General features: G+C 44.2%; 1 protein-coding gene across 1 annotated transcript; it reads left to right on the plus strand.

The window, feature by feature from the left end:
- The first annotated feature begins 1,787 nt into the window (after positions 1 to 1,787).
- Positions 1,788 to 108,528, plus strand: COL4A1 (collagen type IV alpha 1 chain). The gene is made up of 51 exons (XM_065423596.1): positions 1,788 to 1,862; positions 2,291 to 2,380; positions 2,466 to 2,510; positions 4,639 to 4,683; positions 4,793 to 4,855; positions 4,951 to 5,004; positions 5,138 to 5,164; positions 9,158 to 9,241; positions 10,159 to 10,221; positions 11,280 to 11,315; positions 13,332 to 13,373; positions 13,515 to 13,604; positions 15,704 to 15,739; positions 15,895 to 15,954; positions 18,201 to 18,245; positions 18,526 to 18,579; positions 20,012 to 20,053; positions 28,058 to 28,151; positions 31,006 to 31,041; positions 43,370 to 43,534; positions 50,184 to 50,279; positions 53,703 to 53,786; positions 55,225 to 55,295; positions 58,161 to 58,352; positions 59,842 to 60,010; positions 60,933 to 61,025; positions 61,136 to 61,240; positions 63,376 to 63,473; positions 63,701 to 63,851; positions 64,471 to 64,584; positions 65,031 to 65,198; positions 66,347 to 66,436; positions 68,446 to 68,598; positions 70,499 to 70,597; positions 70,690 to 70,779; positions 74,218 to 74,357; positions 76,620 to 76,750; positions 76,831 to 76,907; positions 77,844 to 77,942; positions 79,230 to 79,280; positions 80,170 to 80,355; positions 82,190 to 82,323; positions 90,688 to 90,760; positions 91,445 to 91,516; positions 91,869 to 91,997; positions 94,824 to 94,922; positions 100,384 to 100,596; positions 102,041 to 102,218; positions 105,746 to 105,860; positions 106,976 to 107,148; positions 108,447 to 108,528. The coding sequence occupies exons 1-51, from the start codon at positions 1,788 to 1,790 to the stop codon at positions 108,526 to 108,528; spliced, it is 4,971 nt and encodes a 1,656-aa protein (XP_065279668.1).
- The last annotated feature ends 35,651 nt before the right edge of the window (positions 108,529 to 144,179 follow it).

Consider the following 144,179-nt stretch of genomic DNA (forward strand, 5'->3'; position numbering starts at 1 on the left):
GTAGTCATGCCATTTAAGCAACAGAAAAATTGTTTTTGACAAAAATTAGTTTTTTGAGTAAATTAATTTGGGGGGGAACAGTGCCGTCTTTCAATGGAAAATTATTATTTGTCTATATATATATATATATTTGCCCCAAGCCCCAAATATTTCAATTTGGAAATGCTGAGGTGGAGCCTCATGTCCCATGATACACCATGGTCAGAGCCTCCCATAATGCACTGCCTTGCCTCTCCAAGGGGAGAGAGACACTAATGCAGCATGGGAGATGTAGTCCAACCAGGGAACCCAGTCCATAGAGGCAAATGAGAGCATAAAGCCTCCAAACTAAGACTCCCAGGAGGCACAGTGGGAGCATTGCCAAATCATAATATTTTGGTGTTCAGACACAAATTTTCTGCATTTAAATTTATGCCCAGAAAGTCAAATTTTCTTCAGGAATAAACCCCATTTTGATTACTTCTTGGCAGTGTGTCGGGGGATTGCCCCCCAGCTCCTTTTGAGTGATTTCCCCCAGTGTTGCGTGATGGTAGTATGCCTGCGACTGTGTTTAGCCCCCCCTGGATGTAGAAACATGCATGGCAGATGCCTCTGGAGGCTTTAGGATCCCATTTCCCCAGAGACATGTGGGCTTGGGGAAGAAAGGAAATTCCAAGAAGGAGCCAGTCTAGAGAAACTCAAGCCAGCAGGAGTAGACACAAAAGGAGCCTCAGCAGAGACCTTTGGACACTGATGGAACCATCAGGCAGCTTTCTACCATTTTTACTCAGGAGATTCTCTGCTGACTGGCTGTTTGCTTCAGCCCGCTCCTGCCCCTTCCCTCACATTCCTTTCACCTCATCCTCACTCCACATGCATTCAAAAGCCCCTCTTTCTTTCTCTGTCCCTCCCTCCCTCTTCTCCCCTGCCCGCCCCTGTATTCCCTTTTCTATGTCCCCTCTCCCTTCCTTTGTCTTTCCATCTAGCTAATGCCATTCTAACAAAACCCACACCCAAATAATTAAAAAACACAAAACTCCACCCCACAAAAAACAAAACAAAACAGTACAACTCACATGATATCAGTCAATCATCACTCAGCTCATGCTGATTGTGTTATTTCCTTTTCCCTTACCCTTTGACTGTCTGGTGTGCTTGGATTGCTGAACTTTTCAAGACTGGAACTGTCTTTTAAAATTTCTGAATACAGTGTCTAGCATATTAAAGCCACATTCTCAGCCTCTTGGTGCTACCGTAATAAAACTAAAAAATAATAATCCTTGTTCAGTGCATGCAAAACTCTTGCTGGTTTCATATGGAGCTCCAAGTTAGTGAGCATTAAGTAGCTACAGGATTAATCCATAATGTGGGATAGATTTAGTTTTCTGGCTGTTAACAAAAGAATTATCTGATTTAAATAAATATGGGGCTGTACCCATCTATAGGAGAAGGATACTTTTCAGCACAAAGATCTTGAAAATCACTCTTTTGGCCCAGAGAGCAGGAAAGAAGATTCTAATAGATGGTGCAGTCTGTTCATTGAGCCACCTGGGAAGGAATTTTACCCCAAACTTCTCCTAGGGCACTTGGGCTCTGCTCCATCCTCTGGGACTCAAAGCTATATATAACTGGCCGAGTCTAGCCTCATGAAAGCTGCTGGAATGAACAAGAGGAGTGAAGATGGTAGTTCATAATGCAACCTTCCCCATTTGACACTTGTGACCTTACATTTACACTTCAGAGGGGTGTAATTTGCTACTAGACTTAGTGGCAGCTTTGTAGGAGTGCAGCTATATAAAGAGATCATAATGGAGGAAAAGTTGCAGAGGGGCTGTGCAGTGCCCATGGTGGATAGTCATGCCTGTGGTACCATGAGTCATCATGTAGAACTTCGCTCAGGAAGACTGAGACAAATACGTTTTCTTGTTTAAAATACACAAATTACTCTTCTATCTGTGTGCCTCTGCCTCCTTTGTTCTCCCTTCATTGAAACACGTTTCTATACACATTAACATCAATTTTATAGCTGTTAGATTTCTCTATCAAATACCAAACTCAGATGTTTTAACTCCACCTAGATATCATCTGTAATCTACTATCTATTGGCAGCTGTCTCAGCTTTACCAGGGATAATATACTATTGTATGTAGTGTTGTTGTAGCTGTGTCGGTCCCAGGATATTAGAGAGACAAGGTGAGTGAAGGTGGTCCCATAAAAGATATTACCTCACCAACCTCGTCTCTGGAAATATTGGTAGTTAGAAGCGGAAGAACCAGTTTTTCTAACGTTGAAGTGTTCTTTTTCTTTACAGGGTGAAAGAGGTTTGCCTGGTCTACAAGGTTTAATTGGGTTTCCTGGAATGCAAGGACCCGAAGGTCCCCCTGGGCCACCAGGAATTAAGGTAGGATACATTTAATACTTAAATGGGAAGATTTCCCTAAACCCTTGTCGCTGTGAAAGACCAATATATTCCATTTTTCTTATAGGGTGATACTGGAGAACCAGGGCTCCCAGGAACAAAAGGAACAAGGGTGAGTATCTGCTTACATTTAGTTTTAATAATTTTGAAGGATGTAGGTTAAGATTTTTAAGTCTTAATGGTTAGCTTAATTTTTCATTAGATATGTTCACTCTTTGCCAAGTGCAAGATAATGTCACCCCCCTCTTTGAGTTAGTCAATGGCTGCCTGTTAGTTTCAAAATTCTTGCTCTTGCCTTCAAGGGTCTGCAGCATGCTGCCCCTGCCTATGTCCTCTTACATTACCTACCTGGTCCTTATTACTCTACCATTTATACTGGTCTTGACAGTCTTCATGTTTCCCTCTCTTCCAAATGTTGCCTTTTCTCATGCTCTGTTATACTTGGAAACCCCTGCTCAAGCTTGTTCACTAAATCACCTCTCTCACCTACTTTAAAAGCCTCCTTAAAAAAATCACTTCTGCTGTCTCTCCTATAGGAAGAGAGCAGGGAGGACAGGAGACACACACTTACACACAAGTTAACAGAAACATTAATATATGTGTATGGCAGGGAGCTCAATCCTGCAACCATTAAAGTCAAAGGCAAAACATCCGTTGACTTCAGTAGTGCTGGACCAGGCCCTTTCTGAGTATCTCTGTGATCTTGTTGATGTAACTCTCTTGTGCTTCTTCTTACTTTCCTAAGCTGTGCATTTGACACTTTAATCTGTCATGTTCATTTTAGCTTGTATACTTGCCAGGGCATCGGCCATGTCTTTATTTGTTTTGTGAGATGCCTAGCTCTTTTGGGGCACTCTAAATTAATGATACAATAATAATGAAAGAGAACTTGAATATGTTGCATTTCCTGTGACATTTTTTATACCCACAGCTTTCTTGCACATAGTCTCAAATAGGCTTACCTACTATGGCTCTTTAGTGCCCTCTCATGGTTAGACCACATAGAAGCTGAGTCAGCCTTTGAGTTAATAGCTGTAGCTCAGGCACTAGCAGCTTACACTGTTAGACTCAGAGGTCTTAAAGTCAACCCCACTGTTGATGATAGACACACCCAGGGGCACTGTGTTACACTAATTTGGGTGAACATATACCAACTGTACATGTGGTCACCACTAGCAGTACCAGTAGATTGGGCATTTAATAATGCTACAACGTTGGGTATGAAATTACATACCCAAGCTAAAACAACTACATCTGTCTTTCCTGCTCCCCAACACCCACATTAGAAATTACTGGAAGACTAAATAAGTTAGCACATTGAAAAGGACAGGCCTGGACAAAATGCTGATTTGTTAAACTTGCAAAGTATTTGAGGAAAATAGTATAAGCGTTTCAACACTGTGATTTTTCTGAGCAATAAAAATTAAATTGGTGAATTGGTCATGGCTTATGTAAGGCAGAGAAGTATCTACAGCAGTATGGTAGCATCCTGTTTTAATGTAAAAAGGAGATTGCTGTAGATTTCATATTATGAATGACTGTGGCAAATGTACAAAATATGTACTCCTTAGCAGCATTAACTGTGCATTTCAGTTCTGATCCAATTCCATTGAACACAATGGAAATGGAGCTGATCAAAGATTTTTCAACATGTTTTGGAAAAAAATGAAAACTTTCGTGGATTTGTTTTTATTATTATTTTCCATCTAGCCTATAGAGCAGTGGTGGGCAACCTGCGGCCAATCAGGGTAATCTGATTGCGGGCCGCGATACATTTTGCTGATGTTGACTGTCCTCAGGCACAGACCCCCCGCAGCTCCCAGTGGCCATGGTTTGCCATTCCCAGCCAATGGGAGCTGCGGGAAGCGGCGGGCTGCAGGGACGTGCTGGCCGCCACTTCCTGCAGCTCCCATTGGCCAGGAATGGCGAACTGTGGCCACTGAGAGCTGCAGGGGGCCGTGTCTGTGGACGGTCAATGTCAGCAAAATGTCTCGTGGCCCGCAATCAGATTACCCTGATAGGCCCCATGCGACCCGCAGGCCGCAAGTTGCCCAACACTGCAATAGAGTGATTGAAATTTTGATGAAAAGTCTTTGCAAAAAAATGTTCAGGGAAAGTTTTCCAGATATTTTGATCAGCTCTAAAAGGGCCATAATTAGATCAGGCCCATAATTTTGTATTTTATTGGGTAATTTTGATGTCTTCGCTTATAATTTTTAATATATGTTCATTAATTACAGGGCCCACCAGGTGTATCAGGATATCCAGGAAACCCAGGTCTTCCTGTATGTATGAAGCATACATTTATTTACAAAGAACCCCACGGTTTTACTAGTGACATCAGGTGAGGATTAATATAGCATTTATTACTTTCCTGCTTTCTCCTATTGGCAGGGCATCCCTGGACAAGATGGCCCACCAGGTCCACCTGGTATCCCAGGTTGCAATGGCACAAAGGTGATGTTTACATTTTTAACAATTTCCTTGTACATATTTTTTTTAAAAATATTCATGTGTTTCCTAAACGAAGTCAATTTCTCTGTTCCCTTTAGGGTGAAATAGGTCCTGTTGGTCCTCCAGGTTTACCTGGATTGGTTGGGTTAATAGTAAGCAAACATTTTGATACCTAATTCATTCATTCCAACTCTGATTCTTGACATTTTAAATGCTATTAAAAATTGTATAATACTGATAATATGTATGAGAAAAAATAATACATTTTAAGTATTTATTTTCCAGGGACCTCCAGGATCTCCTGGAATTAAGGTACGTTTGTCTTTAAAATCAAATGCATTCATATATTGCTTTCAAAAGTTAAAAATCAGATGACCTATGCACATCAAAAGTAGCAGCCCTTACTTAGGTATTGATGTGGCAAAGATTTACACACATGCTTGACTTTTGTACACTGTGAGGTAGTCCCATTAGCTGCCATGGGACTTCTCATAGTGCATAAAGTTTAAGCACTTGCATGAATCTTTGCAGGATCAGGGCCTAAAAGAAAATAGTAGTCACTGTTAAGCAGGTGTCTTATGCCCACTCCCTGATATATAAAGACTTAAATTCATTTTTAAGATTCAGGCATACATTTATTCTGACATTATCAGGTTTGAGATAACGCCAACGTTTCAGCTTTCCAGTCAATTTTCCACAAAGACTGTCCTTGGAAAACAGCCAAAAACATGACCAAGACCTTATATTTGTTAAACAAATAGTTGAAATTTAATTTATAAAAACTAACTTTCTATGTAATGAAATGTGTATTACTTTGTCTTTCTAAGGAATGAAATGCTGTGACTATGAAAGGATTTGACACATGAATATAAAATTAATGGATATAATTTGAAACTGCAATTTGCATATAAAACATAAGTGTAATCACAGTTTTGTCATGACAAGACTTTTAGTCATAAAAAGACCCTGGCCTCTTTCTCTCATATGGGAGGAAATGACTCATGGTAAAATAACATTGATGCACTTTAATTATTCTTTTCTATACATATGTGCATAGGTAAACAACTTTTAGAAGCAACATAACTTAATCACAAAGGGCTGTGATTTGTTCAGAATTTATGAAAATGGCATCATTTGATACCAAATAGTGAAGCAAAGATGTGAATAACTTAATTTACAATAAGTAATTCGGATAAATATTATTGCCTTATTTTAGGTATAAGTTGTTGTTGCAAAGGAAAATCTCACATTTTTTGCAGGCCATTACATTTTGGAGTTATGATTTACTTCAAGGAAAATTCTGCATTTATTCTATGCTGTTAGGGTTCCCCTGACCATTTTATATAGGATTTTGACACACTATAGCTAAATTCAGAGCTGGTACAACCAGGTGTGATTTAAGTTAGTGATTAGATCAATTCAAGTATGGCAAGAGACCACCCTTGCTTAACCAGGAGATCTTCAGTTATCTGGAACTCAAAAAAGAGTCCAACAAAAAGTGGAAATTAGGTCAAATTACAACAGATGAATATAAACAAATAACACAAGTAGAGACAAAATTAGAAAGGCAAAGGCACAAAATGAGATTGAACTAGCTAGAGACATAAAGGGTAACAAGAAAATATTCTACAAATACATTAGAAGCAAGAGGAAGACCAAGGACAGGGTAAGTCCTGGGGTGGAGGGAACAAAAACAGAAAATGTGGAAATGGCCGAAGAGCTAAAATACTTTTTCGTTTCAGTTTTCACCAAAAAGTTTAGTAGCAATTTAATCATCTAATTTAATGAATGCCAGTGAAAATGAGGTAGGATCAGAGACCAAAATAGGAAAGGAACAAGTTAAAAATTACTTAGACAAGTTAGAAGTGTTCAAGTCACCAGGGCTTGATGAAATACATCCTAGAATACTCAAGGAGCTGACAGAAGAGATATCTGAGCCATTGCTGATTATCTTTGAAAAGTCATGGAAGATGGGAGAGATTCTGGAGGACTGGAAAAGGGAAAATATTGTGCTCAATCTGTAAAAAAGGGAATAGGGACAACCCGGGGAATTACAGACTAGTCATCTTAACTTCAGTAATGGGAAAGATAAAGGAGCAAATAATTCAGCAATCAGTTTACAGACACCTAGAAGATAATAAGGTGAGGTGATAAGTAACAGTCAGCATGGATTTGTCAAGAACAAATTGTGTCAAACCAACCTAATAGCTTTCTTTGACAGGGTAACAAGCCTTGTGGATGGGGGCCGGGGGAGTAGTAGATGTGGTATATCTTGACTTTAGTAAAGCTTTTCATACTATCTCACATGACCTTCTTATAAACAAAGTAGGAAAATACAACCTAGATGGAACTATTATAAAGTGGGTGCACAACCGGTTGGAAACCTATTCCCAGAGAGTAGTTATCAATGGTTCACAATCAAGCTGGAAGGGCATATCAAGTGGGGTCCTGCAGGGATGGGTCTTGGGTCTGGTTCCGTTCAATATCTTCATTGATGATTTAGATAATGGCATAGAGACTACACTTGTAAAGTTTACAGACGATGCCAAGCTGAGAGGGGTTGCAAGTGCTTTTGAAGTTAAGATTGAAATTCAAAATGATCTGGACAAACTGGAGAAATGGTCTGTACTAAATAGGATGAAATTCAATAAGGACAGATGCAAAGTACTCCACTTAGGAAAGAACAATCAGTTGCACACACACAAAATGGGAAATGACTGCTTAAGAAGAAATACAGTGGAAAAGGATCTGGGGGGCATAGAGGATCACAAGCTAAATATGAGTCAACAGTGTAACACTGTTGCAAAAAAAGCAAACATCATTCTGGGATGTAGTAGTAGGAGTGTTGTAAGCAAGAAGTAATTCTTCTGCTCTACTCTGCGTTGATTAGGCCTCAACTGGAGTATTGTGTCCAGTTCTGGGTGCCACATTTCAGGAAAGATGTGGACAAATTGGAGAAAGTCCAAGAAGAGCAACAAAAATGATTAAAGTACTAGAAAACATGACCTATGAGGGAAGACTGAAAAACTTGGGTTTGTTTAGTCTGGAGAAGAGAAGACTGAGGAGGGATATGATAACAGGTTTCGAGTACATAAAAGGTTATTACAAGGAGGAGGATAGGGCAAGAAGCAGTGGGCTTAAATTGCAGCCAGGGCGGTTTTGGTTGGACATTAGGAAAAACTTCCTGACTCTCAGGGTGGTTAAGCACTGGAATAAATTGCCTAGGGAGGTTGTGGAATCTCCATCATTGGAGATTTTTAAGAGCAGGTTAGACAAACACCTGTCAGGGATGGTCTAGATAATACTTAGTCCTGCCTTTAGTGCAGGGGACTGGACTAGAGGACTTCTCCAGGTCCCTTCCAGTCCTACAGTTATGTGATTCTAAGTAGTTGATTTGAAATCAAGTATGGTACTACTCAATATGAATAATGGTGGCAAAACTGAGCCTACATATGGTTCATCATATGGTCAGATTTTGCCACCTTTACTTATATTGAGTAGTACCCTGCTCTGTAGGAAGTTTCACTGTTTTCATTGGTATTGTAGAATCTGGAGTGTAATGAAAAACCGTACTAGTAAGTAAATCCTTCTTGAATCATGGAGGTCTATGGACTCAGCACAACTGGTATGGTTCAACAGGACAGGATGGGGGCAGGATTCAGGGAGCCCGTGCAGGTTGTGTCTTCCCATCTCTACATGCCACAGAGCACAGCTCCATGTTGGCTCTCAGTGCACCACTATGCAGGGAGGTTTTGGAGAAAATGTAGGTTGAGGGAGGGGCAGGTCTGGAGTATGTGTAACTACACTGATTCACCATCCGCTGCTCCCACATAGAGGTCAGGTGCTGTGGTCATGGGGACTATTGCAGTCTCAAGGTTGTATAAATGGCCAGAGATCACAGCCTAGGGAGGAGGCTTCCTTGCCTGTAAAACCTCCAAATGTTTCCAGCACACAGGCCAGATACTCAGATAGTATCTGATGGGCAACTAGGGGGATTTTCCCACCAATAAGTGGAAAGTAAGGGGAAAAGTTAAGATGGGTACTGGAATCTTTACTGAGTATTTCAAGGATACCTGACACTGAAGGGCTTTTAAAAACTACAACAGCTTCCTTGTGGTATGTTTAAATCAATTCAAACAAGTAAAATGCCGACCATTTTTGTACACTTCCCAAATGATTCCAGAAGACTGTGTAGATGTTATGTTAGTGCTTTTCTCCAGTCTTAATGTCAGTGTTTTGGAATGAATGTTTTTATTTGTGTGCATATATATAATTCAACTTTATTTTTTTCTTCTTCCCCCCCAGGGAGACCCAGGTGAAGTGATTGGGTTTTTACCATCAAATGTGCTAAAAGGTGAAAAAGGTTATCCTGGCCTCCCTGGGCTACCAGTAAGTCTTAACTAAAACCCCCACCGCACCTTTAAATGGGGGTGGGGCGTTGTCCAGCTTGCCGAAGGAGAGAGAACAGTGCTTTATGGGGAGAGAGGAGGAAGAGAAAGACTCTGAAGCTGCTGCAAAAGGGGAGTTAGGTCAGCATGGTGCCATGACTGAGGAGTTTAAAAGGGGCAAGCCCTGACAGTAGAACCCCTTTTCCCGGGGGGCTGGGGGGGGGGGGAGGTGGCAAAATGCCAGGTTTGGTTAGGCCCCGCTGTGGGCATTGCACGAGCTGCTCCTTTTCAGGGAGGCTGGGAGGAATTTGTCCCTCACCACCCAGATTGGCCTAGGTGGAGTGAGATTTTTTTTTTTTTTTGCCTTCCCCACAGCGGGTTCAGGGAGAGCTTTGTTGAGGTGAGGTGTGAAGGGAGTTAAGCTATGTGTTGCAACTCTTTGTGTAAGTGTGGGGTGGATGTCCAGGGAAGGTACTCCATAGGGAAGGGATACAGTGACTAGATAATATGGCTTGGTAAAGGACTTAAAAATTAGGTGTTGGTTAAAGGTGTGGAACAGGGGGTTTCAGGGCTCCTATGTCTGGTATGGCAGGGAGCCAGGCCCCTTTCTTCTAACCCACCTTAACCCTCGTTCAAGTGGGGGGATGATAAGGTCCCAGAAATGAGTTGGCTTGGGGACCAGGATGGAAAAGGGGGGGCTGGCAGAAGCCCCCTGGGTAGATACTGAATGAACATGGGGTTACCTGCACTGTACACTTTTATCTGCCAGGTGATCCCAGACATCCAATAATAAAGTTGCAGCCTGATTAGAATCATATCAGGTGTCCCCCGTCCTTTCAGTATAGCCAGATAATATATATAAGCATCATTAAATTGCCCAATAGGTATCTCTTTTTAATGGCTCCTTTTTATATACAGGGTATACAAGGATTGCCAGGGCTCCAAGGCCCCATCGGGCCACCAGGGATTTCAGGAGTTCCAGTAAGTGTCATTTTATGATGATTTATGTAATGCTGCTTTATTAAAAAAGCTCTAAATGATTAATGTATTGGGGATGAATGGTACAGTAGTTAGGACACAAACCTACTATTTGGGCAACTCAGGTTCAGTCCCTACTATACTACACATCTTCTGTGTGACCTTGGACTCCAGGGGACTGCTTCTGCAGGATGCAAATAACTCTAATTTACTTCAGTGGCTGTTAGAATCTGGCCCCTATTCTACAGTTTTGTAATAGGCGTTTACACTTTCCCCTCTTGAATCCATGGAAAATGTGTTGCTGGTCCCACAGCCTAATCTAAATCAAAATAGCTGCTGAGATTGTCCTAGAGGTACCATTAGGAACAGCTACAAAGGAAAGGCAATCTCTTCCCAAGTAGAAGGTCTCCTATTGTGGTAAATTCCAAATGTTCAAGGCACCTGAACTACTTGATACGTTGACAGGTGTAGTAGATGTCAGAATACGTTCTCTGCCTCTATGGCCTTTAGAATACCACAGATACCAGCAAGCAGGGACCAGTTAATCCTATTTTTAAAAATCAGCACTATTTATGTTTCCCATCATAGTGAGCTACATTCAGGGCAATCTGTTATAAATCCACTGCTGTGGAATCTGCACTGCAAAACTGCTGTGTAAAAAGGGAGCAAGGTATGACTCAGTGTAAAATACATCTCATCTGAAAAATAGCACCTTGGGTACAGATGTGCTAAGGTTGGGGAACTGGTTCAAGCATGAATCAAAGGGAAGAGTGCTACCTATTGAATCACCAGCACCGCTCCCTGCAGCACCTGCAGTTTGCTATGAGTGTCTCTTGTCCATGTAGTGACCAGCTCCAGCACTTCTTAACTGCAATATCGCACCTCTAATGTAAGATCTTAGACAAATTCTGGAAGTTAGAAAGTACTAAAAACATTATATTGATCTTTCTCCATTAAAATGAAGACACCAGTAGAATGGTGCCTTTTTAATGTCTGTGGTAAGCAGAAAACATTACATGTAATGTTTAGCATGCAGTCTAATAAAATGTCCTGTCTTATAGGGTCCCCCAGGCCCACGGGGTGAACCGGGTGAGAAGGTATGGATTTTCATAGACAGTACTGTAGCTGCAAATATTTGAGTTATTTTTTTCACGTGCTAGTCTTCAAATGTTCTGTGCAGTCTTGTGTCTTTATATAAAATATTGTATCTTAATTACCAGGGCGTCAAAAAGGTATGGTTTTGTAGGCTATTCTTTAAGATATGCTCTCCTACCAGACCAAAACACCACTAAGTGCTATATTCTATTATTTGTATTATTTATTCAGAACTGGTTGAAAATTTCAAAATTTGTCAGTCAAAATTTATCATTGAAATGCCACTAAAATGTTCATGAGAATTTCATTCATGTATGTGGGGAAAGGGAGGGCGGGGGGGAGAGGGAGTGATCGTAAGGATCAGGACCTCATTGTGCTATGCCCTATACACACACTTATTAAAAAGACAATGCTTTCCCTAAAGACCTTGCAATATGCGTTATGACAGAAAATGATAGGGAGTGTGCAGAGGAGGGGTAGACCGCAAGGTAAATATAAAAATAAAAATAGTACATCTTGGCATAATGGGCATTAGTCATCATTTGCCATCTGCCTTTGTTCCATATATTGCATTTTGATGTTGCATCTGGAAGAATCAGAGTCTTTGTTGGTATAAGTCAACTGAAGGGAGATCTCCACCTCCCACCCCACTAGTGTGCATGAACATTCTAAACAAACCTCTGGCTGATCCCTTACCAGCCCATAGCCACTCCTGCCCTCAACAGGTTCTGGATTGCCCCCATTCTCTTGATGATGGTGGCAGGGTGGCATTGAGTAGTATGTGGTGGGGGAGTGGAGTGGCCTGCTACCTCCTCTGGCATTCCACTGGGGACTATTCTCCTCTCCTTCCAAACTTCCCTCCATCTTCCAGCCCCGATCTGTGGTGTCCCCCTTTACATTTCCTCTCTGCCACCTTTAATGTGTCTTGCTTTGTCCAACATTGTGGAATTCCATGTTCCTCCATCTCTCTCATGGGGCTTACTCCTCTCCCCATTTGTTGTCTCCATTTGATGCCACCTCTCCGAAGGCAGAACTAAGTTGAAACTGCTGCTGGGGGCTGACTCTGCAGGAGTCAGGACCAGAGGAAAGACAGCTTCTGGCCACCCAGCTGTAGTAGCTGCAGTGATCTCTGGCATCCAGAGGCAGGAAGTGCACACATACAAAAACCAAACCAACAGTTGCATATTTTTTCAGCCCCAGCAACTGTACAGTTCTGAGTGCAAAGAACTTGGGACTATCATGCCCTAAATAGGACTGTTTCAGATATTCACAGGGTTTGTGGGACTGCACTGAGTGCACAGGTAAAGGGAAAGCCAACATTAGGGCAGAGATCCTGTGAGATGTACAGTGGTCCCATTGATCATAGCCAAATATTTATTTGGAAGCCACATCTCCCATGCCTTCTGCAGTCCTACCATTGCCCGACTTGTCAAAGTGAACACATGGTTGAGCTAAAGACGGGAAAAATAAGATAAATATAATGACATGTTTATAAGGTCATTTGGGATTGTCTCTGCATCTATATATCTGTCTCGAAAGAGAGGTAGGTGGGAAAAAGAGTTTTTGTCAGAAAGAGTGAGAGATTTGTCCATTTAAATATGTGCATGCACACATATAGCTATATTTAGTTGTCATTAAAGCTATGTTATAATCTTATAGCCCCCTTAATTGTATGTTTCCCTGCTCCTCATCCTCCATCTCTGTTTGTTTTTCACAAAAATAATGTGATTATCTCCTCATGGCTGGACCTATGCCTTTTTATGCCATTTTGAAAATGTTGAGCACATTCCAGGCATGACCAGAAATGAATAATAAAATATTAACAACAATTCAGGCTTATGGCTAATTAACTTTTAAGTCAGGAGAAAAATATATGGGCCTCGAGGACTTTCCATATTTGAATAAACAGGAGGTTAGATTTGGGGCCAAATCTGCCACATTTATAAAATCCTTACACATATATATTTATAAAAGGAAAGTTGGCTAATGCATTAATACATGTATAATTTTTTCATCAGGGTCAGATGGGCTTGAGTTCTCAAGGACCAAAAGGTGATAAGGTAAGCCTCTCTGTTTGAAATGCTTTCGAATACAACAGATTATCCCTGTACAAATTCTTCAGAAACTTACATATTTATGAATGTTCTCAGTATAAATATTCTTTCTAATTACATTAATAATCCTGAATTTTGTGTCAATAGGGTGAACAAGGAGTGCAGGGCACTCTAGGCGAACAAGGACCTGCCCCACATGACAGCGTCAAAGGTTACAAGATCATATATGGAATGATGGTGAGAAAATATTACTTAGTCCTTACAATATTGGACTCCTAGTTTCTTTGTTTAAAGACTGTGGGGACAAGGTTACTAAAGAAAGACAGAGAAACCAGTGTTATAAGCAATCTAATGCCAATTATGCAAACTTGGTCCATGTTTTAACTGTCCTAAATAAAGTTTAATGCCCTTCCTGTAAGTATCTGAAGAATTTGTACAGGAATAATCTGTGAATATGATAATACCTGTATAAATAAGTCACGTGTCCCTAGAAGACTTTGGAAACAAGGTTATACATTAAAGAATGTTCTCTCATACTTATGTAAGTTTTAATACAATATCATGTAGGTGGTGAACTGAGAGAAGAAAGGCATCCCATTCCAGAAACTAAGCAGTTCAATTGTAGTGGTCTTACACTCATATCATCTTCCTCTCCATACTTCCTTTCCCTGCAGTGTCATGTGTATTGCACAGCTCTAGTAGGGAAGCCAACGACAGCACTGCACAGGAACTGCCCATGCAGTCCAGGAGGAAGCATAGGTGCTGGAACTAGGAGTGTGGGGGGCAGGGAGGGGTGCAGCACTCCCTGACTTCAAGTGATTTCCATTATATACAGGATTTACAGCTTGGTTCAATGGCTCACTGCACCCCCACTATACAAATTGTTCCAGCACTCCTGGGATGAAGTGTGACCTGGAGGGTACAGTTGAGATCTGCAGAGTTCGGATCCATTTTACCATTTGATTCCCAGCCAATGCAGCCTTCTCCTTCCACTAGGCTACTGTCTGTGGATACTTGAGGGGAAGTTATGGATACAAAAAGTGTCCGAAATGTTGTATCCTGTACTGAATAACATTTCACCTTCCTGTGGCTTTTTCTGCTGAGGGAGGGTCAGGGACAGATAGGGTGATTGGCCCGAAGTGTAATATACTGGCTGATCAACATATTTTTTCTGGTCAATTGCAAATATCTTTAAAAGTTGAACAACTAATTTATATTAGATTTATGCTCATTAACAGAATCACCTCCAGTGAGCCTAAGTGCTAATGAATTTTATAGTTATTTAATGGGGCATCATAAGCAATAATTATTAGTATCAGGGCCGTCCCTAGCCATTTTGGTGCCCTACGCAGCCCCCGCATGGGGGGTGGAGGGGTGGCCGGTCCCAGGCCTCCGCAGGGTGGCAGGAGCAGGCTTGGAGGGCAGGGGGGAAACCGCCCCCCAGCACGAGCCGGCAGAGCGAAGCGGGTAGGGGCTGGGTCGCTCCACTTCCTGTCACCCGGTGAGTGCAGGGCAGGCCTGACCCCGCACTCATGGGGTGGCAGGAAGTGGAGTGACCCAGACCCAGCCTGCTCCACTCTGCTTCCCTGGCTCCCAGCCTTGGGACTTGGGGAGCAGTGGGGAACCACCCCCCCAGCACTCACCGGAAGCACGGATGGGAGCTGGCAGAGCGGAGCAGGCTGAGGCCGGGTTGCTCCACTTACCGCCGCCGGTGAGTGCAGGCCTGACCCCTGCTGCAGTCCTCAGGGAAGTGGGGGTGGAGCAGGGACGGGAAGAGGTGGGGCGGGGGCAGAGCAGGGGTGAGGGCTTTGGGGGGGGGTGGAGTGGGAGCGGGGCTGGGATGGGGTGGAGCAGGGGCTTTGGGGAAGGGGTGGGAAGAGGCGGGGCTGGGGCAGAGCAGGGGCGGGGCCATGGGGAAGAGGCGGAGCAGGGGTGGGAAGAGGCGGGGCTCGGGAAGAGCAGGGTCGGGGGCCATGGGGAAGAGGCGGAGCAGGGGCTGGAGCAGCACGCAGCTGCATAGGGCACCAGGAAATTTGGTGCCCCAAATTTCCTGGTGCCCTACGCAGCTGCGTACTTTGTGTATGGGTAAGGATGGCCCTGATTAGTATAATACATTAGATTTGAATGGATTCTAATTTTGTATTTTAAAAAAAAGTTTAAAATTTGACAAGTTACCTTTCCCTGCATGCCTACTAGGGCTTGTAGTTTGAAAGAGAGTGGGGAATATGGAGACAATGTACTGTATCTGACAAAGAGGAAATAAATGATTTATAGCAGAAGTGGATTATGGATAATTTTTCCATATATTGATTTTCATTGTTTTCTAATTTCATTAGGGTGAACCAGGTGAAAAAGGTGATAGAGGGATGAAAGTAAGTATTATGTAATCATTTTGTTTGCTTAAAAGATTTTACCAAACCCAATGGTGACCATGCCTTAAAGGACTTTGTGTGTCTTAATGGCTTATAATTAAAATAAAATATACAACAAAAAATACAGTCTGATTAATCTGGTTTGTGTTCTTAAGGGATATCCAGGCTCAAGTATCAGAGGGGAAAAAGGTGAACCTGGGAAATCTGGCCCACGAGTAAGTATACAGTATTTTATCAATAAAAACTGAGCTCCACTGAGAGGGCTTGGGGCATGGGGTTGGGGCACAGGAGGGGTTTTGGGGTGCTGGATCCAGGCAGCGTTCACCTCGGACGGCTCCCCGCAAGCGGCGACGTGTCCCTGCTGCTCCTAGGTGGAGGTGTGGCCAGGCAGCTCTGCGCACTGCCTCTACCCACAGGTGCCACTCCCGCAGCTCCCATTGGCCGCAGTTCCCGGTTGCTGATCCCTGTATTAGTCCAATGTCTCTTTATATATTCTGTGCCAATCTATTTTCTTAATACAATTTAAGATAGCCTAAGTGTTTTTAAATATATAGACAGTAAACAATTTATAAAGAAATTACTCTTAAAATGTGGTAATTGTTTGTAGTGATTTGTTTACCAGTTATAACCATTTCATAAATCATTTGTACTCTATTGCACATACACATATAAATATTATCTAACCCTAGAATGAAAGGCACAATTGACAAATAAAACGCTATAGTCCTGATGTAAAAAATAAAATATTATAAATCAGTTACTGATGCCGTTGATAGTCTAGAGTTAACTAAGAACTAATCCTTATATTGCTGACAATAGATTTGCATTTACTTTCAAAGTGTTACAAATAGAGGAATTAAACCACACCAAAAAAAAAATCCATGCTTTCTTTGAGACCCATATTAACAAACACATACAAAATATGAGATGTGAAATCCTCTCTGGCAGTAAATGGAAGAAATAGAGGTACAGTATTCTGAATAGCCTTGTGTGGCTAATTTAGCAAAATGTGCAGACATCAAAATCATTGTTCAGGGCATTCCGTATTCCTTACTTGTTCTAATCATGGAACTTCCAGTGACATCGAAATGCATTCCACACATCAGTGAATTTAGAATCTGCCTCACACCTCTTTTAAAACAATAGTTTTATTAACTAAATTTGATAAAATAACAAAACATCCACAAAGAGACCAATGGGGGGGAGGGGAATAAAATTACCTAGAGTAAAAAACAAATACCGTATGTACAAATCCTAAAAGAAAAGAAATGTGCATGCTTAGTTTGAGCAGGTTGATAAGGCTTTTAGCTATTTTTTTTACTGATTTGAAAAATCACCCCCAGAGATCAGAAAGTAAAACGGAGAGCAAAAGAAACATATATATGGCAGCTAATTTGCCTAATCACCATTATTTCAGAAACACCTGTCATTCATGGTATTTATGCACAGTCATTCCTAAAAGAAAGAAACAAACAAAAGGAATATAGGAGTTAAAATTTGATTATATAATAAATAAAATAAGAACAATGTTAATTGTCTACTAAAGTACCATCTGAGCAACATGGGGAGATCTGCAGCTCTGCGTTTGACTCTAGACCAGGGGTTCTCAAACTGAGGGTCATGATCCCTCAAGGTGTTCATAGAATCATAGAATATCAGGGTTGGAAGGGACCTCAGGAGGTCATCTAGTCCAACCCCCTGCTCAAATCAGGACCAATTCCCAACTAAATCATCCCAGCCAGGGCTTTGTCAAGCCGGGCCTTAAAAACCTCCAAGGAAGGAGACTCCACCACCTCCCTAGGTAACGCATTCCAGTGCTTCACCACCCTCCTAGTGAAATAGTGTTTCCTAATATCCAACCTAGACCTCCCCCACTGCAACTTGAGACCATTGCTCCTTGTTCTGTCATCTGCCACCACTGAGAACAGCCGAGCTCCATCCTCTTTGGAACCCCCCCCCCCCCCCCCGGGTAGTTGAAAGCAGCTATCAAATCCCCCCTCATTCTTCTCTTCTGGAGACTAAACAATCCCAGTTCCCTCAGCCTCTCCTCATAAGTCATGTTGCGAGGTTATTACCTGGGGGTATGAGCTGTCAACCTGTGTCTGGCGGGACTGACAACCTGAGCCCCTGTTAAATTAAAATTACATTAAAATTAAATTACCCCCAATTTTAATTTATAAGGCGTGGGGGTCACACTCAGAGGCTTGCTGTGTGAAATGAGTTGCCAATATAAAAATTTTGAGAACTACTGCTCTAAATTATCAGCATGCTGGGAAATGTACGTCCTCAGTGGTCATATTTTTGCCCATTGTCATACATTGTGCACTGTTAGCTGTGAAAAGAGGATTCATGAACTCATTATATTGCTGGATTCTTAGTTTTAATGTTTCAGGCAATGTGTACAGAAATGATATAAATTTGATGTTCATGATTCAATAATGTGGAATTTTGTGCTTTACAGGGAAAACCTGGAAAAGATGGCGAGCAAGGACCAAAAGGACAACCTGTATGTTTCACTGCATTTTTAATATTACTCTTTAGCTTTTTAAAAGAAAAAATTGTCTTCTATATTAAATGTTTGATTCCATTGTATGCAAAAATAAGAAAAATGAAAACGGTGGAGTGATTCCAGCAGATTTCAGAATTATTTAGATAAATTGCCTTTTGTGTTGAAAAAGTGATCAGTTTGAGGATTTAAACTGAGACACTATCACTAATAAGGTGCAACTGTATTTATTGTGTCTGATTTGTTTTTTCTCTCCTCTCCCACCCCAATATACACATAGGGTGAGGATGGTGGGTTTGGAGTTCCAGGACTACCAGGTGACCCTGGTCCTAAGGTAAGTAATTAAATGTTATCTCTTTGGGGCAGAATTAATAGCTAATATCTTGCATTCATAGCTTACAGTAACCAGTTACATATTACACACAGGAAAAAGCTATGTTAAAAAACATTATTAAGATTGCAAAGTCAATCATTCAAAAGTTAGGAAATGCCAGAATTAAGGTTGCCTGTGCAATCTTATTTCAGCCTCCTTGTGGATATGAAATATGATAGTCATTAGTTACACGATCAAATGGTCTCCCTCTTTCCCACACCAGCCCCACCCCACCTCCAGCTTTGAGTCCCATTGCCTTTGCCCAACCAGTCACAGTGTCTCTCTTCTCCTGCCCCCCACTCCAGCCCCACTCTCCCAGACTCTTTGTCCCAATCTACTCTTTTCCCTCTTCCCAGTCTGGCTTTTATCTCCTCTGCATTCAAATCATACTTTCTCCTTCCCGTTGTCTGGGAGCCAGCATGAAGGGCACTGAGAGCACAAGAGAGACAGACTCCCTGCTCTCAGATCCAGTGCCCAGCTGTACCGTGGCCTAGAGTAACTGGAAACAGCCATTACAGAGAAAGTCTAACTTTGTGTTTGTACGCCTGGTCTGGAAAGATCATGCTCAATTTGCTTGTGGGGATGCACAGCTTGATTAGCACTAGGAGCTGTGAGAGGCTCAATGACGCTCAATGAGGATGGAATCTTTGGAGATTTAAGCTCCTAAAATCTAAGAAGTCTCCCCTAAGCGCGTGTGAACTGATTTTTTTTCAAAGTCTTATAACTTGGCCAGATTTGGGCAGATTTTAACAGGGATAGCAAAAAGTACAGGCATGACATAAATGCCACCCCCTGACAATTTTCAAGTCCCTGCTCTAAAGTATGGGGGAACTAGAGCTTTCCAGGTAAAAAGTTGTCCGAATTTTTTACCATGGGCAAAACTATGTATAGTTCCCTAGCATAATTCTCATTTTGGTTGAAATTTTCCCCAAAAATTCAGCCTGAAGCAGACACCTACCTTGGAAATTTTCATCCCAAACAGTTACAGTTTGGCAAAGTTATACGCAATGGAAACCGGGGTCTTATAATGGGAAGTGTCAGCACTTTAATAATAGGTAGTGCTACAAGACCTGCCTATAATAATAAATGTAACTTAGTATAAAACAGTGCATGTCTCGTCATTAAGAAAAATACTGAACATACTGCCCCAATTAATTGGCTGCATACTTCTTTGTATTTTGTGAGTTTGTGCAGAAGAAGGGGTCCGTGTACATGAATCCGGCCCAAATGTGCACTTGTAAAGTGGATTCTATATTGATCTTGTTCAGTGAGTAAATTGTTAGAAGATAAAGTCTCCATGTGTAAGACTAAAAAGCTAATGGAATGCCATTGATAGATCAGTTTTCATTGTGTGGTACTTGAGTTTAAAAATGTAAATTGTTTTTCTGTTCAGGGAGACAAGGGCACACAAGGTCTTCCAGGACTTCCAGGAAGAGTAAGTAAATTAAATTTTGCTTATACAAAACAGACACAAAATACCAAACCAGTGTGGATGTCAAAGCACTCAGGACTTTTTTTTTTAAAGACTATGCATAGGTTCTGATCCAACTGAAATCAGTGGCAATATTGCCATTGATTTTCAGTGGGAGCAAAACTTGGAAGCCCTATGTTGTCCAAGTATATTTGAAATCTGTAAAGGGAAACTTCTATATTGTGGCAATTTGTATCCTTTGAGTTTTAAATCTTTTGGCTTATGGATTAAAAATATTACTGCTGCCTTGCTATTATTATAAAGCAGTACAGATAATTACTAACAATGGTGCAAATAAGGACGTCAGAGCATGGTTCATTGACTGTACAGTGTAGTACAGGTTTTAGATTGCAGTTAGCCAGGCACATATGTGTCCCAAATTCTATGAACTGTTTTCCCTATATTTGGGATAAAAGGAATGGATAACTTTTTTCAACCAATTGTGCATTATTCCTGAATATTTCTATATAGACTTAGGGTTCTGTACTTTAAGTACAATTCTATGTCAACAGAAATCACCAGAACAAACTATATTAAAATAAAATGTATTGTAAGTATTATCAACTAGATCCTGGCCTACACTAAAGGCTTGGCTACACAGTTAGTGTGCTGCAAATCAGGGTGTAAATCTACAGTGCACTAGCTTGCTGTGCAGTAATGTCCTCTATGGACCCTGCTACTGTGCACTAAAAGTTCTATAGTGCGCATTGAAATATTACTGTTTGAAACAGGAATACATCAAAATGTGCTACTGAACTATTAGTGCAGGGTCCCCATGGTGAGTAAGTACATGGCAGCCCAGGGAGCTGTAGATTTACACATTGGGCTGCTGTACATTAACATCCTGTGTAGATAAGCCCTCAGGCTGCTTTGCACAATTCTCGCAGCAGAGGGACATTAAAACTGCCCAGTTTCAGTGACCAAGGTGTGGGCGGTCATGCCTAGTGATTGGAGCAGGAGTCAGACCTAGTGGTTGGAGCTGTGGCTCAAAACTGAAGATGACATCAGATACCAAGCCAGGGGGCAGAGCCAGAGACACCATCCATCTGGGGTAAGGCGGAGGAAGAGTGGCCTGGAGTAGGGCAGGACAGCAGGAACTGTGGGTAGACGGGAGTCTGGGATAGGAAGACAGGAACCAGGAGCAGGTGGTGAAGCAGGAACCGGGAGCAGGCAGGAATGCAGGACTTGGGAGTCAGGTAAGCAGGAGGGGTCCATAGTAGTAGCCAGCCAAGGATTCCTCTAATTTCTCAGACAATTTCCTGTTGTTACTTCCTGGTTAATATAGCACTCCTCAGCCAACTGAGGGGCTGGATGTTCCCCCAAATTGAGAGCTTTGGGGGCGGGGCCCTCTGCAAGCTCACCGTTCACTAGACCTCCCCTAGTTACTTAGGTGAGTTGCTGGGTGGCAGTTGTGGCCTGTGCACTGCCTGAGAACCCAGGTTCAAGGCCTGTGATTCCCCCACATCACTCTCTCCCCTAGTGTGCCCTCTGGGTGGTTGTGGCCAGGTTTTTCAGGATGGTTCTGCTGGAAAGCATTTACCAGGTTAGGAGCATGTATGTTTTCTGTTATTTCCCAGGAGCGCTCTTCAGAACCATAGCCTTCCCAATCCACAAAATACCAGTGTTTACCCTGCCTAATTTTGGTATCAAAGATTTCTTGGAAGATGTACTCATTGTGGTATTGAACACATACTGACTGGCAGGTGGGTAGATTGGAGTTCAAAATGGTGAGGGAATGGGTCTGGAAGGTGGCGCTTCAGGAGTGATATGTGGAAAATGGGGTACATTCGGAGAGAACAGGACAAGTCGAGTTCAAAGGCAACAGGATTAATTTGCCAGCAAATTCAGTAGGGGCCAAGGATCTGGTAGTCTAATTTATGAGATAGCCTGTTCATGTGTTTTTTGTGTCTTATTGACAAGGCAGGCCCCTCCTGTCATTGGTGGTATTGTTTGTAGCTCTTTTGGGCGAAAGGTGAACTTTTTGCTCAGTTTGGGTTTGGTGTAGCTGATGTATTCAATCCAGGGCTACTGGATTGTGGGAAGTTGTGGGTGGCTTTGGATAGAACTGGGAATGGAACCCATAATTCGAAAAAAGGGGGCTTTGCCCTATAGACACATATTCTGTGTTATTGTATACAAACTCTGTCTGGGGCAGCAGCAAGGACAAGTTGGTGGAAATTGATATCACACCGAAGATACTGCTCCAGGATCTGGTTGGTTCTTTCAGCTTGACCCTTAGTCTGAGGGTGATAGGCAGAGGAGAGTCAGGAGCAGATGCCCAAAATCCAGAAAGAGAGCTTCTTGCCAGGAGTGGGAGACAAATTGTGTTCCTTGGTCAGAGACAATGCTCTCTGGGAGGCCATGGAGGTGGACAACTTGGTCTACCCAGAGCCAGGCGGTTTCCTGGGAGGAGAGTTGGCAGTGCCAGGGATGAAGTGTTCCATCTTTGTGAAGTTGTCCATGACGTTCAGGGTGGTCATGAACTGATTGGACTTGGGTAGTTCTACTACAAATTTTAATGCAGTGATAGTCCAGGTGCCAGGTAGAATCTTGAGGGGTTGCAGGAGTCCCAGGGTTTTATTGATGGGCCAACTTGAAGCAGACACATACATTGCAAGAGGCCATGTAGGCCAGCACTGTGTCTCATATGCAAAGCCAGAAGACAGAGGAAATGATGTGCTGAGTTTTAAAGTGACAAAAATGTCCTGCCAGGGGAGAGTCGCCATGACTGTAGGGAGGTAGTCCTCAGAGGCCCGAGGAGAACATATATATGACCTTTTGCATCAATTACCCCATCTTGAACCGCATGGGTTTCCTTATTTATGGCTTCCTGCTCGACTCCAGGGATCCCATGGTTGAGGCTGATCTTATCAGGGTGAGCAGGTCTTGGGGAGCTGCACCAAGAAAGTTATGAGGCTTGAGGATGCAGGAGGGTTTCAGGTTTGGGTCCATAAAGTCAGTGTAATACTTGCCCTTCCAGGAAAAGCATCAGCCTTGCTGTTTTTGGTTCTTGGGTGATAGGAAATTACGAAATTAAAGTGCACAAAGAATAAGGCCCACCAAAGTTGTCGTTGGTTAAGGGCCTTGGCCCTATGCAGATAGTCAAGGATACCAGGCCCCTTTTAGATAGTGGTGCCACTCTTCAAAAGTGGTTTTAATTGTCAGGAATTCTTGGTCTAAAATATCATAGTTTTGCTCCATGGGTGTGAGTTTTCTGGAAAAGAAGGCACACGGATGTAGGAGTTGTTGAGGGCCATGCCTTTGGGACAGCACTGCTTTGATTGCTAAGTTGGAAGCATCTTCCTCAAAGATGAAGGCTTGTGTGGTATTGGGATGAACCAATGTGGAAAGTGTGGTAAATGTTAGTTTTAATTGTTTAAAGGCCTACTAGGCCTCGGGAGACCAGAGGAACCTATTTTTTTTGGTGGAGTAGGGCAGTGAGAGGGGTGATCCGCTCCGAGAACTTCAGGATGAACCACAGATAGAAGTTTGCAAACCCCAAGTCGCAGACCTTCTGTGCCACAGCCCACTCAGGGACTGCCTTTACCTTGCATGGGTCAATTTTGATAACAGCTGGAGATAGAATTCCTAGGGTTCATCCTATGGAGGACTGATAGAAAACACATTATCCTAGTTTGGCATACAGGCCATGTTTGCGTAGCCTCTCCAGGATGGAATACATGCATGGACACACATGAACTGTTCGACATTATCTGAGAAAATAAGTATCCAGATATGCTGCCATGTATTGGTCAAGAATGTCTTGGAGTACATTGTTGTTAAAATGCTGGAACATCACAGGTGCGTTTGTTGACCCAAAGGACATCACAAGATACTCAAAGTGACCATAACTCATTCAAAATGTGGTCTTCAGTTCATCCCCAGCTCTAACATGTACTAGGTTGTAGGCCCTCCGGAGGTCTAGCTTTGTGTACACCCAGCCAATACTCACATAGTCCATTAGTTTGGGGATTAGTGGCAAGATGTACCAGTTTCTAATGGTGACCTGATTTAGGCCCAATAGTCAACACATGGTCGGAGGCTCTCATCCTTCTTTTTAAACAAAGAGGACTGGTGCTCCAGCAGACAACGTGGATTTATGAATAAAGCCCTTGTCTAGGTTTTCCTGAAGGTAGGTGCACAGCACTGTTGGTTCAGGCTCTGATATGGCATATATACGCCCAAACAGAATGTTTGCCCCTGGTTGTAGCTCAATTGGGCAGTCATAGTCTCTGTGTGGGGGCAGGGCGTCGGCATCTTTTTTCCAAATACATCTTTGTAGTCAGTGTATTTGGATGGAAGTTGAGGACCACAATCGGCAGGCTGCTCTGCTGGGCCCCATACCCTGGCATGGAACTGTTGGGGAGCTACTGCCTGCTGGCCAATTCCTGGGGTCAAGCAGTGCTGCTGGCAGAATTGGGAAGTTCTTCATATTCTTAGTCCGCATCAGTGGATAAGGGGATTGTGGAAGGGCAGCCACAAAACACCCAGGATCAGAGGGAAGTGCAGGGAATGGATGGCACTGAACTGTAGGGTCTTCCTTGCCCCTGGATCATAACTTTGAGCTGAACAGTTTTTGTGGCCACTGGCCTGGCTGATAAGAGGGACCCTTCAATCGTTTCTACTAGGTCCGGAACAGGCTTGGGCTGCAGGGGAATCTTTAGTGCCCAGGCTGCCTCTTCATCAAGGAAGTTATCTGCCACACCCAGGTCAATGAGGGCCTAGGGAATGTCCTGGGATTCGCAATTTAGCTGTGACTTGTAGGTGTGCTGCTGGTCGACAGGAGCCAGTGCATGTCCCTGTCAGGACCTCAGATGGGATTTCAAGGGGATACTCTGCCAGGACATCCAGCCCAGCCCCCTTCACTGGGCTCATTTCCCAGATTCCTTTGGACTGGGTCCCTGTAGGGTAATTGGAGATCTCACGGCCTGGCTCCCCACAGTAGTAACACAAGTTTAAGGCATTGCCAGTGCTTTCTCTCTTCGGGGTGAGTTGCTGGTGGGTTAGGTCTATCTGCATTAGTTCAACAGGTCAGGGGGAATCCAATAGCAGGGAGCACGGTCATGGTGCCCCTCTTCTTTCTTCCCATTATTCATGTAGATGATTGTCAATACAGATGACGAGCTCTATAGATTCATAGATTCTAGGACTGGAAGGGATCTCGAGAGGTCATCGAGTCCAGTCCCCTGCCCGCATGGCAGGACCAAATACTGTCTAGACCATCCCTGATAGACATTTATCTAACCTACTCTTAAATATCTCCAGAGATGGAGATTCCACAACCTCCCTAGGCAATTTATTCCAGTGTTTAACCACCCTGACAGTTAGGAACTTTTTCCTAATGTCCAACCTAGACCTCCCTTGCTGCAGTTTAAGCCCATTGCTTCTTGTTCTATCCTTAGAGGCTAAGGTGAACAAGTTTTCTCCCTCCTCCTTATGACACCCTTTTAGATACCTGAAAACTGCTATCATGTCCCCTCTCAGTCTTCTCTTTTCCAAACTAAACAAACCCAATTCTTTCAGCCTTCCTTCATAGGTCATGTTCTCAAGACCTTTAATCATTCTTGTTGCTCTTCTCTGGACCCTTTCCAATTTCTCCACATCTTTCTTGAAATGCGGTGCCCAGAACTGGACACAATACTCCAGATGAGGCCTAACCAGAGCAGAGTAGAGCGGAAGAATGACTTCTCGTGTCTTGCTCACAACACACATGTTAATACATCCCAGAATCATGTTTGCTTTTTTTGCAACAGCATCACACTGTTGACTCATATTTAGCTTGTGGTCCACTATAACCCCTAGATCCCTTTCCGCCGTACTCCTTCCTAGACAGTCTCTTCCCATTCTGTATGTGTGAAACTGATTTTTTCTTCCTAAGTGGAGCACTTTGTATTTGTCTTTGTTAAACTTCATCCTGTTTAACTCAGACCATTTCTCCAATTTGTCCAGACCCATTGGGGTCTTGACTCAGGCCAGTTTGTCCTTAACCTCGTCCCACAGGCCCTATTAAAACTGATATAACTGGGTCACCTCTTTCCATTCTGTGTCTGATACGAGATGGTGGAAGTAAGCTACATAGGCAATGGCTGGGTCCAACCCCTGTTGGAGTTTTTGCAGGGCAGCCTCAGTAGAGCAGGTGCAGATAGGGTAATCAAAGATGCTTGATATTATCTGTTGGAAGGCATCCCAGTTAGACAAAACCAGACTGTTGATTTCCAACAGGGGAGAGACCCAGTCCAACACTTCCCCTGTCAGCAGGCCTACTTTGGCATGGTCAGAAATGTGCACCTATGGTTGAGAACAAGAGGCAGCACTGAGTCATGAAACCTTGGAATTTGGAGCAGCTCTCATCAAAACGCTTGGGCAGAGGGGCAGTGCATCCCTGGTTGGGGAACAGCGCAGCCAGATGAGCCTGGAGTACAGCATTTTCTGCATGGAGTTGATGGACTTGATCTTGCAGTGCCTGATTCTCAGTGGCCAGCTGCATGTTCTGCACCTGGATGGCTCAGTTATCTGCCAGGAGCTGGATCACTCACTTGTGCAGTACAGATTCCCCTTCTGGTACAGGGGGAGCTACACTGGGTCCATCCTTTGTTGGGCCCACTTGGAAAAGTCTGAGCAACCAGGGCATAGGCAGTCAGGTCTAGTGGTCAGAGATGAGGGTCAAAACCGAAGACAGCATCAGGTACCAAGCCAAAGGTCAGAGATGGAGACAGAGTCAGATGCCAGGCCAGCAGTCAGAGCCAGAGACAGTATCAGGGGTAAGGCAGAGGAGCAGAGGCCTAGAGTAGGGCAGGACAGCAGGAACTGGGAGTCTGGGATAGGAGGACAGGAACCAGGAGTAGGTGGAGAAGAAGGAACCAGGAGCAGGCAAGAATGCAGAGTTCAGGAGTCAGGTAAGCAGGAGGGTCTGTAGTAGCAGCCAGCCAAGGATTCCTCTAATTGCTCAGACAACTTCCTGGTTTATATAGCACTCCTCATCCAGTCCCGGGGCTGGATGTCTTCCCCAATCAGGAGCTTGCGGGGGAGGGGGAGAGTTTCTGCGAGCTCACCTGTCACTGGACCCTTCCCTAGTTACACAGGTGAGCTGTTGGGTGGCAATTGTGACCTGAGTGCTGCCTGGGGAACTCTATGGGCCTGGATTTGAGGCTTGTGAGCCCTCATACCAACGCTGCTGTACAGGACATGCTCAGAGTCGGCAGGAGGCATAGCTAGAGCATCCTGGTGATTCCTCAGGTGTCAATGCAATTTACAGCAGTCCTGAGGCAGTTACAAGTTATACCACAGAACAAACTGGCCCCTGACAGGTCCAAGATCAGAGAGGCTAGAAAGCTCCAACACACCTGAGCTCTTCAGTTATGTATTTCCATAGGCGGTGCATGACTCTTGCATTTGGAGAGACTGGGCATGAGCACTGGAAGCTCCCTAGAAGTGGGGGGGGGGGGGAGCACCAGTGCCCGGACCAAGGCTCCGCCCTCACTCAACCTCCTCCCCTTGAGGTCCTGCCCATGCTCCACCCCTGCTCTGACCTGAGGCCCCGCTCCCACTCCGCCCCCTCCCCTGAGGCCCCCCTCTACCCTCTTCTCTCCACCCCATCCCCTGAGGTTACCCACCCACCCACCACTCACTCCTTTCCTTCCCCTTCTGCCTTAAGGGTGAGCGACAGAGGGGAGGGGGCAGAGAGGAGCGAGTGGTGGGCAGGGGAGCCTCAGGGGGCAGAGACGCAGCGCAGGTGGGGGCACGGTGGAAGAGGCCGAGAGGGAGCAGGGCCTTGGGGCGGAGTGCAGGCATGGCCACAGTCTGGGTGCCAGTGGCCCCTCCACTTCTTGGGAGCTTCCAGTGGTGGCACTGCAAAGGGAGCTGCATCTTGCATTTCTTGCCCTATTTGAGGAGGCTTAGTCTCCCCATGCCTTATACCTGCTGCCCATGTGTATTTCCTAATATTTTGGTATTTGTTCTGTGATTCAGGTAATAGGTACTGGTACACCAGATGCTTATGGTGAAAAAGGAGACACTGGTCCTCCAGGTTTTCCAGGATTAAAAGGTGAACAAGGTGAAAAAGGTATGCATTTTTATTACGTTTTTGTTTTCATATATGCTCTTCAATTCTTTTTAAAGGAGAATATTATTGAATTACTTGAATGCTTTAATGGAGCTATATGATAATGAAATGCCCTGATTTTGTCACTGAATTGTTGTTGGCTTCTTACATTCTGCTTACGTATATTTCCTATGTAATTTTGACTGGATATGGTATGATTCCCTTTGCTGTATGGCATGTTTCACATTTTGTTGTAGTTTTGCTGTGCCCTGTGTAAAGGATTAGAGCTGGGCAAAATTTTTCAGTCAAATAGTTTATTGCAGTTTCAGTAGACCCAAACTATTTGTGAATTATCACAAATTTACAGAATAGTTTTTGGCCAGAAAAATGTTTTTCTTTCACAAGAGGTAGTCGTTGTGCTCCCCTTATAACTTTTAGCTCAGTGATTAGGGTATCCTAACCACCAGGCTGTTGCCTATTCTGGGGTGTGTCTCTCTCCAACTCTCCTGGTGAAGTTGTTCCAATTTGTATAAATAGTTAAATGGTCACCGGAGACTTGAAGTAGGTGGGTGGCCTGATGACCAGCCTATAGAGGCAGTCTCACTCTCTTGTTTTGGCCCAATTTGTGTATCTTATACAAAGTGGAACAGCTTCAACCAGAGAGATGGAGAGAGATCCAGCCCAGAATAGCTCATAACCCAGTGGTTAGGGCACTCACCTGGAAAGAGGGAGACCTGGGTTGAAATCCATGCTCCTTTCAGGTTAACAGGGGATTCAAACCCAGGTCTCCCCATCCCAGGTGAATGCCATAACCACTGAGCTAAGTGTTATTAGGTGGGCAACTCTGGCTCCTCCTCCTGCCATTTTATGAATCTACACCAGGGGTCTCAAATTCGCAGCCCACCATAGGTGGCGACTCTGCCAGCAGCCAAGCTCCCTCCTCCCCCCCACCTCCCCAGCAGGCCATGTCCCTGCTCCTCTGCCTACCTCCCAGTGCTTCCAGCTGCCAAACAGCTGTTGGGCAGTGCATAGGACTTTCCAGGAGGGAGGGGGGAGGAGCGGGGATGCCATGTGCTCAGGGGAGGAGGCGGAGAAGAGGCGGGGCAGGGATTTGGAGAAGGGGTTGGAATAGGGTCAGGGAGGAGGCGGAGTTTGGGCGGGGACTTTGGGGAAGGGGTGGCAAGAGGCGAGGTAGGGGCAGGGCTGCGGCGGGGCCGCGTGTTTGAGACCCCTGTGATAGACAGTTAGGGGCACCAGGCACAATCCCCCATTGTCCAGGGGTCTCTCTGTTAGGGGTACTGGGCACCGGGGTCCCCCCCATCACCCAGGGGTCTCTCTGTTAGGGGTGCTGGGCACCCAGAGGTCCATCTCCTCCCATTGCCCGGGGGTCTCTCTGTTGGGACACTGGGCAGTGTCTGACGAAGTGGAAATTTTCTGTAACATTTTTATAATTCCTAGGCGAGCCTCAGTTTCCCTCTCGACTTTGGGCTGTGACCAGGGGGATGGAAAGGGTTATGCAGTGCAGGAGAGAGTCGGCGCCTATTGTGGGCCGCAGGAAATGGCCCACGGGCCGCGTGTTTGAGACCCTTGGTGTAGATCATCATCGGTGTTACTGACCACATAAGGAATAGTTACAGGTGTTTATATTTTATTAAAACCCCTTTTCGCATTACAGTTTTTAAAAAGTTAATACATTGACTTTTAATAGCATACTACATTGCTCTTCATTTATTTCATTTTTGACTATACTTTTGTATCGTTGTATGAAAAGGCCAATGTACTAGTCCTCATGTGGCCCTCGTGGTGATTTGAGTTTGAGATCCCGGATCTAGACCTTTAACAATGTCTGGAAACAACATTTCCTGAGGAACAAGATTTGAAACACAATTTTTCAGTTAACCAAAAATTTTTGAAATTTTCAGGTTCAGTTCAATCTGAATCAATTTTCCCCCCCAATATTTTGAAACTGCTAGAGAACTGAAAAAATCCGATATTCCTTCAGCTCTGTCAAGGATACCTTCTTCCACCTTAGATTAGGCTGCAGTTTGGTACTTGGTAAAGTGACCACAGAAAGAACAAAAGGCCTGATTCTCCTCTCTGAGACACCACTTTTATGTTGGTCATACTCCAGTGACCGTGGCATATAAATGTACATTGAGTTATAGCAGCAGGAAAGCAGGATAACAGAAAAGAGACTCAGGCACATAATTTCCTTAAATAGTCACAATCAGTAATTACATTTTCAATCTTAAAGGGTACATAAGTAACTTATAAAGCTGGTCAGAAAATGATGGGGAAAACTGAGCATTTTTCCATTTTTTTGGAAGAAATTTCAAAACTTTTGAAACTTTCCAGCTAGCTTGGTATTCCTTGCACATCTTGAGTTCTCACTGACTTTAACAGGAGTTTGGGGCACAAAGAATGCTGTGTCAGGTATTTAGCAAAATGTTACTATTTTATGTATAATCTAAGAATTTCAGTTGAAGATCTGCTTTGTTTTGAATAAATATGATTAACTGCCAGTAACAATAGTAGGAATTACATGGAATGTTTCAGTGATAGACTAGTCCCTGTCCAGTGATGTTGATTCAGGGTCTGATCCTCCCAGTTCCAGTGGATACAGGATCAGGGTCTTTCTGACAAATTTCTGTCTTGCAGACTTCCACAGATGTCAGTCTCAGATTATTTTTTACTGAAATTTTTGCAAATCATTTTAGATTAAATCATCTGAGTTTTGATTCTAGGTATTAGTTTATTCTCCAGTGTTATAAGGTGGTGGTGGATATTTGCATAATAAATGCTATGAGATCATTACCGTTGACATTATCTATTTAATTAGTATTCATCCCATAATAAAAAGCACCTTTGTTTTTAGGTTTACCAGGTGTACCAGGATACCCAGGTCCTCCAGGTATGAGCATATGACTGTTGTTTTCATTCACTCTTTTAAAAAAAATTCTTCTGGGGTCAATCTTGAAGGGTGCTGAGCACCTGCCACTCTCAGTCACTCCCTGACCTCCAGAGTGGGCATACGCTGCCCTCTTGGGGGATCTAATCATCCCCTCAAGATCTTTGTATGGATTGTCCCTCCTCATGTATGGAAGGAGGATGTCAGCTACCTCTGTGGCACAATCCCTGCTTTCTATGGAGAATGTTGAGGCTGTATTAATTTTGCATGGGGTCCTCTCTGTGCTGGGAAACTTTTCTTAAAATGGAAGTGGGATGGGAACAGCCAGACAGAAGAAGCCCGGAAAACGTAGCTCCCTTGGAGCCATGCACTGTCCATGGACCAGAGGTGAGGGCAGGAAGTCCTAGCGCTGGATTCTGGGGGTGCCACCCCAGCTGACTGCTCAGAGTGTTTGTCTCTTTCTCTTATGAGTTTTCAGGGGAAAGGGTAACGCATCCTGGAATTTATCCCTTTGTTTGTTATTGAGTATTGAATTTAGGGGAATTATCATCGTGTTGACACTCATTATGCTGGGTGGAAAATGTCAAACACAAATTGAAATTAGTGAAAAAATTCTGAGGACTCCTGTCATAAACACACCGTTAAGGGTTAATTCCTCTTTTACCTGTAAAGGGTTAAGAAGCTCACATAACCTAGCTGACACCTGACCAAAAGGACCAATAAGGGGACAAGATACTTTCAAATTGAGGCGGGAGGAAAGTCTTTGTCTGTTGTTGTGTGTGTGCTTTTGCAGAGACAGATCAAGGAAACAAGCCATCCAGCTCCTATAGAGTTAGTGAATATTTAGCGAGGAAATGCGTTAATTTACTTTTATTTTGGCTTGTGTTTTCCCTTGTGTAAGAAGGAGGGTATTCTTGGTTTTCTTTTTGTAACTTTAAAGTTTTGCCCAGAGGGAAACCCTCTGTGTTTTGAATCTGATTGCCTGTGAGGTTATCTTTCATTCTAATCTTACAGAAGTACTCCTTTCACCTTTTTTTCCCTTTAATTAAAATTCTTCTTTTAAGAACCTGATTGATTTTTCATTGTTTTAAGATCCAAGGGTTTGGGTCTGTGTTCACCAGGACTAATTGGTGAGGATATATTCTCAAGCCTTCCCAGGAAGGGGGCTGTAGGGGTGTAGTAGAGTCGCGCCAGGGCTCTACCCTCCGGGACGGAGGGGCGCCACACCGGCTCACTATAGCACAGACAGTCAAAGCTCAGGCCCCTTTACACAGGGGCTGAGCGGCCCACAGTTCAGGGAGCTCAGGCCCTCAGGCAGGGGCTGAGCAATAATCAACAGTTTAAGCAGGCCCAGGCCCTGGATCAGGGCAGGGCATAAACAGTCACAGCTCAGGCCCTTTGGGGCAGGGGTTGAGCACTAATCAACTGGGGGAGGCCCAGGTTCCTACCTGAGCGTTGGGTGAGGGGGAAGCCTGCCACCCGTGAGTGGGAGTGGCAGGGGGGGACGCAGGCCCACCCACTCCACTGCATCCCAGCCCGGGGCCCTAGCAGCGGTTACTGCCGCGGCTGGTCAGTGTGGTGTCCTGACCGAAACACACTGACATCGGCTCACAGGTCTCTGCAGCCTGACCGGGGTCGGCTACCCCCGGGCTACTTCCGTGTCCCCCCTCGGGGCCTACCTCATTGGCGACGCCGGGTTCGGGCCAGTCCAGCAGCATCGGTTCCTCTGGTGCGGGGCTTGGGGGCCGGTCCGGCAGCTCTCCACCAGGGTAGCTGGCCCGGGGCAGGCTTGGCTCCTCCTCGGGGTAGCTGGCCCGGGGCAGGCTTGGCCAGTCCTCCTCGGGGTAGCTGGCCTGGGGCAGGCTTGGCCAGTCCTCCTCGGGGTAGCTGTTCCGGGGCAGGCTTGGCCAGTCCTCCTCGGGGTAGCTGTTCCGGGGCAGGCTTGGCCAGTCCTCCTCGGGGTAGCTGGTCCGGGGCAGGCTTGGCCAGTCCTCCTCAGGGTACCTGGCGAGAGGTAGGCTCGACTGGCGCGGTGGGGTAGCAGGCGGCTCGCGGCCTGCGGCTGTCTTCCAAGCGGGAGCTCGGCCCGAGACATCTGCTCTCTCTGCCGGCCTGGGCTCCACTGAGCTCTGCTGGCGGGCTTTTATACTTCCGGGTTGGGGCCGTGACCTCGGAGGGGCGGGCGCCAGACCCGGTGGCTCCGCCCACGTTGGGGTTAGGGGAAGTTCGGCCCTATGCGGGACGGAGGGGCGCCACACTGGCTCACTACACACACCCCCTCTCAAGGCGGGCTCCCGTCCCTCGGGGCCGGACCCGTCTAACTCTCCCATGCGGGACAGAAAGTCCGCGTTCGCGTGGTCCTTACCGGCCCTATGGCGGATGGTATAAGCATAGGGCTGTAACGCCAGGTACCACCGTGTTAACCGCATATTATTGTTCTTCATTCGGGCCAACCACCGAAGCGCGGCATGGTCTGTGACTAGTATGAAGGGGGCCCCTAGGATGTAATAACGTAGGGCATCACAGGCCCATTTTACCGCCAGGGCCTCCTTCTCTATTACCGCGTAGTGTCTTTCTTGCGGGAATAATTTTCGGCTGAGATATATAACGGGGTGCTCCTCCCCACCCACCTCCTGAGACAGGACCGCCCCTAGTCCTACCTCCGAGGCGTCGGTCTGGAGGACGAACCCTCGGTCAAAGTCGGGGCTGTACAGGACGGGTTCGCGGCAGAGACAGTCTTTGAGGGCCCGGAAGGCGCTGTCACACTCCGGGGTCCATTCCACCCATCTGGGACTGGTTTTGGTGAGGAGCTCTGTTAAGGGGGCCGCAATGGAGGCAAAATCGGGGATAAACCTCCGGTAATAGCCCGCCAGTCCCAGAAATTGGCGTACATGGCGCTTCATAGTGGGTGGTGGGCATGCTGCTAGGGCTTGAACATTCCCGACAAGCGGCTTCACTTGTCCTCCTCCAATCGTGTAGCCTAGGTAGGTGGTCTCCTGCCACCCGATACGGCATTTCTTTGGGTTGGCGGTTAACCCGGCAGCTCGTAGGGACCTCAGGACAGCCGCTATCCGCTCCAGGTGGCTCTCCCACCGGTCACTATAAATGACTACATCATCCAGGTATGCGGCCGCGTATTCCCGATGAGGAAGCAGGAGGCGGTCCATGAGTCGCTGGAATGTCGCAGGGGCACCATGGAGACCGAAGGGCATCCGGGTGAATTGGTAGAGGCCGTTGGCGGTGGCAAAAGCAGTTTTCTCCTGTGACGTGGGGTCAAGGGGAATCTGCCAATACCCTTTGCATAGATCCAGGGTCGTGAGGAAGCGGGCCTTGCCTAACTGGTCCAGCAGCTCATCTACCCGGGGCATGGGGTAGGCATCGAACTTTGAGATGGAATTAACCCGGCGGAAATCGATGCAAAAGCGCTGTGTGCCGTCCGGTTTGGGAACCAGGACTACTGGGCTGCGCCACTCGCTCTGGGACGGTTCAATGACGCCCAGCTCTAGCATCGCTCGTACTTCCTCCTCGACGACCTGCCGCATACGATAGGGAAGGGGTCTCGTTGACTCGCGGATTACTACCCCCGGCTCCGTCTGAATGTTATGGTACACGAGGGTCGTGTAGCCTGGCTGGTCGGTGAACGTCCCGCGGAACGCTCGCAGGAGGCACTCAGTCTGTTTCCGCTGCTCCACAGTCAAGGACTCTCCGAGCTGCGGCGTGCCGACATCCTCGGCCGGTGTAACCCGAGGCCCTAACTCGGGTTCGGGTGGACAGGGATTAATCAGGAGGCCTTCCCGTTCCCTCCAGGGTTTCAAGAGGTTGACGTGATACCGCTGGACTTTTTTTCGGCGGTCGGGCTGGTTGATCTCATAGGTGACCGGCCCAACCTTCCGGATCACCGCATATGGCCCCTGCCACCGCGCCAGTAGTTTGGACTCACTGGAGGGTAAGAGAAGGAGAACCTGGTCGCCCGGCTGGAACTCGCGGACTCGGGCCTCTCGGTTATATGTTTGGGCCTGGGCTTCCTGTGCGGCCTTCAGATTCTCTCGAGCGAGAGTTCCAGCTTGTGCTAGGCGTCCCTGCAGCTGGAGAACATATTGGAGAAGGCCCTGAGTGGGTGACGGGGCTTGTTCCCAGGTCTCTCTCATGAGATCCAGCAGTCCCCTCGGCCGACGGCCGTATAACAGCTCGAAGGGAGAGAATTTGGTGGATGCTTGGGGTACCTCACGGACGGCCAGGAGCAATGGCGGGATCAACTGGTCCCATCGGCACAGGTCCTCAGGGGAGAACTTGCGCAGCATGTCCTTCAGGGTGCGGTTGAACCGCTCGACTAGGCCGTCGGTTTGCGGGTGGTATACAGAGGTGCGCAGCTGTTTAATCCCAAGGAGCCGGCAGACCTGTCGTAGTAACCGGGAGGTGAAATTGGTGCCCTGGTCGGTGAGGATCTCCCGGGGCAAGCCCACGCGGGCAAAGACCTTGACGAGTTCGTCGGCAATGGCCCTTGCGGTGATACTCCGGAGCGGGACGGCCTCTGGAAAACGGGTCGCGTAGTCCACTATGACCAGGATATACAAAAACCCGGCCCGGCTCCTCGGGAGGGGTCCCACCAAGTCCATGGCCACCCGCTCAAACGGGGTCTCCATAATGGGCATAGGGACTAGTGGGGCCGGGGCTGTCCGTGGGGGAGCAGCCAGCTGGCACTCTGGACAGGAGCTACAGTAGTTTCGCACCTCTTGGTGCACTCCCGGCCAGAAGAACTGGGACAGAATCCGTGCGAGGGTTTTCTCTTGACCCAGGTGCCCGGCTGCGGGGACGTCGTGGGCGAGCTTCATCACCGCCCGACGGTGGCACTGGGGCACCATCAGTTGCCTCTGGACCTCCCCGGTGCGGGAATCTCGGTCGACCCGATAGAGGCGGTCACGTCGTAGTTCGAACCGGGGCCATCCCTTGGCCCGGGCGGGATCAATCAGCGCATCGTCTACCGCGGTCAACTGTTCATAGGCCCTGCTCAGGGTGGGATCCTCCCTCTGGTCTCGGCAGAAGTCAGTAGCGATCTGAGGGTCGTCTGTCGGCATTAGTGGGAGGTCTTTAGGCTCTCCTTCCTGGCTCCGATGTCCCGCCTCGTCAGTCTCCTCCGGGGGGTCCTCGCGGCAATCCCCTTCCAAGGCGGGGGTGATATCGGGAGTCTCCTGCGCATGGGAGCCTAGGATGCTCGGGAACTCTGGCCAGTCCCGCCCCAAGATCACGGGGTAGGCGAGTCGCGGGGCCAGGCCCACCACCATGGTCTGCGTGACCCCGCCAACGGTCAGTGGGACTCGGGCACTGGCATAAGGGCAAACGTCCCCATGGATGCATTGCAGGAGGATGTTCCCCAGCTGGGGGTCTTCGGGGAAGCCCAGGCTTTGGCGGACTAGGGTCTGTCCACAGCCCGAGTCAACCAGGGCTCGGGTCTGGCAATCTCCAACAATGACGGGCACGGTGACCTTGGCGGCCTGCGGGGGTCGAGCACGGTTCTCCCCGGTGCACACGTGCCCAAAGCTGCAGTCCATCTCAGTGCAGTCACGTTGGAGATGCCCACGCTTCCCACAGGAGAAACAGGGTCCGATTTCTGGTCGCCCGGGTCGGGCTGGGTCCCGCACTGGGTTCTTAGGGGGACTCCGCGGGCCACGGCCAGTCCCGCTCTCAGGTCCCACGGGGGCAGGCCGAGGGGGACCCTCGGGACGTCGATACCGGGGCTCCTGATCCCCCGGGGGATTCCGTGGTTCGATTCGGGGGTTCGTCCATCTCTCGGGGTTGGGGCGATCGAGCCCTGGAGGGTGACCCCGCATACCCGGCCCCACCGGGGTTTCTGCCGCCAGGAAGTCCTCCATGAGGGTGACGGCAGCTGCTACAGTTGGAGGCCGGTGGCGGAGGAACCAAGCCCTCCCCCGGGACGGGAGGATATGAATGAACTGTTCCAAGAGAACTTGCTCGGCGAGCTCCTCGGGGCTCCGCCTCTCGGGTTGTAGCCACCGCTGGCACAGGTCCCTCAGCTCCTGGGCCACCAACCGAGGCCGGGCGCCCGGGGTGTAGGACAGAGCCCGGAACCGCTGTCGGAAGGTTTCGGGGCTAATGTCTAAGGCGTCTAATATCGCCGCCTTTACCCGGACATAATCTCGCGCCTCCTCCGTGGACAATCCCCGGTAGACGGTTTGTGCCGTCCCCGTCAGGTATGGGGCCAGGAGGGTAGCCCACTGGTCCGGCGCCCACCCAGCAACGTGTGCGACTCTTTCGAAAGTCACTAGGAAGGCCTCAGGGTCATCCTGTGGTCCCATCTTAGTCAGCCTTACCGGCAGGGTGGAACGGGGAGCCCCGTCTGGGTCTCCTAGCTGGGGCCCCGCGGGCCGGGGCAGAGCGGTCGCCAACTGCTGTAGACACTGTTGCTGGAATTCCCGGGTTTTCACCGTCAGGTCCTGTATCAGCTGCTGCTGCTGGGCTCCCAGCTGCTAGAGGAGCTGGTGCTGCTGTTGCAGTTGGGCGGCCTGCTGCTGCTGCTGCTGCTGAAGCTGGGCCGCCTGCTGTCGCTCCTGGCTCTCCGTCAGGAGCGTGAAAAGCTTCGTTAAATCCATGTCTCCTGTGGGGGACCGCTCCCCCCGGATCCCTTCTCACAGGGGTCTAGGGCTCGTGCCCACATTCTGGGCAAGAGATCCCCACTTCTGGTACCACGTGTAGTAGGGTCGCGCCGGGGCTCTACCCTCCGGGACGGAGGGGCGCCACACTGGCTCACTATAGCACAGACAGTCAAAGCTCAGGCCCCTTTACGCAGGGGCTGAGCGGCCCACAGTTCAGGGAGCTCAGGCCCTCAGGCAGGGGCTGAGCAATAATCAACAGTTTAAGCAGGCCCAGGCCCTGGATCAGGGCGGGGCATAAACAGTCACAGCTCAGGCCCTTTGGGGCAGGGGTTGAGCACTAATCAACTGGGGGAGGCCCAGGTTCCTACCTGAGCATTGGGTGAGGGGGAAGCCTGCCACCCGTGAGTGGGGGTGGCGGGGGGGACGCAGGCCCACCCACTCCACTGCGTCCCAGCCCGGGGCCCTAGCAGTGGTTACTGCCGCGGCTGGTCAGTGGGGTGTCCTGACCAAAACACACTGACATCGGCTCACAGGTCTCTGCAGCCTGACCGGGGTCGGCTACCCCCGGGCTACTTCCGTGTCCCCCCTCGGGGCCTACCTCGTTGGCGATGCCAGGTTCGGGCCAGTCCAGCAGCATCGGTTCCTCTGGTGCGGGGCTTGGGGGCCGGTCCGGCAGCTCTCCACCAGGGTAGCTGGCCCGGGGCAGGCTTGGCTCCTCCTCGGGGTAGCTGGCCCGGGGCAGGCTTGGCCAGTCCTCCTCGGGGTAGCTGGCCCGGGGCAGGCTTGGCCAGTCCTCCTCGGGGTAGCTGGTCCGGGGCAGGCTTGGCCAGTCCTCCTCGGGGTACCTGGCGAGAGGTAGGCTCGACCGGCGCGGTGGGGTAGCAGGCAGCTCGCGGCCTGCGGCTGTCTCCCAAGCGGGAGCTCAGCCTGGGACGTCTGCTCTCTCTGCCGGCCTGGGCTCCACTGAGCGCTGCCGGTGGGCTTTTATACTTCTGGGTCGGGGCCGTGACCTCGGAGGGGCGGGCGCCGGACCCAGTGGCTCCACCCACGTTGGGGTTAGGGGAAGTTCGGCCCTATGCGGGACGGAGGGGCGCCACACCGGCTCACTACAAGGGGTTTGGGGGATTATTCTCAAGCCTGCCCAGGAAAAGGGGTGTAGGGGCTTGGGAGATATTGGGGAAGGCAGAGCTCCAAGTGGCTCTCCCTAAATGTTTGTTTAAATCACTTGGTGGTGGCAGCATTACCTTTTAACCTAAGCTGGTAGAAATAAGCTTAGGGGGTCTTTCATGCGGGTCCCCACATCTGTACCCTAAAGTTCAGAGTGGGGAGGGAACCCTGACAACTCCAAAGCAAGGTCAATAAATATATCTATATTTGACCTCACAAGCCATGGCCTTGTCTCCTGAGTTTTAAAAAGCAAACAAACCATTTAAATCTCCAGGACAAACCTTATACCTGCTTCAAGTCTGCCAGTGATACCAATGCTATGTGGCTGTCACGGGCTGGCATTATCGGTATTGACAGTGAACTAAGTATTCAAGCTTGGGTGAAGCAGTGTCATTTATTGGCAGGAAAGTTTTCAAAGTTTAAGGGGGAGGATAATGCATGTGGCAGGCTATAAAACCCCCTAAAGAACTGTGTGTGACAAGATAAAAAGAACAATGACTTTTAGTTAGTCATTGCTACAGAGTAGACTTAAATGAAGTGTGGGCTTGTGTGAATTTTCAAGTCTTATTTTTTAATGTAGAAAAAGGAACAAAATGTTTTAAAAATCAGTTCTAATGATTAATGAATAATGATGGATCTTAACAAAAATAACTGATGAAGGTTTTAAAAACTAGAGTGAACAGTATTAATTGCTAAAAGATCTTAAGTAGTCCCCTCTACCTATTAAATGATGCTCTTTACTTGTTGTCACTACGCTCACTAACAGTTATTAACTTAACACTTCACTTCCCACTTATCCACTGATTCCCATTAATATTTTTTGTTTCAAGTGCTCCTGAAATCAAGATAAGAGATAAGATAAGAGACTACAGCAGTTGGAATATACTATCAACCTCCTGACCAGGATGTTGACAGTGATTGTGAAATGGTCAGGGAGATTAGAGAGGCTACAAAAACAGAAAACTGTTGGGGGATTTCAGCTATCCCCATGTTGATTGAGAACATATCACCTCAGCATGGGGATGCAGAAATAAAATTTCTCATCACCATTAGTGACTGCTTCTTGGAGCAGCTAGTCCTGAAACCCACAAGGAGAGAGGCAGTTCTTGATTTGATCCGAAGTGGCACACAGAGTCAAGGCCATGAAGTGAATGTAGCTGAGCTGCTCGGTAATAGTGACCATAATGTAATTCAATTTAACTTCCTTGTGGGAGGGAAAATGCCAAAGAAGCCCACCACAGTAGCATTTAACTTCAGAAAGGGGAGCTACACAAAAATTAGGAGGTTAGTTAAACAGAAATTAAAAGGAACAGTCACAAGAGTGAAATGCCTGCAAGCTATATGGAAACTTTAAAAACATCATAATAAAGGCCCAAACTATATGTATACCCCAAATAAAAAAAATAGTTAGTGGACCAAAAACTGTCACCAAAGCTAAACAACAGAGTAAAAAAGGCTCTTAGAGAAAAAAAGACATCTTTTAAAAATTGGAAGTCAAATCCTACTGAGGAAAATAAAAAGGAACATAAACACTGGCAAGTCAAGTGTAAAAGTATAATTAGGCAGCCCAAAAAGAATTTGAATAGCAACTAGCAAGACACAAAAACTAACAGCAATTTTTGTTAAGTACATCAGAAGCCGGAAGACTGCCAAACAATTGGGCCACTGGAGGATCAAGATGCTAAAGGAGTACTTAAGGAAGACAAGACTGTTGCAGAGAAGCTAAATGAATTCTTTGCATTGGTCTTTGGGTTTGTTTAGTCTGGAAAAGAGAAGACTGAGGCTACGTCTTCACTACGGGGGGGGTCAATTTAAGATATGCAAATTCAGCTACGCTATCTGAATTCGACGTATCGCAGCCGACTTACCCCGCTGTAAGGACGGTGGCAAAATCGACCTCCGCGGCTTCCCGTCGACGGCGCTTACTCTCACCTCCGCTGGTGGAGTAAGAGCGTCGATTCGGGGATCGATTGTCGCGTCCCGACGAGACGCGATAATTCGATCCCCGAGAGGTCAATTTCTACCCGCCGATTCAGGCGGGTAGTGTAGACCTAGCCTGAGAGGGGACATGATAGCAGTTTTCAGGTATCTAAAAGGGTGTCATAAGGAGGAGGGAGAAAATTTGTTCACCTTAGCCTCTCAGAATAGAACAAGAAGCAATGGGCTTAAACTGCAGCAAGGGAGGTTTAGGTTGGACATTAGGAAAAAGTTCCTAACTGTCAGGGTGGTTAAACACTGGAATAAATTGCCTAGGGAGGTTGTGGAATCTCCATCTCTGGAGATATTTAAGAGTAGGTTAGATAAATGTCTATCAGGGATGTCTAGACCGTATTTGGTCCTGCCATAAGGGCAGGGGACTGGACTCGATGACCTCTCGAGGTCACTTCCAGTCCTAGAATCTATGAATCTTCACTGCAGAGGATGTGAGGGAGATTCCCACACCTGAGCCATTCTTTATAGGTGACAAATCTGAGGAACTGTCCCAGACTGATGTGTCGATAGAGGAGGTTTGGGAACAAATTGCTAAATTAAATAATAATCACCAGGATCAGATGGTATCCACTCAGGAGTTCTGAAGGAACTCAGATATGAAATTGCCGAACTACTAATTGTGGTTTGTAACCTATTGCTTAAATCAGTGGCTGTGCCAGATGACTGGCAGATAGCTAATGTAATGCTGATTTTTTTAAAAAGGCTCCAGTGATGATCCTGGCAGTTACAGGCTGGTAAGCCTGATTTCAGTACCAGGCAAATTGATTGAAACTATAGTAAAAAACAGAATTTTCAGACACATAGATGAACACGGTATGTTGTGGAAGAGTCAACATGACTTTTGTAAAGGGAAATCGTGCCTCACAAATCTATTAGACTTCTTTGAGTGGATCAGCAAACAGATGGACAAGAGTGATCCAGTGGATATCATGTATTTGGACTTTCAGAAAGCCTTTCACAAGGTCCCTCATTAAAGGCTCTTAAGCAAAGTAATCTGTCATGGGATAAGAAGGTCTTCTAATGGATCAGTAACTGGTTAAAAGATAGGTAACAAAGGGTAGGAAAGAATTATCAGTTTTCAGAATGGAGAGAGGTAAATAGTGGAGTCCCACAAGGATCTGTACTGGGTCCAGTCCTATTCAACGTCATCGGGAAAAAAGGAATAAACAATGAGGTGGCAAAGTTTGCAGATGATACAAAATTACTCAAGATAGTTAAGTCCAAAGCAGACTATGAAGAGTTACAAAGGGATCTCACAAAACTGGGTGCATGAGCAACAAAATGGCAGATGAAATTCAATGTTGATAAATACAAAGGAATGCACATTGGAAAACATAATCTCAACTCTACATACAAAATGATGGGGTCTAAATTAGCTATTAACTCTTAAGAAATAGATCTTGGAGTCACTGTGGATAGTTCTCTGAAAATATCAACCCAATGTGCAGCAGCAATCAAAAAAGCTAACAGAATGTTAGGAACCATTAGGAAAGAGATAAATAATAAGACAGGGAATATCATAAATCCACTATATAAAGGAACATCCACACCTTGAATAGTGCATGCAGTTCTGATTGCCCCATATCAAAAAAGATATATTATAATTGGAAAAAGTACAGAGAGCAACAAAAATGATGAGGGGTATGGAACGGCTTTCATATGAGGAGAGAGTAAAGACTGGGACTGTTTAGGTTAGAAAAGAGATGACTAAGGGGGGAATATGATAAAAGTCTATAAAATCATGACTGGTGTAGAGAAAGTTAATAAGGAAATGTTATTTACTCCTTCACATAACACAAGAGCCAGGGGTCACCCAAATAAATTAATAGGCAGACTGTTTAAAACAAACAGAAGGAAGTACTTTTTCACACAAGGCACAATCAACCTGTGGAACTCATTGACAGGGGCTGTTGTGAAGGTCACAAGTATAAATTGGTTCAAAAATGAGAAGTTCATGGAGATAAGAATGAGACAAGTTCATGGAAGATTGGTCTATAAATGGCTATTTGTCAAGCTGGTCAAGGAAGCAACCCCATGCTGTGGGGTACCCCATGCTGTGGGGGTCCCTAAGCATCTGACTGCCAGAAGCTGGGACTGGACAACAGGGAATGGATCACTCAATACATTATCCTGTTCTGTTAATTCCCTCTGAAGCATTTGGCACTGGCTACTGTTAGAAGACAGGACATTGCGCTAGATGGGCCACTGGTCTGACTCAGTATGGCCATTCTTATGTTCTAGATCTATTCCTTGGAGATTCTTGCGAAGGCTATCCATATTTGGAGTATGGTAGTGGTAAAATGACTCCCTGCATGCTTCATTTTCACACCATCTTCTAAGGTCACACATCTATAGGATAGACTTCAGATTTGAAAAATAGTGCTGATATATGGGACTAATATTTAAATTTAATATAAATCTTCAAGAATCAAAATGCAGTCCCTTGTGTTATACTGGGTTTTGCCCCTTAATCTTAGGAATTTATTGCTGGTGCATCTGTTGATCGTTTTACTTTTTATTTGTATTTGCTTTCATGTGTGTTTTACTTTGTTCTAAATAAGGTTTACCTAGCCCAGGGATCACAGGTCCACCTGGCTTCCCTGGTGAGAGAGGTGAAAAGGGTGCCCAAGGTCCTCCAGGACGCTCTCTGCCTGGATCAACTGGAAGGGATGGTTTGCCAGGGCCTCAAGGTTTTCCAGGTCCTCCAGGACCTCCGGGCATATCAAGTAAGTGAAAAATTTATTTCAATATGCAGCCGAAATAGTGTTAAAGTTTTGTATATTCAAAAAGAACAAGGACAACAAGGATATGTCAGGAAAGTGGAGGCCATGATCAGAATCAGTGTGAAAAGAAATGCTCCCTGAATATGGAAAGAGAGAAACATATGTGACTTTGTTAATGCAAAAAAATGAGGAACTGTCTAATAATTAAACAAATCACTTACCTGGCTCAAGACACAGATCTTTTTCTGGATAAATGGCTGCTACTTTTGACTTCTTTCAAAAATGTATCTGATTACATGATCCCACACCTGGCATAAATGGTTATACATGCAGAGCCATCCCTTGGTACGGTGAATCAGGGTGCCACACTTTGGGGAGCCCTGTGCTTTGGGGGGCCCCCTGCTTCGATAAAATCTTGAGGAGGTGGGCGGGATGGTGAGGTGAATGGGGAGGCGAGTGGCAGGTAGGCAGGCAGCGGGGGGGCCCAAGGAGGAGCCCCCCTACCAGAACCTTCCCCTCTCCCCAGTGCCTCCTGCCCGCCGGCGGGCGTCACTGATCAGCGCCTACTGCCTGCTGTGGATCAGATGTTTCGCAGTGTCAGGAGGAGCTGGGGGGGAAGGTGGAGGGGAGAGGAGCGAGGGCGCAGTGTGCCTCTGTTTTGACGTGCTAACTTTCACATATTTATGTACTGACAATAAAATAATTTTTAAAATGAAGACAAAAAAATACTTGCATTGTTTTGCATGCAAATTGAATTTGATACTGAGAAAATAGGGTTCTAATCCTATGATTCTTTACTCATGTGATGCAAGTGGAAGTAGCATGTGATAATGGCTACAGAATCAGGCCCAACATTTATAAATTAGAAGTTATTTCCTTTTTACATAGTAGTTTTTATTGTGAAAATGGCATTATTTAAGGTGTCTAGAGCATGGGATGGGTACTTGTTTTATAAAACTAAATGAACAGCTGATGAAGAAGCAAAATGCTTTATGGGTGTTTTATAATTAAACATGTTTCCCATTCTGTAATGGTTCTGTAAGGAACCAAAAAGGTTCCTTTTATTCCATACATGTTTGCAAGTACAATACTTGCAATGGCTCATCCTAGGTGTTTACCTATAACTTAGTGTAAATGGCCTTTTAACATAATAATATTGGGGAATGAGAACCTTTCTCATGTTTGCAGTGTTGTTGTAGCCATATTGGTCCCAGGATATTAGAGAGACAAAGTGGGTGAGGCAATATCTTTTTTATCTTTCTGTTGGTTAAAGAACTCTTCTTCAGGTTGTGGTTGATTCTGTTTTACTGACTAACAAATTTTCACCTCATGCTTAAATTTCTCAGGCCAGATCCTCAGCTGGTGTTAATTGGTGTAGCACCAATGCCTTCAATAGAGCTATGTCAATTTACACCATCTGAGGACCTGGCTTTTTCTTTATTTTTAAGTGACTAGGAAGTATTTGACTAGACAGATTGTAATATACATTTGCACTTAATTATGGATAGTACTTTCCAGTCAACATAAAATAAGTAGTAGATAATTACAAATAAGCAAGGATATATTTCAGTGTTAATTGCTACCTAGGGACACATTAATAGTTCATTAAACAAACATTAGAGAGACTTAGACATTTCCATTTTCTCCCTCCTAATTTTCTGCTTTATAATTCCTCCCATATGCTTTCAGTTAGCTCTAGGCCATCTGTGCCTTCAAATAGTGTTTATAGACAAATTTGTTCAACATGAAATGTTAATATTGAATTATATCACTTGTTTGTAGTATTCCCTGTAGTCTTTATTTGGATTTTAAATTACAAAATTGTAATTGTTTGAGCTGGGCCTGATTTTTGTTTATTTGTTTAGTTTCTTGTTACTGAAGAATGACAATGCAGAGATAACAGAATCTTTTTACTAGCCTTGCTGGTGATGGGGGTTAAGCCCCATCATACTTGGATAAAGAATAAAAATTGAAGATTAAAAATTATATAATTCAAATTCATTTGTTTTATTATCTACGCCTTTAAAATTAAACACTAACATGTTATTGCACCGTAGCTAAAATGTAATCAGTGACATAAAGACAATAGTATTTTGTCTGCAATTCTTCAGCAGACTTGAAAAGAGATGTACATATCAGGTATTACTAAATTATTGTGGTAGAGAGAAACTTTTTAAAATAGTGTGGGGAGGAGATTTTGCAACTGAGGATTCCCTAATGATAAAATCCTATAGATCAGGGGTCGGCAACCTTTGGCACGTGGCTCGTCAGGGTAAGCACCCTGGCGGGGCGGGCCACTTTGTTTACCTGCCGTGTCCTCAGGTTCGGCCGATCGTGGCTCCCACTGTCCGCAGTTCGCCGCTCCAGGCCAATGGGGGCTGTGGGAAGCGGCGCGGGCCTAGGGATGTGCTGGCCGCACCTTCTCGCAGCCCCCATTGGCCTGGAGCGGCAAACCACGGCCAGTGGGAGCCGCGATCTGCCGAACCTGCGGACGCAGCAGGTAAACAAAGCGGCCCAGCCCGCCAGGGTACTTACCCTGGCGAGCAGCGTGCCAAAGGTGGCCGACTCCTGCTATACATTTTAATAGAAAATAATAACCTTTCTATACTTGTGGGAATTTTTTCAACCTTCTACAGAAATTGAGGACAATATCCTTGCTATAGAATTCCTGATGGCTTAATAAGCTATAGATAGAAATGTCGTTCTCTATGAAATTCCTAAACCAACAAAGCTTAGTTTAAAAAAACAATTAAGGTTGCTTAGTGATAATATATTTCCTTATGGCATTATTACAAAACCCAAACACTTATAAACAAGAAAAACAATAGTTAAAAACACTATAAATATTATACTGCCCACATAATAAAAGAAGTTTGATCAAGAGTAAAGTAATGCATAGTTCATTACCGTAAAACCTTAACGCTGACCAAAAAAATCACTCCACCTCATTTTACCAGTTTTCACAAAATATATGCATAACACAAAACTGATTTTTACTTCCTGGGTTTGTTTTGTGTGTTTGTTGTAATATGTTGTGTGATGGGTTCCCCCTGGGGTGCTATCTGGAAGTGGGGTAGCACTGAGTTCTCTGACTTACCAGCCTAGGCTCCCACTCAGCACTGTGCTGCTGTGACAAGCTGTGGACTGCTTCCAGTCCTACACTCCCACCAGCATTCACATAGGCAGGGACACACCCAGCTGCAGTTGCATGCAGGCTGCGGTCAGCCACTGCATGAACCAACAATAGAAAGACTATATATACAAAATAACCCCCAGCTTCCCTGCCTAGGACCCCAGAGCTGTACCGCCCTGCCCTGGTCGAAACTGCGACCTGTATGAATTTATTACCCAGTTCGCCTCTCCCTCAATGTGGAGAGGAATATGCATAATATGCTTGCGTTAACCAAGCTGAGATTTTCCCCAGACACTTCAGTCAGAGCTAACTGGTTTAGATTAAAACATAAAACAAGTTTACTAACTACAAAAGATAGATGTTAAGATATTATAAGTGATAGCAAACAGATCAAAGCAGATTATCTAGCACAGAGGTTGGCAACCTTTCAGAAGTGGTGTGCCTAGTCTTCATTTATTCACTCTAATTTAAGGTTTTGTGTGCCGGTAATACATTTTAACATTTTTAGAAGGTCTCTTTCTATAAGTCTATAAACTATTGTTGTATGTAAAGTAAACAAGTTTTTTTAAATGTTTAAGAAGCTTCATTTAAAATTAAATTAAAATGCAGATCTTATCAGTTTAGTGCAGTGGTTCTTAACCTGGGGTGCACGCACCCCCTGGGGCAGGGCCGGTGCAAGGATATTTTGCGCCCTAGGCAAAACTTCCACCTTGCGCCCCCCCCCCCCCCCACCCCCCCACACATCAGTTCATTGAGGGGCAAATCCCAACGAGCCTTTTTAGACCCCAGGGGTCAGCCTGCCCAGGGGCCAACCGTGCCCAGGGGCTGCTCCCCTGACCAGGTTCCCCCCTCCCCGCCCCCTGAACTCCCCTGGAGGGTGCACAGCCCCCCCGCGAGCCCTCCCCACCCCACCCTGGTGGCCCCCGCCCCGAGTCCACTCACTGGCTTTGCCGGGCTTGGGCCGCTGCAGCAGTTCGGCAGGGAGGAGCCGCCTTCCGGAGGCACGGGAGAGCCAGAGTGTCCTGTTTGTGGCAGCAGCAAGCCCCAGCCATGGAGGAGCCGGCGCAGTGCAGGGGGGCAGCAGCCCTGCAAAGGCAGCGGCGCCGCTAGCGGGGAGCAGCCGCCCCCCCACCCTTCCTGCCCAGGCTGCGGCCCGACGCCCCCACCCCGGGGGCTCCTGCAGGCTGCAGTGGATGTTTGCGGTCGCCAGCCCCCATGCGCCCCCCCGGCTCCCCCCTCGCCTACGGTTACCATATTTCAACAATCAAAAAAGAGGGGAGAGCCCTGCCCTAGCCGCGCCCCCATCCACTCCCTCCCACTTCCCACCCCGACTGCCCCCGTCAGAATCCCCAACCTCCCCCCTGCTCCTTGTCCCCTCACTGCCCCTTCCTGGGATCCCTGCCCCTAACTGGCCCCCAGAACCCCACCCCCTACCTAAGCCTCCCTGTTCCTTGTCCCCTGATTGCCCCCTACCTGTCCCCTGACTGCCCCAACCCTTATCCACACCCCCGCCCCCAGACAGACCCCCGGGATTCCCACGCCCCATCCAACCACTCCCCACCCCCTGACAGAACCCCCAGAACTCCCGACCCATTCAACCCTCCCCCTACTCCCTGACTGCCCCCCCGGGACTCCCCTTAGCATGCCCATGCCGGTCAGACGCTGGCTCCACGTGGAGGCAAAACACGCTGCTGGTCTGCCGCGTGCACAGCCCCTCCCCCGCAGAGTGCTGGGGGGGGGGGGGGCTCACACTCCCTGGAGCCGCAGAACCTGAGCGCGGTGAGGGGAATGCCGGGGGCTGCGCCTGCCACCAGTTTGGGGTCCCGGCCGCCGGCCCCACTCAGCCTCCTGCCGGCCTGGGGTTCCGTTCACTCAGCCGGCAGCGGGCTGAGCGGGGCCGGCGGCCGGGACCCCAGCTGGCAGCCGCGTGCCAGGCAAAATCGGCTCGCGTGCCACCTTTGGCACGCGTGCCGTAGGTTACCGACCCCTGATCTAGCAAATAAAACCACAAACAAAGCCTAAAATACTAGATAGATCAGATATGAATTAGCAATGTCTCACCCTGGCTGATGATACAAGCAATTCACCAGGTTTCCATACACAGGCTAGAAATCCTTTTAGCCTGGAACCAGCATTTCCCCCAGTCTAGTCTTTTTTACCTCAGGTGTTTCCAGGAGTTTTTTTGTGTGGGGAGTGAGGCCCCTTAATGATGTTACACCCCACCTTATATAGCTTTCACACATGGCGGGAACCCTTTGTTTCAAAGTCAGTTCCCAGCCCAGTTTGTGGGAAAATACAGGTATGCAAAATGGAGATCAGTGTCATGTAGTCTGGTCACATGCCCCTGCATGCCCTGCTGAGTCATAGCAGCCATTACTTACAGGCTCTCTGGAGCAGTCTCAGGAAGGCTCACCAGGTGGGAGATAAGCTTCTCCTAAGGCCTATTGTTTTCCCTAATGGCCCATTACCCTTAATAGGCCCTTCCCCACCCAGCTATCTAGACTGGAGGCATCTTGTCTAATGGGTGTTGCCCAGGTGTAACTACATTTGAAATACAGATACAGTTAATATTCATAACTTAAGATACAAAAACGATACATGCATACAAATAGGATAATCATATTCAGCAAATCATAACTTTTCCAATGACACCTTACATGATCCATCTTGTATAAAATAAATCATAATTGTGCCATAATCATACCATAATATTACTAGGATGAATATGGGGTGTAGTGTCATATGTTGCTTGCAAAACTGCACAAAAAGATTTCTGCTAGTGACTTCAGCCAAAGTGATGTCAAATAATATTGATTCAGGACCCCTGCAATAAAACCCAACCTAGGGAGCATTATTTTTTGTGTTCAGACCTGAGGTTCTGGTGAACCTTTTCACTTGTTTTCTTACTCCCGACCCTAAAACATCTGCTTTCTTCAAATATATATAGTATGTGAGTTTCCAGGGAGATTTAATGACATGAAAAATTTGGAAGGTTATTAACAAGCTGCTTTTGATCTAGAAAGATCCAAAGAAACCTAAGACAAAAATGAAGATTTCAAATCAGTGTAATTTTAAAATGTAACCATAAATAAAATCTGCTTAGTGAACTTTTTTCAGACTTTTCAGAATATCCTACTTGGCCTCCAGTGTAAAAATATGTTCTATTTTGAATGAAGTATTATCAGTTTTCAAAGCCTGGGTTTTTAAATGGAAGTTATTTGCAACCTTAATATGGAGAGACTGCCACTTGTCCATAATTCCATAGGTTTTTAGAGTAACATCTATAGAACTTGATTACATATCTATAGCCCGCTATTGATTTTATCCCTTAATTTCCATAATAGCTGAACTGGACAATTAAATATGTGAACTTGCTTCTCTTCGTGGTCACAATCAACCTGTAGCTACTTCACCATTGCTCATAATAATCCATGGAGAAGTGACACTGACTTGAACTGTAGTATTATGAAAAATTGTACTTGGAGAATAATGTTCTTTATTATTTTACTCCAATTGCAGATGGAATCACAGAATGTCAGCCTGGAGAACCTGGTGATCGAGGTCTTCCTGGACCTCAAGGACAACCTGGATTCTTAGGAGAGAGAGGAGATAAAGGTAAAATTGTTTAAAGAGCTCCTTGCATTCATTTGGACCATTCAATGGGCCTGATTCTCCACTATCTTCTCACTTGTGTAGTCATTAAGGCTTTGATTCTGCAAAGTGTTGAGCACCCTAGTCCTGATCCAGAGAAGTGCCGGCTTAACTTTGACCATGTGAGTTTCCCAGGATAGAGGCCTGAATGAAAGAGAGGACGGTGGTGTTGAATTAAGTTCCATGACGCTGACTTCAGTTTGTAATTCAGATCCTCCGCTCTGCCTTATAGTGGTAAAGGATGGGAGGATTTCAGTGGAAAGATAAGATCAGCTTTACTTGTTCAAGTGGATGATAAGATGTAGAGGGATGTCAGAGAGAGAGGCTGAGATGCAGAAGTGGATGGAAAGAGCCAGATCAGGAATGGAAAATGGATTTGTGATCTATTGATATAAAGATGGTAATAGAAGCATATAGTAATAATAAAAAAGAATTAGACAAAGCCCAGAGAGAGACCCAGGAATTTACATCCAAATTGCATAGTAATGAGTTGTGAAACTCGGTAAGACTTGACATAGCATGTTCTTTATGTTAATAAAATCCTTGGTAGTTTTCTTAGGCTCCAACTATGACTTAATTAACAAGATAGGAACATTTGCAGGCAGGATGTGAATAAGCAGGCATTGGAGAAGAGGCCACATGTAATGATTACAGATTTACGAACTCGTTAGGGAAACACCCTATGGTAGTCATCTAAGCTTCTCTTGTAGATGACATAGTCAAGATGATAATAGATGATAATAGTCAAGAGTTAGGAAGCAATTATAGAATTATTAAAATAAAAATGAGTTTGTATGAAAAATACAAAATATAAAATTTGCAGTGACCATGGCCTAGATTCAGAGAGGTACTTAAGCACTGTGATGTTCAGCATTGCGACACCTAACTTTTAGGTTCCTATTAAATCACAGGAACAATGCTGCGATCCACAAAGCCCGATTTATTTGCCTGGGCTCCTATGCAATGAATGGGAAGAGTTAGGTGCCTTAGAATGGGATCCACAAAAGCATTTATGCTAGATGGGGAACTGCCTGAGCTCACCAATGGGAGATGCCAACAAGATGGGTGTTTGCTAAGCCTCCCCCTTCTCACTGAGATAGATGCATGAGTCCAGGCTTCAGGGAGGGACCTAGCATTTCTAACTATTCTCAGCTGTGAGGCCTTCCTTGAAGGTAGGTGCCTATGGTGTTTTTTGTTTGTTTTTTTAAAGATGCCAGGCAGATGGGGGACGGGCCTCCCTTGTAACTTTTAGCTCGGTTAGGGTCCTCACCTGGGAATGTCTGAAACCTCTGGGTTAAATCCCCCCTTCACCTCATGAGGAGAAGGGATTTGAAGAGGGATCTGCCACCTCTCTGGTAAAGGGATTCACCTTTGGGCTGTGTGGCGCTGCCTCAGTCTCTCTTGTTGAAGCAGTTCCATTGTGGATAAATAATTAGAGTCATTTGAGCAGGGGGGACCAGATCCTGGGTCTTCTACATTCTGGGCGAGTGCTCTAACCACCAGGCTATAGAGTCATTCACATGCTTGTGCATGAGCTTTCTCACCCTGCCCCCCACATCAGGCCCAACTTGCAAGTTAGGCAGATGTACACCTGTCTTCCCCAGTTTGTAAAATCACTCTGGGGCTTAGGCAGGAGATAAGTGCTTGGACACCTAGAGGCAGGCAGCAGTGTGTATGCCCAGAGGCAGAAACAGGCACCAAGGGAACTTTTTACTGCAAAACCTTAGGTGCTGGGTGCGTTTAGGCACCTACTAGATTCAGCCGGAATTTTGTGAATTGTAGTGGATGCTAAAACTGGGACTTAGTCACCTAAACCCAGACTTAGTTGCCTAAATACCTTTGTGAATCTAGGCCAATATGTATTTTAATGTTAGGAAAATACTAAAAGATCCTAAAGGGAATCCAGAGATTGTCAAAGTCTGCACTGATTCACATGTAACTTATTGAAATTGATAGGGTTACACAGGCTGTTAAGTCAGCACAGAGTTTGGTTGACTAAAGGCCTGATCTGCAAGGTGCTGAGCTTTTCCTGCTTTCCCCCCAGGATTGAGAGAACTTAAACCTTGCAGGATCCAGTCCTGAGTCATGAAACAGAAGTTAATTCTTTCATTATATTAGGGAGGAATCACAGTATATTGCGAAAGTTGTAGAGTTTTTCATGTGCTTCATTTTTGGAAAGCCAAGAGGCTGAACTCAAATCAGTTTCTTTAAAGAACAAACAAAAATTCCACTTAAAAATGCTCTAACAGAAGTATCCTTTTACTGGTGAGTCAGACTCACACAGTATAGCACAAACAGCCAATCAAATTCAGGCTGAGCTCACCTACGGGCAGGCTTTTTGGCCAAACCCTCTGTAGTGCTGTATCTACTACTTTCCTTCATCCATTATTTTACCAATATGTTGCTTTTAGAGATTTCTGCTTTTGTTCCATTGTGGCTGGGTGTGCTCAGCCTGACTTGAGTAGGGAGACTTTTAAAAAACCAGTGTGTTTTCGAGTGACAACATCAAAAGCTATTGAAAATAAAGATTTAATTTATTCTATAGTACAGTGGTTATTTTATAGGGTGAAGTATAGAAAACTAGAAAGATTGCAGCACTTTGCTGAGAAACAGTCTCCATTGCAATGCTCTTCTCAACTGTAATTTTCTTACATATATTTACTTTCAAGTTCCATTTCCCTGTCTGCAATGCCAATTGCCTTTGCCCTCTGATCCGTAGTGATCTTGCTTTCTCAAATGCATTGATATGTCCAAATTCATTTCTCTCTCAAGGATAAAACGTTACTTTTCTCGCAGAGCAGGTCTCCTATCCTTCTAATCAGCAACAAAGCATCCCACATTTTCCTCCTCCTGGCCCTTTCCTTTGCTTGGGTTCAGAGAAAAGCTAAGAGCTGAACTCTGTAAATGGATATGGCTCTGTTGATTTTAGCAGGGCTGGTATAAATCTGCAAAACACCACTGAAATCAATGGGTTTGCCCCCATTTACACCAGGAGAGAATTTGGTCCCAAAGTCTCTTTGCAGTCACTGTTTTTCCAAACCCACAAAATCTATGTGAGTTCCAGAGTCCCCATTTTCCCCCTTTTATCTAATTTTGTTTTTAATCAGGCACATACTACACTAGTTCTTGTTTGTTCCCTCTTCAGTCAGATTATCTTTTCCCCCTTCCTATTAATAAAGTTTTACACATCAGTACTGTCACACAAAAAGGAATTTGAAGTTTTTTTAAAAAGACAATTAAAATTTTTAAATAAATTTGCTCATAAAATTGATTTAAGCATTTGGCTAACAAATTTACTTTCTCTCAATCAACATACAATGTCTTGAGGGTGTTTTCTTCTTAAAGGATCTGCTTGTAGTCCTCTTAAATCTTTTTTTATTTTTGCAGGTGATAAAGGTGATGGTTGTGCCTTTTGTGATGTATCTGGGCTTCCTGGACATCCAGGGCCACAAGGGCCACCGGGTCCACCAGGTAAAAACCAAAAGCTATACAAACAAACCAGAATCACAACTCTGCATCTGTATGTGTCATAAATTAATATTTTTCCACTAATCGACTCATTCCTGAAAATAATGAAAGAGCAGGATTTTCCATAATGCTCAGTAGTGGCCTAAGTCTGCTTCCATTGAAATCAACAGGTTTTTACTATTGCCTTCAAAAGGAGCAGAACTCAGACAACTCTGAGCCCTTTTGAAAGCCTGACCTAAATGTTGTTTTCCCAAGGATTATGAAAGGGCAATCTCAATTTGAAAAGGGTTTGTCAATAACAAATAGCTATATGTAGTATTTTTTCTTCATTAATCTTTCTCTTGGTGGTGGGGACCTGACTGGTTTTCAGTAGGACTTCAACTGGAATCATCCTGCTTTTAAAGTTTGCAACCTAGAAATCACACATGCTCAGAACTGTGCTGAGATCTGATACTGAATTGAGTTATTAAGGCCAGATCATGGTTGACCCTGACACAGCAACTTAGTTTTCTCAGGGGGAGTAAGACTTTCTCTTTCATCCCTTGGGCATCATGGTGTTGAGATGGCTTAAAGGATCCTTTTGTAGTATCGGGACCTATGATTTTAATAAAATCATTTTTTCTTGAAAAATACATTGCTTGCCTTTAAGTGATTTTAACCTCCCCCCATGTTTTCAGATTATTATATTCATGGAAATATTTTAAATACTATTTTATATCCATTTATGATTTTACAGTGAATTTTGATTTATAGGGCCAAATTCTGGTGGAAGCATGGGCAGCCACCAGAAGAAATTGTGTTCGGCAGAGGGGCTGCTGGATAAAAATTAACCTTTTCTATTTAAATCCCTCTGTAAACCTAAAAAGTGACGGCTCTACAAACAATATGTAATGAGAGCCCTAGAGAGGTGTCATTTTTATGACACATTTTTATGTACTCTGACCTAGCGTTAAGCCCTAATCACATCCCTGGTCTCCAGTATTGACTACTGCTGCCAAACAGAAATTATCAGTCTGGAGAATAATTGCTGTCTGTCAGAAAATAGGTACATATGAACAGTGCTTTTGTATTATATATGTGCACTGTGTCAGTGTTTGGGAGGTGGTGAAACAGAATGAAAATTCTGTGGTGGTTCAGTGAATTGCAGTCTGGAAATGTCAGTTCCAGTTAGTGGGCTGAATTCAGGGCATGCTGCCCAACTTATGTAATTGAGTTGTGTGCTATGTATCTTCTTCCCAGGCCTCATGCACATATACTGGGTTAGATCCTGAGCTCCGTTATGCCCAGGCAACTTCATTAATTTCAGTAGAGTTGCATGGGTGTAACTGAGGGCAGAATTGGGCACCATTTGAGAAGGACCTCAAAGCCTCTAAAACACAGTAAGCTATAATGTACCCATATCTATAGTACATATTGTTTTATTTTTCATATTCTTTTTAAGGCTTTCCAGGACAGCCAGGAGCCAAAGGAGATAGGGGTGTGCCTGGACTCAACGGTCTTGAAGGGGTTCCTGTAAGTAAATGTTTTTCAAATGTTTCATATTTGTTTTCTGTTAGGCATGTCACAGGAGACACTCAGTGCTACTGTGTAGTAGCCCCATTAACCGATGCTAAAGGATTGGTTGTGTGTATTAAAATCAATTAGGTGGTAGTGTGGTTTAGTTATGGGAGGAGAAAAGCTTGTAGAAGTGAGTTGCAGTAAAACTGCACTTAGCCACTGCATGACCTCAAGAAAACAGTTGGCCTTATGGCTCAGTCAGCTAAGTGGTACATTTGGATAAGAAGCAGGACTTTACCTGAATCAGATGCCAAATCTGTTCTGACTGTTCCTTTCGTGTTGCAGAGGAGGTTTATAATGACTATTTGCTATTGTGTGTTTACATGTATGTATAGTACAGTACCATCTAGTATAATTTCATTGTTGTTAAAATATATTATGCAATATATTTTAGCAATTTGTCTAAACTAGGGGAAATCTGTAGTATATTGCACCAAATGTGATTTCTAAATAGCTACAGAATAAAAGAAGTGGTTTAGAAAGAATAAAGGAAGGTTAGAAAAGCAAATTGCATCTTAGTAGTGCCGTTACTTAGAGTATCAGCTTCAGGGCCGCCCGGGGGGGGAGGGGGGCAAATGGGGCAATTTGCCCCAGGCCCCGGGCCCCACAGGGGCCCCCACGAGAATATAGTATTCTATAGTATTGCAACTTTTTTTTTTATGGAAGGGGCCCCCGAAATTGCTTTGCCCCAGGCCCGCTGAATCCTCTGGGTGGCCCTGATCAGCTTTAAATATTGCTGCATTATAATATAGCTTTTGACACTGGGAGCCAAATTCAGCCCAGATGTGAGTGGACTGAGCACTTACATACAGGCTATTTTGGCCTGATTTATCCAAAGCTAGGTCTTTTTGGTGATATTTTATCTGTGTTTAAATTCCTCATGGGAAACCAAATGACATCATCATGCTGTTTAATTTACAGTAATGTAAATGGGATCTGTTGGGGAGGAGGGAAATAGCAAAATGGATTCTCTACTAATTGTAATCATTTCTTGAGTAACATAGCATAATCTTTTACTGTGGATATTGCTAAACCTTTACATCTCTTCCTTCTCCTTTAGTCTCCTTTCACCCCTCTCTTCAAACAAGGATTTGCTGGTATCCTGGATGCTTTTAACTTTGTTTTGCTTGGAAAAGTTAAAACAGATTCATTAAACAGCTGGTGAGTTAGCTTTTAGTTTAGCTTAGATAGGCTAGAGAGAGCCCAGCTTGGCAGGCTCACATTGCTGGAGGCCATGCCTGATCCACCACCCACTAAATCCAATGGAAGGATTCCTATTGATTTAGGAGGGGTGCTGGTTCAGGTCTGAAGGGTGGAAGCACAGCGTATATTAGCAGGAGGAGTTTCCCTTTGAAGTTTTCACTCAGCTTCACTTCCCTGGTGACTGGGACCCTTTCATTTTTCTTTTTCAATTAGAGAAAATGTTTCCATGAAAGAATTATACATAGGTTCAGGATAATATGTAGGGAGCTATAAGAATGGGTGGAAGCCCTTGAAATACAATTCGGTCATTAAATTGTAAGCTATTCATCGGCGGAACTATGTTTTCCTTGGATAGCTCAAATAAAACAAGATAGACAAGGAGAAAGTAACATTCATCATGTAATAATTAGCCTTTACTCTTGTTTCATTAGCTAGACTTACATAAATGTTAGATGGAATTTAGTAGACAATCTGTTAGAATCTGTGAGAAAAGTGTGTGTGTGTAAGTACTACAGGGATAAGAATGATTTGTAACGTATTGTATATTTGTTCACTGATTTTTTTGAAAATAAAAACAAAAATTAAAAAGAAACAAAATGCTCTACTGGGAGCTGGCATTGACAGATAAAAGCTCTTGATTTGGCCTTTCTGAAACAAACTGTGGCTGGGAAGTCCTGTTGATCTAGGGGAAGAAAGAGAGGGAAAAATGACTTCTAAGCAAGAACAAAAAAAATTCTCTTGTGGTGTTTCCCAGGGGTAGCATTATAAGGCACCTTGCTACCATCTGCCCTTAGCGTGAGGAAGCCTTGCATTTGCTTGCTGAGGGTCAGCTCCCCAACTCCACCAGTAATGGGCAACACAAGCACTCTCCACCAGGCGTACGCAGGCCCCACTCTCTCTCTACAGGTTAGCGATAGGTAAGCTCCAACTGTTGAGCCCTCCGAGTGTCCTCCTGGAGTGACCAGCCCCTGGTTCACTGGACACACACAGAATTCACAAATTTGCTACTCCCAAAGGAATAGCACACCCCACTTTACCAGTTTCATCTCAGGAGCACCACTCTGCTCAACTCACAGCACTTAGATTTGTTTATAGTGAAAACAAGTATAAGCTTATTTAACAAAGAACAGAGATTCAAGTAATAGCAAGTAGGTAGAAGTATTAGAAACAATTGGTTACATACAAAATCATAATATGCTTGTTATCAAACCATAACTTGAGGAACGGCTATATTAAGAATTACGAAATTATCTTGACATCGAGGCCTTATAGAAGGTGAACTCTGAATCCTTATGGTCAATATATGAACAATTAGAGTACCATTTTCAAAAACATGGCCTTTAGTTCCTATTCAAACAATTAATACAAACATTCAGAATTAGAAAACTGTAGAAGCTAGTAAGGAGACCAAGAAAGAAAAGTTTCTGTTATGATGGCCATTATCAGTTAATTTGCATTCTCTGTCCTGGCAAATCCACTCTTTTTGCTTACTGTTCAGTGTCTGGGATGAACGTTAGGGGGGTTTTCTTTACACTTGAAGATTTTTTTTCTTTTTGGCTGGGAAAAAGAATGCATTGAATAGGCATTGAATGGTGCTGGAATTGTGTATAATTTCAGGGTTCTCCAGGTGAGCGAGGACTGATTGGTAGCCCAGGAGCAAAGGGAGAGCCCGGAGACATTTACTTTGATTCTAATATAAAAGGTGATAAAGGAGATCCTGGATTCCCAGGGCAACCAGGTGTTCCTGGAAGAGAAGGAAGGCCAGGGAGAGATGGCCTGCCAGGTGTCCAGGGCCCTAAAGGGGCATCGGTATGTGTGTCTACATTTTTGCATGCTATCTTCTAGTTCACTAATTATATGTAGTTGTTATATAATATGCAGTTTATGTTTACTTGTCTCATTCTTTGAGCCAAATTCTCACACCCCGACTCATTTGAGTAGAATCCTTACTCTCAACGGAGGATTTCATTGGGACTGCTAAGGGTATAAGAATGAGGCCCATACTACTAAACAGCTAAGAATGTTTGCATGACGGTAGGGTCACTGAGCTACATTCAGGCTCTGAGTATATGCTATGGGAGTAAGTAAGGCTTACTTAGATGGTGTGGCCTGGTACCTGGGAATAACCAGACCTACTTGCCCTATTGCTTCCTCCCCAGAACTGTGGTGAATGGGCAGAGCTGGTTCCATTTCCCTTCCCCAGAAAATTGCTGGCAAGATCATGGGGGTAGTTGTAGACCATCAATAAATTACTACCCCCGGGATCAAGGAGAAAGTAGGGGAGGCACTGTGACTCAGAAATGTGTCTCTGAGTCACAGTCTCTCTCTCGGCTTATCCTGGGCAGGTGCAACTTACCTGCAATACTTTGGTGAGGGCTCTGCTGATAGTCAGAATCTAGCCCATTGTTCAAGGAATGTTCTTCTTCTGATCGAGTTATGATGTGAAGAGATCACAGTCATTTTCACAGCAGCCACTTCCAATATCTATAGCTAGATTTGTCACTGCAGTTTTGGGAAGCTTGAATGCCATATTTTCTTGCCTTTTAGAAAATATCTGTTAGCGACATTTGGCATATAATTTACTTTAAGCTTACCTGTTTTGTCTCATAAATGCACCTGATGGACAGGTTGCTGGCTCCAGTTCTGTCCTGTCCCTATTCAGATGTATCCTGTAGAGTAAGACCAGCAAACTGTAATTTCAGAGGACCTGAAAGAGGAAAAATGGTTCTGAATGCCCCACATATGCTTTTATTTTATATTTTATTCTATTTGAGGCATTTAGCACAGAACTCTAAACTGGATTCACTTTTCTTGCTACAATTTCCTATTTTGAATAATAGAAATCACCCAAAAATTGGAATTCTGTATTTCTGAAATTTTCTGGGTTTTTATTTCTAAAATCCAGATACTTCCTTGAAGTCAGTTACTATTTTGTGGTGCTGATTCTGGGACTGTATAAATCAACATTCCGTGATTTAAATCCTAGTTGGAAATGATGGTGTACTCATCAGAGAACTGGTCATTAAATGACCCCTTCACTGCATTCTGCAACAGGTGTAGCTTCCAAGTGCTCTTCCATATGAGACCCAATCTTGCTTCCAATGAAGTCAGTGGTAAAATGTCCATTGGCTTCAGTAATGCAAACTGGAGCCCAAAGAGTACATTGCAGTGAATCCAGTCTAGAAGCCACAAAATCATAGATGAATCTGACAAAGACTAGTAAGCTTTTCAGATCACTTGTAAGGCATTATTTGTGTGAGAGGTACTGTAAATATTACTGCTTTTTCCCTAAAATTAGGGTACAATTGGGCTGAAAGGAGAACGTGGTCCCCCTGGCTCAAGTGGATTTCCTGGGGTACGTGGTGAAAGAGGCCAGCCTGGTCTTCCAGGGGTAGGACCTGCTGGACCAGCTGGTGACAAAGGAGATAAAGGCTTTCCAGGAAACCCAGGTGGACCAGGCCGTCCAGGTAACACACTAGATACTGAGAGGGGGGAAATGACGTTTTCTCTTTAACAGGTACATGTGTCATAGGAAATTGAGATAGATGGGATCTATTAGGTCATCAGCATTTGTTCCTTACAGTGTATTTTGCAGCCCTGAATGCTTACAGATAGTTTCCTTACAGAGTCTCCCAGAACAAAGCCGGGAGATCATTAGTCCCTTTTGTGTTAACGTAACTCTTTCCACTCCACTGGGCACAGGCCTGTGCAAGGGTTACTGCATAAACTGCCCCACTCCAGGAGAAGCCCCAGGAGATGTCGTGATTCTCACCCTGTGGAGTTACTATTCCTGTCCTGCTCCCTCTTGATCCTGAGGGGTAGTAATTTGGGGCTGGTCCATACCTTGATACCCTCATTCACAAGAAATCCTACTGTAGTTACCAGGGCTACTCAATGTGAGTAAGGGTGTCAGAATCTCGATGCACTGGCCTGAGAATAAGGATACATGCAGCCAAGCATTTGCACATTTCCCACACACTCCACACCCATTTATGTGCCCAAAACCAATATCTGATTAACCCACACAGCTTTGTAAGGGTATTTTGTACACACACATACCCTTTACTCCTTTCCACTGGCATGTCATTTAAGTCACAGTCTAGCCCTTTGGCACTGGTGTACCTGTGTCGGTGCGTCTTGGTGGGTTCACATGGCAGATACAGATTTGTGGCAGTCAAAACGACAGCCAGAATTCTTTGGGTTTCATGTATTTCTTTCATGCTTGGGCCTTTTTCATCTTCCAATCAGTGCACTGGAGATGAGTAGTAAAAACAGGAAAACAAAAACCAATGGGCATCTCTAGTATCTCAGAATATATACACCTCCTTGTGTATTAATACATTTGCCTTTTTACTTGCAAGTATTGATTCATCAACTTTACCTTTCTAGGGCCAAAGGGTGAAGCAGGACAAGTCATTCCTCTGCCTGGTCCCCCAGGGTCAGATGGTTTCCCAGGGCCACCTGGCTTCTCTGGAGTCCAAGGTACAATTATCTCTTGAATTTTCTCTCTGTTGCTAGTAAGGATTTCCCACCCCCCCAAAGTTGTTTTTTGCATAAGTGCTTAATGTACTGTGTCTGTCTTGTTTTCAAAGGTGACAGGGGGGATCCTGGGATTCCAGGAAAACCTGGACTTCCAGGAGAAAAAGGTGCTATTGGGCAGCCAGGAATAGGATTTCCTGGGCCTCCTGGCCCTAAAGGTAAGAAAACTACACAGTAACAAGTCCTTGGCCATATATGTCTGTCTCTTAGGCCTTGTCTACACTGGGGGGGCGGGAATTGACCTAAGATACACAACTTCAGCTTCAGAATAGCGTAGCTGAAGTCGACGTATCTTAGTTCGACTTACCTCGCGTCCTCACAGCGCGGGGTCGATTGCCGCGGCTCCCCCGTCGAATTTGCTTCCGCCTCTCGCCGAGCTGGAGTTCAGCAGTCGACAGGAGAGTGATCGGGGATCGATTTATCGCGTCTAAACTACACGTACCCTTACTAACGTATGGAAGATATACTTCATAGCACTGCTTTCACTCTTTCAGTGCTGGATTGTGACCCAGCGTTGTGAAGCCAGGGTAGAGAGTAATGGCAAGTAACCCCCCTTTCCTCAAATCCCCATGTGAATTTGCATTATTGCTCACTTTATTGTGAATCCAAGCTGCATATCTGTTATCTGAATAGCAGATGGGCTGGAAGGAGTTGTCAGGCTATCTGGAGATACTCAAGGGCATGAGTACCAACCTCAGGGCAGAGTGCGAAGAAGCAGGGCACAAACCCCAAATTGGTTGTGAGTTCTATACTCAGATTTCACCAACTAAGTATCAAATATGAACACCTCAGGCACTACGACAGCATAAACATGGAGTCACGGACAGTCCCCTTGGGTACTCCAGTCTATCTTGCCACCCAGGCAAGCTTGCCTTTGTGATAGATGGTCCCTTACCCCAAAAATCACAACAATGTTCAGTTTATTCCCGGTCCCAAAGGACTGATCACTTATCCCAGGTCAATTGCATGTTAGATCCCACACAGAAGACAACGCTTGTAGCCAATCCTATAATAAATTTAATAAAGATTTATTAGCTAAGAACAAGAAATGAGAGAGTTATTCACAGGGTTAAAGCAAACAACCATACACACAAATGACTTACAGGCTTAGGTTCCAAAAGATGATACAAATTTCTATAATAAGCATCCTCAATATGTCTTTTGGGCTAAATGTCTCAGGATTCCTTGCTTATGCTTAGAAATCTTGCCCTCTCAAAGTCAAATCAGCATAGTGATAGCACCAGTTTCTTCTTATCGGGGATGTTTGTTCCCTTCCCCCAGAGTTCAAGCTGTCTCTGCTTCATAGAGGGGGAGGGGACACGGGAGGGAGCAATTAACCAAGTGTTTTGTCCTCTGATGTTCCACAATGGTGTGTCTGGTGTCTATGGACCTTCTTTTGTTGGGCAGGAGATAACACCTCCTATGGTGAACCAGTATTTCATACTTGGTAATGCTTCTCTCCTGACTGTGGGGGTTTACAGCTTCAGAGCAAACACTTCTACAGTTACAGAGCAAACACTCAAATATTACCTTATAACATGGGATAGAGATATTATAAGTGGCATGAGCTGGCACCTGGTCTGCCAGCCACATGGAAGTTCTAAACGGGAGGGAAATGGGCAGAGCTCTGGTTCCACCCACATCTGACTCATCAATTAGTGGATCTGGAAGTGAGGAAATAAGTTGCATCCAGTAAAGGGCTGCAGTAAATTGCTTTACCCTCGGCGTAAGGAGCAAGAAATGAATTATGTCTCATAGTTGCAACTCCTTCCCCGAGTTCCTCCTTGGGCAGCACAGCTATGCACCACCCCTTGTCAGGGACTGAACCTCAAAGCTGAATCTAGCTTTTTGTGTGGAAAAGGAGATGCATTTATGATTATGCAAAGCAGACTAGTGCTCTGTGAGGTCTACTTTAAATGATCCACAGAAGTTCAGAAAGTTTACTAGAATGCATTCTTTCCTTTAAAGAAGGCATGTTTTTTCTAAATGAGGTGAACCTGTGCAAATATTAATTCAACATCAGTCATTAAATATATATATATATATTACTTCATTCACCCAAGACGAAATCCTGCAAGGTGCCGAGCACCCTAAACTCTATTGAAGTCATTGAGATTTGGGAGTGCACAGCCCCTCACAAGAAGTGCTCAGCCCTCACAAGTTTGGCATTTGAGGAGACCGACTTGACCCTGTTTAATACCTCTCTGTGTGAGTGTGAATAGTTCATTTAAAAGGCAGAAGAAACTTTAGGGTTAACTTACTGAGACCCTGATTATGTGTGTTTGTTTTGTAGGTTTCCCAGGTCAGCCTGGCACATCAGGTCAGCCAGGGGCTCAAGGGCGTCCTGGCTTTGATGGTTTACCAGGCACACCAGGTTTACCTGGTCAAAAAGTGAGTGTTTGCAGTTTACGTTGTTCTTTTCAATTACTATTTGTGTTATCAACAATACAGAGCTGTTGCTGGTACTAAGAAAAGTATAGTAGGCCAACTTCTCATCTGGGGTAATTTAGCATATATCCAGAGAAGGCCGGTATGATGATCTGCCTCCCAATTGCTTAATTTAAAAACACTTAATTTATTGTATATTGACTCCTAATCTATATTATTTGCACCTTAAGGGTGACCCTGGAGTGGGTCTCCCGGGTCCTAAAGGATTACCAGGCCCACAGGGCCCAGCTGGCTTCCCTGGAGAAAAAGGAAATGCTGGTTTGCCTGGCTTACGAGGAGAGCAAGGATTTCCAGGTGTACCTGGTCAGCCAGGAATCCAAGGTAATTATAAAAAATCAAAGTTACAGCTCATTAGCATCAAGTATCAGGGGGTAGCCGTGTTAGTCTGTATCCACAAAAACAACAAGGAGTCTGGTGGCACCTTAAAGACTAACAGATTTATTTGGGCATAAGCTTTCTTGGGTAAAAAACCTCACTTCTTCAGATGCATCTGAAGGTTATATCTGAAGAAGTGAGGTTTTTTACCCACGAAAGCTTATGCCCAAATAAATCCGTTAGTCTTTAAGGTGCCACCAGACTCCTTGTAGCTCATTAGTAGTAACATTTTTTACACTTTTTAAAAATAAATCTTAATGGTTGAAATTCACACCTGGGCAGAAAGCCAGCAAAAGACCTGTGCACCACCAGATATAATGTCCATTTCCCTTCCCTCTCTGCCTCCTTCCTGCCCACCTGGCTGTGCAGCCCTTCCTCTCCCCATTGCTTTTGGAACAGCCATTAAGAAAACACTAATGACTTAAATGATGCATAGGCCTTCTGCTGGCCCCTTGCAGGAGGGGGGGGGGGATTTTGCTCAAAGTGCCTGTCTACTATCTGCGCCAAGCAAGCCAAAAAAGTAATATGGCAAAATAATTGGCTTATGCTTTATTTTTCCCGGTAGGTGACCCAGGTTCAGCTGGATTACCAGGTTCACAAGGTGCCCCAGGTGTGCCAGGAATAGGCCCTCCAGGGCCCCCCGGTCCTGCAGGAGGACCAGGGCTACAGGGACCAAAAGGTGATACAAAATACTTGCTGGTTTTGTGTGTTCTTCCTTTTTCATTTATATCTGGAATCAATTTTATGGATCTTATGGGCATTAATATGGGGGGAAGTGGTAGGCAGCTTTTATAATATTTTCCAGCCTTTTAAAAATGTAAACTCCGTGGATAAGAAGCTTTAGAAAACCAGAACGTCATCAGACTTCACCTCTGTGACCTAAAACTGAAGGCTTCCTCACTAAATCTCTGCAGGCTGCACATACCAGCTGATGTAGCAGATTAAAAATAGAAATGGATAAATTAGATTATGAGGACTTTTTCACTTTGTTTTCCTCTACTAATAAAGAAATGTGCTTTGTTTTCCACAAGATGCACAATTACAGAACATATTTGTACTTTATACTGTAATCTGATTAATAAAGTCCTATGTGCTCTATTAAGAGTTGGGGTTTTTTCCCTGTAGGATTTCCTGGAACAAAGGGAGAGAGGGGCTACCCAGGTATCCCAGGACTAGATATGCCAGGACCAAAAGGAGATAAGGGTAGCTCTGGCCAGAGTGGGCTACCAGGTCTGGTAGGTTTACCTGGCGCACCTGGTCCACAAGGAAAAGGTGGACTTCCAGGCTTTCCAGGTATGCATTTTTGCTTTCAGAAAATTAATCTTTTGGGTTTTTTGACTGTTTCAAATACCAATAGTAAATTAAAGATCTGGTTTTTTAAGTAAGCAAAACAAATTAAGAATAGTCTGTGGAGAAAACAGTATCTATCTTTTTTATTAAATCATAGTTGTGTCAAATTCTGTGTCATTATGCCACTTAGTTGTATGCCTTTCATTGCAGTTAGGATTTGATTCCGAAAGAGTCTGAGTACTCAGGCTCAGATCCAGCAAAACACTGTGTTCTGGTGGATCGGAGCTACATAGCTTTCAAGGTTAAGCCCTTAAATTGTGGCTAAGGATCCACCTTTAAAAAACAAACAATACTGCTGTTCTGTCAGACTCATCCCTGATGTTTAGGCAGTGTTTGATCTCAATAAAACAAGTATTAATCTGGAGCAATTGTATTGTAACTGCAACTGAGATTAGCATCTGACCCTCCATCTCATTACTTTGGAATTTTAAGGAACTGTCAAGAACTCTCTATTTTGGATTGATCTGGAGTCTCTACTTTTCATCTATTTTTTTTACTGTTTCTTTCTCTAGCAATTTGGTTCTGAGATGTGATTACTAATTTAACTGCCTCACTGCAAACTATTTTAACAGCCTACTGGGCTTGCCATGTATATGATATTATATATAAAACGCACCTGGCAAACAAACTGACAGGACAGAGCCCATAGTTCTGGGTTAGCTTATTTTGGGTGGGATGGATGGGATTTAAATATTTCAGGTGGGCTCAGTCATAAATTTGAAAATAAAATATAATAAAAGATTCTGGGAATCCTGTGCTAACCATTTTAAAAAACCCAACTGTATTTCTTGACCAAATTACTCTTTTATATATATATATATATATATATATATATATATATATATATATATATATATATATTATAAAAATTTATATATTTAAATGGAATTTGTTAAGAGATTATACTTGGATGATTAGGTTTTGTTTTCTGAGACCTAAGGAACATATGTTGTTTACTAGACATATTACTTACTAAATTTTTATTAATGAATAATATAATGTAATACAGGCAGTAAGTCATTCAATTTCTGTTACTTATTTTATTTTAGTCAATTACATTTCTATTAAATATTATTTTGCTTTGGTTTCAGGCATCAAAGGAGAAATGGGAGTTATGGGAACCCCTGGAATCCCAGGTGCTCCCGGGCCACTAGGAAATCCAGGATTACAGGGTGAAAAAGGTAGGAATTTTTGACAAATGAAGATATAGCGAGAAGTCATTAAAAGAGATTGCCTCCAATTAGAATGTGAATCTAAAGTCATTTAAAAAAACCACTATGAGTTTCGACGTTCAAGGAGGACAGAATATTGGAGTCAGGATCTGCATGTTATATTGAGTTCCTGTTTAGCATATTTACAATGTTAATGGAAGTTTAAAACTTTTATCTAAGATATGGTATAGTCATTAAAGCAAAAGACACTGAGCCAGGGGCACCAGAACTGGGGGGGCCAAAGGGCCATGGCTCTCCCACTTTTTGAAAGTTGATTGGCCTGGGCCGTCCCCTTTTCACCCAGTGCCCGGTCCCCTGCCCCTCCTCATCCCCCCAAGACCCGCCCCCCAATCAGGCCAGAAGCTGGAGCCAGGTCGGGGTAAGAGCCGCGTAGGCAGCTATGGGGAGCCACAGACCCTCCACCTGCCCTGGGTGCGGTGTCTTGGGGGCAAGGACATGGGCTGGGGGCTGCTCTCGGTCCCCCCTATCCCGGGCAGGTGGAGGGGCCCGGGCTACCTGACCAGACTCCGGCTTCCGGCTTCACCGGGGGATGGGGCCACACAGGGGCCCCCTCCCCCACTTTTAGGAAGACTCCATCGCCCCTGCACTGAGCCACTGAGAGCATGGAATCTGAATGTAGTATAGACACTGATTTATTAAGCTCAGTTTTCAACCTTAATAGGCCATTCCTGTCCTAAAATACTTAAATTGGCACCTCAGCATGAATATGCATCAGTCTGAGCATCTATTTATGGGGTAGATGCCCTACACCTTTATGTAAAACTCCACAAGAAATGAACAGGTTTTATAGAAGTTTTAAATTTGTAAAAAAGTGGCAGGAGTCTGGTTTTACCCCCTCCCTGTTAGCAGGTATTAGAACCCTGCAGGGAGCTGCTGATTGGTTCCTGCTGACTCACTGTTGAAGACATGGCTCATTAACTCCACCCTTGATAAAAAGGCAGGTGGGAGCCAGACACTGGGGCTGAGAATTCCTAAAGAAGGAACCAGGGCATGACCACACTAAGAAAATAAGTGTATTTTTGACATGTGTTAACAGGTCAAGATAAAACATAGACTCCACCACTACGGTTTACCATGACTAGCTAACACATGTTAGAAGTGAAACTGTCTTGGCTACACTATGATTTTAACATGTTAAAAATACATCTTTTATTTTCCTAGTGAAGACAAGGCCTTGGAAATAGCCATGTCTGGGGAGGAGGTGTGGACTGAAGTGTATGTTGTTTTGATTTGAGTGGCCTTGTTAGCAAAGCTGGACACCAAGAATAGGATGCACTAAGCCAGAGGTTTTTTTCCATGCAAGAGCAGGGTAAGGACCAGCCAGATCAGGGAGGATTCAATAGAAATTATGCTAAAAAATATAGAATTTAAAGGAGAGTTAAATCCTTCCTATAGGTTGTTCTAGCCATCCCATAGGATTCTATCGTTAAATTTGCCTAGGTGGGTTTAAAAAAAAAATGTAGAAAGATTGTCATTAAATTCTATAAGACTTTGCCATGGGGGTGTTACAATAAGGTGCCCCCATTTGAAAATTGGGCACATTGTATCTGATGGAAGGGGTTGGAGAGGGAACGACAATAACAGAAGCTTCCTTCCAACCCCAATCCCATTCTTCTGGGACAAGGTAGGTGGAAAAGTGGGAGGGCCACACCACCTGAAAGGTGCAGTGATTTAAACATCCTTCCAGGCCACTTCCTTAGGCAGGGCTGCTGTGGAGCCTGGTCATAAATTAAAGCAGCTTTCTGGTTGGCAGAACTCAACCTCCCTTGCAACACAGCTACCCCCATGGGAACATGGAGTAAAAAATGCCCCCATCCTGTCCCTGTGGAGGTAAATCAGGCTCCCCTGACCTTGGTACACTTAGCTCGCAGTTTGAATTAGTAATTACTTTGTTTTGCACGTATCTGTCACACATCATACGTTACTGTGGTGTTCTATCCGGTATTCTCTCACTGCAGGTACTTCAGGTTTTCCGGGTACGCCAGGGCCACGAGGTGATCCTGGTTTCAAAGGGAGTAAAGGTGAAGGTGGTCTACCAGGATTACCAGGAACCATAAAGCCAACGGACATGGAACATATGAAAGGCCAAAAGGGAGACCCAGGAGAAAAAGGTAAACTTTTATCTTTACATTTGGATAAGTACTGATCTTTATCTATTATGTATTAAAGGTGATGCTTAGTTAAAGGTGATGCTTACTGTTTGTCCTCTGTTACATCTTGGTTTTAGAAAGCCAGCTTTCAAAAATCAAAATCTAGGAGCTTCGCATAGCCAACTAAACATTTATCTCCAAGTTTATTCAACACTCCCTAGGGAAAGGTGTCATTCTGGTATACAGTGGCAAATTTAAAAGTTTTCTACTGGTTTGCGGGAAATCAGTGGTTCTACCAATCATTTTTTCTCATTTTAAGCACATCCTTAGGAGAAAAAAGTATCTCTTGAATCAGCAGAATCTCTCACAACAGAAGAAACATTTTAAGTGTGTCCACAGTAACCGCAATAGCTGGTCAGAAAATTTAAACCTTTATTCTTGAAAAATATTGAAACCTCAAAGTTGTTTTCCTTTCAAAGGTTTTGAAACAGACCCAATTTTTTGCTGTTTTTTTAATGCATTTTTTTTGTTAATTTTTTTATAAAAATCATTATCAAAATGATTATTGACATTTTTGGTTTTAACGCTAATCCATTTTTCGGTAAATTAAAACTTTCAGTGATCTTTTCAGTAACCTTTTCAGTTGGGTAAAAGGCACCATATTTTTTTTTAATAATGAAATCTTTCAACAATGTTCATTGAAAAAATTCAATTTCAAACTAAAGCCATTTTTCAACGCTTCTTGTTTTAAAAATTTCAGTAGCTACTCTCCAGCATCCTTATTAAGACTAATTTATTGTATGATGCTAACAAGAAGTGAATCAACTAACAAAATATAAAGGTAAAAAAATCTAATTCAGAGTGATCCTTTCGTCTGGGTTTCTCTATATGTGCTGCCTTCTCCGTTTCTCTCTCAAGGCTTGTCTTCACTACCCGCCCGGATCGGCGGGTAGAAATCGATCTCTCGGGGATCGATTTATCGCGTCTCGTCGGGACGTGATAATCGATCCCCAAATCGACGCGCGTACTCCATCAGCCCAGGTAGGAGTAAGCGCCGTCGACGGGGGAGCCGCAGCGGTCGATTTGCCGCTGTCCTCACAGCGGGGTAAGTCGGATCAGATACGTCGAATTCAGCTACGCTATTCCCGTAGCTGAATTTGCGTATATGAAATCGATCCCCCTCCCCCCGTAGTGTAGACGTAGCCTAAGATTGTCAGTTCCTTTGGAACTGTCTTCATTTTGTGTTTTGCAAAGGGAAATGGTGCACAGGATAGTGGCCATGGCTTAGAAGCAGAGGCACTACACTTATGTATGGACAATAGCATAAGGGGGCTCTTAGACGAAGGTCTAAAGTTAGGTAAATCAAGGTAGCAGGGGCTTTCACATTTGAGCCAACACAGAGGTCACTCAAGCAGCCTCTTGTTCACAGACAGATCCCACAGTTACCTGCTTAGAAGGCAAAATAGTCACCTCAGTCATTCATGTTGCAACCTGACACTGTCTGATGTCTCATTACACATTAACATAATTAATAATTATTAATCCTATTATAATAGGATACTAGCTTTCTACTAGATGTCTCAAATACATTTATCCATTCTGAATGTATTATGTTTCTTTTCATGCTCTTTTTCAAGATATATCTTGCCACATACATTACAAAAGAAACTGAATACTGTGATTGTGTGCACTAACAACAAAGCTGATTTTGGTTACATATACGTAGTTGGTGTGCTAGATAACTCTTACAATGTTACTGCACTACATCTGAAGTTTGAATTCATCCATTTCCTTGTTTAGTAGAGAGAAGTGACAACTGTGAAGATTCTCACAATGCAGGATTTGCCTATTACTTTACATGTGAGAGTAAAATTAACGAAAGAATTGAAAATTAGTTTTTTGGGGTTTTTTTGGTATCCAGGACAAGAAGGACCAATAGGAGAAAAGGGAAAAACAGGGGATTATGGTGTAGCAGGAATGCCAGGGAAGGATGGTGAACCTGGCTTCCCAGGACTTCCAGGTATGTTTGCAGCTTTTTATAAATGTAACTAGCACAGACTTTTGTAATCCTTGTTAACTAATGGAACTTGTAACACTTTTCATTGTTCGTAGGACGAAAAGGTGATCAAGGCCCTCCAGGATACCCAGGTGACCCAGGATTTCCAGGACAAAAAGGGTCAATTGGAGAAATGGGTTTGCCAGGTACCACATGGTGTGAACTTAGCTTGTTGAGATATCACCTTCACAAAGATATGTGTCAAAAGTGGCTGGTCAAAATAGTGAAGGAAACACAGATCTTAAAATATTTAGGGATAGATTGAGCCTTTAACCAATAGCTGTGTCTCCCCAGGAGAGATGCCCAGGAAGGAATTGTGACTGAGTCCTCCTCCTTACTTCAGAGGGGAATAACTTCCCTCAGCTGGTTGCAGGTTACATCCCACCTCATGCTGCCTCAGCTCTGCTGGCGTGCAGTTTGGAGTGGTGGGACAGTCCAGGCTCTACTCACTGATTACTTAGCACTGTGGCACACTACTCCTGTTCTCCTCCTCTGCCTGGAATCGAGGTGGAAAGGCTCCACATGGTGTAGGGAACTTATTGCCCCTTGTGCTCCTGTGTCTGGCCACATTCTGACCCTTGAACCCCTGAAGTTAAAAATAATTATTGTTAGTGCTCAGTTAAAGAAGATTTTCTTGTTAAACTATGTTATTTGCATAGATTGGATAACAGAGAGGATGCTGTACTTTCGCCACTGGTTTAAATATGGCCCAAGTCAGTAGTGACCAAGGCTATGTCTACGCTTATGGTGGAGTGGAGTGTACATACTTTGCACGCCCCTCTCACGTGGGTATAAATAGCAGTGTAGACAGTGAGGCACTGCTTAGGATATGTATGTACCCTACATAGCTCTCTACACACCAAAGCAATGCCTCCCCCATCTACACTGCTATTTTTAGCAGTGTAATGTCCCATGCTGGAGCCTTTCCTCATTGCAGTGAAAGACTCCTGCAGTGGGGAAAGGCTCCAGCAACTCCCCACTGCTGGAGTCTTTTCCCGCCACAGGGAACTGCCAGAGCCTTTCTCCGGCACAGGGAAAGACTCTGGTAGTAGTGAAAAGTTCTGGCATGAATGAAGCAGCAGGGAAAGACTCTGGCAGTTCCCTGCTGCTGGAGTCTTTCCCTGCTGCCAAAGCCTTTCACTGCCACATGTAACTACACACCACAGTGTGGATGCAGCCTGCTTTTCACTGTGATGTGTGGCTACATATACACTATGCTATGTGTTGCCACAAGGCCCAAAAGAAAGTGCCATCTGACTTTCATTCAGTGTCCTTTGTGAAAAGAGTTGGTTGTCTCAGTTCAGATTTTAGTGGATAAGTAGATGGCTACATCATACTCTGCACTATTGTTGGGAGTCTGAACAGAGAGACCAAGGACCCAAGGGACATGAAAACTTGAACCACCTTTCACCTCTAGAGGTGGCTCCTTCAGAAGATGGTTGTATTACATTGTTGTACAGTTGTAGATAGGATGTTGCACTGCCTCTGCCTGTGCTGTAATTGTTCTGTTATTAAATACAGGAGCTTATTTTTCAGCTCTGCCAACTGGGACACCTTTCTTGAGCACCACAGACATTTATTTTTCAAATGGGGAGTGGGGCAACCTGCCTTGTAATATCTTGTAATATCTTCAGGTCAAAACAGTCTGTAATCATACTTAAATGTGGTATTTTCCTGTATTTGTTGACAAAGCTAAAAGGGCATGCAAGCATAAACATGTTATCTATTTTGTACATTATAGCAAAGGTTGGCAGAATTCAATTTTTATTTTTTGATCATTTTGACAGGTAATATCGATGTTTATTTTTAAGCAGCTTTTTTTAGTTTTTTTATCCATTTAAATTTTCACAGTTGTGGGAAATTCTGGGGGTTCAGATAGTTGGAAGGGATCAGACAATAATTATTTAATGACAATCGACATTGAGTTTCAAAAATTTAAAGCTTTATAATTGTTAAAACACAAATTGTCAACATCACAGTCAAAATATACAAAGTAAATATCCGTAAATTGAACTCTCATAATTTCTGAAGCAGCATCTGTAAATTTCCATTATTACTAATGGAAATATTTTTTGTTTGTTTGAGTGTGTTTGGTGAAATCGACATTTATCTATTTTCCAAGAAAAATCTAATCCTTCCAATCCTAATTATAGCTTGAGGACGCGAAACGGATAAATCATTCCAATTCTTTTTCTCCCAAATCTCTGAACTTTTTATCTGATCCAAAACAAATTGTATATTTTAAAAAAAGCTAAGTTTGAAGAAGACAGTTTATCCAGAAAGTGTATCCAGAAAATTACATGATAGTTAAAATAAACAGCAAGATTAGCTATTTCAGTGGTCACATTAAACCAGATGTCGTTAGGACTAACTCGTATGCAGGAAATGAAGGTTGAATAACAATAGAGTGACAATAGAGATTTACCAAACCACTTGGCAAAATATTTAGGACCAGATTCTTAGTTGATATCTGTCAGTGTAGGTCCATTGAATTCAACTGAGGTTCTAAGCTGGCATAGATCAGTGTAGCTCCACTGACTTCTGGAGCTATGCCACCAGCTGAAAATCTGGTCTCCATGCCTTTGGTTTTCACTTCTACATCAATATTAAAACAAATCTCTTAAAATGAGTTCCCAAATTCTGCATTCAAATCTCAGATCTGTGTATGAGGACAAACACTTCAGCACAATTACTTGTTTCAGGATCACAGGTGTAGGATTTGCACATACAATTCAGGCAGCCAGTTTTGAAAATGTTATGTATCTTCGTTATAGATTTTGTCATAAAGTTGGAATGCATACAACTGTGACAGAAATGTGGTGTCCTAGTGACAGTCTCTATTTTTTTAAAATAGAGGAATGGGAGGAATGCATCTTAACAGGGAATCTTATCTCAGTTAAAATTGGCTATTTGTTAGTTTATACCTAACATATTTAAGAAAGCAAAGAAAAAAAGATTGGAGGCCAAAAAATCAGTAACATCAAGGCTGGCTAATTTGTCATCCAACTTCTGTTCTCATACATTATTTAGATTAATTTTAATTGTTAGTCAAAACTGGCCTTTGAGATAGAGCAAGAGAAAGAAAAGGGGGTTCACACTGCATGCTCTCTGGTTCTTATTGGCCCAGTTCTACATTTTCTCATATTTAGGAGCACATTATCACCTGAGTAGGCCAGTCGACCTCTCAGAGGCAGACTCTTTTAATTACTAAGTTGCTACTACACATGGTAGGTAACCTGGAAATCATTCTGGTTCCATTGATCAGATAGGTATATTACAAGTTGTATTTGTCAGTTGCTCTTTATGGAAACCTGAATATTTTTTTGCATTTGGTTGTGTGCATGGCTAAATCATAGGCACACTTCTGAACATTTATGTATAATAAAACAGGGGAAGTACCAAAACCAATTCACTTTCTTAGATGGCTAGGTTCTTGTTTATTTCTGTTTACTAGATAGTACAGCAATTCACTTGTTTTCTAGTTCTAACATCCACAGTCGTTTCAAGGTAACATCTCAATAACAGATTTTTGTCTTTATTGCTGGGGTGCTACAGATTTAATATACTTTTTATTTTATTGTTAGGAACATCTGGAGAAAAAGGTGTACCAGGTGTGCCAGGCTCACAAGGTATACCAGGGTACCCTGGATTACAAGGTGCAAAAGGAGACAAAGGAGAGTCAGGTATTCCAGGTGTTGGCATTCCAGGTTCTCCGGGTGAGAAGGTATTTACAATCTCAAAAATGAATTGTCTCATTTCTAATAAGTACCTCAAAAGATTCATTTGTGTTATTCTGTTAAATTTCTATTTTAACATCTGAGTGGAGAGAGAGAGAGAGAGAGAGAGAGAGAGAGTGTGTGTGTGTGTGTGTGTGTGTGTGTGTGTGTGTGTGTGAAAGAGAGGCCTGGTGGCTAGGGACATGGGAGTCCTGGGTTCAAGTCCCTGCTCTACTATGGACTTCCTGTATGACCTTGGGCAAGTCACTAACCTCTCTGTGTCTCAGTTCCACATCTATAAAATGGGTCTAAACTTGAGGTGGCTGGCAGTCTAGGTTCCAAAGCCAAAGAAACCAACAGAAGTCAACCCTCCCCAACCTTGGCATTGGAAACAGGAGATGATGATGGGGATATGTGTATGTGTGTGTTGTGACAAAGTTCCTCCTCTATCTTGGTGGGTCCTGCGCTTATTGGCGGATTTTCTTATAATAAATAATAATTAATGGAGATATCCCATCTCCTAGAACTGGAAGGGACCTTGAAAGGTCATCAAGTCCAGCCCCCTGCCTTCACTAGCAGGACCAAGTACTGATTTTGCCCCAGATCCCTAAGTGGCCCCCTCAAGGATTGAACTCACAACCCTGGGTTTAGCAGGCCAATGCTCAAACCACTGAGCTATCCCTCCCCCCGAGATTCACCATGTGGGTTGGGGAACAGCCCAGAGACCTTCACCTCTGGGAGAACCCACAGTCCAGGTCAATTGGGAGATTTGGGGGGAACCCGGGCCCGCCCTCTACTCCGGGTTCCAGCCCAGGGCCCTGTGGACTGCAGCTGTCTATAGTGCCTCCTGTAACAGCTGCATGACAGCTACAACTCCCTGGGCTACTTCCCCATGGCCTCCTCCAAACACCTTCCTTATTCTCACCACAGGACCTTCCTCCTGGTGCCTGATAACGCTTGTGCTCCTCAGTCATCCAGCAGCACACCCTCTCAGTCTCAGCTCCTTGCGCCTCTTGCTCCCAGCTCCTCACACTCGCACCACAAACTGAAGTGAGCTCCTTTTTAAAGCCCAGGTGCCCTGCTTAGCCTGCCTTAATTGATTCTAGCAGCTTCTTCTTAATTGGCTCCAGGTGTCCTAATTAGCCTGCCTGCCTTAACTGGTTCTAGCAGGTTCCTGATTACTCTAGTGCAGCCCCTGGTCTGGTCACTCAGGGAACAGAAAACTACTCATCCAGTGACCAGTATATTTGCCCTCTACCAGACTCCTGTACCCCACTGGTCTGGGTCTGTCACAGTGTGTGTATGGAGGGCCTCATATACTCCATGGCACAATGGTACCAAATTTTGCGGCAGTGTTGATTTAGTCTATCTCCATAAAATAAAATAATTTACATCACTGAAAATGAAAGAAACGAACTCTTAAAAAATGACTGAGAAGATGCAAAACACATTACAGAAGCTCCCTGACTTACGCAAGTGTTCCATTCCGGAACGCCTTGCGTAAGTCGAATTTTGTATAAGTCGGAAGCGTATCTCTGACAATCACGCAAAAAAAAAAAAAAAAAAAAAAGATTGCGGAACTTACAGAACTTTTTCTGTAAGTGCGGATTTCTGTAAGTTAGGTTTGCGTAACCGAGGAGCGGCTATATACTAAAACATATCCTGATTTCCCTTCCTTACAGGCATTTGAGGAGATTAAATACATTAAAAGATTGTGAGCTGTTCAGATAATTTAGTAATGGGCACCATATACGTGCCATAGATAAACTTAATTCACACTCCACATATTCTGAAAGGGGCTCTGTTGTTGGTTCACAAGACTTTTTGAAGGCAAATATTTAGAGTATCCTTTGAACTTTGGAGTAAAAATTATAAAATTAAACCCTGTGTATTTAATAGCAAACAAAGAATTTTGATAATCTGGACTTTGACGGTGACTAAATGCATGGGCAATAAAGAAGTTATGTGGGTAACTTATAAAAAATTGCAATCTTTATCACTGGAAGAAAAAAAAGATAAAAGGCCCCCAATGAAGTGTATAAGAAGGCTTCTAGTCATCTGTGCACTACATAAATAGAATGAATTAAGATAATTGTGTGTTTGTGAGCCTACAGGTTTCACTTAATTTAATCCTAAATAAAGAGGATGAAATTCTTTAATACGATGGTGGATATAATGGGGGGAAATTATGTAATATTGCAGAACATGATATGCCATTTTACCACATCTTAAGTGTGTGGCTTTTATTGTTTGCTTTTTTTTCCCCATAGGGAGAACAAGGAAGACCAGGTGTTCCAGGCTTCCCTGGTGAAAAAGGTGAAAAGGGTAGCACAGGAATTGCAGGAATGCCTGGTCATCCAGGTCCCAAAGGATTACCTGGCATTGCAGGATATCCAGGCAAGTCCTAAAAACATTTAATGTAAAACTAACAAGAACAAATGTACAGTCAGTGAATCAAATCCTCTTGCTTTCTTTAGGCAGTCCAGGTACCCAGGGAGAAAAGGGTGAAAAAGGACTCTCTGGTTTGGATGGCATTCCAGGTTTAAAAGGAGAAGCAGGTAAAGAATCCACTTCATTTTTAAAAAGCACCATTTCAAGTGTGCTTTCTACTCTAAAAAGTGACTGAACACTTCTGTATTTATCTGGGCTTCTGTATTTATTTTGTCTCAAACCTTTAGGGCCTGATCTCCACTATGTTACATTGGTGTAATGTCACTGGGGTAAAACTAGTATGCTACAGTCAAAGTGGAGAGTCAGGCTATATAGGGTGATTGTATGAATTCTCATGGCCCAGTTCTCTCTCTGCAGGACGTAAGCACCTCATATTCAATGGGTGATACTGAGGGAGAAGACTCAAGCTTTTACTGGAGTTTCTTATAATTTAGTCTTAGCTGGGTTCACAACTATTACTATAAGAAACTAAAACAGGGATCAGCAGCCTTTGGCATGTGGCCCGTCAGGGAAATCTGGTGGCGGGTCGGGATGGTTTGTTTACCTGCAGCGTCCACAGGTTTGGCCGATCGCAGCTCCCACTGGCCACGTTTCGCCGTTCCAGGCCAATGGGGGCTGCGGGAAATGGCGGCCAGCACATCCCTTGGCCCATGCCACTTCCCACAGCCCCCCATTGGCCTGGAACAGCGAACCGCGGCCATTGGGAGCTGCGATTGACCGAACCTGCGGACGCTGCAGGTGAACAAACCATCCCGGCCCGCCAGCGGATTTCCCTGATGGGCCGCATATCAAAGGTTGCTGATCCCTGAACTAAAAGGACTGATTCTTCTTTGATACTGGTGTAATTCAGGAGTAACAACAGTGAAGGCAGTGGAGTTCTGCCAATGTAATACCTATGTAAAGTGAGAGCAGAATCAAGTCTATAATGAATAACTGCTGTTTGACTTCAATGGAAGCAGCATCATAACCTACGTTTCCATTGAGAGAAAGATGTGTAAAAATCTGATGGCTGGATTATAAAATGGCAATGAATGATTTTTCAGGTGAGCATGGTTCTCAAGGTCCCTCTGGTGTCCCTGGACAGAAAGGTGAACAAGGTTATGATGGAATTCCAGGTTCGCCTGGAGCAAAGGGTGACCCAGGTAAGCATCATGCCAGGTTACCTTTCTTTTGTGTTAAAATGTACATATATGTCAGATATTTATTATAGAAATGCACAGGAGGTGTCTGATTGCACAGTCAAATAAGATGGAGGACCATGTAGTTTTTAAGTACTTACATTGGGAGGATTATATACTGAAGTTTGTATAATGCCTTGCAAACTACTATAAAGCTGGTAATTTGGACAGAAAGTTTCTTAGTAAATTGGTAGGTCTGGTCTCAATACTGACATTTTTCCCCTAAGAAATTTGCAACAATAATCTTTGTTTGAAATATTTCAGTAAAACAAATTGTTGATTTTTCATGACAGAAGTTTAGAACTGATTTGTAATGAAAACTTTTACTTAAAAACCAAAATGACATTTTATGTCTATTTGAAAACCAAAATATGTAAACAACATTTAGTCTATACGAAACAAAAAAATTGTTTCAAAATTTCTGTGGGAAAAACACATTTTTTTCATCAGAATCAAGAATATCTCCTCTTAACTCCCATTGACATACATTGACAAGGACTGCAGCATCAGACCCCTAAAGTGGGCATGGATATTTAAATCCAACAGAACGTTATATTCTTCACATGAGCATTCCTGAAAAGGTATAAATTGGAGGGGAAAGAACCATGTGTACAGTTAGTGCAGTTTGGACCAAATCTTGAGATCCTTACTCAAAATTTCAATAAAGTCAAAAGGGGTTTGCCTGAATAAGGACCTCACAATTTGGCTCTTTATGACTTAAAAATGAACATTCAAACAAAAAAAAAAAGACTGAGCACCCTGCACCAACCACCATCAACAAATTATACCTAAACTAAACAGCATTAGTTAGCCCTCACACTAAATAATCTTCTCTTAGTTCATGTAGCACTAGGGCGTCCTGAACCAGCTTTGATGGAGATGAGTGCCTTTAGTTAGTTGCATTGTGCATCAGTGTTAGCTTGATAGAAAAACTGTTGCAAAATCTGGCAGTATTTTAAAGATTTGCTGTTTAGGAAATCTTTTCCCATAACCAATTTGCTGTGAAATATTGGAGCTGGCTCATCCTTTCTTCATTATTGGTACGGTGGTGGCACATAGGGGCCTCATTCACAGATAGTCCCCATTGTGCTAGACACAGTGAAATACATAACAGAAAGACAGTCCCTGCCCAGAAAAGCTTGTGCATAAACCATTCATTTTGAAGTGCTGGTGTCTGTTTTTGTAATAAATATTAATTATGCATTAAATGTAACTACTGTCTTGTCTTACTTTTGCTGCTGTCACTTGTAGGTATTCCAGGTAGAGGGCTTCCAGGATTTCCTGGTGCAAAAGGAGATAAAGGTAATATAAAATAAACAAAGTTTTTAAAACTTAATTCTGTAGTTCAAACACATGTGCAACTGCATTCTCTTATGCGCTCCACTATTTAAACCTGGAAGCAAAAACTCTGAGGTGTCAATTTCTAATTTCTATTACAGTAGCAGCATCTTAGACATGAATTAGATATGCCCTAAATAGGTAAATATTCTTAGTGAGGAATTTACTGCAAACTGTGTTGTGGTGAGATAATGCAAATAACTCCTTTATTTGTATTGTGAGGAGTGCTTTTGAATTTGAAGTCCTTCTGTTTCCATACTAATTTTGTAAAAATCGAAGTCTAGCTATTTTTCCTTTCTTTTACCATTTTATTTTATTTTATTGTACATATTTTCACAGCCAATAAAATACATTGAGTGAGCAATGAAAGTTCTAAAATAAGCTTTAAATTACCTATTTATACAAACTTGGAAAAAAATTCATGTTTTAAATGTCGATCTTGGTAAATCTATCCTATTCTTCTGAACTAAACCCTGTTATCCTTACCCAAGCAAAACTTCCACTGCGTAGACACCAGTGGAATTGTGGCTGATTAAGGACTTTAGGATTTAGCTCATAAGAAGGTTTAGGTGTGAGTGCAGTGGATGAAGGTGGTGGAAGTGGGTGAGCAATAAGCTACAAGCAATTTAGCTAGCCAGACCCTTCAGTTAAACTGACCATTTCTTTTACCTGATTCATCAAGATCTGGTAGAGAATAATGAAATTTCCAGAAAGAATTTCATTGTAATCCAAATGTCTAAAAGAAGATCAATATTTACCATAGAAATAAAGGTTATCAGCCCATAATGATGCAAAATGTTTCAGTTATTATCATCCTTTGTCTAACTACTTTGGGGGCTGTTTTAAATCTTAGGTGCAAAAGGCGATGTGGGTTTTCCAGGATCCCCAGGAAGCCCGGGGATTCCTGGCTCAAAAGGAGACGCAGGATTTGTTGGTCCACAAGGTCCTCCAGGCCAACAGGGCACTCCCGGACTACCAGGGAGATCAATGGAAGGTCCTAAAGGAAACAGAGGCCCCCCAGGTCAACCTGGACTTTCAGGTAAGTTATTAAAAATCTACAAACTGTAAAATATCTAATGTTTATGGTGATGATATGAGTTTATTATTTATTTTTATTACTAGTCAGTACTAAGGATATTAGTGATATCTCCTTTCTATTAATAATATAATTTCATATTGTTTTGTATTAAAGTCTTTATTATGTTTCTTAACTTTTTATAGATTTTTTTTTTTAATATAAATTGAAATCTTCCTAGTTGTCCTGGAAAAGCATTCTCCCAATGGTCAGTTTTGCAGTGTATTCTAAAACTGATCTGCCTTTGGGGTTGTCATAACTATAAAGGGAAGGGTGACAGCTCTCCTGTGTACAGTGCTATGGAATCCCTCCTAGCCAGAGACTCCAAATCCTTTTACCTATAAAGGGTTAAGAAGCTCGGGTAACCTGGCTGACACCTGACCCCAAGGACCAATAAGGGGACAAGATACTTTAAAATCTTGGGGGGGGGAAGGCTTTTGTGTGTGTCCTTTGTTTAAGGGGTTGTTCGCTCTTGGGACTGAGAGGGACCAGACATCAATCCAGGTTCTCCCCATCTTTCTAAACAAGTCTCTCTTATTTCAAAATTGTAAGTAAAAGCCAGGCAAGGCGTCTTAGATTTACTTTGTTTTTCTCAACTTGTAAATGTACCTTTTACTAGAGTGCTTATCTTTGTTTGCTATGCTTTGAACCTAAGACAGAGGGGGTTCCTTTAAGCTCTTTAAGTTTGATTACCCTGTAAAGTTATTTTCCATACTGATTTTGCAGAGATGATTTTTACCTTTTGCTTTAATTAACAGCCTTCTTTTTAAGAACCTGATTGATTTCTCCTTGTTTTAAGATCCAAAGGGGGTTTGGATCTGTATTCACCAGGAGTTGGTGAAAGGAAGGAGGGGGGAAGGGTCAATTTCTCCTTGTTTAAGATCCAAGGAGTTTGGATCTGTATTCACCAGGGAATTGGTGAAAGGTTTCTCAAGGCTTCCCAGGGAGGGAATTCTTAAGATGGTGGCAGCGGACCAGAGCTAAGCTGGTAGATAAGCTTAGAAGTTTTCATGCAGGCCCCTACATTTGTACCCTAAAGTTCAAAGTGGGGATACAGCCTTGACAGGGGTAGTTTAATCTCTCCTCTTAGCTCATTCCATCCATGAACCCCCTTGACCCAGAGCACTTTATCTGCAACTCCGATGTGCTTCATCCAGGGTTTTATTAGTGGCTTTGTACCAGAGAGTGCAGTCGTCTTTGGCAAGCCATGGATGGACATATCATAGCTGATGCTGCTGGGTCCCAGCCTGTTGATGTATTTGAAAATTGGGGATAAGGCCTTGAGTTGGCAGTGGAAGTGGATTAGAAGCCAATGGCGAGTGTGGAACACAGGAGTGATTAGCTCATAGCACCATGGGTTGCCAAGTTCTGCATGAGCAGAAGCCTCTGCATTGCTTCTTTTTCTGCCCCAGATACAATGAATTACAGTAATTCAGTTTGGAGAAGATTAATATGTGGATCACTATTGCAGATCCTTGTCCAGAGAAAATGTGAAGCCTCCTAGCTTCATATAGCCTAAGGAGAATTAAGGTAGTTCTTGATCCTTTCTCAACCTGCTTCTCCAGTAGCAGTGGTGAGCTCAGCAGGACCCTGAAGCTCTGAAACTATTAGAACTGGAAACTTAACCATTGGATAAGTAGGTCCGTGACCTAGCTAGCTGGTGAAGCATTCCTGCTCCGTACTAGCTTTACTTTGATCTTGCCCACCTTTAATTTGAACCATCTGGTCCTAATTCAAATACTGATGTCTTATAGAAAACAAATTTGCCAAGAAACTTTTGCCCACCCCTCCATTGTAGGTCTACCAGGTCCAATGGGACCACCAGGATCTCCAGGCCTGGAAGGAGCCAAAGGAGAAAAAGGAAACACGGGTTGGCCTGGACCACCTGGAAGACTTGGAATCAAAGGTGATCCGGGATTCCAAGGCATTCCTGTAAGTTATTTTAACTACCTTAGTGATTTCTCCAGTGTAGCTCAGTAGCACATAGTGGTCATTTTAGTTCTTCCAGTTAATGGATGTATTAATCATAGATATTTCTTTTTCAAATTAATAATACTTTATATCCAGAATGCTTTCAGACTCTCTGCTGACTGTGTAAAGTCTGTTTCAAAACATTTCAATTCTCTGTTTTAAGGGCTGCCTAACAATGAGCTAATGAACTTTATAGGCAGAAAATAACAACATACAGACAACCAGCATATAGTTTAGGGTGTATTAATGGTACAAGGTGGCTGCAGCTCATCAATGAGTTGCAAAAGAATTTGTACTTCATTTTAAAGATTGCATATTTCACAATAAATTGCATACTGAAAATATCTGAGCTATTTAGATAAGATATGAAACATTTCAAATTAAGTAAGTGTGCTTTCAGTTCTGTAAATGATGAACTATAGCTGTTGATGTAGAAATTGAAACAAGTAAAGATATAAATACATTATTGTCGTATATCAGTCCTCTTCTCCCAGCCCCTAAAAAATCCCTTCAATACTGCCGTGCATCTCCACCTACTAGAAAGAATGAGGTGAAAATCTCTGTCCACTAAAATGTACAAGGCTCTATACCAGGGATCTCAAACTCAAATTACCACGAGGGCCACATGAGGACTAGTACATTGGCCCGAGGCCCGCATCACTGAAACCTTTTCATACAACGATACAAAAGTATAGTCAAAAATGAAAAAAATGAAGAGCAATGTAGTATGCTATTAAAAGTCAATGTATTAACCTTTTTAAAACTGTAATGCGAAGAGGGGTTTTAATAAAATATAAACTCCTGTAACTATTCTTTATGTGGTCAATAACACTGATGATGATCTATACCAGGGGTCTCAAACACGTGGCCTGTGGAGTTATTTCCTGCGGCCCGCCATAGGCGCCAACTCTCTCCTGCACTGCGTAATCCTTTTCACACACCCCGGTCACAGCGCAAAGTCAAGAGGGAAACTGAGACTCGCCTAGGAATTATAAAAATGTTACAGAAAATTTCCACTTCATCACAGACACTGTCTAGTGTCCCAATGGAGAGACCCCTGGGCAATGGGGCAGGGGACCTCTGGGTGCCCATCACCCCTAACAGAGAGACCCCTGGGCGATGGGGGATGGTGCCCGGTGCCCCTAACTAACAGTCACAGGGGTCTCAAACACGCGGCCCCGCTCCTGCCCCACCTCTTCCCACCCCTTCCCCACCCCCATTCCAACCCCTTCCCCAAATCCCCGCCCCTGCCCCACCTCTTCTCCGCCTCCTTCCCTGAGCGCACCGCGTCCCCGCTCCTCCCCCATCTCTCCTGGAAAGTCCTAAGCGCCGCCAAACAGCTGTTTGGCAGCGGGAAGCACTGGGAGGTAGGCGGAGGAGCGGGAATGCGGTGCACTCGGGGGGGGGCAGAAGGGTGGGGGAAGGGGAGCTTGGCTGCCGGTGGAGTCGGCGCCTATGATGGGCCGCAGGAAATAACACCGCCTGCAGGCCACATGTTTGAGACCCCTGCTCTATACCCTTCCTCTCAGTATTTCTGCCTCCTCATTTCTTGAAGCACAATTCTCTTCAGGTTGTAGCTCATTCTTTCTTCTAGCAGGAAATTAAACTAAAATATAATAAAACTAGATGAATAAAAGCAGGGATAAGAGAGTAGGCATGGCACCATCACACTCATTGTACAGGATGAAGAGGGACTCAGGAAAGATGTCATTAAGATCCTAGTGTGGGAAGCAGGATTCCAATGGTGGACTCAGAGGAACAGATTCTTCATAATGTAAAGCCACACTGGATGTTCTTCTGTCTCCAAGGGGCTGCTTCTACAATGACGCTTAAACCAGTGTCTTGAATTTTTTAAGTTGGATCCTTGTTGGTCACCAGCTTTCCGTTCAGAGTAGCTGCATGCCATTAATAACTCTGAGAGACAGATGTTTTCAACATGCAGTGATAGTAAAGAGAATACACATTTGAATCTTGCTAAGTGCCCAGAGTGCTTATAAGCAGAACTGAATGAAAATCAGAATTTCTGTCCCACAGGAAATTCTGATATTTTAACAAATGATTTGTTTCCAAATCAGGACAAAGAATTGAAATTTTTCACAAAATGAACTTCCAGTCATTTTAAATTGAAACATAACATTTCAACATTCCCAAATCAAAATGTTTCATTTTGGTTTTATTTAACTGACCCGAAACATTTCATTTTGAGTCAGTTAAACATTAAACTCATCTTCCTATTATGTTGCATTGCCTCAAGGGAGTTGTGGTTCAAGTATCTGATGTCCCTATTCTCTCTCATGGACCAGTCTCCCAGGCCAGACTACATCTCCCATGAAGCACCGAAAGCCATATGACTCCTGTGATGCACCATGATGCTGGGTCAGAGGGGAAACTATGTTGCATCCTGGGAGATATAGTCCAGCCAGGGAGGCAACTTCTAGGAGAGAATGTCATATGAACTACAGTTACCATAACTAATGTACCATGATAGGGAAATGCAATTTAAAGTTGAATTGACTCAAAACGAAACATTTCAGGTCAGTTCAACAAACTGAAATATTTCCTTTCAGGTGGAACCAACTCAGAGCAGCATATTTCATTTTGGTTTTCCTGACAGAAAATTGAAAAACTTTGGCAAAATCAAAATTTTCCTGTTGATTTTGCAGAAACTGCATTTTCTTTTGAAAAATCATTCTGATGGAAACTTCCCAACCAGCTCCAATTGTAGGAGTCAGGGTGGGGAGCACAAGTATACAGTTTGTTTGGGGGAGGTAGCCTTAGACCCCTTGCCTTAGTGCTGCTCAGACTCAGGCAGGTAATCAGGCAATGCAATACTCATCTTATGCACATGGCATGCTCCTTTTAAAAAATAATTGATGTGTGCCATGTGCTTTATGACTACAAGTAACCACATCACTTTATTTTGTGAATACCTCCCTTCACCTTTCTGATGTCATTTCTCCCTGTGTACCCATCATGGTATCTCTAACGTATTTTGTACATTTCTTAGTGCAAGGGGAGTTAGGTGCCTAAATACCTTTTTGGATCTGGAGCTACATCTGTATTTCCTCTGTATACCTATGGAGTTGTATGCAAATGTTATATTATAATAATGGCTCAAGACCACTGTAGTATTTAGGACTTGTGTTAGCAATTTGTTGTGGGAATCTCTAAGGTATGCTTAGATGCTTATTCTGGATCAATTGAAACAGAAACTAGAACCAGCTTCTACTGAAGGATGCTGTCAATAAATTCTATTGGGTGACTAATGAGTTTACTATGCCTTGTGTGAGTCTTACAGTATGTGGCCTTGATTTTCCTCTAGCACACTTGATTTTCCTCTAGTCTACACTACAAAGTTAGGTCAACATAAGTTGCCTTGCATCGACCTATTTATACACGTATCTACACTCAAATTTGTCTCCTGCCGACATAAGCACCCTGTTATGGTGATGCAGTAAAACCACCTCCCCAAATGGCATTGAGCTGTAGTCAAAGTATTGTGGTTGACACAGTTCAAGTGTAGACATTGCGTGACCTATGCCAATTCCAACAGTTGTCTCACAATGCCTGACACTGACAGCTCTGGTCACAAATGTTGAACTCCACTGCCCAGGGGTCACAAAGACCAGAAGCCCCTCCCCTGTTCCTTTAAAATCCTGTGTATTTTTGAAATGCCTTTCCCTGATTGCTGGGCTTGGTGAGCACACCTAGCAGCTCTCCCTTGTTGTGTGCAGCTACCCAGACGACTATGCCAACTACACGCTCTAGACACATTCCTGCCTGGAGTAGACAGGAGGTATTGGATCACTTGTGAGGAGAAGAGACTGTTCAGGCACAGCTATGGAGCAGCCATAGAAACATGGACATCTACGAGAAGGGGATGCAGACGAAGGGGTACTACAGGGATCAGCAGCAGTGCCGCGGGAAAGCAAAGGAACTGTGGCTGGCATACCACAAGGCCCGGGAGGCCAACAGTCGATCTGGTGCTGAGCCACAGACGTGCCATTTTATGACAAGCTGCATGCCGTACTTGGCAGTATCCCCACCAGCGCCCCACAGACCGCTGTGGATACCTCAGAGATGTAGACCTCTGGCATGAACAGTGAGGAGGAGGGAGGGAGATGCGGTGGGGCGGGGCAATCTGGCTATGCCATGAGCCAGGACCTGTAGAGACTCTGCTGCAGCCTAGCCAGTCCCACTAGCCAGGCATGGGCAAGCACAGTGCAAGAGATGGAATCTTGGGAAAGTGAGTGCCTGCATTTTCCCTTTTAATGTTTAAATGTAAAGATGGCGCCTGGTCCATCCCAAGTTACTAAAGACATGTATCGACTTTTCATTGTTTTACTTATCTGAGAAGAGGTGGTAGTACAACAAACGGAGGTAGATTTGTTATCTTCTTTTCATTTCCCTGTAGGATTAGGCATTGGAGGCCCTGCGGAGCAGGTTGTTGATGTACCTAGGAATGTCCCTTGTGTCCTCCTGAGAGATCTTGATGAAACTTTCATAGAGTTACTATGCAGTTCTCTCCCGAAGGTTTCTAGGGATGTCCATCTTATTTCTTCTTCAGCAGTAGGACACTTTTCCACACTGCTCAGCGATCATTTTGGCAGGCACCATTGTAGTAAGCAGGCTAGTGGCATGCGGTCCTGGGTGGCTTTGGGATGCCCGCAAAGGCTGTGTTCTCTGTGCCGCTGTGACACTCAGGAGTGAGATATCAGCTAAAATCACCACCACCTATGAAAAATAGTGCCAGCACTCAGTGCCGTTGCCCTGTACTGGTACCCACTGAAATAGAGACCATATTGTTTTATGCAACCGAAAATGTTAATACCCTTCTCCTTTCCCCCCACCTGGCCCCTCGCTGACAATACTCACCATGGCTGGGGCGGGAGAATAGTGCTGTGCAGAGGTGTGCCGCAGCTGAAGTAGCAATAAGTATGTCTTATAACAATTTTTTATGGGAATGAGGGAAGGGAGTTTTGAAGCTTATCTTTCACTTTCCATTGTGACTGTGCATACAATTATACATATTTCCATTTTATCTGGAGCTGCTGCTGTTGCAGCCTTGAGGAGTGACCCTCCACACCTGGGGAATGCCTGACCCTATTGGAGAGGAGAAAGAAGAGGATGAGGGATGATATGTTCTGTGAGATCTTGCAAACCAGTGCTGCACTGGACTGTGAACAAAGGGTCTGGTGGCCTAACATGGCAGACAGTATGGAGAGGGATAGAGAGGACAGGAGAACATGGAGAAAGACCCAAGAATCCCATCAGGAAAAAGAAAGAGAGATGCACCAGGACATAATGAGGCTTCTCAGGCAGCTAACACAAATGCTGCTGACCCTTGCTGACCAACAATCACAAACTTGCCACCCTTTACAGTCCCTGGAGAAGTCCATGGTGGCAGCTCCCTGAGCCCCTCAAAAATCCTCTTGGAACCATAGATCTCATCCCTAGCCCTACCACTCCATGCCAGGGGACAGTAAGGACAACCACATCTTCACATCCATGACCTATGAAAGGCACAGTTGGTGTATGTATCCAAAATGGACTGCATTTCTGCACTGAAATGGACAGAACTGTTTGCTGCCTTTCTAAATTTAAAGTTTTGTTCAGTTAATTTATGTTGGAAGTTTGTATTGTATTGTATTGTTCCTTTTCCTTCACGTTGTTTCATTTCACAGCTTTTGTCAGTGAATGCAGGTCTATATTTTAAAAATAAATTCATTCTTATGGTTCACCCCACATACTGCAGAATGTATGGCAGGATGCAAAGCTCCTAGTATTTGTAAGTGTACAGCACCCCAGAGGTCATAGGTTCAAGGAAACACCCAGTCATAGGTGTAAATGTACAACAAGCACTGCATAATTCATAGTTTCAGTGAAAGACAGTGTAATAGTTATAAATGTGCCGCAAAACAGAATAATTCATAGGTTCATTATAAGACATAAAGAGTTCTATGTATAAATGTACACCAAGCACAGTTCCTAACAGCTCACAAACCTTCAGGGCCAGAGCACAGTCACGCACAGCACATTACTGTGCCTGACCGTGGAAATGCTCTTTCAAAGCCTCCTGTAACCACATAGCTCCATGCTGAGGTCTTGTAATGGCCCTTGTGCTTGGCTGTTCAGAGTCAGCAGACATCTCCTCTACCCTGGCGGCAACTCCCCTGCCCCCTTTGCCTCACATGGATAATGCAGCAGACAACAGGCAGCTATAACCATTCAGCTATTTTTCTCACTGAGAACCAGTCTACCAAACGCATTTTGTCATGCTTCATCTGTCATTTTGCACCTGCTGAGCTGGTAGTTGAATCTTTCCTTGGTGCTGTCAAGGTGGACAGTGTACAGCTTCATAAGCCAGGGGAGCAAGACGTAGGCTAGGTCTTCCAGAATCACTAGTGGCATTTCAACATCACCACTGGCAATCCGGGGATCAGGAAAGAATGTCCCTACTTGCAGCTTTCTGAAAGTCATGTGTTCTGAAAGACGCGAGTGTCATGAACCTTCTCTGACCAGCCCTCATTGATGTTGGTGAAGCATCCCCAGTGATCCACCGATGCTTGCATAACCATAGATAAGTCGCCGTTTCTGTTGATGTGCTCTGTGGCAAGGTGGGCTGGTGCCAAAATAGGGATATGCATGCCGTCTATTGCCTCACCACAATTTGGGAACCTGATTGTTGCAAATCTATCTACTATGTCCTGCCGATTTCAAGAATCACAGTCCTGCGTAACAGAAGACAATGAATGGCCCTACACACTTGCATGACAACAGCCTCCACTATGGATTTTCCAGCTCCAAAATGATTTCCCACTGACTGGCACCAATCCAGAAATGTAAGCTTCCAGAGTGTGATCACCACTCACTTCTCAACTATCAACACTCTCGCTCTCATTCTGGTGTCCATGTGCTGGAGGAATGGTGCGAGCTCGGAACACAAATCCGGCAATGTGGCTTTGCACGTCCGAAAGTTCTGCAGCCACTGCTTCATGTCTGAAATCTGCATTATGATGCAATCCCACCAGTCAGTGCTCATTTCTCCAGCCCAGAAGCTGCGCTCCACCATTGGCAGTTGCTCCATGATTACCACCAATGACCTTGTTTTTCACTATGTCCCTCAACAACCTGTCCTCAAAGAAATTGTCATGTCTCCTGTTGTTATAGTTCTTCTTGCAGCTCTGATAGTACCGGAGAATCATGCGGCTTGTATTTGCAACACTCATGAGAATGGTACAGAGGTATGGCGATCCATGCTTCTGTCAGAGATAGCAAACACCAAACAGTGCCATGTGGTTTGTGGGATCTTAAAAAAAACAACCCACATAATTATGGGATATGAATGGCATTATGGGATATGAAGAAAGTGGCATGCTGGGAACTTGACCCCTAGCTCCCAGAGATCCCTAGGTGAGTTATTTATATACCACAACACATTGCAAAAACTTCCCAGAAGGCAATGTGCCAGATGGCAGCACATGGCACACTGGGATACCACTCATAATGCACCACACTTTGCATCGACACAAGTATTCCTGGTGAGTGCATGCAGCGCCGATCTAAGCAGCCAAGTGTGCACGAGCATGAGCGATACACTAACTTTGGCATCTGTATGTTGACGTAACTTATATTGACCAAAGTTTGTAGTGTAGACATGGTCTTAGACTATTGTAAAACTGGTATAACCAATTTCACTGGAGTAGTTCATTTAGAGCAGCGTATGTGAAAGGAAAATCAGGCCTTGTGTGTTAAACTTCTTCGCTCCTAGACCAGTTCAGCACTGCTGAAAAGACCAAGTCCCCTGCAAAGGAACTTGAGACTAATGAGTAACTTTCATCTCATTCCACATATGTACTAATCCTTTCTCTGACCTGAAATATCCTATCTTCCCCCTGGGGTTACCTGAGGCCAGCTCCCTGAGTCTAGGATACTCTGAGTGAGTGCTCTATTTAGTGATACTTGTCTCCCTTCTAATATTTTTTCATGGTGTCATTTCCCAAGACTCAAGGCCATTTGATTAGTTAAACTTTTATTGAGCCACCTTATTTTGTCCCAGTGTGTTCTCAAGATAAAGCATAGCATAGCACAGATCATCACTCAGGCTGCTCTGCCTGCGTACCACAAGCCTTTGTTTCTGAACAAAGCCTTCTCATTTGAGCAACGTAACATTAGAGAAGGACCATCTTTGGATCAAGTGGCTTGTCTCTGATTTTAGAAATTACCGACTTGAGTGTTTTTTACAGCTTTCCAAAATCACATGATTATTTGAGAGGTGTGTCATAGCAATATAGGATAACTCATGTCTGGCTTCTTCTTATACAGGGTAGTGCTGGTTTACCAGGAGATATTGGTCAAAAGGGTGATATGGGACCTCCAGGAGTTCCCGGGTTTCAAGGTGAGGAGAAATATATAATTTGTGTATAGTTACAAAATTATTGTTCTCTAACTTCATGTAAGGTAGAGGGAGATTGTGCTTTCCCCCCCTCCTTTATCAAAAGAAAACATTCAAAGAATGTTAATCTAGCATCCCACAAATACCATAGCCTTAACTTTGAAGCTACCTCAGAAGCCAGAACAAGGACAACATGAATTTGTCAGTAATTTTTTCCCTTTCCTTGTTCTGTAGATTGTACAATTCATGTTTGCTTTTGAAGAAAAATGAAAAATCAATGTTTGTATGTTCTAAGAATAGTCAGGGTTTTCTTTGAGATGTGGTGTGACGTGCTAAACTTGAGGCTGCTTGCAAGTAGACAAACCTTTTCTATCACTTCCACTATCATTATTATGTTTATTAAAATTTTAAGTGTAAGAAAGAATGCAGCTGTCAATACATTTAAAGTGTATCTGAATTTAGAAATCTGAATTTGTCTTCAGTTATCTTTTAATTGAATATTGATGGCAGTTTTATGTCATCACTTCATATGCCCTTTTCCTGCAAACATTTGAAATCAAAGGAACTGCTCATGTGGGTAAAGTTACTCATGTGTCTAAGCATTTGCAGGATTGGATCTATTATTCAGCACACACAGTTTTAAAACAAGAATTAATGACTTAAATTTTCATGTACATCTGACTTCAGGTCCAAAAGGATCTTCTGGCTTCCCAGGTCTCAAGGGAGAACAAGGTGACCAAGGGTTTCCTGGCTCTAAAGGTATGGTAAGCTTATATATTTTTCAGATTTTTAAAATAGGTATTTTCTTACTTAAAGTGGCATTATATCACCCTTTGCATTTTGTACAACATAAAAAAAAAACCCAGAATGTGCAAGTGAGTTAATAGAATCTCAACCTCAAAATGTACAGACTGTAAAGATAATTTACAATTAGATGTAAGCTCTTAGTTCTTAGAGCTAGGTTTCTATCCCAATATATTTGTACAGAGCCTAGCACAACGGGGCCCAATCCTTATTGCGACCTTTGGGTGCTAATGCACATAATTATTAATTATTTATATTGTCTGATAACAAACACTTTCTTTTGTATTTGCTTCATCAATTTTGACAGGTTTACAAGGTCCACCAGGTCCTCCAGGTCCATATCAGCTTCATAAAGGGGAACCAGGTTTACCTGGCCCTGTCGGACCAGTTGGTCCAAAAGGGTTCCCTGGACTTCCAGGTCCAAAAGGACAGCAAGGTGAGAGGGTCTTAAAGTTGCGTATAGGTGGTGCATAATGTAAAAAGAAGCTATGACAGGCTGAGCATTAGCAGGCTATTGGCATAACTTAAGCTCTGTCCAGCTGCTTCTCCAGCCATGTCTGTAGTGGCTGCCTATAGGAAAATGATGCTTCTCTTTGAAGTCCCAGTACAGCAGAGGTTCTCAAACTGTGGTCCATGGACCACCAGTGGTCCGCAAGCTCCATTCAGGTGTGTGACAGGGTTGGGACTCACCACCGCAGCGTCTCCTACTGGTCATCTCGGGGAATCGGTTCAATCCAGTAGAGCGCCTCCTTCTGGTGGTGTCCCGTCTGTCGTCCCGCCAGGGGTTGGCGTGTGGACCCGCTGTGCTCCCGACGCACAGGGTCCTCTTTCTAGAACACTGCCCTCCGACAGTGTCCTTCTGTCCATTCGCGCCCCCTTCCGGGGGGGGATGATCAACAGTCCCACACCTTTAAGTCCGATCCCTACAGTACAGGATCTGGTGTGGTTCCGACTGGCCGCTCCCTGCGGCCTATGGCTGAGTGTATGGCCAAAGGGAACAAAAAGGGGGGAAGGAGGGGACCCAGGCCCGCCCACTACTCTGAGTCCCGGTCCAGAGGCCCTCTAGCGACAGCCTTGCTGTCCTCCTTCTCCTTCCTCCTCTGACTGCTCCTCTGGACCGCTTCCCCAACGGCCCTTCTCCCCGCTAGGCCTTTTCCTTCCAGCCCTGCCGCCTGGCAGGCTACGGAGTAGGACCTTCTCCCGCTCTCCAAGGCTGGCCTGCACTGCGCTGTCCGTGGTGCTGGCCTCCCAGCTCTGGAGACAGATCTTCCCCTCTGAAGGCCTGGGACAGACTGACTGCTCTCTCCCCGAGCAGTCTTTTATATGGCTGAGCTTGGCCCTGATTGGCCGTCCCCAATCTGGGCTCTGATTGGCTCGCAACAAGTCTTTCCCTTATTGGCTGCCGGGATATGCAGGCACCCGGGACTGCCCCAGCCCACACTCTCCGTGCATGGGGCGGCCGCCCCACCACAAGGTGATACACAGATAGTTCCCTCTAAGGTGTGCGCCTGGGTGGCTGCACACGAGAGAGTGAAGGACCACCCACCTAATTAGTGGAGCCGCGCAGCGCGTGGCTTTTCTAATTAGGTGTCTGGACCCTGGAGAAGATGCACATGTAAGGTGAGGTGGTGGCCTTGGAGGGAATAGGCGGTAGGTGGGAGGGGGCAGTGGGGTGAGAAGAGGGGGTGGGGGGAATTTGGGATGTGCAGGGCTGCGGCGGCCAGAGAAAGAGACGACTTTTCCCAGCTCCAGGGCTGTGGCTGCCAAGGAGAGTCAGCCCTCCTTCCCAGCCTCAGCTCTGTGGCTGCTGTTGCAGGGGAGAGACCCCCCTCCTTCCCAGCCCCAGCTCAGGGGCTGCCGCGGCGGGGGAGAGAGGGCACATCCATCGCATTAGAAAGATAAGACTACTGATATTAAAATATGAGTTGTGTGCTTTATTTGTAGAACAAAAAAACCTTAATTATTATTAAGGGTTTTTTATATAGTGCTTTTATCCAAAGCGCTTTACAATAGTTAGCTAATGGTACAAACAACATTTGGAAAGATCACTAAGTGGTCCGCCGAGACTCTCAGCAATTTTCAAGTGGTCCGCGAAAAAAAAAGTTTGAGAACCACTACGCTACAGGAATGCCAAAAGCAGGTCTTTAACAAGGAGTCCCCACTTCCTCTCTTAGCCCAGCGTCTCTGTGGAACTGAGCAGCATTTAGCATGAAACTTACATAAAACACCTAAATTGGAAAGTTTAAATTTTTTAAGAGATTAAGAGAAGTAGGGAGAAAGGGGACGAGGGGTCAGGAAAGTAGAGGGCTGGCATAAGTGGGCGAGGGCCGGTAGCATTTTGGATTGGCAAGGGGGAGCATAGGAAGCTGCAGTTCAGAAGGGTTCCAAAATCAGTAACATTTTAAAGGAGAAACTCCTTCCCCCTGCTGTCCATTATTTTATATGGAGGTGATGGGGAAATAAGGTGAAAGACAATTTGTCTTTTTGCATTATCTATTTAACATAAAGGGCATGATGATTCTTCTTGGGGCCATATCCATGCACTATTGTGAGTTGGTTAAATGGCTGTGAAATCATCCAAATGGCTTCACTGTCCAATCAGAATATGGCTTTGGCCAAAAAGAGTCTGTAGCCATGCTCCAATAGTTATCTCAAAGCCTTAATGTCACACTGCACTATACAGTATCTGCAGAAGAACAGGTGTAACTGAAATATCTGGAGCAGAGTGGAAGTACCAGTTTGGTGCTGGTACTGTTAAACTGCATCCCCTGCATACAGCAGTCTGGTATTTAAATGAGAGTGAAAACACACTCAAACAGCTACGAAATAAAGCACTGAACTAATGGGTAAAGCCAAAACCAATCTGGCAAAGACCTAGCAGGGCTGTGAATTTCCCACAACTTGTTACTGACTTTTGGCTCTCTTTATGGGCTTTTATTTGAAGCTCCTTCAGCCTTGGACTCCTGCTGTCATAGAATGAGGAGAAAGGCCTGTGTGTCGTCCTCACTGTCTGGACAAATGCTAGCAGGAAATCGGTTGCTACAGATGTGCACCTCCAGTGGCTATATTTTGATCTTCTCCCATCCCACACCCCTCAACACCCTTCCCCCAGCAGGCACCCTCACCTACCTGCTCTGGGTACTGGCATTTACCTATAGGTACTGGGCATGTGCTTTTTTCTGTACTGCCACCCCATAATCCAAAAAGCAAGAACAAGTATGTCTCTGTGATCCAATTGTAATTATTTCTTATATTTCAACAGGAGTGACAGGACCTGAGGGTATACCTGGGCAACCTGGTAATCCAGGATTTGATGGTCAACCTGGTCAGAAAGGAGAACCTGGTCCTTCTGGTCCTCCAGGTAGGTCTGTGTATTCTTTAAAGACTCCGTTCTTCATTCAAAGGGACTATAAAAGATTGCTTATTAAGAAAAATAAGGTTGGCAGTTGGATAAAGATGGCACAAGAAGCAGACACACACAACAAAAACACTTGTAGCATTTAAAAGCACATGGTCATTGAAGGGTTGCTGGCACCTCCAAGAGATTTTTTGATGTAATTTAGTGACAGATAAGGCTATTGCACATAGAATTAAATGGCCACATGTTATTTGCCCCAGTCCTTATAAAAGATGGGGGTAGATCAGATACCAGATAAAGAAAATACAGCTACAGTGAATAAAAGATATACAGGTTCAAAACCTCCACCTTTCTGTTAGGGTAGAGCTACCAGTTACAACTGCAGGAGAAGATGTGTTAGATGCAATTATTAATAATGAAAAGACTCTGGATTTAGAGAGATTACCTGTGGAATTTTATAATACCTTTATTGAGTGTCAGGCGTCTTATTTTACATGGCTTAATCTAGAAAAGAGATGACTCAGAAAGGAAATGTTCACAGTCTAGAAATATCTTCAAGATTGAATAATTTATTCTTTTGAATATATTGTTTAGTCCTCAAAGTGATAGCCTGGTGATCAGGAATTGAGAATTTAAGATCTCTGCCTAGTTTTAATGAAACAGAAGTTAATACGGTACTTTGATTTAATTGATTTTTTTAGCCTAAATAGGACCTGAAAGAGTATTTTTATTTTGGGGAGATTCCAGGTTACATTGGAAGGATCTCTAAAAGTTTAAGCCTGATGTTTAGCAGCACTTTTAAAAGCAAAGAAAGAAACAGGTTTTGAATAAATGAGAAAATCACTGCACAAGAAGGTGATGAATTAGGTCACCGTTAGGAACACTGTGCTCAATTCTGGTTGTCTTATTATAAAAATGGTATTACAGGGATGGAAAAGGTACTGCAGAGGATAGCCAGAATGATTCAGTTATTTGCTGAATTTAGTTCTACAGCAAGGCAGAGAGACTAGGCCTCTATTCTTTGGAAAGGAAGAAACCTCAGGGAAGTATGTACAGTTCTGATGGGAATAGAAAGGATAGAAGCTACAAGAGTATCTGATTTTCTGTCAATTTCAGGAACTAGGGGCATAAACCAAGCTAGGGGAAAGTCAGGTCCCAAAGGAGTCTAGGCAGAACTTCAGTAGGCAGCACTGGTGGTAGACCATGTATGGAATTCTCCACAGAAGGCAGCAACAGGAACAGCTTTAATTAGGGTTAAAGGCAGCGTTAGACAAGTATTTGGAGCGGGGGGATGGGGGACACACACACGACATTACAGAACATACAAGAGAGTGTGTGAATCCAGCCTGGGATGCCGAACCCTTATTAATCCCTACAATATGTTTGTTTATATAAAACATTCCATGATAGCAGAATAGATTGTTTGGATTGGATTGGAAAATTATAAAAATGAAGATGTGTAGAGGAATATTAGTAAACTAACAAGATTATAAGCAGTGTGTTTTATCTGTGTTGGTCCCAGGGCATGAGAGAGCCAAGGTGGGTGAAATAATATCTTTTATTGGACTAACTTCTGTTAGTGACAGAGACAAGGTTTTGAGCTTACACAGAGCTTTTTCAGGTCACCTTGTCTCTCTAAGATGATAAGTAATTATTTCAGTTGAACTGACTGATCTGTACAAAGCATTTGCAGTATTGTATGTTAAGAACACAGCATAGTACAGGGATCGGCAACCTTTGGCCCGCAGCCCGCCAGGGTAAGTACCCTGGCGGGCCAGGCCGGTTTGTTTACCTGCCACGTCCACAGGTTCGGCCAATCGCGGCTCCCACTGGCCTCAGTTCGCCGCTCCAGGCCAATGTGGCCAGCACATCTCTTGGCCCGCACCGCTTCCCGCAGCCCCCATTGGCCTGGGACGGCGAACTGTGGCCAGTGGGAGCTGCGATTGGCCGAACCTGCAGACGCGGCAGGTAAACAAACCGGCCCGGCCCGCCAGGGTGCTTATCCTGGCGTGCCGCATGCCAAAGGTTGCCGATCCCTGGCATATTACTTACAATCCATGGTAAAGGACACTTTAGAAAAACTTAAGAAAGATAGCTAGATAGATCTGAAAATAATAGATGATAGCAATTCTAACCACTATAATCATAGAATCATAGAATATTAGGGTTGGAAGAGACCTCAGGAGGTCATCTAGTCCAATCCCCTGCTCAAATCAGGACCAACACCAAGTAAATCATTCCAGCCAAGGCTTTGTCAAGCCGGGCCTTAAAAACCATTAAGGATGGAGATTCCACCACCTCCCTGGGTAACCCATTCCAGTGCTTCACCACCCTCCTGGTGAAATAGTGTTTCCTAATATCCAACCTAGACCTCCCCCAGTGCAACTTGAGACCATTGCTTCTTGTTCTGTCATCTGCCGCCACTGAGAACAGCCTAACTCCATCTTCTTCAGGTAATTGAAGGCTACTATCAAATCCCCCTTCACTCTTCTCTTCTGCAGACTAAATAAGCCCAGTTACCTCAGCCTCTCCTCATAAATCATGTGCCCCACCCCCCTAATCATTTTGGTTGCCCTCCGCTGGACTCTAATTTGTCCACATCCCTTCTGTAGTGGGGGGACCAAAACTGGATGCAATACTCCAGGTTTGGCCTCACCAGTGCCAAATAGAGGGGAATAATCACTTACCTCGATCTGCTGGCAAGGCTCCTACTAATACAGCCCAATATGCCGTTGGCCTTCTTGGCAACGAGGGCATACTGCTTACTCATATCCAGCTTCTTGTGCACTGTAATCCCCAGGTCCTTTTCTGCAGAACTTCTGCTTAGCCAGTCAGTCCCCAGCCTGTAGCGGTGCATGGGATTCTTCCTTCCTAAGTGCAGGACTCTGCACTAGGACTCTGCACTTGTCCTTGTTGAACCTCTTATAATAATCTTGCAAAACAAGTTCCATTATAATTTCCTTTTTTTCACACTCCTGTAACTTTCTGAAGTTTTGGGGTTGAAATTTTATGCTTGGCGGGATAGAGCAGTGGTTTGAGCATTGGCCTGCTAAAGCCGGGGTTGTGAGTTCAGTCCTTGAGGGGGCCATTTAGGAATCTGGGGCAAAAATCTGTTTGGGGATTGGTCCTGCTTTGAGCAGGGGGTTGGACTCAATGACCTTCTGAGGTCCCTTCCAACCCTGATATTCTATGATCTTTGGGGGAGTGATAGCTCAGTGGTTTGAGCATTGGCTTGCTAAACCCAGACTTGTTAGTTCAGTCCTTGAGGTGCCCATTTAGGGATCTGGGGCAAAAAAAAAAAAAAAAAATCTGTTAGGGACACTACTTGGTCCTGCTAGTGAAAGCCAGGACCGGCTCTGACTTTTTGGCCGCCCCAAGCAAAAAAAAAAAAAAAAATGGGGCGGCCGGAGCGGAACACACACACACACAAAAAAAAGCGGCCGTGCCGCCCTAGGATTGGGCAGAATGCCGCCTCGAACAATCTGCCGCCCCAAGCACCAGCTTGCTCAGCTGGTGCCTGGAGCTGGCCCTGGTGAAAGCAGGGGACTGGACTCAATGACCTTTCAAGGTCCCTTCCAGTTCTATGAGACAGGTATCTGCCCACAGAGGAATAGTTTGGGAAAATTTAGACAAAATCCCTTCAGCCATTTGAATCATGAGAGCATAAAAAAACATTTTCCATTTTAAAAATAAATAAAATAGAACCATCTTTCTTATCCCATGGGGCTTACTCAAAAATAGATGAACTTTTGGATTTGATGACTGATTAGGCTATAATGTACAGTGTGCTTTGCTACATTTGAAAAAAAAATACATAAAATTACAAATACTTGAAAATGCAAGACTCCAAATGCATAGAAGAACATTCTGTCAGTGCATATAGGTCTGACCAGCAACCACTGAAGTCAATAAGAGTGTGTTGTTATTTTTTACTTCAGTAGGCACTGGTCAGAGCCTAAGGTTACTGGTATAACTTCATTGGTTTTATTTACATTGATGAGAGATCAGAAACATGCCCTTAAAGATAGATGTGGTGCCCATGAATTGTAAGTGCAGCAAGCAATTTAGCTCTGTACTTTTTAGTAGCCACTCATACCATTCCCAAAGTTTGTTAATTGCAGAGGCTGAATAGATGCAGAAGGAGGTGGTGCTAGCAACTTGTGGAGGCTGCATTCCTCGGAAACTTTGGTCAATTTGTTTGAATGAAGCAACAAAGAAGTTGTGCTGGGAAACGTGGCAGACAATTAACGCAATCAGGAGTTGCGGCTTGTAAAATCTGCCAGCAAACTAGTTCTTCACTAAGGATTTGACAGGCCCCACAACACATGAGACCTCTGTAGCTCTATTCCTCTAAAGCTTAGAGATCCACAGGACCTGAACTTTTGAAAAACATCAGAGGACATATTTGAATGGAGGCTTCACTATAGCTATGGGTCAAGCATCTTACAAGTACTACTGACAAAGCCTGGAGATCTTGCAATCTTAATCAAATCAAATCCTTTAGGACTGTGCAGCCTGCTTTTCCAGTGCACCTAGCCCATAATGTTGGCTGGGGCAGAGGCAGGCCTGGGGAAGAGGCCCACTTCCCTGCTCCCATTGAGGTGATGGTCGTCCCTTAAGAGTCTCTGTGCATCCTCAAGCACAGAAGCTGTATTTTTCCCCTGGTCCTTGCACAGGGCTGGCACAGGAAAAGGCTCCATCCACCCTCCTACTCTTCCCCCCACGTACACACTCCCAATTACAATCTGCCCGCTAGTATCTTCTGGTCCTTCTAACCTCAGAAAATGTAAACTTCCATGTATTATGTATATTGTAAACAACATGGATGAACAAAATGGGCACTTTAACAGTGCAAGAGAAATCTTTCCTTTACAGAACTTGCTGATGTCTGAGTGCTTATTTTCCCCAGTCTCAATGTTGCATTCAATTTTTTTGTTGTTTTTTCATTTAATATGTGTTGTAATTTCAGACAGTTCAAATTCTTAACAGTGATTGCCTGGCAAGCAGCAATTCTCTAGTTCCCTTTACTTGCTTTAATTTCAGCTCCATCAGAAGTTGGCACACTTTCTCTGTAGGCATTTTTAGAGACATTTAATAATCATTCAAAGTACTTTGGTTTCATTTACTTCCATTGTCTAAATTATTTTCCTTTATGTGTTAGAGTTTAAGAAATTAAAGTAAAGTACTGAACACTGCAGAGTAATTTTTCTCCCCAGATAAAACGTTTAACTCTAGTGTAAGGTTAAATACAAAACACTATGCAAATACATAAGGCATAATCATTGGTTTCCTGATCATTTAAAATTGTTATCATCGACACTGTGTGCAGTCTGCTCAACCGAGTGCGATAATACAGTAGCTGTGTAAATTGAAAATAAATATACAATTGATGGCTCAGATTGGATTCTCTCTATTGACACTTCTAGAAATAAAAAAGAGGTAAATTTGACTTTCTGTCTTGTAGGTCCGCGAGGAGCCAGAGGTCCACCAGGCCCTGAGGGTTTACCAGGGTCTATGGGCCCACCAGGCACACCATCTGTCGCTCATGGCTTCCTTGTTACCAGACACAGCCAAGCCATTGAAGAACCAGAATGTCCATCTGGAACTAAACTGATGTACTATGGCTACTCCTTACTTTACGTACAAGGCAATGAAAGGGCACATGGTCAGGATTTGGGTAAGAAATAATAAAATAAATCAAATCAAATAAGGTGTTAGCATGCATTACTGATGAGTGTGTAATGCAGCTTAATTTCATTACAAACCAAACAAATATTTATCTTATTCGTAGGCTCATACTACACTATGTAGAGCACAGACTGAATAATAATCATACTTACTTATAGATATTATAGTGGTTTACCCTTTTCCAGCACTGCACAAACATGCACTGAGGAGCGTGACGGGACATACCCCCATCCCACTGGTAGAAAGGCTTAGGTGCACCTGCAGAACATGCTCCACCTGGAGAAGGAGAGCTTAAAAAGGTGAAACAAGCCACAGAAAAGGGGGGAAATTTGCTTGGTAGCAGGAATGCTGCTAGGGACTGCTAGTGAGCTCTAGTAGCAAGGGGAGCTCAGTCTGAGGCACTGGCCAGCCTTTCCTTCCCCCCGACTCCCCACACCTTCAGCTTTCGGCAGAGGAAGATTGACATTACAAGCTTATTACCGACAAGGGCCCTGAAGGGCTGCTTCCCATCAGTGACCTGTGGCAGGACCTGGAAAGCACCTCCAGGGACTATAGAGACAAGTGAACTGTAGTTGGACTCTGAAATGACCCCGGCAGTGAGCTGAACACGTGCTGGGTATAGTGAGATTGCCCACAAGTGGGGCTCCCATAGGCAGGGCTTAAATTCAGCCAGAGCTGTCCAGAGCAGAGCTCCGGTAAATATTTTCAACCTCCCTGGAATTTTTATAGCAAGTTGGGGGTGGAGGGGCCTGGGGGCCCCAGAAAAATACTCCAAGAGAATTTAAGCCCTGCCCATAGGGGACCTAGGGGCAAGAGACTCAATGAAACTACAGCGAGCCCAGGGTATGGGTCAGCCGACTACAAGGAGACAATGACTTCTTTGATCAGAGAACCTCAGGCATTCAAGGCATTGCACATGTATAATATATTTGATTGCTAGTTTGGGTAATTACTAGCTAGTAATCAAGAATATCATCTTTGTTTAATGTAAATATACTGGTGTTACTGAAAAGCCCTTAAGTTTTGCATTCCCTGACTTTTTATATTTAAGTTTGTGATCTTATTGTTGCTTTAATGTATCTTTTGGCATCTGATAAACAAATATACAATTCTAGAAGCAACCATTATATAAACTTGACTACCCTGGAGCTGAGGGGAAAAAATTATTTTAAAGTCTGATTGTGGTCTGCCATTGGGATTTATACAGGAGCAAAACAAGCTAGCCCTCTCCTCTCAGACTGATATCAGAATCTCCCTTATGCTCTCACCATCCTGCTGGAGCGAGCCGGGAAGTGAGTTTCAGAGTCAGGGTTGCCATGTTAGCACTTTAAACATTGTGCACTGTCATCAAAATTGCACTGATTAAAATATGCCGTTGCCAAATATTCACTCGAACAGAGTTTTACACATTAACCTTTTTATTACACTTTCAGGCACAGCAGGGAGCTGTCTTCGTAAATTTAGCACTATGCCATTCTTGTTCTGCAACATCAATAATGTATGCAACTTTGCATCAAGGAATGACTATTCCTACTGGCTGTCTACTCCTGAACCCATGCCAATGAGTATGGCACCTATCACTGGTGACAATATCAGGCCATTCATCAGTAGGTGAGTATTGCTCTTGCTGCATTGGTTATGAATATGCAGAAGACCTATTAAAAATAGAGCTGGTCAAAAAATTTTCATCAAACTTTTTTCATATCACTCAGACTATCCTGATTTTATTTTCGATTAAATGATTGAAATTTTTCCATATTGATTTGAATTAAAATGAAAATATTTTGAGTCTCCACACCTTTTCCACTGGAAAAAGTGAAGAGATCTCAAGCCAAAAAATGGTTATTTGGATTCATATGAAACACAAATATTTATTTTGAATAAATTCACTGAAAAAATACAACAGGAAATTTTGAATTAAACAGAAATTTTTATTTTTATTCAAAATTCCAAGGGGAAAAATAATTTCTGTTTTTATACTCAGCTCTAATTAGAAGCACTTTGTGGCTCAATATCTTTTGAAAATATATCAATGTCAGTTTTAACTGTCATGCAATATGCTGCATTGTTTTGGACATTGCTTTGGTGCTTGAATACAACTAGAGTTAGTTTAAAGCAAACAATATTACAAAGGAACCCGGTGTAGTACTGTAAAGCAATCATTTACTATTTGTAGAACTGACTCCTCAGCTGGTGTAAACTGATGTAGTTGCATTGAGCTCATTTGAGCTACACCAGTTTATATCAGCTGTGGATTTGGTCCTATTTTTTTTTTTTAATTTACTAGCATAAACTGTGCCCTGATGTAACATGCACAAGGCTTAAGGCAGAAGAGATCACATGAACTTAGTGGGCTGCACCACTCTGATTTAATTAGGATCTGACAAAGGAGCTCCAACATCTTACTAAATTGATAATCATGACACGCAGGGGTCAGGCAGGGCCTTTATAGGCCGTCCTGATCCTAGAGCAGGGGTAGGCAACCAGCACGCGAGCTGATTTTCAGTGGCACTCACACTGCCCGGGCCCTGGCCACCGGTCCGGGGGGCTCTGCATTTTAATTTAATTTTAAATGAAGCTTCTTAAACATTTTAAAAACCTTATTTACTTTACATACAACAATAGTTTAGTTATACATTATAGACTTACAGAAAGAGACCTTCTAAAAACGTTAACATGTATTACTGGCACGGGAAACCTTAAATTAGAGTGAATAAATGAAGACTCAGCACAGCACTTCTGAAAGGTTGCCGACCCCTGTCCTAGAGTGTGAGGTTATGCCTATGCAGCAGCTGGGAGGATGCTTCCCAGCTTGGATAGACAGACACATGCTAGCTCTGCTCAAGCTAGCCTGCTAAAAATAGCAGTGTGGCTACAATGTCATGGGCAGCGGCTCGGGCTAGCTGCCCAACTCCATACCCAGGAGGTTAGGTGGGATTTAACTCAGGCAACTAGTTCAACCAACCACTTATGCTACTGCATCCATACAGCAGTTTTTAGTATGCTAGCTCAAACAGCGCTAGCATCCGCATTGGGAAACATCCTCCCAGCTGCTGTGTAGACACCCTAACAACTCCTGTGCTCTCTCCCTATCATGGAGATGAGTGGGAGTGGAAATTGCTCTGGTGGGCTTTCCGAGGGTGGGAGCATGACACATTTGTCTATGTATATTAGCTATCCAGACAATTCTAAGGTAACATCCCCCATCGTAGGTATCCAGTGTATCAGAGTACGTAATATGGCGGTTTGTTTCTCATATAACATGAACAAGCTAAGGGCCAATTTTTAAAAAGGATTCATAAGAATGAAATATCACTCCTTCTGCATGGCAACACAACTTTGTGTGTCCCCAGACTTGGAGTTTTATGTGTAAATTGTGTAGTTGGACCCAACTTATGCAAATATTACTTCTGTACTTAATTCCCAGTTTTTTGACACCCAAAATGCCTCAAAATTTGATTGTACAGATTTTGGCCAAGATTAAAAAAAAAAGAGTAGAGATTTGGGGTGTCTGCCTTTTTTTGTGCCCTACTGGAGATGCCTAAAAAGGATCTAATTTTCAGAAAATGGTGAGTGCCCACCTTCTGAAAACTAAGCCCCATTAACTTGTTCATGTCGGGTACCCAAAATCCCTTGAGTCACTCTTGAAAATCTTGAACAAAGAGACCGCTGTTGAAATTTGCCCTTAAACTGCCCACTATCCTATGCATACAGAGTACTTGTGGTGCTTTATATATATTTGTAGATCTTGCAGCTTTCCCTTGAACCCTGGATTCTAAAAGAATCTACTGTGCCAAGAGTTGCCATGGAAAGGTGGTGTAGAGTGAAATTATTTTAATATGTTCTTTTGTATCTGTGCATGCCACTGTAATCTCAAAGCAGAAGGCTATCTTCATAGTCTGACAGTTTCTTTTATTATTTGAGACTGTTAAACCATCATCATCCTGCATCGAAAAATTGAAAAGATGTAAAAGTGTCACTTGCCTGCCCTGGTTCAAGAGACTTCCTTTGTCCCAAAGTCATTCATTGATGCACCAGAAATCTCTTGAAGCAAAGCTAGTACCAGGCGCCTTTTACATTCTATTTTTTCCTCTTTCATTGCTGTGCTTCTTAAAATAACCATGTAGTTTTTGTGCTGGAGTTCTAGGCAGTGTGCGAATCCTTTTATGTCAAATGTAGATGCCTTCACTCTGAATTTCTTTGCTTTTGTGGATTTAACAGAACCCAGGTTATTCCTGCTTGTTATACTTAATTTCTCTGTTGCTCTGATAATGCAATACAAAGCTGTTCATCTTAGGTATCTGGTTTGAACCAAAAGGGCCAGTGCTAATTAAAAGTGGCTATTTTTTAGGGCTATGCTGCAAGCAAGGAATTAGTGGTCCCAGTCAAATTCCTAATTAGCAGGACCCCATATGATTATCATTTGCATCATAACTGGCATTTATTAGTACTTTGTTTGGCAGTCTTAGCAAAGAGAGAGACACACCCACCAAGGAATTACTGAGCCTCCTGCTTATTTTGGGAGCCAGCAGGTCAGAAGTAGAATCTACATACCTGAACTAAAAGCATCTTTGTTTGTAAACCTCTCAGAATGTTGGTTTCTCAAGCCCAGTGTTCCAGTTGGTTGGCTAAGTTGTCCTTTATTCAGAGATAAGGACCCCAGACATAAACAAAAGTCACCTTTAAAGGGAATACATATGGAACCCTCCTCTGTACATGTTTCACTGGCCTTCCCAAGAAGTCTTCAGTTCCTCAAAGAAGTGCTGGTGTTCTCTCCAGAAGTCATATAAGTCTACAGCTAAAGCAATGTGTTGCTCCTATTTGCTCCTGGTCTCACCAGACCTTCTTCTAGTTCTTTAGCCATTTTCCCTTCAGTGTTAATAACATTGCACATATGCTGGCTGTTGAAATTTAAAATTTAAAAGAGAAAAAAGGGTAAATGTATTGAACTATTCAGTTTATAATAATAAGGCCCTTCCTTTCCTTTATCCAGTGAAGACTGGTAGGATTAGTGACTCCAATGCTTAACTGGTTGGTCTTGTAAATTCTGAACTTGCTGTGCACATAACTCCCGAAAAGAGGAAATAAATTTTACTATTCCAAGTACATTGAGTTCCTTGCTGTCATGTTCTTTATAGATGCTCTGTGTGTGAGGCTCCTGCCATGGTAATTGCAGTTCACAGCCAAACAGTTCAAATACCATTGTGCCCTGAAGGCTGGATGTCGCTTTGGATTGGTTACTCCTTTGTAATGGTAAGTGCACCAGGATGTCACCTGGATCAGAAAAATAATTTATGCTGGTGTTTGATGTATTCCTGCCTTTAGAAAGGTACTGTCTGTCTGTGCCGTTGCAGGGAAACAAGGGTCAGAGGACAAGGTCTCTGCTCTTTTGGTGACTTTAGAAACGTGTTGGCTATTTAGTTAATGTGAGAGAATAATTTAGTAACAATTCACTCTCTAGTTTCTAGCAAAGTAATTCCTCTCACAAAACACACTGTCATTCCCTTGTTTACAGCTTCAGCACAAATGCCTAGGACTAAATGAACATAGAAATTAACAGACCTTCCTATTGTCCCTCCAGTTCAGGGTTGCAGCACCTTCACAGAGCAATATAGAGCCACTGCCTCTGCTCTTCCTGATCTCTCCATGAATAGGACCTCTGTCTAATTGAATTTTTGGTCTTTTGAGCAGTCTCTGGTGTGCTTCAGTACCAAACTTTATCTGACACAGTCTCTGGTAATGCAAGGCAATTCAGTTCTGTGGGCCCTAACACCAGTGGATTCCAAGATACTCTCCCTGATTGCCTTCACCACCATGCTCCTCCCAGGGCCCAAGATACCCTGTCCCTGGGACCCATTCCTCCCATTTTTCCCAGACTCCCATTGCTCCCAACTGGCCACCCAATATCCCAAAGCGGGAGGAAAGAGCAGCAGCAGGTTCTCCACCACATTACTGAAAAGAGGGGAGGAAATGCATATGGCAAAGTATTGGTTTAAAAGAGTTTCAACCTACTGTCACTAAGGGCTTGTCTACATTACCTGCTGGATCGACGGGTAGCGATCGATCCAGCGGGGGTCGATTTATCGTGTCTAGTCTAGACACGATAAACCGACTACCGAGCGCTCGCCCGTCGACTCCGGTACTCCATCAGGGCAAGAGGTGCAGGCGGAGTTGATGGGAGAGCGTCAGACGTTGACTTACCGCAGTGAAGATACCGCAGTAAGTAGATCTAAGTATGTCGATTTCAGCTCCGTTATTCACGTAGCTGAAGTTGTGTAACTTAGATCGATCCCCGCCCCCCTCCAGTGTAGACCAGATCTAAAGAGTTAGATATTTCTAATCTGGTTGATTTACTTGTATTTTCCCAGCATACCAGCGCTGGTGCTGAGGGTTCCGGACAAGCTCTGGCATCTCCAGGTTCCTGTCTAGAGGAGTTCCGCAGTGCTCCCTTCATAGAATGCCATGGTCGTGGAACTTGTAACTATTATGCAAATGCTTACAGCTTTTGGCTTGCCACTATAGAGAGAAATGAGATGTTCAAGTAAGTTATAATTGATTTTTCTTTCTAAAATCCATATTCACGGCTCACTATACATCTGTAAAAGCAACAGTGTGAAACTTACTTTAAAGTAACACTAGGATTGTTCTAGATTAAGCTTAAAAGATGAATAGCTATTGGTAGTCTGTTTGGATTAAGATATACCAAATGAAACCTATTTACAGTATTCCTTTTAGGATGACCTAAGAGTGTTTGTACCTCCACCACACCTGTGTTTCACTTGTGTGATTTCAGTCGTAATTGGGATACACTGACATCTTGATAGAAATTATCCCAGAGCATAATCTCATCCCTAGTGGATATTAGCTCATAATAGAAGCACTGCAAACTAGCACAGCTGTTGACATCTCCTCGGAAAGGGTATGTGTGCATTGCCAATAAAAACCTGTGACTTGCCTGTGCCAGCTGACTTGGACTCACAGGGCTTGGGCTAATAGGGTATTTAATGGTGGTGTAGACGTTCAGGCTCGGGCTGGAGCCCAGGCTCTAGGATACTGTGAGATGAGAGGGTCCCAGAGTTTGGGCTGCAGCCCCAAGCCCAAACATCTACACCATAGTTAAACAGACTCTTAGCCTGAGCCCTGTGAGCCCGAGTCAGCTGGCATGGGCCAGCCATGGGTGTCTAATTGCAGGGTATGCATACTCAGAGAGGCAGAGAACTGAATGAGCTTGAACAATTATTTATCATTCACCCATGAGCTTCACCCTGTGCAGATGGGCCTATGCACAACTTCTGTACTGTTTAGGCTCTAAATTGAGGAATTAAGTGATGCAAAGCCTTGTGCTAGCCGCTACCCAAGAATAAATATCGCTCTTTAGTACAAGGAAGGCTACTCAGAGAAAAAGAGAGAAGAATGAGCATCATAGTTACTTTATTCCTTACGTCCCTCACAAGGAGAGAACTGTAAAGCTTGGCATCCCTTTCTCTTTAGGAACACCACAGAAACAGTCCTAGTTTGTACATCATACATCCTTGGGTAGGGGACCAATCCTGCAACCTTACCTCATGTGAATTTGAATTGCAGGCTTGAGGTCCGGATTATTAAAGGCACATAGTCAATAAAAAAAATCACACTTCTGTCGGAAAATATTTTACCCACTTTTGTTTTTAATAATTTCTTATAACTAAAGAGTTTAGAGAGACAGATCTTTTTCAGTTTGTTTTGTTTATTTTGACAACACTTCGTATAGAGTCATTCCCCCCTGCCAAGTTAACAATAAACTTGCAAACTGATATTTTTGTATTAGCAGTTATTGATGGTTGTCCATTTTTTTTATAGGAAACCTACTCCTTCAACTCTGAAAGCAGGGGACTTGCGCTCAAACGTTAGCCGTTGTCAAGTCTGTATGAGAAGAACATAATGACGTTTGAATTTCAACTAATGTCACAATATGGTGCTATTTGTTTAACTGCAATGAAGCTTAGATGTATATCATATGTACCTCATTGTTGTCCAATATGAAAACAGTAAAGTGCCTTATAGGAACTTGCATAACTAACACACACTGCTTTACTGGCTCTGTACTTGCTGAAGAAGAAAAGAGACAACAAAGATAAGCTTCAAATACCAAATGGCACTTTTGGTAAAAGAAATGTTTATGTAAATGCAATGCACTGACAGTATAAAAAAGCCAGAGTTCATGCAGAAAAATTCAAAGGTGCTAGGAAGTACGTTGTTGTGCCTTACTTTTGACTCCCCTTTCTTGTATTATATATTTAGATTCATTTCTCCTACCCAGATACGTATGCTATTACCATTGTCTAGCTATCTCAAAATTCCAGACTCTTAGGTATGTACTTATTGTTCCTGTACAAAGTAATACTAATATAAAGAAGAGTTTTGTGATTACAGATTATGTATCCATATTTTCAAAACATAGGGTGCCATCTAGCTTGCTTTTCTATTTGTAGTGCTTACTTCCACCCTAGTCCTATTGGTTTCAGTGGAACTATGCTCCAAAGGAAGGGTTTGCCAAACTAGTTTCACAAATGGGCAATTAAGTGTTTCTGCTATGTTTGGTACTATGCAGCTTCTTCATGCAGTGGAACAAATTTTCCTGTGGAATAAAGAATGGTCCAATTGTGGTTAGGAAAAAAAAATATATATATATATTAGTAATTTATATAGGTATCAACAATTACGCAAATCAAGCTTTGAGTTTGCTACAATTTCAAAAAGAAGCTTACATAATTTTTCCTCTTTTTCAATACAGTGTCATAAATTAGATGTTAAATGCAAAATAGTTAATGTGAAAAATCTGTTTTCTTTCGCTCATTTCAATACCTAACTGTAAATTGCAGAGAATGAACCCAGGTTAATGACTATTTGTGTTTATTATAGTAAAACGTGCTTTGAGCTTACAGTGTTTATTCTGTATTTAATATTTTCAGGGTTTTAAAAACTAATCACACACTGAATGACTTGATTTTCAAATTTAAAAGGCCTTAATTTTGTTAATATTCCCCCAAAAAAGTTTTTTGAAGTGTTCAAAGAAATAGTTCTATTGGATCTCTATGCAAATATTCTGATGTTTGAGCACAGCTGTGTCTAAAACTATTTTATAGACTATAACCATGCAAATACCAAAATATTTTTGAGAATGCCAAGGCCTTTTATGTAATTTCTTAAATGTGTATTTCTTAAAAAAATCAAATTTGTAATAAAACTATTTGTGTAAAAACTTTTTTTTACTAATTTGTTACTCCTGTTTACCCAGCAACAATAAATTATTTCTTAATAAGCCACTAATAAATGCACAAGCTTGATGCAACCCTAGATCGCTTTTGTTCTGCACATCTTGCAACCATAAAATATTTTTGACAGGAGGAAATAAGGAGACAGCTCTGACACCTTACAATAACTAGTAATGGAAGGCAAAACATGGTTGACACGTTATCGACACAGGTCTTATGTTGAGATGTTTGGGGGGGTTTTCAAATTAAAAATCTCACTTGAATGAAATCAGAGGTCAAAAAGCTAGCTGTATGCATTTCTCACTCTTCCCTTGACTCTTTTGTGCATGTAGTGGGGCAGAATGGCCTCCCTCCAAACTGGAGAGCGAGGGACCACTACAGTCCTCCTGGTGGGCAGAGCTGAATCTGCCCTGACCCAGCACTGGAAGTCCTGGGGTGGGACAGGAAGTATAAAAGGAGAGCCCTGAAGCTCAACTGGGGGTGGACCACCAGAAGGAGCAGAGATCTTTGCAGGAACCCAGGCTAGCCCCTGAGTGGAGCTGTGCCCTGTGGTCGGAGATGGACTAGTATCGCAAGGAGCTTCCAGGACCGCTGTCAGACGAGTACTCTGTCTCCTCAGGGACTTGGCCACCGGCAGTCCCTACAGCTCCTCGGAGGACCTTTTGACCATGGAGCCCTACACCCTGACTGTGGTGGAAAACAACCCAGGTGACCCAGATTTTATTCTGGTTCTGCTGCTGACTGAGTCAGCGTGTTTCGGGAGGATCGCCGCCAACCCAGTGGCAGACCCATCTGCCACTGTTAGGGGCCTGGGCTGGGACCCGATACAGAAGGGTGGGCCTGGATCCCCTTAACCCCCTGCCACTGACCCCACCCCTGGGGTGGTGGCCAAACTCCCTCTTTTTGGCCAGAAGATATGAGCTGTGTTGTGGAGCCATAGACTGTATGTGCTCTACCCTGCCCAGAAGGCCAGAACTCCCTTATAGACTGTTAGTTACTGTCCGCCCCAGCCAGGCGGCTGCAGTGTAAAGACTGTTTGTGGCTCTGCCCTACCCAGAGGACCGGAGTTTCCTCTATAGATGGTTACTTGCTGTCTGTCTGTAGTGAGGTGGAGTGGCCTCTATCCCCACTCAATAGCGAGGGACCACTACAGTGCACCAAAGAGGACCAAAATCTATAAGATAAAATCCAAAATGTACCAGCTAGTGTTTTGCTTATGAGCGGGCAGCCTGAATCTCAGATCTGGTTACCTGACAAGAAAATGTGATGGTTGCTCCATGTTTTACTAAACAAAAGTAAATAATTTGTTAAAATTTCAGTTTTGTTTTATATTTTTGCCCCTTCCTCATGGAGAGGAGGCTGCTGCTCTGTATTCACTTGCACTTAAAATCTTGAGTGCTTTGAGTGTGTCTGAATTGAAATGGGCTACATGCTTCCATGGTGATTCTGTGCCCATGGAAGTCAATGGGAGTTTTGCCAGGGTCTCACTTTCCTTATAAATGCCATCAAACAGTACACGGGCCTTATACTACCTTGTAGAGAAAGCATGTGTGTAATTAGTCAGCTGTAGTCCTTCCCCAAGTGATGTATGGTGCACAACTAGCTGAGTAGAATGAGAGGAGAATAAGAATATAGCAAGGCAACAGTTTGTGTGGGTAAATTATCCATATATTCTTCCTGGTAGTGGTGTCTGGAAGGAAACCAAAGCAGAAATTCAGCTTGCCCTTTTCAGACTCAGGCCACACATGCTGGTGTGGCAGGTTTTTTATTTACATTCAACACCTTACCTGGTAGGCAGATCGGAATTAAATTTTGCCTGCAGTTGGTTGACCCAAACTGTCAGACAATTGGATTTTCTAGGGCTTGCATGTGAGTTTAAGCCTAGTCTGAGAAAACATCTTTTGGCTGGTGAAGGACTGAAGGGTTCACACTAACCTCTTTCTTTTCTGAATAAAAAACAATTTGACAGCAAGGCCTGCTTAAGCTTTGAAAGACTGGTTAGATAGTATTTAGAAGTCTTAATTATTTACTAATGATTACTTATTTAGTAATCATTATCTACTAAAATGCTCTAAAAAAATGTCCTGCCCCAAATGCCCTTTGTACCAATGTCAATATGTACAGGTATAAGTGGGTGAAAGTCAAAAATAATGTCTGAGCACTTGCTTTTGATGACCTAGATGAAGCTGAATAGCTGCCCATGCACTAAGGTAGAAAAGTGAAATTTTCATAGCAACCCGCTCTTATATTACAAAAGTATATAATCAGTAGTCATGTATTTAAACACTCAGGGCCAGCGTTGTTGCTTCAGTGTGGCTGATTATATGAACAGGAACTCTGAATAGATCATTTGTTAAAATAAAGTTATCTTGTATACACCCAGATTACACGATATAATTTTCCCAATAAAAATTCAATTCATTGTGTAAGCCTGACTTGTATGCAGTACTTGAAGAAAACCCTTCATGCCCCCAATACGCTTCTAAAACTGCAGATGGTGCCCTTGTTCTCTTTATACAATACACGTTTATCTTCAGATTGTACATATCTAACAAATGCTCCTTTCCTGCTCGTCTCTCTAATTTCCTCCCCAAATTGGAGGAAAGTAGTTTTCAATATAAACAGACTGGATATATGCGTATGTTGACATGTAAAAATCTGATAAAATATTCCAAAATATATATTGATACAAATAACTACATCCAATGGTTTTCCTAATATTTTGAACTCATGCAGATTTTCTAACAATTATGTAAAATCAGTTTCTAATTATGGGATTTATCATTTTGTAAAGGTAACGTCTTTGATGAAAAATATTTTCCTACAAAATAGTTTCCCTGAGAGCAATATCCCCTTATCAGTAGGGCCCTACCAAATTCACGGACCATTTTGGTCAATTTCACAGCCAGAAGGTTTTAAAATTATTCAATTTTACAATGTCCAATGTAACTGTGGGTGTCCTGACCCAAAATGGGATCATGGGGGGTTTCACAGGATTGCCACACTCACTTCTGTGCTACCGTCAGAGCTGGACTCTGAAGGCAGCAGCCACCAAGCTTCCTGCAGCTAGAGGAAGTTCGTGGAGGTGGGTCTGATCTCCCCTGAGCTTCTTGGAGTGCCCCAGCTGGGAGCTCCTAGCTGCTAGTCCCAGCCAGTGGTGGATTAATGCAGGAGCCCTGGCCAATTGGGGGATCCCCCCCAAAAACGGGCACCCTGAGCCCAGTCAGGAGCTGCGGAGGGTGGAAACCCAAAACCTGGGTGTCCTGGCCAATTGGGGTATCCCCCCCAAAAATGGGCACCTTCAGCCCAGTCAGGAAACCCAAAGCCCGGGTTCCCTGAGTCCCAGCTGGAGCCACAGGGGGCAGAAGCCTCAAACCCGGGTGCCCTGAGCCCCAGCTTCAGCTGTGGGGCTGAGGCCCCAAGCCGGGGCACCTAGAACCCTGAGTCCTGTCTGCAGTCGTAGGGGCTGAAGCTCCGAGCCCATTTTTGGGGCTGCTGCAGCACAGAAGTGAGGGTGTAGCACCCTCATTTCTGCGCTGCCTCTGGAGGTGGGTCTGATCTCCCCACTGAGAGCAGCCATGCAGGGGAAGGACAACTTCTGTCTCTCCCCAGCCCGGCCTGGGCTAGCAGCTAGGAGCCCCCGAGTGGGGCACTCCCAGCAGCATGGGGTGATTAGATTTCACAGGGCAGGTCTTATTTCACAGTCCATGACATGTTTTTCACGGCCATGAAATTGGTAGGGCCCTACTTATCAGGCTCCTGGAAAAATGACAGCATGAAATGTGGGTTAGCTATTTTTAAACAAATATGCTACAGTTTTATGACTTTCTGCAAAGTCATTTATTAACTCCTTTTGATATCATAAAAAATCCTGCTTAATCCAAAATTAATTGCACAAGATGTCAGTGTCTATAAAGCATGGGGCCACTGATCATGAAATGATAGTTTATGATTCTAAGGAATAGTAGGAGGGAAAACAGCAGAATGAACTTTGAGAAGGCAGATTTTAGCAAATTCAGAGAATTGGTAGGTAAGCGCCCATGGGAAGCAAGTCTAAGGGGAAAAAATGAGTTCAGGACAGTTGGGAGTTTTTTAAAGAGACCATGCTGGCTTAACGGAGATCTTCAGTGACCTGAAATTCAAAAAAGAATCCTACAAGTGGAAACTAGGTCAAATTACAAATTAAAACCAACACAAGCATGTATAGACAACATTAGAAAGGCCAAGGCACAAAATGAGATTAAACTAGCTAGGGACATAAAGGATACCAAGAAAACATTTACAAATACATGAGAAGCAAGAGGAAGACAAGGACAGGATAGGCCCATTACTCTATGAGGAGGGAAAGATGGAAAAAAACAGAAAATGCAGCAACGGCGAAAGTGTTAAATGCCGTTTTTGTTTCAGTTTTCACCAAAAAAGTTAGCAGTGATTGGATAACTAACATAGTGAACGTCATTGTAAATGGGGTAGGCTCTGAAGCTAAAATAAGAAAAGAACAAGTTAAGAATTACTTGGAGAAGTTAGATGTCTTCAAGTTGACAGGGCCTGATGAAATACATCCTAGAATACTTAAGGAACTGGCTGAAAAGCTCTGAGCCATTAGCAGAATCCAAATAAACTGAAATGTTCAGTATTCAGATGTTCTTCGAGTGCTTGCTCATGTAGATTCCATTCTAGGTGTGTGCGCGCCCACGTGCACAGTTGCTGGAGACTTTTGCCTTAGCAGTATCCATAGGGCCAGCTGTGGCACCCCCTTGAGTGCCATGCTCATGCGTCGGTATATCAGGCACCGCCGACCCTAGGTCTTCTCAGTTCCTTTTTGCCACCCGTCAGAGCGCCTCTTTCCTTTGTTTCACAAGTGGTCAGTGATTTTTCCTACTCTTCGAACCTCCTGTTCCAGCTGTAAATAGTTTGTTTTTATAGTAGATTAGTTAGTAAGTAGCTGTTAAGTACTGTAGTTAGTCAGTCAGGGTCCTGACGGGGACTTTGCCTCAGGCAGGGCATGCCCCAGTCTCCGGGTTTTAAGCCCTGCTCTGACTGCAACAAGTCTATGCTTGTTAGGCTAGGTCTACACTACGGGGTGGGGGCTTGGGGAAGGTGTCGACCTAAGATACGCAACTTCAGCTACGCGAATAGCGTAGCTGAAGTTGCATATTTTAGGTCGACTTACCTGGCTGTGAGGACGGCGGTGAGTCGACCACTGCCACTCCCCCATCGACTCCACTTCCGCCTCTCGCTGCGGTGGAGTTCCGGAGTCGACGGCAGAGCGATTGGGGATCGATTTTATCGCGTCTACACTAGACGCGATAAATCGATCCCCGATAGATCGATCGCTACCCGCCGATCCGGTGGGTAGTGAAGACGTGCCCTTAGTGACCCACATAGTAGCTATTTGAAGTGCCTGCGGGAATCCCAGGTTCAATAGAAGTGTCATATCTGTAAGAACTTTCATCCCAGGACACAGAAAGAACGTGACATTCGCTTGAGGGCCCTCCCCACAAGAGGGCATGCCCCCCCAAGGGAGATCCTACCCCTCCCCCCAATGGATCCACCATCGACTCCAGGGAGTGGTAGGGGACCCAGACTGATGGCGCAGTCAACTCCTTCTCAGCTCCCGGCGCCCAGAGAGCAAAAGACTCCCCCACCGCAGTTGGCACCACGTGTGGCGATGGACCCAGCGAACGCTCCCTACAAGGTCAAGCAGCTGTGAAGGTCTCCCAGAAGGCGAATGAGTGCTGCTGGTCTCCAGAGCCAAGGCAGAGCCTTTTGTCGCCAGGCCCTTGGTCACCGCATCAGCTCAGGTCAGCAGTTCATCGCTACAGATCGCTGGCACTGTGCTCCCGGTCAGTGCTCCCGGCCAGTCACCTTACAGTTGTCACAGGTCATCTTCACGCCAACAGTCACCGTCACAGAGGCCTCAGGGACACTCCCCAACACGGCGCCGCTCCCCCTACTCCCGGCACCAGTCTGACTATTTGAGGCACCGGTCACCCATGGCGACGGTTAGCTGCCAGACTCAAGCATCGATGGCCCTGCCCTGGTCACTGGAGGAGGATTTCTCCAGCATGGAGAGGGAGTTCAGCCCCTCGCTGAGACAGCACCATCATGAATGGGCTCCGGAGGTTGCATCTGCTGATGCCCCCGTCTCACCAATCCTCGGTCGCTGCATCGGACACACCCCAATTGGCACCGGTGGCATCAGACTCGGTGCAGGAAGTGCCAGCAGGTGCTGAGGTGGAAGGACAGATGTCCACCCCGAGACCCACTTCCCTTGAAGGGGATAATGCCCCAGGCCTTTCCCCGGTGGTTCAGTTGTTGTCCTCCTCGCCAGACAAGGCAGTGGCAGGGCTCTCCCGTGTTAGCCCACTGGACGACTTTAAGGAGCACCAAGCCCTGCTCCGACGGGTGGTTACTAACTTAGGCCTAGAGGTGGAAGAGATGGTGGAGCAATCCGATACTTTGTTCAATGTGCTCTCTGCATCCATCCCCACACATGTAGTGCTTACGGTGCAGGAGGGGCTCCTGAACATTGCGAAAGCCCTCTGGCAAACTCTGTCCTCCATCCCAGCCACTTCGAAGAGGGCTGAGAAAAAGTATTTTGTCCCCACCAAGGGGTTTGAATACTTATATAGCTACCTGCCCATCGGGGTTCAGTCGCTGCTGCTCTTCCTCCTCCCATCCACTTGTGCAACCTGGCCCGGCGAAACACCACCAGAAGTGGGCATTTTGAGGGTGCGCTTGAGAGCCACACCCCAGTCACCTCCCCGGATCTGCCCCATCTTTTCCTCAACCGTCTTCATCCCTGCTGTTCGGCCTGGTCGAAAGTCACCATGGACCACTGGGTGCTAAAAATTGTATCGCTGGACTACACCGTTCAGTTTTTGGCCACCTCCTTCCATCCCCCCCTTCCCCATCCCACTTCAGGAACTCTTCTCATGAGCAACTCCTCGTTCAGGAGGTGAATAGCATCCTACTGCTGTGGGTGGTGGAGGAGATCCCTCAGCAGATGACAGGGAAAGGTTTCTGCTCCTGCTATTTCCTGATCCCAAAAGCAAATGGGGGCCTACAACTCATCCTGGACCTGCGACGACTCAACAAGTACCTCAAGAAGTTGAAGTTTCACATGGTATCCCTGACCTCCATCATCCCTTCCCTGGATCTGGGAGACTGGTGTGCCACTCTCGACTTGAAAGACACTTATTTCCATATCTCTATCTTCCGAGGACACAGACAGTTCCTCTGTTTTATGGTGGGCCAGCGCCATTTCCAGTTCATGGCACTCCCCTTTGGCCTCTCCTCAGCTTGCAGATCTTTACAAAATGTATGGCCCCAGTAGCCACTTACCCGAGGCATCAGGGGGTCCAGGTCTATTCTTATCTCAGCGACTGGCTCATCAAGAGCAGATCGTGGGATCAAGTGCAGAGCAGCCTCGACCTGGTGTGGTCCACATGCCGCGACCTGGGCCTGTTAGTGAACAAAAAAAAATCAACCCTCATACCAGAGCAGCGGACAGAGTTTGTTGGGGTGGTGATTGATTCCATGTGGGCCAGGGCATTCCTTCCAGAGACCTGTTTCTGAGCCATGTCGGACGTAATCTCCTGTGTGAGGGGCCACCAGCTCACCACCATCCACACTTGCCTAAAGCTGCTAGGCCACATGGCTGCCTGTACTTATGTGGTCCATCATCCCCGGCTTCACCTCCATCCACTGCAGGCGTAGTTGGTGTCGGTCTACATCCCCAACAGGCACGAGCTGGACCTGGTAGTCAAGGTGCCAGACCACATCCGGTCATCACTGGCATGGTGGTTGGACCCCCCATTGGTGTTGCAGGGAGTCCCCTTTGTGGCCCCATCACCGTCGCTAACTCTGGTGTCCGATGCCTCAGATCTAGGGTGGGGAGACCACCTGGGCAAGCTCAGTACGCAGGACCACTCCCTTCACATAAATGTCAGGGAGCTCAGGGTGGTTTGCCTGGCCTGCCGGGCTTTTCGGTCACAGTTACAAGGCAAACTGGTTCAAGTCCTGACAGACAGCACCACCACGATGTTTTATATCAACAAGCAGGGCAGAGCCAGGTCATCAGCCCTCTGCCAGGAAGCCCTCAGACTATGGGACTTTTGTGTGCAGCATGCCATTCATCTTGTGGCAGCGCACCTCCCTGGAACCAGGAACGTGTTGGCAGATCGCCTCAGCAGAACCTTCTCGTTTCACCACAAGTGATCTCTCCACCCCAATGGAGTCGACCAGATCTTCTGAAAGTGGGGGTTTCCCCAGGTGGACTTGTTCACGACTGGTCAGAACAGGAAGTGCCACTGGTTCTGTTCGTTTCAAGGGGTCAACAGGGTCTCCTTGTCAGACACCTTTCTACTTCCTTGATTGGGCTCTGATGTATGCTTTCCCACCAGTGCAGTTGCTTCACAGAGTCCTCATGAAGATCAACCAGGACAAGGACAAGGGGTTATCCTGATAGCCCCAGCTTGGCTTCACGAGCACTGGTTCGGCATGCTCATGTACCTGTCAGTGACGACCCCGATGCAGCTGCCCTTCTGGCTGGATCTCCTGTCGCAGAATCCCGGCTGGCTCCTGCACCCGAATCTGGCAGCGCTGCACCTCACAGCTTGGTTGCTCCAGGGTTAACTACTGAGGAGTGAGAGTGCTCGGCCCGAGTCCAGCAGGTCCTACTGGGGAGTAGAAAGCCCTCCACTAAAGCGATCTACCTGCCTAATGGATTCACATGCTGGGCCTCAGCCCAAAAGGTTAGGCCTGAGCAGGCCTTGCTGCAGCTAGTCCTGGACTACCTTCTGCATCTCAAGCTCCAGGGTTTGTCCCTTTCATCAACTAAGGTCCACTTGGCCGCTATATCAGCCTTTCACCCTCCGTTCCAGGGCAGGTCGGTCTTCACTCATAGACAGTCCGGTTCTTAAAAGGTCTGGAGTGGCTCTACCCCCAAGTCCGGAACCTTGTCCCTCCGTGGGACCTGAATCTGGTGCTCGCACGGCTCATGAAAGCTCCCTTTGAGCCCTCGGCGTCCTGTTCCCTTCTTCTGTTCTCCTAGAAGGTGTCATTCTGAGAGGGCACAGGGCTGGCGGCACCTGATATACTGACGCATGAGCGCGGTACTCAAGGGGGTGCCACAGCTGGCCCTATGGATACTGCTAAGGCAAAAGTCTCCAGTGACTGAGCACATGGGCGTGCACATACCTAGAATGGAATGGATGTGAGCAACATATCTGGAAGAACAGTTACGAAAGGTAGGTAACCATTTTTTTCCATCTCTTTCTAGTCTTCCTTTACCTGGCATCATAGAAAAAAAAATGAGAACAGGTCATCTCACAGTATCTGCACCTAAAAAGGCCATGAGATCATCCTGGTAGCTTCTATTCTTTGTCTCTCTCAGGTTGTAGGGGGCTTTGCTTGTTCTGTATTATTAACAAAATGTCAGTGATGTGCACTGTACTTCCACAGATAAGTATTAAGGTAAAGACCCTGCCCCTAGAAGTTGGTTTTCAATAAGATAACATAATGAGAAAAGCGAGAAGCCCACGGATTCCTAAATGAGTTCTTAAATCAGACTCCTGATAATGCTGAGCCCAGTGTTCTGGTGTTCTAATCTCTAATAGAAATGACCCATGCCAGTAGGGCCATCATGTTACAGCGCAGGAACTCAGAGACCTTATGATGGATGTTGTATAAGAACCCGAATAAAAAGTGTTACTTCCACCCATTCACTATGTCTGAACACAGATTTAATCCAAAGTGTATAATATACATTTATTGATTTATTGTAAGCTAACACGGGATCTGCTGGAAACCAAAAATACTTTAGAAACTTGTTTTCATCAATACCAGCTTAGCAAGAAGCAAGATACTTTTTCTTCTTTTGGGGAATTTGCAAATGAACTATCAGAAAGGCCTCTGTGAAGAAACTGACGAAAATGGTTATTACAAGCAAAATTGTTGGTGTTTTTAATGTATTTCCTTTTATAAGGAAGAAATAATACCCTCAAATGACAGTGTGTAGTTTTGATGGTATCTTTTGAGTAAGATACATGTCTGCTTTACCACCCTGAGGTATTAAAGCCAATGGGAAAAATAAATAAATGCCAGATCTCATGTACATCCCTAATACAAAAGATTGAAAATACTTTATAGTAAAGATAAGCCATCCCACTGGTTTTATTCATATAATCTCCCATGTTCAGACTGCACTGAAACTGAAAAAAAAAAATGTTACACTGAACTGAACATTCTTAGCTATATATTTTTATCTCAATTAACCTGTCACTCAACATCTTACGATCTCATACCAAAAAGACCCGAGTAGTGGTTTTCTGTAAGTAGAAATATTTTATGAAATTCTGTCTGAATATTTCAGAGTTCTGCATTGGTTACAGAATTTTTCTTCCTTGCCTCTGGTTATATACAGTCAGCTGTATTTATTGTAATTGCTGTGAAATGGACAAGATACTGACAGAAAAGGCTAGAGACGGAGCATGATTGTTTGATGCTCTGTCAACTTCTGTCTTGCATAAGAAAACATGTTGCATTTGTGCAGGATTACAGCAGGCCTTATCTGTCATCTCATCTCTGATTTAGATTATAATAAATAAGCACGTGAAACGGGCTGGACAAGGAGAAGAGCTTTTGATCAGGTCGGCTTCATACTCCCTGTAATGGAATGCTGAACTGTATTATACTGTTCAGGTGTCACTGTGTATAAAATACCTGATTTAAATGAAGCTCAGAGCTACCTGGCAAAGTGTTAAAGGATCTTATGATGAACACATCTGGTGTGTGTAAACAGGCTCTGTAGCCACTCCATATCTGGTAGAGGAACATGACACTCCCACTGTATAATTATAGTAATGGAATAATTTACCATATTCTCTTTCCGAAGTGTATCTGCCAAGCCTTCATCAATGTGTGCATCCTTTTTACCATAAGTTCAAGGGAAAAGTTCAGCATGGATGGTGCTAGCACACACCCATTGCTGGCTTTTTCCAGGACTCACTGTCTCTCGGCAGGCATGGAAGCAGGCAGTGGGAAAGTGCTCCCTCTTCCCTTTCAGATTAAATGGCCCTAGCAAAGATTTTTTTTTCTCCCAGCCTCATTTTGGACTTTAGTGACTCTTTGTACTTGGACAAAGCCCCTCTAAGGTTTTGGGAAACTTATGAGCAAAATTGAAATATTAGTGCTAACATGGAGAAGGAAGCCTTCTTAGCAGGCAGGGGATCAAAATGGCAGCCAAATCACAGGCACCTCAAGACAAGGCCAAAATCACACATCAAGAGTTCTTGCAGAGCTCTCTTCCTAGCAGGCACCACGAACTCCAACGTGAGCATGCTCCTCAAACACCAGCACCAAGGCAGATCTAACCATGTCTCTTTTTCCATAGTATCGATGCACTGCAGAGAGGTGCCCCAGCCTAGTGTGGAGGTGAGGTTCAGGCCAAGGTGCAGCAAAAGCCTGCCACCGGCACAGAATGTACATTCAGGGAAAAGAGTATCAGTTATTAGACAGATGCTTTTAGAATTTTTTAACTGGTTTCTGATCACCCTGAAGCAGCAATTGGGCATCAGCTGACACTCAGGCAGCCCCACTCTTCGTGGAGACCAGTAACTTTGCAGAGTGACTCATCCTTATCCTAACACAATCATCCAGGCCTCCAAAAAACATGACTAAGCCAAGAAAAGGTCCCAGCACAAGCAGAGGAAAAGGCATTCCCCATCATCGTCCAGCCCTTCATCTGCCAACCCAGAAAAAGAAAGTGAAAGTATTACTGGCACTTCAAGAAAATTAAATCCAAAGCATAAAACTTCCTCATCTCTTCATAAGATGACCCACCTCTCCCTAAAGGAAGATGGCGAATTTTCTGAATGGGGAAAAAAATCAGAAATGGAAATTTGAGAGAAAATTTTCCACTCGATATCTTCACAAGATGCCCAGAATCACTAGAGAGCTTCGGTATTCAGACAGACCAAGAAGAAGGAAACTGTCTGTAGCTACATAAGGTTACAAGGAAGAAACGTGACCCTCTCTTAATAAGATAGTCCCAAACACTATGAAGGTCAAATGGGAAAAGACAAAAATCTAGCTGACTGACTTGACCATGCACATAACCTTACGTATGCCAAAGATCAGTGCAGTATTGGTGGCCCATGCCAAGGGTACGTTAATCGCTAAAGAAAGACACTTGCCTTCAAGGATCACAGAGACTAAAAACCCTGTTGAGTGAAATCTTGAAGTCAGACTCAAGAAAAACCAAAGCACTTGACAGCATCCTTTAGGCTACATCCATATCCACCTGCTTTCCCAGAGTGATGATAGGCTGGTCTAAAGAACAGAAGGAACCAGCCTGGCTTATCAATGTCTGGGGCACTATGGAAATGGGGAGTATGGAAAGAACCACTGTGCTACCAGACCAAGTTATTGCTTTGCTGAGATATTAAGAGATGAAAAAACTGATCTCATATGCGTAACTTCAATGTCAGCACACAGCTACACTTCACAGTTGTAGAAATCTAGCTGACATACATAAATTAACAATGGTTACCAATGGAGATATGTTTGTTTTAGGAAACATACAACACAATGGAAATTCTTAAAGTTTCTCCTTCTGTTTCAACTGCAGCGAGAGCCAGAATGAGGGAGGTTTTGTATTTGTTTGTTTGCTTTTCAAAGGCATTGAACATGACCCCTCAGGAATGTGTAGGAGAGGAAATGAAAAGCATACGTGGGAAGCTGAGAAAGCAGCACTTCTCCTCTATCATTAAACATATAATAAGGTAGATCACATCAGTTGTTGGCATATTTTCCCAGGTGAATAGGTGTCATAGATTCAGTACTGTCTGATTATATATTAACTTGGCATATGGCAGTAAATTATAAATACTAACAGATGAACTGTGTGACATGTAAAAGGAGACTGAAGGTCTCTTACATGCAACAAACTCTTTCCCTTAGACTCTAAGGGTACATCTACACTTCTATGTAAGCCCAGGGTTAATAAAACTTGAGTTAGCAGACACTGGCTTTGTTAACCTAGGGCTTGAGCATCTACACTCATTTGTAACCCCAGGTTAGGAATTGTTGAATCCTAGGTCCTAACCTGGGGCTTCAGTGTCTATGGGGCATTATGTAGGCACGAGTCCAACCACCCATATCTCAGACTTCCTAGCACCCTCCCAAAATGTGGCCACTCTCGCCCTTTGTTCGTGGTGCAGTGTGGAAAAACCTGACTGTCCACCAAACTTGACTGCCCAGAGGGCAAAGAAAGTTGGACCGTGGGATTCTCCCAGGGCATGAGTCCAGTGGGGCTGTGTCTACACTGCAAAGCAACAGGGCTTGAACCTAGGGTCCCAGCTTGACTCGGCTTGGAACCCTCTACCACTGTTGAGTCCTGGGATCCATGGTCTGAGCCCTGGGTTAGTGTGATTTGTGTGTAAATGGAAGGGATGGGACTAGGCTTGAGCCTGAGTTCAAATCCTCCATTTACATTGCAGGGTAGACATATCCTAAGGTGTAGTGAGGGACATTCTTGTCATTTTCCACAGAGTCTAGTAGCAGGGTAGACCTGTGACAACCAGCATGTTTGTTCTCAGTGGTGTAAAGTGTGCTGGAATGCAGAGCCTAACTTTTTTTGCAATAGGATAGTAACATATGAACTACCTCCATATGAGCAACCACCTCTCAGACCAATTCCAGTAAAAGTGTATTTGTATAGAAGTCCTAAAACCAATCCATGATTTTAATAGATTTAAATGGGGTCTATTTTTTGCATATTATCTGATCAAATTATTATTAAGAGTAATAATAAGACTTTTCATCCATAGATTTTGAAACTGTTTATAATTAAAAGTAAATATTATCCCCATTTTACAGGTGGGAAAAACTGAGACACAGAAGGTGAATTGACTTGCCCAAGGTCACCCAGAAGATCAGATCCCCTGAGTGCCAGTCTAGTGTTCTGTCTATTCCCATGCTTTCTCCCAAATTGTCTGGTATTTTTGGTGAACCAGACTGAGCATTTGGTTACATATTCTAATTGGTAATCAATTCCAGTTCCCGACTCTGTGTAGAAATGATAGTCTTTGGGTTTTTTAATAGAAGTGGGATGAATAGGGCATCTTGCAATAGTAATAGGTGCCTTACAAGCCCTATAAATTTGCTTGTGGAAGTTTTTAAGCAGCCACAGAATCAAGTATAGAGGTATTGTTGGGAAATCAAGAAGGAGTGGAGAAGTTGAGTAGCGCAAGCCCCATTTCCTCTATTGGAAGGGTTTGTATGTTGCAGTCAACTCTTGGGATTCTGTTGCCCTAGAAGAATGATATCACCAGCCCTACCGTTGTTGTTTGTAGTGTAATTGTAGGCATTTTGGTCCCAGAATTTGAGAGAGATCAGGTGGGTGAGGTAATATCTTCTATTGGACTAACTTCTGTGGTGAAACAGACGAGCTTTTGAGGTTACACACAACTCTTCTTCAGCTAAGTTCGAAAGCTTGTCTCTTTCACCAACAGAAGTTGGTCCAATAAAAGATATTACCTCACCCACCTTGTATGACCAACTCTAGACATTCAAAGTAAAATTTTGGAAACAAAATAAGGATATTTTGAAAGAGGTAAGTTAATTTAGGCAAAATTGACCTATTTATTACATTACCAAACCTCTGTTTTGTGTGATATCTCTAGTGGGGTCAGGAAGAGTCACTACAGAAGAAGGAACAATGTCTACAATGGGTGTTCCTGCACTGGCAGATGTCCTGAGTGCTAACTCTTCTAATACCTGTCTGAAATTCTAGCTATTTTCTCCCTTTTCTGTAATCTACAAAGAAGTGTCTATCCAGTCTGCATTCAGAAGACAAGTGTAGAGCCCTCCTCTGCTTCTTTGGATACCATTTCTAGTAAGGGACCAGAGGCTCTTCCTGTTTATTAGCGAGCATTTCTTGAAATGAAGTGTGTAAGTAACTCCCATATCTGAAGCCTGCAATTATCAGCTATTGCCCTAACTGGCATTTTTTACTCAAATATATTTTTGGCATAAAAGAATTGCTAAACTCCAATCTAAAACTATTTGTCCAAGATGTTGCTAAAAGCTTGGCCCAAAGCTAGACTAACATTTTTAAAAATTGGGTGCCTAAAGTTAAATGCCATAAGGTAGGATTTTCTAAAGCAGTCAACAGTTGCCTAACTCTGCTCCCATTGAACTCAGTGGTCATCTGACTGTTGACTGCAATGAGGACAGAGCTAGGGCAACACTGAATACTTTTGAAAATCCCTTTCGTTATAGTTAGGTAATTCCAGGGTAAATCATGGATGCTACTGTTATCTAGGTCACCTGTTGATAATGCAGCTTTTGTCGGTTGATTTTATTTAGGAAGCATCTCTTTGGTTCTTTCCTGGTCCAGATGTACCATTTTGGGGATTACTAAAGAAATTAGTCCTCTTGAACTCGCTTTCAGTTTTGAAAAAGAGGCCAACAACAGTTTGTCAGCAATTTTTATTAACAATAAAAATGTTAACAAGCTTTTGCCATCATAAGTATTGTGGGGAAAACAAAGCATTTAGCTGCACCCTTTATTAATTTTCATATTTCATTTAAAGCTACAGACTAGTCATTTCACTTTAGTTGCTCGATAGTTTTCCATTCTTCATATTTTACAGTTATTTCACATTTGGTGTGGAAAAGGCAGACTCTGGGCCTTGTGCTACAAAGAAGCATATTTTTCATCACTTCCTAGAATCACTTATCTTGTGAAAGATACACAGTGCTACTACACTGAACATCTTAGGGAGGACAATGAAGAAGAGTATACATGGTTGTTATTCTCATGAGGATCTGTTGATAGGAATTTAATGCTCCGAGTGAGAGGAAAAGTCTGACATTGAGAGCAGACTGTAGCGTAAGCTTGGTGAACCTGTGATCCTTACTTTTATTTCACACTGAAGGGGTTCAGTGAGTTGAAATGGATAATTTAAAATATAGATAGATCAACAATGGGTCACTTCCTACACAATCAAGAAGGTCTAATTACAGAAAAAGAAATACAGTAGAGAAATAATCTCTTGTAGTTGTATGAGAGCAGCTGAGATTCATAACCAAAACAGAGATTCTGCTACAGTAAACTTGAACTGGTGGGACAGGTTTAAGCACTTAATCCTTTTTCTGCTCCTGTTATAACACTTCCTAGAATATGGCAATACTAACAGGATGTTTTTCATAGAGATTAAAAAAGGATTAGTTGTTTTTGTGAAATCATCCATGACTCATCTCCAGCCAGTCCATTGTCAAATCCGTGGCTGATTGCACTGGCCTGAACAAACAGCATGTTTTCCTGATGAAAGGAAAGCAAACAATGAACTGCCCCCTGTTCATTTTTTTGTCACTGTTTATTTTGACCTTTGCTCTCAATTATCAGTAATGATAATTAAAAGAATCCAAACAAAGTGAAGTTACTTTTAGTTCATTCTGCACAGTAACCTGAAAATTCTGGCCAGGTCCATCCTTCAGTCCTTGCTAGTCACCTTTTAACAGACTGTTCAGAAATAGCCAATCTAAAAACAAATAGAATGGAACACAGAATGCTGGGTGACTTCATTTGTCAGATGATTTGGCTTTCGGCTAGATTGTCCCAGCGTGGATTAGAGTACGTGCAGTGGAGTAAAGACCCATTTCCTACTCTGCTTGGTATTGTTCAGACTGACTCTGGGCACTGCTTACCCAATAGTCCCTCCTGCAAGAAAGTGGGTGAAGAGGGGTCCAGAATGGAAGGAGCCCTGAATCTGTCCCCTGCCGCCAGGGCAACCACAGTAGCTGGCTGGGAGTACATGGGTGAGTAAATTGCTCCATAAAAAGAGATGAGGTAACTTACTCCTCCCTAGAGCAGGGAAAGAATTGTGAAGCTGAGGGTGTGTCTACAGTTCAAATGCTGCAGTGGTGCAGCTGCTCTACTGTAGTGCTTCAGTGTAGACCAGGGGTTCCCAAACTTGGTTCGCGGGTTGTTCAGGGTAAGCCCGTGGCGGGCCGCGAGACGCTTTGTTTTCCTGAGTGCACGCAGGTACGGCCGCTTGCAGCTCCCAGTGGCCGCGGTTCGCCGTTCCCAGCCAATGGGAACTATGGGAAGCGGCGCGGGCCAGGCCACCGCTTCCCACAGCTCCCATTGGCGAACTGCAACCACTGGGAGCTGCGAGCGGCCGTACCTGCGTGCACTCAGGAAAACAAAGCGTCTCGCGGCCCGCCACGGGCTTACCCTGAACAACCCGCGAACCAAGTTTGGGAACCCCTGGTGTAGACACTACCTATGCTGATTGGGGAGGTTCTTCACTCAGTTTAGTACTGTCTGCACTAGGGGTTAAATCGGCATACATACATCTCTCAGGGGGTTGAGTTTTCACACCCCTGAGAGACATAGCTGTACCGATATAAGGCTATGTCTACACTAGAAATTACTTTGGTATAACTTACATCACTCCGGGGTGTGAATAATCCATCCCCTGGAGTAACATAAATTATACTGACCTAAGCACTGGTGTGGACAGCGCTACGGCGGTGGGAGAGCTTCTCCCACCATATAGCTCCTGCTTCTTGCAGAGGCACAAGTTATTAAGCCGATGGGAGAGCTCTCTCACGTCAGTTTAGAGCGTCTTCACCAGGAGCCCTACAGCGACACAGCCTCATCGGTGCAGCTGCGCCGCTGGAGCTGCTGTAGTGTCGTCATAGCCTAAGTTCCTAGTGTAGCCCAGGCCTGAGTCACAGTTCATTCTCTTCTCTACTCCTGGGATGGGGCAGCTAGGCATTGCTCTTTACCAAGGACAGATTGTAAAGGTACAATCTAGCACGTTCTGGTTTTCACTTGCTACTCTCTCAGGCCTGGGCTACACTAGGAATTTATTTTCGTATCGCTCCATCTCTCAGGGAGGTGAAAAATCCACACTCCTGAGAGAGACAGCTATTCTGACCTAACCCCTGATGTAGACTACCACTAGATGGATGGGAGAATTCTCACTTCAACATAGCTACCACCTCTCAGGGAGGTGGATTACCTTTACCAACAGGAGACGCTCTCCCATTGGAACAGGTAGTGTCTTCACTGAAGCTACAGTGGACCAGCTGTAGCTTTTCAAGTATAGACAAGCCCTCAGTCTGCTTTAGAAATTATTTAGCAGTGAGATTTACTACTTTAAGGATAGAGCGTAGTCAGGAGTGTCTGAGGCATTAGTAATATGAATTTTCCTGGTACAGTATAACTCATTTCTTCCTGTTACTCTTCTTCTGCTTGTCTCCAATGGGTCTCCCTAGTGGAAGCTTGCTGTTTAAAATATTTGGACCACTCTTCTAAATGGGGTTGTCAGCTCACTTTCTAAAGAGTCACAAGGGTTAACTAAACTCCTTCAACAGCTATGGGGGCCTCTTTCTACTTCTGCATTTATTTGTTAATGTGCATTTAAAGCTGAAAGGCTTTTGAAAGTGTGCCCATACAATATAAATACATTTCTGAAGCCTTTTATCAAACAAGCGCTCTACATAGCTAACTGTAACATATAAACAACAGCAATTTTTCTGAATTATACAAAAAAAAAATCCACCCTGTTAAACACCCTGGAGCACAAATTGCTTTGTTGGTATATTTTCTTGTGACACAGCAAGTATATCTTGCAATTCTTGTGAGGTTTTTGACACAGACTGCCATCTCTAGGTGTCCTGAGAAAGCTCCCTACTTGACTTCTTATTTGTCACGCTTGTCCTCATTCAGTGGCCATATCAATGTGCAGTATAAATACAGAACTACCGGTCAAATGCCAATGTTTCACACCTACATAATGCAGTTCATTCTAGGATCTCAAAGCAATTCAGAAAAGTGGGTATTATTATCCTAATTATACAGATGGGGAAACTGAGGCAGAGAAGTTTAAGTAGCTTGCCCAAGGTCACAAGTCAGTAATAGAGTCAGAGGTAGAATAGAAATCTCAGATTCTATCCCTTGTGCTAACCATTAGGCAATGCTTTTTCTCTTTATATTATATGAAATTGAAGTGCTAATTTAAACTCACAAAAGCTAATGTTAAAGCTACCTCTTTGCCCTTCACTTGCTTCCTCTGTGCCTAGGTAGCTTTTAGAGTTCATGGTCTTACACACATTATGTTGTGTCTCAATGTGCAATAAAGCCATACACACAGGGACATAAGGGGGAGTAAGACCCTGCCTGGCCTGCCTAGACCTCAAGTCCAGGTGTGTAGAAGTAAGGATGCACGGTGCACACACTACTCCCTCCCTCTCCCCAAGCAAGTAGATAGAGAGGGACTGGAAGTAGGCTGAGTTCGTACAATGGGCTAGCAGTGTGGGCCGGTAGCAAACCGCTGCCCCCTGGAACAAGGGGAGAGCAGATTCTGACAAGCAAGTTTCCCAACTTATTGAGTGTTCTTTACTCAGGCACATGGGAAAGCTGCAATCCAGTTCTGAGGCCATATCTACACTATGGGTGGGCACCACAGAAGGGGTTTTTCTGTCCATGTAGGAACACCTGAGCGACAGTAGCTAGGTTGACAGAAGCATTCTTCTGTTGACCTAGCTGCATCTACAGTGGGGGTTATGTCAGTGTAGCTACAGTGCTCAGAAGTGTGGATTTTTCATACCCCGGAGCTGTCAAACCAGGTAGACCAGGCCTAAGTATTTTATTTAGGAATGAGGCTAGCATCCATGTGAAGTAATTATCCCCAGTGACAATTTCTGTGGGTATGTCTACACTACAGAGCCTTTAGTGACAGCTATGCCAGCATAGGCCCCTAGTGTTGACACAGCCTACACTGACAGAAGGACATTAGCTACACTTCCCGAAGCCCTCTTCTGTCGACACAGCTGCGTCTACACTGGGGGTTTTGTCAGCATAGCCATGTCATTAGCAGGGGGTGTTTTTCCACACCCCACCAGATAAAGCTACGCCGACATAACTTCTAAGTGTAGAGCCAGCCTCTGTTTTCAGTCTGCCAGTGTAAGGCAGTAACACTTGCTCCTACATAGCCCTCTTGGAGGCATTCCTATGACAGGAGACTGAACAGAGACAGGGAAGTGGATCAGGCAGTCTAGAAATTCTGTCCCTGGTCATTGTGCTCATAGCTACTATAAAAATATCACAGCCAATTATGAATTTTGTCAGAACGTTCTAATACAGATGAAGAAGGTCATTTTGAATATAGCTCCTATTTATTTGTCTGTCAATGCTCACAAGGAATTATACACATGTACCAGATGCTACACTAGCTGTGCCCTTGGTTCATAACACTGGCAATTAAACAAAAACAAGAATGTCTGTGTGGTGTCATATTAATACTCCTAAAGATTAACAACTAATCCCAAAGCATAATGAATTTTCCATCAGTGTGACTTGTAGGTCACTGTCACTATAAATCTAGCTTCACAAAGACCAATGTCCAAAAGAATCCCCATCGATCGCTAAAAAAGCAACAAAACAAAACCCAGTATTATCTATGGACCAGAAAAATAAAACACTGAGCTAAAGGAGCTAAACTGAGGTAGTCCCTGGGTGGCAGTGCACTCAGCTCAACCACTATTCAAATATACTGAAAGAAAAGTACCTTCATGGAGAAAAACACAAAGCATCATTTCCATTTAGAGCACTTTTTGTTCTGTTTCATTCTAATGAAACCTAATCTCTGTGCCACATAGCTGGCAGAGTCATTGCCTTTAACTGGAGGTTTGCTAATATCTTGTGAATGACTGTGTGGTATCTTGGATGACAGGAATATGAAGTTTGCTTTAATACCTAGACCCTAGACAAGATGGCGCCAGCATTACAAGACCATGTAAACGCATAGGTGCCCAGGCAGCAATGTGAGCATGTGTGCGTCCGTATGAGAGGATGGGAGCACATTCGGAGGCAGTGCAGTCTCTGCTGGCTACATTATTGCAAACCGTTCCAGTATATCACTAAAGCACAAAGGGTAGCGTTTGTAACTTGTTACTGATACCGAGCACCTGGCGCCGGGTTATGCCACATGCTGACTCAGGGCCAGCTCTAGGTGTTGTGCCTGCCAGGATGGAAAAAACTTTCAGTGCCACCCACCCACACCGAGTGGCCGAGAGTTATAAAAAAGCAGTGTGGTATCCCCCAGAGGTTGGCAAATTTGCCAACCCCCTAAAACCAGCCCTGTGTTGAGCACCTCCTGCAAGGTGCTGAGTGCCCTCAGCTCCCATTAACTCCAATTTTGCTGGTATCAAGCCCTTAAATGGAGATAAAAGATCATAATAACATTATGAGCAAGTGAATGCCAGGCACCTGATTTATCCTTAAGGATGAATTAAGACTATATTGACCCTGAATACCCCAAAGCTCTGCCACTCTCCGCAGAATGGCCAACAGTGCATGCTGTGCCTACTGACTAACTCTGAGCAGCAACTTCCAGCCCTCTCACCTCCCTTTGGGTCAAGTCATAATGTGATCTGAGACACTGACACTGAGTAAAACCCTAGCCCCATTGAAATCAATAACAAAATTCCCATTGACTTCAGCTGGGCCAGGATTTCACTCTGTGAACTCATAACACATCACTGCCTAGGTCCTGTGCTGGGAACAATTGGTCTGCAGCCAGCCGACATTATGTCTTGTCCTGTGCTTCTCACTGAGCCACTCTTGTGTCAAGGCCCACCGGGTACATCTACATGGGAATTAATGGGAAGCTTTTTGATGTGCATCTGGTAACTCGCAGTATGCAAGTCACACCAATCGCATGCACGTGGGCGCCTGTTCCATTTTCAGTTTGCATCTTGTGAACCTAAGCTGGTGCTTTGCTGTGAACGGAGGGAGAAGTGTTCTCAGGGGCTATCCCATGGTCCTTTGCTTTGTGGCTGAGCAGCATGCATCGTGGGATTGTTTTCGGTGTGAACTGTGAAAGGTTCAGACTTTTAAAAAACAAACAAGTTTCCTCTGTCTCCACCTGTGGTCAGGAGGCAGGTACTCCTGCCCAAGGCCGACGAGGGGGGGGGGAAGCCGGTACAAATTACCGGGGCCCGGCGGTCCAGAAGGGGGCCCAGGGCCCGGCTTCCCCGCCCTCTCATTGGCCCTGGTTAGCCGGTCCGCCCTTGCTGGGAGGCCCGAAAATTTTTTTTCACCGGGGCCCGAACACGCTCTCGGCAGCCCTGCTCCTGCCTAGTGGCTAGCACGAAAGATGGCAGTTGCTGCTAATGGGTGCAGTCCTCGGGTGACAATTCCACCTAATGAGTACAGTTCAGGGGGAGCAACTCTGCCTAGTGGGTGCAGTCCTCAGGCAGTGTAGGGGAACACAGGCCCACCCACTCCACCAGGCTCTGACCCAGGCCCAAGGAGGCTGGTTTGGCTTCGCTTACCTTGCAGGGCCTTGCCTCAGCCTCAAGTCAGCTTCCCTGGGTAACTTCCTACCTCCCTCTGCATCTCGGCTGGCCACTGTCCATCCCTGTGGGCACAGGCACTGACTTCCATTTTTCCTGGTGGGTGCTCCACCACTACTCTGCTCTGAGGCCCCGCCCCCTCTCTGACTCTTCCCCCAAGTCCCCACCCTCTCTCTGCCTCTTCCTTCCCCAACTCCACCCCCTCTGCCAACAGCCCCACCCGTCCGCTGTTCTCCACCCTCCCCACAGCGCCTCCTGCCAAACAGTTGATTGGCGGCCCCAGAGCACCCACCTGAGTCCAGGGCACACCAGGTTCTTACCCAGGGGTTCTCTTGGCCTCTAGAGTTAGGCCTCTTGCCCCTTCTGGAGCAAGATCCTTCTCTAGAGTTAGGGTTCAGGGAGGTCTGTCCATTGTGACTCTTCTTCAAGGACAGCGGGTGATCATTGCCATGCCAGGCTTCTGGCCAGTGTCTGGGAGACCCTTGGCTGAGTCCAGGCCCTCTTGGATGTCTGCTGACTGCAGCCCTCTGCCTAGGAGGCTCCCCTTTCTGGGAGCACCTCTTATGGGCTACCCATTCTGCTGGGTTTCCTGGAGAGCTCATCCTCTAGGCTCCCTGCTCACTCAGCCTTCTGGCTCAGGCCCCTCTGGGAACCTCCTTTCCACAGGATCTTCCTGTCCCCTTTGGTGTTCTCCTCTAACTCGGCTTGGGTAACTTTTATTAATTCTAGGTGTTTGTTTACTAATCCACCACTTTAGGCAGTTATTTATCCCTGGAGGGGCCTTCATAATGCAGTCACAGGCAGACTGGGGCCTACTTCCCCATAAAGGGCAGCTGCCCCGTGACACCCTCTCCCGCAGACACAGCCACACTACATCTCCATAACAGACCCTCCCAATACTCCTCTCCCTCAGACACATACCCACTACATCCCCATAACAGAACTCTCAATATCCCTTCTTTAGACACACACCCAATGTGATGTACCCAGGACTTAATGAGTCACTTCATTAAGCTCTGCCTCCAGGGAGAAGTCTTGCCTGTGGTGACTGGGTGTTAGCTTCCTAACACCACTAGCCTTTCAGACACTTAAGCACTCTCCTCTGGGTTATGCGAGCCCTGTCTTTGCCTAGCAGGTTAACAAGATGTGCACCCCAGTCCCTGAGTCCCCTGAAGCATTCCCCTGTGATATCCAGCCCCTGATACTGACTACCCAAAGAAATCCCAGCTCTTCTTCTCCCAAAGGAGCAGCGTACCCCAATTTGCCAGTTTTACATTAAATCAACACTCCAGTGTAATGCATAGCATGTATGAGCACTTATAATAAAACAAAAGAAGGTTTATTTAAGAAAGCAATTCCACTGGAAACAAGAGAAAATGATGGAAACAAACGGTTACAATACAAAACAAAACATGAACTAGGGCCTATGCTTATTAATAGTTACTTTCCCTATCTAATAAAGTAGGTTCAGTCCATTGTTCAGTCCCCAAAGTTCAGTCCACTGCAGAGCAGGCTGGCTTCATAGGAACCGGGATCCCATCTTTCTTGAAACAACCCTGCTCAACAAGATGTATCTTCAGTGAAGGGATGCAGAGTGTCTTTCTCCACTGATATGCTGAACCAGTCATTTGTCTTTACTCATAGACGGGGTGATCCTTTGTCTGCTATAATGTTCCTTTTTGCCTTCAAGTGGTATCTATGCCTATAGTTTATCTCTGATGGTTTTTCCATTGACTTTTCTATGTTGTTGCAATGGTGGCCAATTGAGCTATACATTACACAGTCAGCTAGTCAGGGAGTGGGTGACAACTCCCTCCTGCTTGAATGGGCCATCACTGAGGCATATAATTCCTGGGTGACTCGCTTTCACGCCAAGACCATAAGGGCATAATTTTCAATATAGTTATGTTATTACTTTAATGTTACCTACACACACATCTTGCAATAATTATGTGTATTGATACGTTACAAGCTTTCAGTAGAGACTTTATATGCTACACCTTGTGGATAAATATCATGAAAGCGGTGTATTGGGTGTAGAGAGTTTGTCAGGTCTGAGATAGGAGTTGCTTGTAAAGAACTGTGAACCCTTTGCCGGTTGGCACCAATGGGCCTCTGTGTCACATCCGCTACATCCCCATAATAGACACCCACTATATCCCCCCATCCTAAACAAACACTCTCCCATCACCATTATAGCTCCAGTTCACCTCACCTTCCGCAACCCATTCACATCCCACATTAGCACACCCATCCGCAACCCCCCCGCCCCAAACACACTCTTCCTTCCTCCCCTCAGCACACAATCACTCTACCCACCTCCATTAATCAGACACACACTCCGCTCCCACCCAGCCACCTACTCTACCCCAGGCTTGCAAGAACAATCAGTGTTTTTGTTTCTGTGGGTAAAGGAGACGTTGAGAGTGATAAAAAGTGCACAAGGATTTTGTCATATTTTTCTGTTGCTTGCAAGAATATCAGTTTGATAGTTTTAGAGGGTTTCTGAGTAGTTCTGGAGGAAATCATCTTTTGATTTTGGTCTTTTCTTTTTTTTTGTTTTTGTAATTTTACTGTTATTCTTGTTGTTGAAATTGTGAGTTCCGGCACTTCTTTTTTTAGGCCTCTGGCACTGGATGTATCAGTAGCAGCTCCATCAACAGTCAAGGTAAAGTGGTGATTTTCACTTACGCCATAGTTTCATTTCCTGTATTTTCTATGAAGTTCAAAGAATTTTGGCACCAAATGTGCAATTAGTGAAGACCATGTTGATATTTACATTTAGGAAAATCTTGAAGAAACTCATTCACTATCTTCAAAGTTCTCAACTAGAGTTTCTCAAATCTTTCAGGTTGGCGACCTCTTATTTAAAGTAAAAAAGTGTCATGACCCCTTACATTTACTATAAAAGTAAGAATAAAAAACGTATACATAATGATGATAGTGATAATGATAAGCCTAGCTCATTTATTTGTGTGTGTGTGTGTTTTGAGAAGGTAACAGACAACACTTGACCTTCAAAGATAAAGTGTGCAATGAGTGGAAGGAGCAAGATTTTCTTTGGTTTAGATAATAAAAATTTTAATGTCTCACAACTACCCCCCACCCCGACTACCTTTCGTGAACCCTTGAGGGTTATGACCCACCAAGTGAAAAACACTCAACAGTGTTGCATTTGGTAAATCTAGCTTTGTAGCCAACCATTTATTTTGATTCCCTCTAGCTCAGCTACCTCATCCCTAGAGACTTGGGGCCAGATTCTGTGCCACATCTTCTGAGAAGTGCCGATCATGCAGAGGAAAGCTTGTAGGTTAACAGAGACTCAGCTCTCAGGCTTTAAAAAATCTGTGTATGTTCATCAGTAAGCTACTTTTAATTTTGTTGACTATGAAGTCAAAGTTGTGGACATGCACATGATTTTAAGGAATTGGATGAATATATGGTGAAAGCGTGTAATGAAAGTGAAAGGAGTGTGTTGTGAGAGAAAAAAATATCATCCAGTTTACTTCTCTAAATGCAGGTAAAGTTTGTGGGGCTGCTATTTGGGGGCCGTGAAGAATTATCTACAAGCTAAGGAAATTTGATATAAAATCAGTGAGAGACAGCAAGCACGGAACCCCACAATGTCATCTGTTGAGTCACTTTTCAGAGTGCAATCAGAGTACTTTAACAGCAAGGGAAAGTTGTCCTGCATAACTAACAACACGAGGATGCACAATAAAGAAATGGCCACATGCACATGAAAGCAGTTGATCCCTCGTACAATAAATACACAGACACACTGTGTCCTTCACTTTAACTAGGTAATATGTACTAAACCTTACAGAGATGATGCATTTTTAATGAATGAATGCATTTTTAATGCTTTCGTCCTTCCCTTCATTCAGAAACTATCATCTTCTCTTTGACAGTCCATGAAAGGAGATAACTCCCTGCTCAGGCACTCATTTTCAAATGAGCCATGTAGCTCCCGAGGCGCAGTCCTGTACATTTGTATGGCATCTCCTCGTCATTAAAAAGATATGAAATGGCAGTACAGAAAAGATGCTTGGGAATGTAGTTTTACTAAGTGTCACTGTAGCTCTAGATTGTAGCATAGATAAGGAGCACTCTCACTCCTGAATCCAGCAAGCTGCCACACATTACAGCACTTTCTGGAGTTTAGCAGAGCACATGGTGCATTTAGATTTACTGTATTTCCCAAAGATTTTGACTGAAGTTATGTGATATGAAAGGAAACTCCTGTCATCCCCTTTAGGCCTAATTTCTTGCATACCTTAAGAGCGGTAGAGCTTACTACAGAATGGCATGTTTGCCGAGTTTTTAAAAGCCTAGGAGCTGCAAAATGAAAAATGACAGAAAATGAATGAACAAAACTCTTAGCACCAAACTGATAAGCTAATGACGCTCCCGGAGGTAGCTGCTCTCTTCCTTTATCACTGGGTGAGAGTGTGCATGACCCCTGAACACACATTCGTCTTCTGCATGTATTCCTTGCTGGGAGAAGCATCACTGGGTATTTAGGTTCTTGTTTGGCTTTTCAGAAAAAGCCAACAACAGGCTTTTTATGGACAACAGGAAGAAAGTGGGTAAATGTGCTGAGACCAACAATTAACCAAGCAGGTACTCAGTGGGCAATCAGGAAATTAAGAAAGCAAGGATGTTCCTGGGATGCGTTAGCCCCACTACTCCCCATTGTGGCAACAATTGCTCCCATTGTGGATCAATGCCTCCAATCTCTATCATGTACAACAAGAGAACCCTTGAGGATTTCCTCTCACAGCAGCTGTGCTAAAAGGACCCCTTTCCCCCCATGGGCAGACACTAATACTTTTGCCTTTCCTCACCTAAGGACCAGGAAAAAACTATGGAAAGTTTAACAAAATGAAAACAATTGCCTCCAATCTTTTTGCCCTGTCAACAGGAAAATCTTTAAGTACATGGCTGACATAGGGTACACAAGCCCTGTCACTTGACTGGCAAGGAAGGGGTTAACCCTCCAACATAGGAAGGATCTCAGCTGCTAACAGTTAGAGATACTCAAGGAGTGGTCATATGACTGAATTGAACAGGGTCAGCTGATAAATGGGCAGCCTCTAAGCTCATTTGAAAGAGGGACCTGTGGGGAGAAAGAAAGGGACATCTGCCCTAGAATCAGGATGATGAGAGGATGCCCGAGGCAGTGTTTTGCAGAGGCGTGGGGAGAAGGCCTAGAGGGAATGGACATGCAGGGCTGACACGAGATCTGGGTTCTGGAGTGGGACCAGTAGAACTCCTTTGCTCAGAGAGAACTGTGGCACTGAGAGAAAGTGGGGCCTGAAGCCCCAAGGATGGGCAGGCAAAGCCCTGATACAAGTGAGGAGTGGAAAGGCTGCTTATTTTGTTGTTCTTGTTTACCCTGCAAAGGGGCCAAGGGGACAGTTTATGATTTGGCCAGAAAACTAAACAGTTAAAAAGCAGTGAAATTTTCCCATCCAAAACTGGGAGAAGGAAATGCTTAGAGCTGGGAGAGGGGAAATTGAGGTAGGGAGCCCCAGGTAGTAAGGAAGAGCTGACTGGGAATTTTCTTGTGCGTGTGTTTGTTTGAATGCTGAGTTGTCAAAACTGAAACGTTTAACATTTCAGTTTTGATGAACTCCTGCGGCAACAGGCTGGTTTCTGTTGGGAAACCCATGTGTAGTAAATAAGGCCCCAAAGGTATGAGCAATTATAATTTAAGAATTACCCAGGGATTAAGGCCTTTTAAAAAAAACGATAGAAGGGAAGGCTCAGAGACTAAACCCCCAAGGTCTAACTGCTATATTTCTTCAATAGTCTGAGGAAACGCAGAGTTGCTGCAACCTTTTGCAAGAGTGTACCACTGGTGCAGCTAAAGAGACTTTTTCATGTTTCCATGTCTGTGAATAAATAAATGAATTAAAAATCATTAAATTAATATCAAACACTGATATTATATGATGTGCCAAACAGTAGTAAAATAGGGAACTTGATGGAACCTAATATTATAATTAAACTGTGTATTAAGGAAAAACAATGAGGAGTCCTTGTGGAACCTTAGAGACTAACAGATTTATTTGGGCATAAGCTTTTGTGGGCTAAAACCCACTTCATCAGATGCATGGAGTGAAAAATACGGTAAGCAGGTATAAATATACAGCACATGAAAAGACGGGAGTTGCCTTACCAAGTGGGGGGGGGTCAGTGCTAACGAGGCCAATTCAATTCGGGTGGATGTGGCCCATTCCCAACAGTTGACAAGAAGGGGTGAATATCCTTGTTGTTCTTACTGATACAGACTAACACGGCTACCCCTCTGAAACCTGTGTATTAAGGGGAAGTGAACTGTAAGTAATACAGCTTTGGGCAAAATATTGTAACTCTAATGACAGGGTTTACGTCCTGGGCAATCCTGAGAGGACAAAGTCATATTGATTTCTTCTAGTTTAAGTGATAAAGTGAAGAAGTAAAGCTAATGTTTACAATCAAGCATGTTCATGCTATCAAGTGAAGTACACCTGTGCTGAAAGAGGCAGTAAATAAAAGGAACTGAAACCAAATAGTGTGTTTATAAGGACACTTTACCACAAAGTGGAATAATCAGAAATGTAACTGTTTGATTGATAATTCACAGACTCAGCTCAGCCATACATGTCAACATTCCACCATTGTCGTTAAAACAAGCGGAACAGAAATGGAAGATTTATACAGCTGTTCTGGCCTGTTGGAGAACCTGCTGAAGTGACTTTGCATTGCATAATGGACTCTTAAAACAAGTCTAAAGCAGCCAGTGTTCAAGGTATGTCGCAAGATGTTTGTACCAAAAGTTATGGCCTAACTTCTTACATAAGCTGGTCTGATGAGATGTGTTGCACAGAGACTGGAAAATTCCAATCCCAGTTGCAAGAACTCAAAAGCTGATGTCTTGTTCCCTGACTGGATGGTTAGAGAGAATGACTCATTTTGGTTGGATGCGGTCAATCTTTGGAAGAAGCATGGGTCACCATTTGATTGGTCCACGCCAGCACTTCCAAGAAGAACTAAGTTGGACCACCCAGTAGAAATAGTATAAAATGGTCTTTTCCCTTCAGCACATCGCTTCCTTAAAACACCTGGAAGGGAGAAAACTGGGGTCCAGGACTGGCCACCTGCGACTCCTTCTGGTGACATCAAGTACGTATCTTGGATAGGCACCTCTTTCTATTTTCCAGCTGCTAGTGTTGCCCGCTAGCACGCCAGAAAAATACTATTATCATGTTGATTTAAACTCATGTCCTGCTGTAAACAATAACTAAGCTGAAAGCTGATGGCTGAGCAGAGATCTCATGATAAATAACACAGAGACTGTGTCTTGTGGTAATGACCCAAATCAGTCATTTAACCACTTCCTGAAATGGAGTACTTAAGTAGTAAGGAAGTGTACATGCTTGTGTATGTGTTTTTAAGATTGTCAGAGTTAATGTGTTTGTTTTGTAACAGGTTCCAATCAGGATTGCTGTAAAATAACTGGTTAAAAGAAAAGAAAAAAAGGATAGGAATAAATGGCCAGTGTTCACAGTGGAGAAAGATACAAATCTGGGTCCCCCAGGGATATGTGTTAGGACCAGTGCTGTTCAATGTATTCATAAATGATCTGGGAAAAGGGAGTAGATAGTGAGGTGGAATAGTTTGCATACAATACAAAATTACTCAAGTCCAGAGCTGACTGCGAAGAGTTATAAAGAGATCTCACAAGACTGAGTGACTGGGCAACAAAATGGCAGATGAAATTCAATGTTGATAAATGCAAAGAAATGCACATTGGAAAACAATCCCAACTATACATACAAAATAGTGGGGTTTAAATGAGCTGTTACTGCTCACTCAAGAGATCTTGGAGTTATCACGGATAGTTCTCTGAAAAAAATCCGCTCAAGGTGCAGCAGAAGTCAAAAAAAGCCAACAGAATGTTAGGAACAATTAGGAAAGAGATAGAAAATATCATAATGCCACTATATAAATCCATGGTAAGCCCACATTTTGAATATTGTGTGCAGTTCTGATCACTGCAGCTCAATATATATATATTATAATTGGAAAAGGTACAAAGAAGGGCAACACAAATTATTAAGGGTATGTAGCAGCTTCCATATGAGGAGAGATTAAAAAGTCTTGGACTGGTCATTTTAGAAAAGAGATGACTCAGGTGGGAGGGATATGATATAGGTCTATACAGTCACAAATCGTGTGGAGAAAGTGAATAGGGAAGTGTTATTTACCCCTTCACATAACTAGGGCCCTACCAAATGCATTTTTCATGGCCGTGAATCACAGACCGTGAAATCTGGTCTCCCACCATGAAATCTGGTCTTGTGTGATTTTTACCCTATACTATACAGATTTCACAGGGGAGACCAGAGTTTCTCAAATTGGGGGTCCTGACCCAAAAGGGAGTTGCAGAGGGATCACAAGGTTTAAGGGGAGTTTTGCAGAACCCCTGCTTGATATGGTTATTTTAGGGGGGTTGCAGTATTGCCACCCTTACTTCTGTGCTGCCTTTAGAGCTGGGCAGTCAGAAAGCAGCGGCTGTTGGCCAGGCACCCAGCTCTGAAGGCAGTGTCCCACCATCAGCAGCGCAGAAGTAAGGGTGGCAATACTATACCATGCCACCAGTAGCAGTGCAGAAGTAAGGGTAGCAGTACCGCACGCCCCCCCTACAATAACCTTGTGGATTAAAAAAAGAATTAGATAAATTCATGGAGGCTAGGTCCACCAATGGCTATTAGACAAGATGGTCAGTGAAGCAATCCCATGCTCTGGGTGTCCCTAAACCTTTGACTGCCAGAAGCTGGGACTGGACAACAGGGGATGGCTATCTCTATAATTGCCCTGGTCTGTTCTTTCCCTCTGTAGCACCTGGCACTGGACACTGTCGGAAGATACTGCACTAGATGGACCCATTATGACCATTCCTATGTTCTTAAAGTAGCTTTAAAACTGAACAAGTTACTCTAACTAGAATTATAGAACAGTGTACATATCTACCCTATTTAATGGTTTCACATTGCCTTTCAAATTCTCAGTGTAGATAGACATAAATGAGACCAAGTGTGCAAACTTTTCAACTGCATTCAATCTGTACAGTCTGTCAAATGTAGGAGTTTATGCCAGATGGTTAGGACTGTGTCAGATCCTGAGGCTAATATAATTCATTGGGAAACAGAAAAAAAAAGTGTTGATTACGGTAGACCCATTGGGAAGGAGACCTTGGTGAACTGTCATGTAAGTAATTGACCAAATTGTTGTGTGATCTAGCTTTGGATTGTTTTAGCAACACTGGAGTTGATCACCAATTGGCTCAAGTGAGGCCCTATTCTGAGGGACTCCATCAAAAATCTAAACAGTCATGTTCCCAGTATAGTAATTGAGTATGTGTTATTCTATTCTGTTTGTGAGATTTGATTCTGAAAACCTGAATGGTTATATCAACCAATTTTCTAACTTATATAGACAAATCATAGTCCTGTTTTTTTTAGATACTATTTTGCCTTCTTATATCCTATACTATTAATGGCTATTGTTAAGGATATTTAATAAACTCTATAAAACTCTATATAAAACTAATATCAACTCTTGATTCTTGTTTCTTTAGGTAAGCAATCAAAATTAAAAGAACCCTAAGAAAGGTGGTACAGGTAATCAGTTAAGCAGCTGATTAACTAAGGCAGGGATCGGCAACCTTTGGCACGCGGCCTGTCAGGGAAAGCCGCTGGCGGGCCGGGACGGTTTGTTTACCTGCAGCGTCCGCAGGTTCGGCCGATCGCAGCTCCCACTGGCCGCGGTTCGCTGTTCCAGGCCAATGGGGGCTGCGGGACGCAGTGGACAGCACATCCCTTGGCCCGCCCTGCTTCCCGCAGCCCTCATTGGCCTGGAACAGCGAACCACAGCCAGTGGGAGCCGCAATCGGCTGAATCTGCAGACGCAGCAGGTAAACAAACCGGCCTGGCCCACCAGTGGCTTTCCCTGATGGGACGCATGCCAGAGGTTGCCAATCCCTGAACTAAGGTTTGTTTTGCCCTATGTTTCTGAAAGGGATCCACTGTAGCCCTGCCATACAGACTACCCTGGGGCCAGGAACTGCAGGGGTTCCAGTGTCTGTTGTTCTGGGGCAGCATTGCCATGCGGACTGCCCTTGAGCTGGGGACCCCAGGGCTTCCAGGGATGTCCCTGTGGAACCTGAGAACCCCTGCTTGATATGGAACTCTCAGGGCCCCCGACTCTCTGGTTTGTTTCCCTTTCATTCTGAAAAACTGAATGGAAATGTGATCCCCTCCCCCGCCCAAAACACCACATTTTTGGAATCTCCTTCTGCAGGAAATTTCAAAATTGCTTGTTTTAATAATCAGAATGGAAGAGTTCTGGAAATGTCCAAATTTCCCTCAGAATGGAGACTGAGTTTCAACCACCTCTAGCACTAAGGTGATTTTTGTCATAACACACAAGAACACAATGGTCACCCAGTGGTCAACTGAATCAATTCACAAGAGAGACACAGCAGCTTATGCAGGAGCTTGGGCTCTCAAGTCCACCCAGCCCTGTAGGTTTGAGAGCCTATGCCACAACATGCATGCGACTATTTTTAGCATTCTACCTCAAGCTCTACTAGCGCAAGCCTGTCTGCTCAGGCTGGGAGGTTTGCTTCCAGCTCCAGTGTAGGCATACCCTTATTTCCTTTGTATTTGTTGCAGAGCTTCCATATTGAGGGTTGGTAAGGATTTGGTGTTGGGCCAAGTGTGTCCTCCCGGGTTTGGCAGAAAAAAAATGCCATATTTGCAAATGCCACCACAAATTGGAGTACCTGCTTCTTTTGTTCCTGGCTTAGGTTTTCTTTCAGGGCAGTGAATGGTCATCAGGGAGGATGCAGATGTGGGGTCCAAGCTCCGGGTCATCAGTATCAGATGTAATGACAAGGCCTTCCTCGGCTTTCCACAGCTTCGGCAAATTTATGTGATAAATCTGCTGTTCCTTCTTCCTTCTTTCCTGGTTGTCGGATCAGACAGTCAATGGCTCCTACACTTTTCACTACATCATAAGGCCCCAGCCAGTGGGCTTTTAGTTTACATTCTGAACTTGGCAGAAGCAACAAGACCCTATTGCTCAGTTGGAAGACCCACAGACATGCCCCTTTCTTATAATACCACTGCTGTAGCTCTTGTGCTTTCTGGAGGTTTTCATAAGCAAATGCTCCCATAGTCTCTTGCCTCTTTTTGTAGTTTTAGGATATACCAAATGACATTTTTGGCTTCCAGGGCTTGGGCTTACTATGTTTCTCACATGAGATCTAGTATCTTTCTGGGCTGCCTTCCATATAATAATGAGAAAGGACAGAACCCTGTTGAGGCATGGGGGGTTTCCCAAATAGCAAGTACTAATGCCAGGAGTCGCTGATTCCAGTGTTGAGTGTCCCAGGCAATATATTTTGAGGAATATTCTTAAAGGTCTGATTAAATAGCTCAACCAATCGTCAGTTTGAGGGTGGTATACTGATATCCAAAGATTTTGATCTTCAACAAGTTTCAGACTTTCCGCATCAGGGGAGATGTAAAATTGGTTCCCTGGTCCATCAAAATCTCTTTGGGGACCCATGCAAAGACTTTCAATAATTTCATCTTCAATTATTTTGCACTCATGGATCACAATGGTACAGCTTCTGGATGGTAGATTATGCCATGCACTATCACTAAGATGTGTTGGTACCCAGTCACACTTTTCTCTAGGAGTCCTGCCATGTCAATGTCCACCCTCTCAAAAGGGACCTCAACCAAGGGAAGAGGTACCAGCAGAGCTCGTAGGATGCCTTTGAAGGCCACTAGTTGGCTGTCCGGGCAGGAGGCACAGAAGTTTTTGACCTTCTTTTTGACCTGTTTTTATTAAATTAGATGGAATAAATGGGCTAAAGGCA

The sequence above is a fragment of the Emys orbicularis genome, chromosome 1 (genome assembly GCF_028017835.1).
Source record: "Emys orbicularis isolate rEmyOrb1 chromosome 1, rEmyOrb1.hap1, whole genome shotgun sequence".
Lineage (NCBI taxonomy): Eukaryota > Metazoa > Chordata > Testudines > Emydidae > Emys > Emys orbicularis.

Bases quoted from the DNA above. Each gene is read 5' to 3' on its own strand.
- COL4A1 (XM_065423596.1), top strand. From the start codon at position 1,788: ATGGAGGAAAAGTTGCAGAGGGGCTGTGCAGTGCCCATGGTGGATAGT. The intron at 60,011-60,932 runs GTAACACACTAG...TTACCTTTCTAG, and splicing joins AGGTGGACCAGGCCGTCCAG to GGCCAAAGGGTGAAGCAGGA. The intron at 77,943-79,229 runs GTAAGCATCATG...TGTCACTTGTAG, and splicing joins TGGAGCAAAGGGTGACCCAG to GTATTCCAGGTAGAGGGCTT.